General features: G+C 34.4%; 1 protein-coding gene and 1 long non-coding RNA gene across 3 annotated transcripts; one reads left to right on the forward strand and one right to left on the reverse strand.

The window, feature by feature from the left end:
• Positions 1 to 11,207: 11,207 nt before the first annotated feature.
• CALCRL (calcitonin receptor like receptor) lies at positions 11,208 to 114,791 on the reverse strand. 2 transcript variants are annotated; one of them, XM_040475600.1, is made up of 16 exons: positions 114,541 to 114,791; positions 94,040 to 94,107; positions 56,740 to 56,830; positions 56,467 to 56,580; positions 55,463 to 55,555; positions 52,636 to 52,771; positions 49,770 to 49,880; positions 49,564 to 49,676; positions 48,070 to 48,161; positions 30,049 to 30,175; positions 26,837 to 26,990; positions 24,771 to 24,831; positions 24,620 to 24,686; positions 19,487 to 19,705; positions 19,291 to 19,332; positions 11,208 to 13,531 (listed from the first exon to the last, which is right to left on the reverse strand). In XM_040475600.1, the coding sequence occupies exons 5-16, from the start codon at positions 55,514 to 55,516 to the stop codon at positions 13,316 to 13,318; spliced, it is 1,392 nt and encodes a 463-aa protein (XP_040331534.1). In that variant the 5' UTR covers positions 55,517 to 55,555; positions 56,467 to 56,580; positions 56,740 to 56,830; positions 94,040 to 94,107; positions 114,541 to 114,791; the 3' UTR covers positions 11,208 to 13,315. The 2 variants fall into 2 exon arrangements, with proteins under 2 accessions (XP_040331534.1, XP_040331535.1); XM_040475601.1 differs by lacking the exon at positions 94,040 to 94,107.
• Positions 63,596 to 64,877, forward strand: LOC121030806 (uncharacterized). The gene is made up of 2 exons (XR_005790420.1): positions 63,596 to 63,971; positions 64,204 to 64,877. It is a non-coding gene; the product is annotated as an uncharacterized LOC121030806 (long non-coding RNA).
• Positions 114,792 to 128,394: the final 13,603 nt, after the last annotated feature.

Here is a 128,394-nt window from a genome sequence, read left to right on the forward strand (position 1 = left end):
AAGTGCCTTGTTATTTGGAATTCTCAAATTCTAAATGCCTGCAGCCGAATTTGGCAGGACTAATTTAAATTTACTAAGCTTATTTGTTTGCTGATTATCTCACATATTTAGCAATGTTGCTCCACCATAAGCTCTGACAACTGCCTGTCATCCCGGGCATATTGTTTGAATGTCTACCTTTCCTTTTACCTAACAGACATTAATGCTGGTCCCCCATACTTTTTATCATTTTGGTTCCCTCTGTGCTCAAATATTACCTTTTAAAATGGAAGCTAAGCTTGAATTGAATGGTTGTGTAAGCAAAGAAATTATGTACACTCCCTGGGTCCAGGAGGATGGAATGATGTTAGAATTCTGAGCTGGACATCAATTTCTAGAACATAGCATGCAGAGAATACCACATGCATTGATTCACAGTCACCTTATCATTTTTTTTCCTTTTAACTCTTGTCTGTGGATCTATTTCTTCCTTCTGCTAGGAAGGTTGCTGAATGTATAATAGAATCCATTATATAATCCACAAATATAACCCAGGAGCTAACGTTAATTAAAAATCCACAGTCACAAGGAGGAGAGGCTATACGATGAGAGGTTTATCACCATACATATTTTAAATACTTTTGCCTGAGAAGAAATAGACATACTCAAGAGGAAATTAAAACTCCGGAGGCAACTATTCTAATTTGGAGCAAGACTAACTGAATTATAAAAGCAAAATCAACCTTCAGAATTTAAATCTATTCTAGATGGAAAGATCCCTTCACTATTTATCATTTCAACAGCGACACAATTGTATTGGAAAATATCTTATCTTGGACAGGTTTCTGAAAAGTGACCTGAGGAGGTATAAAAGAAATAGAAGGATTTGTCTATTGTTACAGTGAATCATTCTTCACTCGGGAAGTGAGACTTCACATGCATGGTACACTTAGGGACCCTGAGTTTTGAGGGATGTACACTTGAAAATATCAAAACTAGACACATTTATTCTGGTTTGGTTTCTTGAATACAGCATCCTGACTGCTTGCAAATTTCTTTCCTTAAGGTAAAAGTGTGTTCATCTTTGATAATGGTGTTGATGTTTTCTTTTGATTTATATCATTATGTGTAGAGACCAACTGTTCAAGACATAAATCTTTATACGATGGATTTGCTGTGCTCTGTTAGCAAAAAAAAAAAAAAACAAAACAAAAAACAACAACAACAACAACAAAAAAACCAACAACAAAACCACAAACATTTGAGCATTTCTTTTTAATGGGTATCAATTTCAAGTTCTTCTGCTGATGATTTCTTGCCAACATCCGTATGATTTTTTTAAACTTGTTTTATTTTTTATTTTTTTAAATTTACATCCAAATTAATTAGCATATAGTGCAAGAATGATTCCAGGAGTAGATTCCTTAGTGCCCCTTACCCATTTAGCCCATCCCCCCTCCACAAGCCCTCCAGTAACCCTCAGTTTGTTCCCCATATTTATGACTCTCTTCTGTTTTGTCCCCCTCCCTGTTTTTGTATTATTTTTGTTTCCCTTCCCTTATGTTCATCTGTTTTGTCTCTTAAAGTCCTCATATGAGTGAAGTCATATGATTTTTGTCTTTCTCTGACTGACTAATTTCACTTAGCATAATACCCTCCAGTTCCATCCAAGTAGTTGCAAATGGCAAGATTTCAGTCTTTTTGACTGCCGAGTAATACTCCATTGTATGTATGTATATATATATATATATATATATATGGATGTATACCACATCTTCTTTATCCATTCATCCATCGATGGACAGTTGGGTTCTTTCCATACTTTGGCTCTTGTTGATAGTGCTGCTATAAACATGGGGGTGCATGTGTCCCTTCGAAACAGCACACCTGTATCCCTTGGATAAATGCCTAGTAGTGCAATTTCTGGGCTGTAGGGTAGTTCTATTTTTAGTTTTTTGAGGAAATTCCATAGTGTTTTCCAAAGTGGCTGCACCAGCTTGCATTTCCAAACATCCATATGATTTTTAAAAACAATTTTAGGCTTTGATTTTAAGAGCCACCCATTTTTTCTTCCAAGCAATGCTATTGCAGTCACTTACAAAGTGTGGTCCCTGGGCCAGCTGCATCATCATCACCTGGGAACCTGTTCTAAAAGCAAGTTCTCAAGTCCCCCCACAATGGCTGAATCATTCTCTGGGGATGGGACTCCATAATCAGTGTTTTAACAAGCTCTACAGGGAATTCTGATGCACACTCAACTTTGAGAACCACTGTTCTTCTAACTGTGGCTTTTCACTACTTTCTGTATCTTTCACTCCTTTGGCAGTATGGTGAAGCCTATGGATCTTTTGTCAGAATAGTATTTTTAAATATCCAAAATAAAATACACAGTTTACCAAGAAAATAGGTTATATTACAATTCTTTTATCCAAATATTAAAAACAAATTTGTGATACAACTATACATGTACTTCTTTATTAAATGCATTTACCTAATGAGTAAGTCTAATAATGATCACAGTTTTAAAATATTGGTAATCAAAAAAGTTATTTCCAGACTTCTGCAACAATCATGATTTGATATAATGATATCCATATCTATGATTTATATTGGTGACAAAGTCATAGTTATGGCTAATACTGTTGTGGTTTTTTCCTATATTCATAAAGGAAGGATATATTGAATTTCAGCCTGCAGTTAATGAAAACACAAGCATGAACTTTCTGTGCATCTAAATTCATGGATCTTCTGAATTCTATCCACAACCCCTAGGAGAAAAGAAGCCTTATAAGATGGGTGATTTGCAGTGTATCCAAAAAAATGCTTATTTTGTCATATAATAAATATGATACATTGTAAAACAACATAGGAGACAGGATATGAATCAAATGTGTTCTGGAAGCCATAGAATAAATTGTTCTCCCCCAGGGCACCTCGTGGTCTAACACCTGTGACAGTGAAAGCATAGCTGATCTAATAGTTTACTGGAAATTACCAACAGTGCTACATATTTTCCTGCTTAATCATACAAAACCTTTGTATTCATTTAATTTAAAATTTTTTTCCACACACCCTGCCAATCTTTACCTGTCACTTTATGTATTAATTGACACCTCCCATGATTCCTTAGAACCTCTTAGAAACAGTGAATTTTCAACTCTTTGTGTTTTCACTGCTAGCCCCTTTGAGGAAATGGATATTGAAAGATCACATAAACAAGTCAAGGTCATGGAGCACAGTTCAGGGCCTTAACTTCCACTTAGTTCCACATTTCTGGTTCTGCATTCTGGCCTCACTGGCATAGCTGCAGAGAGGCAGGGAGCCAATGAGACCTGGCCTGCCCACCATTTGAGATAGCTGAATGGTGGTATCCATTGAATAAAAAGAACAAAAAGGGATCCTTTCTATTTTATCCACTGATGACAGACTACTCAAACAGGAAATAATCAGAGTATAAAAGGATAAATCTACTTTCATCATGAGACAGAAGAGACAATAGACTGTCAAGAAAGGAACATGCTGTTATTTTGTAGATGGGACATAGTACAATAGGAATTTGTGCCAATCCCTTATTTCAGAAGCCATTATTTCAAAGTCTTGTCTTTGCCTTTTAGCTCCTTTTATTTGACAAATTCTCCCCCTTACCCTGATTATTAAAGGGCAATAAAAGGTCTTCTGATGGGCTTTCCTATAAGTTATTTTCTTCTATGTTGTTTCTTATTGGTATGAGTAGCTTGATACTGTTTCTAGTATCAAATATTGACACCTATTTCTAGTCTTAACTTTATAATATGGAAACAGAGAGACATTAACATACATTTTCAAATGCTCAGTTTAATTATCTGAGGATTACATTTGCCCTATTGATTCAAATATAGTTTTTAATAGATGAAGGAAAAGGAATGAATATTTATTGAGTGCCTACCATGTCCCAAGCTCTCAATGTAGAAGAGCCAGTGTAAAACAGGGAAAGGGGATAACACACCTGGGCAGGTAGAATAGAGGAAAAGAAAGTAGAAGAACATAAACATCTGCAAATGTGACAGCAATTCGGGAAGCCAGAGGCTGGCTGTGAGAAGGCACAAAGCAAACTATCAGGTAGGAAGAATTCAGGAGCATCTTAGTGGGGTAGAAATATCTGCAAAATATCAGTAGCAGCAGGAATTGACCAAAGTATTTTAGTGGTAGACAGTGCTGAGTTTTCTCCTTCAGCTTTTGTGATGGGTAGAGAAATGTCTGTTGGCAGCTGCAGATAGAAAATTTAAGAAAGATGGAAGACAGGGCAAGTCTGTCTACTGTGAAACAGAACTGACTGCATTTTTATAGGACAAAGCGGGGGGCAGTGTTTTCTGTTAGTTTCTATTTATCATACATAACCTTTATATTTGGAGAGTTGAATAAAAGCAAAGAGAAGAAAACCAGATAGAGCTTCTGTGCAGGAGAGAGTGTGAGGATGCTTTCAGCGAGGGGCTTCTTCATGAGAACCACTGTCTCCAGAGAAAGAACAGCTGCCCCAAAACTCTGATGCATAAGGCCATGTTTGGGAGGACAATAGATATTTATTATTAGGTTAATTCCAGGAAATAAATAACTTAAATGTTCTTTAGAACAACAGTGAAGCTGGTTTTAAAAATCTATCAGTGAAAAAAGTTGTGACTTCTCTTTTTTTAATGCTTACTTATTTATCATGAGAGAGAGAGAGAGAGAGAGAGAGAGAAAGCAGGGGAGGGAAGAGAGAGAGAGAGAGAGAGAGAGGGAGAGAGAGAAAATCCCAAGCAGGCTCTGCACTGTCAATGCAGAGCCTTATGCAGAGCTTGATCCCAGGAACCATGAGGTCATGACCTGAGCCAAAATCAAAAGTCCGATGCTCAACCAACTAAGCCACCCAGGTGCCCCAAAGCTTATGACTTCTGAAGGAATCCTATTGCAATTACACTTAGCAAATAAAAGGTAAAGATTGCTAGTTACTTTCAGGAATGGCCCATGCTTGACAGGACCATGAGGTATAATATTTGATCAATAGAGTTGTTAGAGTAACACTAGTAATGCTAGTTGTTTTCATGGTTATTGCCAAGAATTATTGAATTGTGAATTATTGAAAATGGCAGATAATTGTGGGCTTTAGTATACATAATAAAAGCATGAAATAGATCTTTGGGGAAAAAAAAGAAAAAAGTCTTAACCATTTAATAAGTACTTTTCAGTTGGGGTCAGGGAAGGTTTAGAGTAGAAGTGAATTAGGGAACATATAATTCATTATCCAAACCAAGAGATGTTTATCTAGGAAAATGTCTCAGACTCTTCCTTAATATCTGTGGAGCCTGAGGCAAGTGTACAAATTGAAGTCCATATATTTGACATATTTCAAGTATACAAAGGAAGCCACAAAACTACTCAGTAGCTTTCTCTTTCTATTTTTACAAATAAATTTTCAAAACACCCAAGAAGATTAGTTTCAAATTAGATGTCATAATTCTCAGAATCCTTGGAGTTTTGTATGAGGACATGCTGATATTGGGTGAGCTGGCCCCAGGCCTTAGAAGGCTCTTTCTGTCCATCCCCAGCCCCTCCTAACACTGGCAGGGCCTCTCATGCAGATGTAAATTCACCCTTCAGCCTGCATACTGAGTCTATTCACTTCTCAGTATAAACAATGATCCTAGGGCCACTCCTTGAGATGAGAGATGGGCACAGAGGAGGTATGGTCCATCATCAGAAGGGGGAATGCAGCCAAAAGACTTGTATAGTTCCCGGGTATGAGCATAAGCCATTTGGGCTGGAAGCTCTGGGGTCCCAAGATGCCCAGGACATGGTTAGAAGGGGAGAGTTAAGCTCCAGGTAGACATGTTTTCTTGCCTCAGATAACCCCCTTTCACATGGAAATAAGACCAGAGTTGGGGTCTGTAAAGTGCCAGGACAAGAACAGAGCCCCTTTCTCATGAATCTAAGGCCAGTCTTGCAAATGCTAAACTGAAATAGATACCAGGACAACAAGCAACAAACCTAGATGCTTCAGAAAACTGGAATATATGGTTAGCCTAAATTTATGGAGCGTATGCCAGAATGTAAATTGCAGTCTGGAAAAGTGTCCTGGGTGTGTAGACCTGGATCAAACAGGTGTTCTGTAGAAAGTGCTCTGTGTGGGGCACCCAGGTGACTCAGTCGGTTAAACATCTGACTTTGTTTTTGTTAATTTTCTAATGTTTATTTATTTTTGAGACAGAGAAAGAGACAGAGCATGAGGGTGGGAGGGGCAGAGAGAGAGGGAGACAAGGAATCTGAAGCAGGCTCCAGGCTCTGAGTTGTCAGCCCAGAGCCTGACATGGGACTCAAATTCATGAACTCTGAGATCATGACCTGCACAGAAGTCGGACGCTCAACCTTCTGAGCCACCCAGGAGCCCCTAAGCATCTGACTTTTGATTTTGGCTCAGGTCATGATCTCACAGTTCATGAGTTCAGGCCCCACATCGGGCTCTGTACTGACAGTGAGGAGCCTGCTTGGGATTCTCTGTCTCCCTCTCTCTCTGCCCCTCCCCTGATCCTCTCTCTCTTTCTCTCTCAAAAGAAATAAATAAATATTTAAAAAAGTAGCTCTTTGTATATTATTGGAAATGAAAAGCATTCTTACCAAAACTTTGTAGGAGTCAATAACACTAAAACTAAAAGACACACACAGCTGGGCAAGCTTCTTGGACACAAAATCAAAAGGAGAAAAATGACTCTGGCTGCATTTGTGACATGAGCATGAAGAAATAAAAGGCTAAAGTGACCTAAATGAACTTTAAGGAGGAAGAAGTTTGTGAGGAAACTGGATGATATCCTATGAAGAAAGCAGATCAAGAAGACAGCCATCAACAACTTTCTGGAACTAGACTTAGGCAATAAGATAACTTTTACAGAAGTCCTATTTCAGAAAAGGAAGCATTATCTGATTTACAGGACAAGTGTAAATTTGAGTTTTGTTGTTGTATTTTGTTTCCTTTATTTTGAAGTAATGAGTAGTATACAGACCTTGCGATGAAATAAAAGAGTGTTATGCATTGAATGTTTGTGTCCCCCCCCCCAATTAATATTGAAGCTCTAACCCCCAATGTTTGAAGATTGGACCTTCAAAGAAGTAATTAAGGTTAAATGAGGTCATAAAAGTGGGGCCCCGACCTAATATGATTAGTATTCCTATAAGAAGAAAGATATATTGCTCTCTCATTTTCTCTCCACTTGCCCAAAGAAGTCTCATAAGTGCACAACAAGATGGCAGCTGTCTACAAGCCTCAAGAAGAGGCTTCAGAATGAAACTTTGATCTTGGTACCTTGCTGGCACTATGATCTTGGACTTCTCAACCTGTAGAACTGTGGGAAATAAATTTCTGTTGATTAAGCCACTCCATCTGTTGTATTTTTTATTATGGAGCCTGAGCAGACTAAGACATGAAATAAACAATAACAGACTGGAGATTAGATATATTAATGTGTTTCCAGAAAATTTTTGACAATAATGGGATAGAATATAGTATATAGCCTGAGCTAAGATAAAGAGGTCAAGGGAGGGGTGCCTGGCTGGCTCAGTTGTTAGAGCATACAACTCTTGATCTTGGGGTCATGAGTTCAAGCCCACACTAGGTGTGGAGCCTACTTTAAAAAAAATAAAATAAATGTTTTTTAAATTAAAGAGATCAAAGGAAAGTTGAAAAGACATTTTTTTAAAAAACATTTATTTTCAAGAGACAGACACAGTGCGAGGGGGGAGGTGCAGAGAGAGAGGGAGACAGAATCCGAAGTAGGCTCCAGGCTCTGAGCTGTCCGTGCAGAGCCCGACACGGGACTCAAACCCACCAACAGTGAGATCATGACCTGAGCTGAAGTTGGACGCTCAACCGATTGAGCCACCCAGGCTCCCCAAAAAGGACAAAGTGAAATAGAAAAAATTAAGAAACTTCTTAAAATAAAATTACATGATAAAAATATTTGGGAATTCAGCAAGCCAGAGAAATACCTTCCAGTTGAGGTCTGAAGGAAAAGAATATAGATGGAATTTATTATTTTTTTTTAAATTTTTTTTTTCAATGTTTATTTTATTTTTGGGACAGAGAGAGACAGAACATGAACGGGGGAGGGGCAGAGAGAGGGAGACACAGAATCGGAAACAGGCTCCAGGCTCTGAGCCATCAGCCCAGAGCCTGACACAGGGCTCGAACTCACGGACCGCGAGATCGTGACCTGGCTGAAGTCGGACGCTTAACCGACTGCGCCACCCAGGCGCCCCTGTAGATGGAATTTAGAAACGATAGAATATCCATTCAACTTTGCTGTAAGTGTGGGCTAAGGGGTGTTCCTTGGGGTTTTAGTACTCCTAGATTTTCCAGAGGGATGGTTCAACATCCCTGAATCTAATATCAGTGAAATTCTAGGCTTTTACTTGTAGCTTGAAAGAGACAACTGGCATCTTCACTTCTTTCCCAGTCAAAAATTAACAAGGATGGTTTTTTTCTACAGACATCTATACTTGCCAGGTGATGATTTCAACACATTTGCCTTTTTAAAGACAAGACAGCAACCATACCAGTCATGTAACTTGTTAATAAGCCCATTTCTTACATTTGGTATTCCAGGGATGGCATGTTTGTAAAGAAGAGGGAGTAAGACAGAATGAATTCATGATTTTCTGGGTGATAATGTCATTTTACTCCCTGTTTGGATTATCATTTTTGGCTCTGTCTCCAGCAAAATATTAAAAAGAGTGACCTAGACACTTCTTCTCCCCCATTCTCTCTTTTTATCATGTGACATTACCACTGTTTTAACTGTTAGGGTACAAAATATGTCAAGGCTTATCTCCTCTCCCCCCCTCCCCCATACACACTTGTTTAGAGCTTTCATGACTATTTATGAAATTTAGAATCATCATGTCTGGTCTCAAAATAATTAACTACCATTATTTTTATTTGGATCATATATACTTACAATGTAGTTTTTAGGGGAAAATTGACATCTTTATGGTGATCTTCTTCTTCAAGAACATCATGTATTTTTCCATGAACTGATTGATGTCTTCTATTGTGATTGTTTGTAGTATTGAAATGTATTTCACTCATTTCTTATTTAAGTTGTTCCTATTTATTTTACCTTCTCTTGATGCTGTTACAAATTTGCTCCTTTTTACCCTACTGGGCGTCTACCTGGTTGTTATATGTGTATATGGGAAATATGTATCTGTGCACATTTACTTTGTGTGTTGCTATATTTCTGAATTCTCCTACTGCTTAGAATAGCATTCAAGGGGTGTCCATAGCTATCATCCCCCCCTTTTTTTTACTTTAAGTGTATTTATTTATTTTGAGAGGGAGAGAGAGGGAGAGAAAGAGGCTGTGCACATGAGCTTGGGATGAACATAGAGAGAAGGAGAGAGTGAGAATCCCAAGCAGGCTCTACACTGTCAGCACAGAGCCTGACGCAGGTCTCAATCCCACAAAACGTGGGATTATGACCTGAGCTGAAATCAAGAGTCAGAGGCTTAACCGAATGAGCCACCCAGACACCCTCATCTCTCTTTATATATATGTATATATGTACATACATACAAATATTTATTGTACTTATTGCATGTGCAACATATTGCTTTCTCATTATATAGGCAAGATATATGTTAGAGTCATTGAAGTGTCTTTTCTAGTACTTTCTCGTACATCCTTTTAGGTTATCTCTACCTTTCATTATTTTGAGCTATTTTACAGATTTGTTAGTTGCATAAAATTGATAATGATGTACATTTATTCTCGATTATAGAAATACATACTAGTTATTCAATAGAACGTAACTGATTATTGCCATAAGAATAGAGCATCTATTTATAAATTCATTTCAACATATATTCTTCTATATAAGTGATACTTGAATTTTTCCATGAATTGTGATATATTGTTCCGTCAATAATGAAAGAACTAACCAAAATCTGGGACACATTTTCATTTAATATTTGTGAGTCATGATTATTCCCCCTTTTAAAATTATCCCTAAATAGTTATTTTCCTTCTTTTTCTTTCCTCTGTTCAATACAAAACTACACAATGGAACATGATGGAGAAAGGAGAGAAATTCCTGTACATTTTCCTCTTTCTGGGCATCCTTTCCCTTCTTTCAGCCTAGAAAGGAATTTGAATACTTATTTAGAATTTTATTTCTTTAGAGTTTTCTAGCTTGAAAAACAAATTCACAATTTTTTTCAAATTCATAATATTTAAAAAATTGGTTTATGGGATGTTTTACTGGCTTATTGTAGATTTTAAAGAGGGAAAAAGAGATATAGTCATTGATTTTAGTAGTATTCCACTGACTGCTATAAACAGTTATGTGTATAAATTATTCAACACTTCAGTACACATGCGTGAAAATCAACTTTAACTCATAACTTTAATGTTTTCATACAATCAAAAAATAGAGATGTACATTAAGTAGACATAATATGACTTATTTTAAGTGATCAAAATATCTTGTTTGTGACTTACAGATAAAATAAGTGGTGGTTTCTATTAGGAGGTTAAAACCAAAAGACAATGAAGTTCACACTTAAAAAAAATTATTAAGCCAATAAATACAGCACTACACCTACCACTAATACTATGTACACACTGTGTTACATTTGAGCAAACACCAAATTCCAGAATGGATATTTTATGAATGAATTCACTGGAAAATAACTTTAGAAAATGAAAAAGGATAAACTAGAATTTTTAAATGAAAATCTGACTTACACAAGTACTTACAGAAAAGTAGCAGATCTGTATTCTGAAAGGTAGAAATTCCCCAAATTAGTGTTTAGCTGCCCCCAAAATTTGGCTTTAAAAAGTATTTATTTTATCTTTTCTTTATAAGTAAGATATAAAGGAGATCCTAGTTATCACTTCAGCTTTAGAGAAGTCTAATATTTGAAAATATTACTCATAAGAAAATATGGCTACAAAACTGAGTAATTATTGGCTGCCTTCATCTAAAAACTGTGCACTAAACAATTATGAGCCATAAAAGAAATCTGATCTAAATTTAATATGATAAAAAAAACAGAATAAAAGAAACACTGGAAAATGACAGTAAAATTTTACTGTAATGCTCATGGAGAATTTGACAGACAGAATTTTCTACTGTCATTTATGGTTGAGACTTGACAGTTTGTCTGGAAGAATGTGGAAATATGTGAGCAGTATGAAGCAAAGGATTTGAATCTTTGAAGAATAAGTAGCTAAACAGTGAGTTTATTTAAAGGAATTTTTGTATTATTTAGACAGTGGCAAGTCTAGAACAGCCTGCATTCCTTCCTGTGACAGCTTGCTGTAAAATCCATAAATTTAGAAACAAACGACAAAATCTTTGCATGTGTACAGATGAATTATAAATATATTGACCAAGCCATTTAATCTGTTAGTTCTTACTAATGTAGATAATTTTCCTGGACAATTACAAATGACTTCGGAACTCACAATCTATTGACAGTTAAGAAAGAATCTATGATTACTCAGTCATTAGTTTAATCCACTTTAAGCAAATTGACACACTAGAAAAGCACATACACATAGTAACTTGTCCTCCTCAAATTGAATTTTACTAATTGAAGGCATTTTTGTTTTTCAGAAATTCCAGTGGAAAATAACATTAGGGGAACAACTGAATCCCATTTAAATGTCACTTTAATTCATTAGCAAGGCTTTCTTCCATCTTAATTTAATTACTCCCTAAATGTTCTGACAATTCTTCTTCACTGATGTATTCAAGTCTTTCACTGATTTCTGGTATCATATTATCATAGTAGCTCTAATAAAGCATTGTATATGATATATATGTATATATATTCTATTCCTCTAATTTTTTAAAAAGTCTGAACACTCTCAAAGCCATAAATGTTTATGCAGTAAGCGTCAGAAAAGTAATATTTTTAATGGTGTGAAAACCATAAGAATGGCAGATTGGCATTTTTTACTATAGGAATCCATTAACGTTACTGGATTAGAATGCAACTTCATCGTCAAAATAAAAGAAGAAATATGTCAAACATACCTATTATTAAGGTATGAAAGCATCACCTAAGCTAATATAATAAAACAATGGCTTGATTTTTTTAAATAAATATTTTATATCTTATCATAGATATTTCTGTTCTCTTGGTTCTCAAACAACCTTCTGATGCTGGCATCTGGTTGTCTTTAAAATATTTACCAAATATAGAATTCCAGACTCTATTTTATTATAAAATCAGCCCAGACACAGTATCAGATATTAACATGCATACATTGTTACATTATGTATTTGTTTTTTTAAAAACTTACCTAGGTTGTACACATTTGATTTCAGACTATAAAATAGAATAACAAGAGTATTTACAAGCTTATTTTTCATAACAAATTTTTTTTTACAAACTTCCAAGAAAATAAGAAATCCTTCACTGATTTCCTTCATGTAAAATAATTGCCAGTTTGTCTACACAGTAGAAATGGAAGGGGCAAAGTTTCTATTTACAGATACAGGGAAACTGATTCCCTCCCACTTGTGTAGTAAGATAGGAAAGTAGCTGACAAGGATGCTTTGTAATATCAACCAAGATATCCCCCTGATGATGCCAAAGTAGGATTGTATGTCTGACATACTATTCATCAAACCTCAAAAACAGATATGACATTGGATATAACTGTGATGTATCAGCCAATGAGTAGCCAATACCATTCTACTCTATTGCTTTTCTTGGGGAGAAGTGGTTAAGCCAACAGAAATAATGACCTCTTTATGCAGTCCATTTGAAAGGGTAAATACAAAAAGGGTTAGAATACCTACTTGGTTAAAAAAAAATCAACTGCACCAATGAATACGGGATGAAGATTTTTAAAACAAACAAATGAAAAGTTAATTTTCCCTCTAAGTCTATAGGCCTCAGCTAGGCCTGTTTAGCCAACAAGAGTAGAATCATGCCCGATGCGTATATGAACTTTACAGTCTTATTCACATGTGAATTCGTGCAGTGGTGTACTAGAGCTGGCACATACCAGCCTACAAGAGTTGACTGTCCTCATCTTTTCCCAGTTTCACATTCAGTGATGTCAGACTGGTAGACCGAAATTAGCCCTGGTGGGAATACACCATAGAAACTGGAAAAACATTACAAATCAAGGGGTTTTTTCCCCTCCCAAAGGGCTAGTTGTTAAACATTTAACAATATGCTACTGAATTGATGTGAGGCGTTTGTGGCATTCAAGAAATTCATTTTATACTGAAGTCTTCTGGTTGTAAAGTCATGGATCCAAGTCCTTGAGTTAGGAGTGACCCAAAATAGTTAAACAGTATTCCCTCTATTATCAATCATATAACTTTTCTGGTTTTAAGACAACATTTTCAATATCGTGGATGCTTTTTCCATTTAAGTGTTCACTGGGACAGTCATGACTGTATCCTGTACCATCACTGATTGTTGACACTGTGTAAGACGCACTGCGAAGAGCATCTGAATGGGAGAAGCTGTTTCCAAATTGGATTTTATATTGATTCCAGTTTCTTTTCAGAATTGCTTGAACCTATCAATCAAAAAGAAACAGAAAGGACAAGAGCAATCCATTATCTGAAATAAAGATACTGTATTTAAAAGTACAATAGAATAATTTATGTAAAACTTTAGAAAAACCAAAAGCATTGATGTTAATTCGTGAATAATATTGCTTTTTTTTTAAATTAAAACATTAAATTGGAAACATTAGGAAATTTACAGTTAGGAAATTCGTTGCCTTGCTCTTTATTTTAGATTCCCTCGATATTTTTTTCATGCCTTATCTTTGAAGCTTTAATAATGCATATGAATATATTATGGTCAAACAAGTAGTTAATCCAGACCCCCTTTTGTAAGATTGTGTGTGTAACATTTACTTTTATATCAGTATCTTAAATAATAGAATGAAAAGATAATTAGAGTATAAAAGAAGAGAGGAAGTATAAAAGAAAAAGAAGTTAGGGAAACAAGGAATATAAATCATCATCATCATCATTAACAGCAGCAGCAACTAGTTTTTACGGAGTGATTAACACATGCCAGGTATTGTGCTACATTCTGGAAAAAAAAGATCAGGGTTTTTGTCCTCCTGAGGCTTACTAGCCAGAGGGAAGAAAGCATTCAACAGGTAATGACAAATGAGATGAGCCTGTGAAACGTTTAGGAATGTTACCACTCCACTTTTTTTTTGTTTTTGGATCTCCCTCTGACTGGATGAATTTGATGTCAACTGGCTTCCTTCTCCTCTAAAGCTAGAGATCAGGACTTGTAGGCCATATATAGTGACCTAGGTTTGAATCGAACATGACACACAAAGGTGATTTTCTTCATACTGAGTCAGTGAGTGGAAATGAGAATATTCAAATACATCTCCAGTTTGGCAACCTGGCTGTTTCCAGGTGTCTGATGATTGGGCACACTGGTGTGGGACTCTGCTCCTAGGTTACGAGTGTAATAGCCACATCCCTGTGACCTAATCCAGATCTGTCCAAAACATATGCATAGCTTTGAACTGTCTTCCCCACACTATCTACTGCTCTTTGACCCTTTGCTTCCTCACAGGGAATTTGAGCATCACTAAAAGCAACTTTCCAGTCATCCATGTACTAGAAACATACTAATGCAATAATTGTTTAACTTTCTGCTAATATATAAAATCCCCCAACTTTTCATTCACTGTAATCATGTGTAAAAATTAATATTAAACTTTAAAATAGGATGGCTTAGTTAAGTCTTCATTGTTTTATATAATAGATCAAGAAAACATCTCCAAATTATGAACAATCTATTACTAATAGCTATTCCCAGGAGATCTTTTAATGAGAGAACTCAGTGGGATACTTCAAAGTCCTTTGAGTCTCCTGTTCTCTGTCACTTAAAATGGACATAAAGTTTTACTGTCTCACTTTATGTTTTAGCATGTAGAAAAACAGAAGACACAAATAGAATGTAGAAAAACAGAAGACACAAATAGAAAGTCAAACCGTTTCTTTTTTTTTAGTTTTATTTATTTATTTGAGAGAGAAAGAGAGAGAGAGAGCATGAGCTGGGGGTGGGGGGTGCAGAGAGAGAGGGAGAGACTGAATCCTAAACAGGCTCAGCAGTGTCAGCACAAAACTTGATGTGAAGCTTGAACTCATGAACCATGAAAATCATGACCTGAGCCAAAAACAAGAATTGGCTGCTTAACTGACTGAGCCACCCAGGGACTCCCTAAAGTCAATGGGTTTCTTTAGTTAGAATTCCAAATGAGTTACTAAAATTTCGGGTAGCTCTATTGTAGAATTTAAAAATTATGTAATTAGAAATGCAATAAACTGGTTTTAAAAATTGTATTTTATGAAATTCACAACCTCAGGACTTTCCAGTTTATTTCTTTATATATATTCTTCAGGACTTTCAAGTTTATTTCTTTATATATATTAACTATGCTGGAAAGGAATAATTTATATTCTTACACAAATAAAGAAATAAAAGCCTTTATGGGACAATGAATATATTTATCTTGCAAAAAAAATCATATTTTGTTTCCCTCATGGTTTAGTAATGTCTTTCTTAATTCTCCAAATAGCATATTTAAATTAAAGCAATTTAAAATAGGGGCACCTGGGTGGGTCAATATCTGTCACCTTTTGGTTAAGCATCCAACTTGTGGGTTTGAGATCTGTGTTGGGCTCTGTGCTAACACCTCAGAGCCTGGAGCCTGCTTATGATTCTTTGTCTCCCTCTCTCTCTGCCCCTCTCCTGCTTGCACTCCGTCTGTCTCTCAAAAATAAATAACACTTAAAAAATAAAGTAATTTTAAATAATATCTGCATACATAGTGTCTTCAAGAGCATAAGCAAACAACAGATGAAAATGGTTTTAGAATGTGCCTTTTAAATATTCAAAGATTTACAACAAAAATGACGTTGGGCAGATTATCTAGATATTCCTGATGGGAATTGGTTTTGATCCTTATTTTATGCTAAATTCATTTCTCTTCCCTTTGCTACTAAATGATGGATTGACTGAATATCTTTCCTATATAGTTTCTGTTTGAAAGGAAATGGAATGTAGCTATATACAAAAGATTCTACATAAATGTTGGGAAGAAGTTGACAAGAAGAAATATCATAGCTGTGAATGTATAACTTTTTTAAAAATGAAAGCTTAAATTAAATTACAACAGCCAAGATGCCTTTTGAAATATCTGTTTGCTCTTGAAATATCTGCTTTGATTACAATCATCACCCTATTTCTTCCTTGCAACTAAATCATCAGAAAAGCCATGAAAGGTCAATTTCCTGAACTGTGGGGACCATTTTACCGAAGTTAAAAAATGAACCTAATTAAAGACCTATGGGCCTTGTAGACATCCTTTTGTTTATATTATTCTCTATAAGGACTTAAGTTTTTCATCTGCTTCCTCTAATATATATCACATCTATTCAACAGAACATTAAAGTGACCACTCTTAGTACACTTTTAATGAAAAAATTATGATGGGAAGAGATAACAAGGAAAATTGACATTGGAAGGGAAGGCGTTAAAGATATGAAAATGTTTTTTATTGCCTTACACATGAGTATTATATAAATAGTAAATCCCACTGTTTAGAATATAACCTTACAACATTATATGCCCATTAGCGCTTCATAAGGAAACTATAACTCCTTATCCTAAATCAATTAAAAAATATTTAATAGAGCTTCATATAAAAATGCTACCTAGTTTTCATTACAGAATGTAGGTTTGATTATTATCAATAAATCTTTTTGTTCACTTTATAAAAATACTCTCAGATATTGTTCGATTTACACCTGAGGCAAGGGAGGGCCCTTCTAATGACAAGAGCTCTAGTTTGTGCTAACAGTGCACATTTTATCTGAGTGGGCTAGAGATGAGATGAATGTGGTCTGATAATTTGTCAAGCCACCATTATTTAGTGAGAAATGCAAATAGGAATATTTTGGATAAAAAAATACATAAAATTGTTACTTAAAAAAAAAGAAAGAAAAGAAAAAGATAAAGACTAAGCTAAAAGGAAGCTATTTGACCTCCCGTGGAAAGCAAGAAGGAGATTTAAGCCGGAGCAAGTGATTTTAAGAAGTACATGACATAGTTGGAACAACACAAAATGAATTTGGCAGCTGTGTCTTCATGTTATGAGAGTGGGAAAAACTAAGAGGCAAAAGGACAAAAAAGGAGGGATTATAGTATTTCCTAAGATGAAAAATGAGTCATCCACAAATAGAGACTGCATCTTGAGAGATGAAGAAAAGGGGACAGATATTGGAGATGTTGTAAAGAACCGAAGGATTTGGCAACAACTAGGCTCAAAGATTTTGTATTATTGTAATTTTTTGCTGCCAAAATTTTCTCAATTTTAGGACATGGCAGAAGATCAAGGTCTCTGTCTCTTTTGCTTACACACAGAGAGTGCAACAAGATTGTTAGGCATTAGTTTAGATATTCCCTGAGCAACCTTTCCAAATAAAAAGGCCAATTTGAGATTGATTCCAAAATGATTAATGCTCCTACTTGTACATATATTTTTGAAAATAAATGACTTGAAAGATCTAATAAGGAATCTATAATGTACTGATAATCTGTTGAGGGTGGGGCATGGTGATAAAATTTTAGATTCCGAGCCTATACTAATCTTTGTGAGACTTGTGTAAGGAACTTGCTTTTTTTTTTTTTTTTTAACTCCTTTAATAAAGTAGACACCAAGACTCCAGAAGGTTCAGAATATTGCCCAAATTATTACATCCAGGAACAAAGTAGCATTTTGGGGGTTTAAATGCATTGCTGTGTCTGTGCTTTTATTCTACATTGCTTCCTATCACAAAATATTCTACTAGTGATTATGTTTTGTACACTTAAAAATTACCCTTTAGAATAATATGTCATGTCTCTGCAGATGCAGAGGTGTATTGTTCATATTCCATGCATGTTCTTTGGCTTGTTGTCTATTTCTTTCTCATCTACCTTTAACTGTAAAATCCTATATTGGCAGCAAATAGGATTGTCTAATTCAGTTTATGCAGTCATAAATTAATAGAGGTACATAATCAATGCTATTTGAATTCTATTATCAAAACAATTGATTTCTCTATTTTTCCTAATTTCATATTCTATCTATGCTTCTCATCTACTTCAGAAAGAGTCACCATTGTCTACTATATAGCAGAAGCATCATGGAAGCACCACCTAAAGATATGAAATATAGCCTCCCATGTTTGACAGTTCTACACTCCAATATAAATAATTAAGTGAAATAAAAATTTTTAAAAATCAATTTGATAAAATCAAACATGAAATTTCATTATTTGCTGAGAAAGAAATAAATTCTTATTAAGCAAAGAAAGCCAATATTTTATAGATTTTCATGACATGTACATGATTTCCAATGTTGATTTATTTGTAGGAATAGTTCTCATAAAGTTATACCAAACTGGTTGACATATTTCCCATCTGAAGCTTTGTGATAAGCTTCACAGTTACCAAGTATTTGAGTCTCACTCGGTGGCTCTCTAGATTTCTAATTTTGCTGAGTTTTCCAATCCTCTAACAGATTAAAACTTGTCCGGTAGATTAAAAACAGATAAAGAGCTAAATCAATATAGCTCAAACCACTGAGCCATAACACTATTCATATGCATAAGAAATATGGTACCAGTTTGTAAAACACCTGAAACTTTCCACTTAGGGAAGCCTAGGATAAAAATGTTGAAATATCCAAGAGCATGTTGCCATGTTACAAATTAAAGCATTCTCTTCTCCGAAGTTTTCTAACTTACTGCATGTCCTCCCTGTATAACTGAGAGTTTAATTTTTTTTCATATCTTCTTGTAACCACCAGAAAACTATTTTCAAAGACCACATTGTGAGCTAGGCAAAACAAAAAAATAGAGAAAGGGGGGAAATGAAAATGAGTCAAATCTATTTCATATTACAGTGTATGTTTTATGAGGGTGTGGATTGCCTAGCACTGGACCTAGGACAAAGGCCAGACTTAAAAAGGATTCTTTCAAATAGTAGGTGAAAGACTAGATAAATCAAAGTAAATGGTAGTCTCTTTTAAAGTGAGGCTGATTTTGCCCTACTCTTGAACTCCAGTATGACCCAAGCTTTTGGGTAGAAGAGTTACATCCATGAAAAGAGATCCTGTGGTTCTTTTTCCTGATCAAAATGGAATTTGAAGTAGTTGTTCCTAGGGAATGTGTGATTCTCTCTCTGTCTTTTTAAGGAAAAGATACATTGCAAATATAAAATGGTAAAAGGAATAAAAACAATCACGCATACCTCTCCATTAAAGAAGCAGAAAATTGTAGAAACCAAAAGACCCTGAAAAAGAAAAATAGAATTTTCTGACTCCAGATGGAAAAGATACATTATTTGTCACCAACTTGCTATGTACACAGTTAAGACTAAAACCAAAGCCACATGCAATTTAATACCAAATTTCACAAGCTGCCTTCCTGATTCAAGAGCACCATACCTGATAATGCATAAGGATGTGCATGATGTAATCATATATCTCCTCTGCAATCCTTCCTTCAGGTCTCCACGGTAGCAGCACAAATTCAATGCCAAGTAATGGCACCAGGATAAGTGTAGCTCTGACAGCTTTCATGTAGAGATTGGATTCCGCTTGGTGAGTAACTTTTAACTTGGTGATGAGAACACGTACAATGTTTAATAGAAAAAAAAGATTCACCTAAAAAAATAAAATGACATCATGAAAATTATTTCATATTTAATATTAAGAAGCATTTTTGAAGGATCCTTGAATTTATAAATCTTAGATTCTTTTATTTATTTTTTTAATGTTTATTTTTGAGAGAGAGACAGAGACAGTGCAAGCAGGGGAGAGGCAAAGAGAGAGGGAGACACAAAATCTGCAGACGCTAGGCTCTAAGCTGTCAGCACAGAACTTGACGTTGGGCTTGAACTCATAAACCGTGAGATCATGACCTGAGACCAAGTCAGATGCTTAACTGACTGAGCCACCCAGGAGCCCCAATCTTAGATTATTTTCAACGTACAAGAATATGTTCTACTACAGAGAATATATGTCCAATATATTAACTTGTATTTCTACAATTGTGATTTATTAACTTAACAAGTACATCAACTTTAATGGACCTAGGCTTTAGAAAAATAAAATTACGGCAGAATTAGTGTAGAACACCTTCAGTTAAGAAATATATGAGTGTTTTTATCAATTCATTTTCTTATGTAATTTTTAAAAATTTCACTGTGGTCCAAAAACTAAATCTTTTCAACATTTTCAGCTCAAAGGAAAGAATTGTTTATGACAAATGCTAATTTTTTAAAGTATCTCCTCTGTATCACTACCCATACTGGAACTTTCCAAATACATATTCTACCACAAAATAACCATTTTCATCTTTTTGGTTCCTTCTTCCTGTGTTTCTTTTTGTAGCAATAATCCTCATAACTCCCCAGTATAGTATTTTAAGCTTCTTTATCATTCTGAGGAGGCTGGTCACACACTAAATCAGCTGATGTTCAACCCAGATAATCCTAGAGATAAAATAATTTTGGCATCCCACAGGGACTTTTGTTAATTTCTTTCTGTAATTACATATTTGCTGTGTGTTAACAACTTTCCCCAAGACAAAACATTCTTTTTGAAAGGGAGACATAAAACATCAAAATATAGCATGGATAACTAAGTTACTCAGGCAATGGACAGAGTTCTACTTTAATATATCTCTCTCTTTTGCTCTCTCTCTCTCTCTCTCTCTCTCAGGTTGAATACCACTTTCTTATCTTCATTTAAGTCAAAATCTTTTACACTTGACTATTTTTCTCTGTGCCCATATTTATGCCTCCCATAGGATTAATGGCATTAACTCCAGAAGAGCCCCTCAGGACTCTTATGCTATTATGCTATGTTCTCTTTCCTTTTTCTTCACCCTGACTTCTAGGATCTGTGCTTTAATAATCTAAAACTTTTAAGCTACATACATACATACTTTATGTCTGCATACTTTAATAAATTGGAATAGTAATTATAGCATCTCATTTAATACAGAAAACAGTGAACAAATGCTTTTGCTGATTTAAGGCATGTGTTATGAAAATAACTGGGCATAAAAATATCCTACTACTATTCTTAGAGAATCCAATGGAACATATGCTCCAAAGATATACAGCTCACTACAACCCTGATGGAAACACGTCTATGAAAAGTAACATGAGTTATAGACACAGGAATATCTCTGCTAAAGACAAAAGCAGAATAAGCCATTTCAACAGGTGTAAGAAGGAAACATGACAAATCAACACATCAGCTGTTATTCCACCCTTCTTATTATATTCCCTTCCTAAATACTCATTGCTGTTTAAAAGTGTTGATTAAATGGAAATCACTACCAGTCCGTAGAAGAAAATATAATAATGCCCTTTATCTGCTTATAAATTTAGAATATAAAATATTTTATAATCCTTACAGAGAAAATCATAAATTATAAAATCAGTAGAAATGCTGCAATTTAGGTGTCCATTAAATGAAAATTTCTAACTGCAAACTGCTTCTCCAAAATGGCAAATCTAATTTAAAATGTGAAACGGGAAACTAGAAAGTCTCCCTACTTTATTTTCTGCAAATACTGCCATTTATTTTGAATAAGAATAGAACAAGAATTTTACATTTCAGACGAACCAGGTCTAAATCTCATGTATCTTAGCGCAAAACTAGTTAAGGTAAAGAAAAGAAACTTGTTTTTACTCCAATATGCATAAAGATCACATAGCTGGTAGGCACAACAGGACATTTTCATATCACGGTAGCACCCTGGGAAACAGGGTGCATCAGCACTGTAGCTGTTGGAGGATTCCTACAAGCCATTCCGATAGTAGAACAGCCAGCAATCACTTAACTATGTACTGAACGGACTTAAATATCTCTCACTAAACACAAATTAAATGTATCCCCTCTCAGCTTCCCTTTGGCAGGATCTCAAAAGTGCTGTAGCCACTTGAATTCCACCCAGCTCAAGGGGAAATGTGACAGGGGAAGTCTGAGTGGAAAGAAACCGATTGAGGTTGAAATATTTTATTTATAAAAAATGTACTTAAGCATGTGACCATATAAACAATTGCTAAGTCCCCTCCCAAGACCTTGGAATTGGCCAGAACCAGTGAGGAGCCATCGAAATTAAACAGACAGAACAATTTATCCTGGTAGAAAAATAGGCTCCTGCTGTTTTGTTAAGCCAAGAAAATGGAAAAAGTTTTATGCAAATAATGTGGATTTTCACTTCCTTTCCTACAGAGTAGATGGGTTATATTTCTATGTGATATTCTACCCTAGCTGTACCATCTACTCTTCCCTCCCAAAACGGATGTGGAGAGGCTTTTCTAAGGATTTTGTTAGTTACGATTACATTTTTCATTTGCTAAGGTTCCTTTACTTATTTCCTGAACCTCTCTGATTTAAGCATTTGAATTAATACCCCTTTGCAGAATAGTCAGATCTCTTGTAATAAATTTTGCCTTATGTTCTGTAACCTCCTGGGTGGCCCCAAAACGTGTCTTATTTCTTCTAACTCTCCTCAGAACAGAATGAGAGTATTATGTAGAAGTTATAAGAAACTTTTTAAAGCATTTTCTTTGGACAGTTTTTTGTTTTGTTTTGTTTTTTTTGTTTGTACTTTTTTTTTTTTTTTTTTTTTTGTATTGTAGGCACTGGGTTAGCAGGATGCATCTCATATAATTCTTACAATAACCTGAGGTATCCATTCTTATTATTCCCTAATCATGGAAGAGACAACAAATGCACTGAGAGGTTAAATACAAAACAAAACAAAACAAAGCAGAACTTGCCCTGAGATACCCAGCCAGATGTGGTAGAACTAGGTTCCGGTGCAGGCTCTTTCAAAGAATACTAGGATATCTCAAGGTACAACTTAAACACAGTGTGTCGTGCATGTCCCCAGTAGGTGCAGGGCAGAAGGGAAGGAAATGTTTCTGCCTATGAAATTCTCACTAGAGTCTACATTACAGTATATTAAAACTTCCATAAATGATATAATAAATTCCATGTGTTAATTTTTGAACTGGCTGTCAAGTCAGAGGTTTGACATTTGTTATGTGCTTTATACATGCCAGGCTAAGTACTGTATATGTATTACCTCATTTAACTCTTTGTTAAAAGGATTTAAAAATCAGTACTATAATATTCTTTATTTTACCAGGGAAGGACTGGAGACACAATGTAATTAGTTTAATTGCCTGGGGTCATACAGCCAGTCAGAGGTGGAAAAGGAGTTCAAGCCCAGGCCTTCAGCCTCCAGAAGTTTCCCTCTTAATTGTGACTTGTTTTCGACAATGGCTTGAACAGTGTTCAAACATAATAATATACTAACCTACAGCTAGCAAATGTAGTAAAATAATAGAAGAATATTTGTCTAAAACAAAGCATTTGAAAACAAGGTTTAGGAAGCTCTGAATTTTGGCTGAGAAACATACCACCTTTATCTTTTTATATATAATTGAGTATCAGTTGTAATTACCATCTCAGAGAGTGTAATTACATTCTGGTCTCTAATGCTATACGAAAAAAAAGTGTGTTAATCTGGATTAATTTATTTCCCTATTGAAACAATGTAATAAAAGCATTGAATGTGACTTCTGTTTCATTGTAACCACACTTAAAAATGTCCAATTGGGGCGCCTCGGTGGCGCAGTCGGTTAAGCGTCCGACTTCAGCCAGGTCACGATCTCGCGGTCCGTGAGTTCGAGCCCCGCGTCGGGCTCTGGGCTGATGGCTCAGAGCCTGGAGCCTGTTTCCGATTCTGTGTCTCCCTCTCTCTCTGCCCCTCCCCCGTTCATGCTCTGTCTCTCTCTGTCCCAAAAATAAATAAACGTTGAAAAAATTAAAAAAAAAATGTCCAATTGGTGTATTCATATTAAGTAATGATCATTATAATAATAAAACAATAGTTTAACCAATACTCTCTTTTTCCAAATTAAAGTCTTTTCTCTATGGGACTATTACTCTTACTACCAACATAGGTGCGTGGGTTTTTCCCATTTGCCATTCCTACTCACATCATCTATACCCTCTGCCCTTCTCTTCTGCTCTGTGTCCCAGGAAACTCAGAGGCACCTCTAAAGATTGCATCATCGTTCAAGCTTTCTTGCTCTCTGATATTTGCTGCACTTAGCCAAAGGGAAGAACCAAGAAATCAGGGCATAGGAAAAGAGAAGTTTCGGTATTTCTTCCTCCTTCTTCTTCCCTACCAGGCTGTGGTTTTGGCAGTGGCTGTGTTCTTCCACTCAAATCAAGACCTCCTGTTGGGCCACTCCTCCCAGCACTGGTCTAAATCCAGTAACACTGTTCTGACCCCTCTTGGGGTCTAGCCCCATTAACAGCTTCCCACTGCCAGTCCTGGGTGCCTGGCCATCCCTTAGGAATTAGCTCCTGTTCTGTCCCTGCCTTCACTTCAAATACAACACCTTTATTACACTGTCTTCAATTAAACACTGTGAACATGTCATTATTTCCCCCAGGATCTTGAAAGATATCATAGGCCAAATGATTCAGGAAATAAAGTTGAAATATGAACATCATGAAAAAAGGAAAATTTTAATTACATACCAGTAAAGCAGCACAAATTGGACCATGGATAATATAGAGGAGATGGGTATCAGAACTGATCCAGCAGCTTGGGGAAAAAAACAGGAAAATTATGTTGAAGACTTTCATTTTACTTAGTTCCAATAGAAATCAGAAAGAGAGATTATCTTACTTGTCATTGTAATATAAGCTTCTTGCAACAGCATGTATACAAGCAGGGATCAGTGGAAATCCTGTAAATATCAAATGAAAAGAAAATAAACAAGCAACTTTCTCTGTAGATGGAATTTCTAAAATGTGTCATAAAATACGAAACTCCGAGGTACTCTCGGAACAAACATAACTGGTCACCATATGTTTATTGAATAAATATTATGAAGTGTTTGTTATTTATATATTCAGGTGTGTGTGTGTGTGTGTGTGTGTGTGTGTGTGTGTGTGTGTGGTTTCTTCTAATAGAAGTCATTTTGAATCCGTGGACTTCAGAGCTTAAGTCCATAATTTTACTGCCTAAGCCCCAAGACTTAGAAGAATTCAATAGATTTTCTTTTTCTAAGTTACTTCTTTACTTATTTTGAGAGAGAGAGTGCAAGTGGGGGAAAGGTAGACAGAGAGAATCCCAAGCAGGCTCCTTGAACAGTCAGCTCAGAGCCTGACATGGGACTCTAACCCAAAAACCATGAGATCATGACAGGATCCGAAAACAAGAATCAGATGCTCAACTGACTAAGCCACCGAGGAGCCCCAAGAATTCATATATATTTTCTATGATATGGAATTGGCCAATACTTAGTAGATAGTCAGATGTGGGAAGAAGTTGAGACTGATCAGGTGAAGAAAAAGAGAAAGATGATATATATCTATATCTATATCTATATCTATATCTATATCTATATCTATATCTATATCTATATCTATCAGATATTTGTATATTTTTACCATTCTAAATCAGATTTTTCCAAAATAAAATGAAAAAATGTTTTATAAAGGCAACCTTACTAAATATACTGAATATACTAAAGAGTGTGTGTGTGTGTGTGTGTGTGTGTGTACATACCTCCATCTATCAGTGTCTATTTGTTGTCTGGCTGGATAGATAGGCAGATTGATATATGATAGGGAAGTATAATTTCAGTTATGTTTCTGGAAACTAGCCCAATTGAATTCATTTTAAACATTATATATTTTGCATTATTCTACTTATTTTTAAAAATATGCTAGGGGGCACCTGGGTGGCTCAGTCAGTTAAGTGTCTATCTCTTGTTTTTGGTTCTGGACATGACCTTATGGTTTGTGAGTTCAAGACCTGTGGCAGGATCTGTACTGAAAGCACAGAGCCTGCTTGGGAGTCTCTCTCTCCATCTCTCTCTGCCTCTTCCCTGCTTGCACACTCTCTCTCTCTCTCTCTTTCAGGATAAATAAATAAAATAAATGTGACTTTAAAAAAATAAATAAAAATATGCTAGAAGCACAAATCAAGAAACGGGCTTTTAATTACAGAGAACAAACCGATGATTACTAGAGGGGAGGTGGGTTTAAGTAGGTGATGGGGATTAAGGAGTGCACTTTTCATGATGAACACTGGGTGATATATGGAATTGTTGACTCACGATATTGTACACCTGAAACTAATATAACACTGTATGTTAACTAACCAGAATTAAAAAAAAAACTTAAAAATAAGAAGAAAAAGATAAGAAAATATGCTAAAAGTGTATCATTATTTGCTTTGTGAATGATACCATGTCAGGAGATTGTGTGGAAAAATAGATCTTTTGTGTGCCTTTATTCAATAACTGATCCCTCTACCCTTACAATAAAATGATATTTTTTAAAAAACAACATTTTTCAGAGTGGAACTTCAAAGCTGGTTAAGCCCAATGCCCTCATTTTGCACGTAGGAATAAGGAGATTCAGAATAATACAAAGACTAGATCCCTAATTCATGATTCCAATTCTATTGTGTTAGCCACTGCTTATTCAGCCAAGATACACATTGGAATATTAAATAGAAAAAAAAAAAACAACAACATTGTATTATTGACCTTTTGACTACTGAAAACAATGAGTCAGTGGTACTTTTAAAAATATTTCAACTTACAGCAATAATCAAAGGTTAGTTGCCTGATGTTGTTTAAGAATGATTAATAATAAGGAAAATTGTATTTCAAAGGAACTCTGCATCTCCCAAGAGCTTTCTTAAAAGGTGAGGCAGCACATACCTATAATGGCACTTACCCCAGCCAAGCAAATAATACCACATCAAGTGCTGCTTTTCCGCAAACACAGCCACCACAATGAGTGTGTGTAGGTAAATGCCTTCACAAAGCATCCAAAAGTAGTTACAGCCCATCAGGTAAAGATGAATGAACTGAGATACTTTACAACTAATCTGTGAGAAAAAAAGAAAGAAGAAAGCAATCAGTATTTATGAATTCACATGTAAAGCAATAGTCTAGTTTAACTTAGTTATACAGAAATATGGAATTTTCTCTCCTCTACACAAAATCTTAATCGCTAATGATTAAGACTGTAAAATGCCAGTCTTCATCCTGATCTAATTGTGCCTCAAAAGTTTTTAGCCACTGACTGTAAAGATATATAATGATATACATCCCAAGAAATGTGTAAATTCCAAATTTATTACATTTAGTGGATGTGTATTTTCCAAATACGCTTTTTTGTGAAAAATGCCCAACAATTCAAAGTCTTGCATATAACTGCTATCAATGCAACTACTTAGTGAATAATAATCTAGCGAGCCATATTTTGTGTTATTCATAAATGAGGTTGAGGATTTCATGTAAGTAAAAAGAAGAAAAAAATATGATTTCCTTCCTCTTCTCCTGAGATCTCCACTTTCTCTTCTCTATTCTTAGGGATAGGAAGAGGAAGGTTCAAATACAGGGTAAATATGAAGAAGGAAGAGATATATTTTACTCTGTTAGAAAGGAGAATAAATTTAAAGCTCTCCCAGAAATATACGGCCAATCACTCTCATGAGCTCCTAATTATCTGTTCAATAAATATTTAATGGCAATTATCATTATTTTTGATATAAATATTTTTTTCACTAAAAAGAAAGCTGGAAGTGAAATACATGGAAAATAAATACTTTGTTAACATAGAATAGTAATCATAACATTTGCATATTAGGTAGCTTAAAGTATTTTTTATATATTGTTTTATTTAATCTTTAATGCTGTGTGGCACAATTTATCACTAGGCACATATCTCACGGATAGAAAACTGAGAGAAGTTAAGTGATTTGCTAATATTCATATAATATCAACCCAGGTTACACCCTGAACGCAAGTCTTATAATTCTAATTTTGTTTTCATGATTATACACAATGCTTTCTACCTGAAGGACATTGATAAAACTTCGTCTCCCATTAAATACATTGGCAGAATGCATAACATTAAATTTTAAATAAAGTATCTTGATGTGAAACACAACATTATATTGACAGAGTCTTCCCAAAGATAATAATGAGTTATTAAATTATATTCTATAGAAATAATGGACTTCAGCTTCAAATTTTTTACCTGTTATAGTTTTTAGAGATGCACATCTAATTGGGCTTCTTACTACTAACTTCCCTTAAAAATAATCTATCAGCCACCATGATAAAAAGACTTAAAACATGCTTCACAAACATATTTTTATGAAGGGCATTGCTGATATAAACAATAAATTTTCCAAGAATACATGAAGAAGAACTATATTATAGCTTGCAATTTGCACATTAAATACAATATCCTCATATCTAAATGTAAGATTTATCATCTCTTGCTCTGCAGCTTCTTGACAAAACTCCTAATCTCTTTGCTCTAGAGAAATTCACTCTTAAATGATAGCCCAGTAGCCAATTTTTTTTATATTGTTAATTATATCCCAGTGTGTTTCCTCACCCAGTGATGTTAGAGTGGAACATATACAAGATGAAGCAATCCGGATACATATGTGCAAACAATGCAGGGAATCTTAGCATTTTGGAAATTACCCCAATACAGACATAAAACACGTAGGAGAGTATTGTTTATTGACCCATTGAGTGAAAATTCCTTCCCTTCCCTAATTTAAGTAACTAGATAACTTAATCTTTAAAAAAACATTTTATATACACAATACATATCCACTCCTCCACAAATCCATATCCAAAACTGTAGTATGGATTCTACAAACATTACAAAAGCAGATGATTTTAAATACTTAAATATATGTTTGTTATTTTTGGAGATACTTTGATTTAACTATAGCTCACATGTACATATAGTTTACATAAAATGTGTGCATTTGTATAAGTAAACTTGCGTTTATGTTTTAAAATATGGCTTTTATATTATGACAGTCTCTGTGCTTATTTTTGTGTATCTTTTGATACTCATCCTAAAAATTGTGTTTCCAGAAACAGACCCTTAAATACAGAGAACAAGCTATTGTTACCAGAGATGGAAAGTAGGAGAGCCGGGAGATGGGCAAAATGGGTGAAGGGAATTGGGAGGCACAGGCTTCCATCCTATGGAATGAATAAGTCATGGGAATAAAAGGTATAGCATAGAAAATATAGTCAATGGTATTGTAATACTGATGTACAGCGAAGGTGAGAGCTACACTTGTGGTGAGAAAAGCATATAGTGTTGTTGAATCACTGTTATACACCTAAAACTAATGTAACATTGTGTGGAAACTGTACTCCAATAAAAATTTTTTTAAAGAAAAAAATTGTACTTCCAAAGGTGTTATAGAGAAACAATTTATAAATATTTGCCTAGATAATGAAGACTTAGTAGAGTCCTTTAAAATTTTAATGTAAAGAAGTTTAATGTATAAGTCATTTTACTCTAGTTTTATCAACTATTTAAAGTCAGCCTGATCCCAAATATAGGATAGGAATTTTTCTATTACCATGTCTTGTTTTTTCTAACTACACAATTATTTGCTTTGATTAATTTTTAAAATTCAACTGAGTAGATGTTATGTGGTCATAAATTCTTATGTCCCACTAGCAGCAGGACCCTAAGCATAAAATGAGGTAAATTATATATGTATATATATATAGTATAGTTTTATATATATATATATATATATATATGTATAGTTTATATATGATATGTATATGTATCATATATAAATAATTTAAGCATAGAAATGTATTCTTCCTTTTGATAGTCAACTTTTATAACCTGGGAAATATTGAGATGTATTTACCTTTGTAGATTGGTTATAAATAAATATATATATATATATTCTCCATATGCCAGACCCTATTTTGTGTGTGTATACACACACACACACACACACATACACACACACACACACACACACTTATGTATTTATACACACTTACATATATCAGGACACCCCCCCACCCATGCACCCACCACCTTTCACATTTCTTTCCCTCTAACCTTTGAACCTAAGGATACAATCTCATTTTACTTACAGGATTTGTGGCCACTAAAGCCTGGTTGTTGGCCACTGCAGTGAGATGAATGATTGTTACAACAGAGTTACAAACAAAGGAGAAAAATAGATTTTTGTGCAAGGTAATCCTTTGGCAACTTAGGCTCCTAAAAGGCAAGAGAAATCACATATTTTATTTTTTTTAATAATAGTTCAAATGAGATACATTCACAGTTCATAGCAGCTGCTCCAAATATGGAAGAATTCTTTTTTCTCCCCAAGATTCACTCAATAAAATCTTAATTAGGGAAAACCTATAATGCTTTAAAACAGAGACAAATGAGTTGCTTCAGTATGGAGAGACACACATAGGAAGAGGAAGTTTGCCTATACAGGACCTCTACATAAATTTCTTCTATTAATCCCTTACCATGGTTAATATTTTAATTTATTCTGAAAAATGTAGGAACTGAGATTCAGTGAAGTTAGATAATGGATTAAAAAATTCTATAACTAATTAATTTGAAAACTTTGGGTCTGTCAGATTCTCACACAGATAATGCTCTTTTCACTATACCACATAGGTTTTCCTGTTTATATAGCCTGTTTATGATTGTGGTTGTCCTGTTTATAGAGCCTCTGTGTGGTGGTAGTGATTATGCATACCAAGCATGAGAAAGATAACACTGTATTCAGAATAGATAAACTGGTAAAAAGATAGACTTAGCAATCAATGAGATTGTTCAGCTCTACTGAATTTTTTTCTAATTGGCCCAGTCATATGTGAGATATGAAAATATTACCACCTTTTACTGGAGGTCTTCCTATGTAAAACAAAATTAAATAAATTTTAGGAAAAGTCATTATTAACGATAGGAAATACTATTCCTCAGATTGAATCCACATCTACCTTACCAGATTGTGCACATATGACTGAATTACTTATGCTCAAAGACCAACTCAAGTTCTTTTTTCTTCAAGAAGCATTTATTTGAGGGTTTATTATGGGTTACGTTTTAAACTACTAGAAAGGAATCCTTTTGAAACTGAATAACTATATCAAAACTAAACACAAATGTAGGAAGATATGAGGAAGGATTTCATTACAGAAATTAATATGGTCAATTTAGATAATCTATCCTATAGAATACAAACTAATGACTTCTACTTTGGAAACTTTAAGAAGATTTAAACTTAATTTTATCACTATATCACCTTATCCTAAGTAAACTATGTGCCCAGGATACTATAGTTAGGGTGGGATGCCAAGGTTTTCTATATTTAAAAATGCAAAGTTTAAGCTATATTGTCTCTGAAATTTCTTCCAGCTATAGATCTGTGACTTTATATATAGCTTTAGTATTTTAAAGGGTCTAGAAGTGAATTCAATCCAAATCCGTATTCACTTACATGCCTTCCACAGAAGTGGGTGCTATGAGGGAGGCAATGAAAAGTCTTCATGAATGAGATGGCTCTTAAGTCAATCATTGAGCATAAGACAGTTATATGCGACAAGTATGTGAAATCCAGCTGGAACCCTTCAGAATAGAAACAGCTGAGACCTGCTAGTGTTTTCATATTCGAGAGTCCTTGATTTGACTTTGCAGTGCGTGAGGTAGGGAGGTGTAGACAGGGACCAAAAAACAGAGCATAGATGATATTCTATAGAAAGAAGAATCTCCAAAAGTTTTTTTTTTAACAGAGAAGTGGCATGACTGCTGTTACTATTTAAGTAAAGTCAACATTGATACAAAGATGGCTCTCTTTTGATAAAATACCACAGCAGTGACAAGTGTTTTATGTTCGCTGAGAGTAAGAAAATTAATGAGTGTGAGAAAAGACCTAGTAAAGAATATTCTTTTCAGGATCATTTATATTATGTATAGTTTATTTATGTATTTATTTTTATTTTTATTTTTATTTTGTAATTGATCACTCGTCTATGATGAGCATTATGAACATGTAAAATATGTCCACATGGTCTTATTTTAAAATGCCTTCCTTGAGTTTATTCTGTGTCTGTGCAGTGCCAATTATTTTTAGAGAAAAACTGCTCACCCATGCAAATATACACTTTTTTTTCATAACAGAATTTGAATAACTCAGCTACCATCATGGGAAAAATAAAATAAAATGTTTTCCTTAGCTGGGCTATTTTGCCCCTTTCTGCTGAACACACTTATATTTGGGTCCGTTGGTTAAGACATATATATAAACACAAAATTTCATAGTTTTCAAATTATGGCCAAAATACTAGGAAGGTTTGCTTAGACAGAAAATAAGAAATGTTTGTAAAGAGTAAGTTGGAATGAAGGAAAACAAACACTAAAGAAGGCTTTTAAAAATGACAATTCGTAATAGAAGAGCCAAAAGATAAGCTAAGGGACATAAATGCACAGCATTTATATTATGACTATTGGGATTCGTAATATTCACATGTGCAAAGATTAAAAATAAATAAAATGGAATGCTAACTAATTAGCTGAAAGTAATTTAAACTTTCTTTGTGTACACTTAAGCTTCCTTTTTTCCTCTATGATAGTATCTCTGTTCCTTTCAGAATTCCCTCCTTTCTGATGACTCTGCTCCTACCTCAATCTCGTTTGAAAGTTAAGGACGTAAAAACGAGCTGCCTGCATCTACTCTCTTCTAAAGATATAGCTATTTTGACTCTAGTAGCAAAAACAAACAAAACGAACAGCTTCTTAGTCTCTTACTCTGTGATAAAGAGAGATACTGCATTTCTTTCTTTAGAACACAAATAAAGCCATATGATGGGTAAAAGTTTGAAATAATAGAATGAACTCCTATTATAAATAAAATATTTAATATAAAAACCAAATACTTAAGAGGATTCATGAAATCATTTCAGTACAGAGACATACAGCTTATTTTGAGTGTTTTACAAAATCGTCTAAATAACATGGGCAACATAGATAATCCACCCTATAGAATTCAAGCCAAATACTTTGTTTTATGAACCCTGATATCCAGTTTAGCTGTCCATATTGTTGTCTTAAACTGAACCACTGCAAAATAAATTCACTTTGTGTTGTGTAAATATGTCCAACTATCTGTAACATTAGCCTATAGCTATTGCTTTAGTGTCTTCCATTTCTTCCTCCAGGTTCTGTGCAACTTAAATGCAGACAGATGCTGTCCCACACATGCTTTCTATCAAGGCCTAGTGGTAAAAATGCTCAAATGTTTCTAGTGCTGCATATTGTTTTTCTCTAAACATATTCATTAACACATGTAAGTACATCAGTACAAATAAAATCAATTGGTAAATGAAAACCAAAATACATCCTTGATAAACACATTGGTTTCTTTAAATGAAACTCTAAAAATATTCAGGTATTTTTTTTCAAATGCAACCAATTTCACCACCTGTAAATTTTAAAATGTGCTTCTTTTACTCAAAATATTAAAACAATTGTTTCATACACTTGGAGAATGTTTCACAAAACACTCTGCTTTGTTTTAATGTTATAGTATCCCTTTCTATCCTAGCATAGCCACAGAATAGAAGATGTGGTTTGTGGGTTTGGATTGTTTCCATTTCATATTCTTACATATGATTATTTTAGAGTATATTTTTTAATGTTTATTTATTTATTTTGAGAGAGACGGAGAGAGAGAGAGAGAGAGCGAGCTCAAGCAGGGGAGAGGCAGAGAGATGGGGGGAGAGAGAGAATCCCAAGCAGGCTCTACGGTGTAGTGATGAGACTGACAAGAGGCTTGATCTCACTAACCTTGATTTCATGACCTACGCCAAAATTGAGTTGGATGCTTAATTGACTGAGCCAGCCAGGCGCCCCAGAATCTATTTCAACGTGCAATTTGACAATCAAAGTGTTAGAGGCAGTTGATGTAAGTGTGTCAACAAATCATCATACCTCATGTGTAATCTAACTATGCCTCTCAGTTCTCTTTTGGAACAATTAGAAGCAGGTCGTATCAAGTCAGTACACATATTTCAGAGTGGGTTTTGAAACCTGGCCTGAGAATGAATCTGGACTGTATTATCTACTGATATTATGATTTAGGGCAAGTTATTTAAAAACTCTAATCCCTGGTTTCTGCATCTGTAATATAGGGATAACAATACTTCATAAGATTGAATGAAAAGTGGAGTGAGATAAATCATGTCTAGTGTTTTTAGCATAATATCTCACCCATGATAAGTTAGCTATTTTTTTAACACAGCTGTCATATGGCTGATTTTATTCAAGTTCTCCAATGTTGGTTTTCTCTCACAAACAATAAAATAGCATCAAGTTTTAGTAATCTAAAACTGCCCATGTTTTAAGTAATACAATGAAACAAAAATTGCCATCTTTTGTTACAAAGCAAAAGGATTTAGCATTAGAAAGATAATTTACATGTGATGAAGAGCAGGAGACCAAGCAACCTGAATTATCTCCCTAGGCATTTCATCCTTCCCAGAGTTGCCTCCAAATGACTGCTTTCATTATCATACAGGCCCCAAGTAGTATGCTGTCCCATATTCAAAGTTCTGCCACACTATGAACAAATGTTTCCCATTTGGTTTTGACCTAAGATAGAAATTTCCAAACTACTTTCACTCAATACTAATCCTGAGCAAAACTAGTAAGGGAAAGAGGAAATATAAACAATATAAGAATAGCCCAGTCTAAAAAGTACTGCTTTCTTATGCTAGTGTATCTAATTTAATTTCTTAATGCTCAGCTCTTTTCCCAAGAAAACATTAACCATGTATCTGAGAGGAAAGCCCAGGCTAATCTGAACATAGCTAAGAAACAGGCAGAAATCAATACATGTATTACAAGGGAAAGTCGGGGCACCTGGGTGACTCTGTTGGTTAAGCGTCCAACTTTAGCTCAGGTCATGATCTCATGGTTTGTGAGTTCGAGCCCCGCATCGAGCTTTGCGCACTAACAGTGTGGAGTCTGCTTGGGATTCACTCTCTCTTTCTCTCTCTCTGCCCTCCCCCCACTCTGTCTCTCTCTGAAAATAAATAAATAAACTTTTTTTTTTTAAAAAAGGAAAATCAGTGTGGTTATTTTTTGTCTACTGAAGGGAACCTTGAGTTGATGTATTCACCTGGATAGGTATGACACAAAATACACATAACCTCTATCAATAGATCTCTTTGGAGGCTGCTTCTAATCCATTTAATCAGATTAGGAAGCGTACAAGAGTGTTTCAACCAAAGTGCTCAACGAAAGTTCTTCTGGAGGGAAATGGTTGCTCTTCTCTATCATGCTCCCTTCTCCTTTGCCCCTGCCTTTCAAGGTTGCTCAGTTAAGATAACATATGAATATGGGCTGCCTAAGGAACAGATGTGCACATTTTGTGTGGCCAGAAGGCTTTCTCATGTGTGAGCTGCCCCATGCAAGAGTTCCTCCTGCTCTTCTAACGGGCAGGAAACCAAGAGAAGAAACAGGCTTTCTGAATGACTGTGATTCTTACACTCCCCCAAAAGACCCTTTTAGAGATAAAATTCGCAATAATGGCAGCCACCATTTATTGAGCTTTTAGAATAGACACGGAGGTAAGTACTTCACACTCATTATATGATGTAATAACCCCCTGAAATATCATTATCCTTTAATAAAATTGAAGTAAGTTGCTCCAGGTCACAATCCTATTAAGTGATCTGTTGAATTTGAATTTTGAATTTTGAGAAAATAATAAAGCTTCTGTCTCTTTCAGTATTCATTTAATCACTTATAACTATTTATTGATGCATAAGTAATATATTGTGTAATATTTCTAGGTATTGAAGAAACAGTTGTGAATAATACGGATGTCACTCAGGTGGAGGGTAAATTCACACATAAATTACGTCACGTAATTCCTGGTAGTGTTATATCCTTTTTAGAAATTAAAATAGGATTAAGAAATAGATAAATACTGTGGCCAGAGTGAGGGGAGACACAAGATAGAAATGAAACAAGAGAAGAATATGGAAGAAAAGCATTCCAAGGAGATTAAGAAGTTACTCTGAGTCAAAGTTCAAAAAAAAAAAAAAATGAGCTTAGAGTTTTTAAGGGGCACAAAGGACAGGGTGAAAAAAAGCATAAGGCAAGACTCCACATTGTTTTTTTTCTATTCTAAGATGAAGAAAATTAAAGAGTATAATTTACTAAATGATTTTTGATTCTGAAGCTCATACTCTTTTGTGTTACATTTCAATGTTCTATTAGCAAATGTTAGCAGCATACTGTTCAGTCATTTTTGGGTTTTGTTTTCCCTAACTACTAAAAAGATGCTATACTTTAAAGGGTTTACTTTGGCTTTCTTCTAATATATAGTCATATCCATGGGTACAGTCTAGGAAAATAAACCATGCCTGCAAGAGTGGAAAACCAAATTGCAAAAAATATTATCAGTTTGGGGTTCTCTATCTCAAATCATTATTTATGTTCTCTCTCTCAAATTATTAACTTTTAACTCGTTCAAATGACTGTATCAAGCAGTGAATCATTCATTTTCTTAAAATGATTTGTCATTCTATGTCCATGAAAATTTGTGATGCCTAAATAGTGCTTGTTTCAACTTACACAAGCAAAATCAATTAAATATACCTATAAAGAAATTACATATTTATTAGAAATAATAACAGAAATATGTGATCTTTAACATTGTTATAACTCAAGTAATAAGTTTGCTGTTTACAATAAGTCCAAATTATTTAATTCAGTTAATTTACTTTAATTTCTATACCTGGGACTCTTCTCCATAAACCAGTAATAGCAATTATGTCATAGTGGAACTGGTTTTTGTTAGAGTAAATTTATTAATTCTTGTACTACTGTCTCCTTACTCAGCTCTGATACTCTAATGTGGAAATGCAATGCTTTTATTATTTAATTACAATGGGCATACTTAAAAAACTTTCCAACCAAGACTCACATTACTGAGTAGGAATGTTTTCACTTCTCACTGTGTTTAGTTTGAGGGAGATGGATTTCAGCACATTGATTGAAATTCACTAATTTGGGGCGCCTGGGTGGCGCAGTCGGTTAAGCTCCGACTTCAGCCAGGTCACGATCTCGCGGTCCGTGAGTTCGAGCCCCGCGTCGGGCTCTGGGCTGATGGCTCAGAGCCTGGAGCCTGTTTCCGATTCTGTGTCTCCCTCTCTCTCTGCCCCTCCCCTGTTCATGCTCTGTCTCTCTCTGTCCCCAAAAATAAATAAATGTTGAAAAAAAATTTTTTTAATAAATAAAAAAAAAAGAAATTCACTAATTTGGAAATAGACTGCATATGACCTAATGAAATGTTACTTGAAATACTGCGGTTAATTAACCATTATTCAATGTTAAGTTGAAGGACACCTGGGAAACATGCAGCAGAATAAAATATGTCTCAGAACCATAGTGCCTAACAAACTTACATTGAATGAAATGTACCAAAAAGTTGAGAGAGCAAGGATGATTCTGGATAGGCACTGAGAAGTATGTTACTCAGGGACCACTTGATGACTGTTTCCGAACTCAGTCATTGTCAAACCTCTGACGGGGCAGGTTTGCCAGATTTTAAACAACTTATGTAAGTGAAAAGTTCTAATTTGCCAAGACAAATACATCAGGCTATGGTTTGTAGAGTAAGACTCTTTCTTCTCTATGTTCCTATGTAGAATTTCTTTAAATAGTTAGCTTTGTTTAAAACTGACTTGAAGATGGAATCATGAACAGTTTTCAGGAGAAAGTTTATAACTTAAAGAAGAAAATGATACTTTATCTAGTTTCAAGAGATATATGAAGAAACTGGAAGTGAGATAAGTGTTCACAATATTGATTGAATATATTCAGATATGATCTAAGGAAAAAAAAGTGAGATCTGGATCACTTATCCCGAAGAGCATAAATATAAGCATTAAAGGATTATTTTATTAAGAAAGCTTTAGCCTATCGACTGGATAGATTTTTTGCTGCATTTTATTTAGGACCTTATCTCAACTACCTAGAAATGACATCATTGTCTATAGGGTTGCAAATGTGCAACTTGGCTTTGGAATTACTTGGAATCAATGTCTGAAATGTCAGCAAAATTAAGATGTTGAAAAAAAAAAAAAAGAACCACTTTTCCCCCCCTACAAGTCAGTGTTATATATGCTCTTTTATGTGCAAGAAGACAGAGCCCTTTATCTTGGTAAGAGCAAGATTTGCTATGCTCTCAAATTTTAAACATTAATTAAAATATAATTTATAACTAATTCTGGTAAAGTTTATTTATTTATTTTATCTAAAGGGTTGTGCTTTGTTTTTCCAAGGATCATTATGAGTAAGAGTCATTGCCTCTCAGGGCTTGGCAAATCCCAAAGCTCTGTCTCTCTCTTCCCCTCCCTTTCGGTTCCCTTTCTTTTTATCTCTCACTCTCTTTCCTTTAATTGGCTCTAATATAAAACTGAAGTATATCTGGTAAATAGTGTTTCGTGTTCTCTGTTTCTAATTTAAAGCATGCCTGAGTGGTAGACTTTTTCTTTTCTTTCTGTAAATAAAAAATAACAAACAGAACCCTAAGTTGACTTTTTATTTGGTTCTTGGTTTTTATTAGGATGGGCCAGTACCTCTGAATTAACAAACAGAAAAAAAAAATGTCACCTCTACCAAAGACTAAGCAGAAATGACTGTAGCAGGAGGAACTGAGTTAAGAAGCAGAAAAGAGATATTGATAGCTTTTTCATAACAATGATGTATGTGAAACATCAACTCCTATAGGGTGTTTCCAGGTTGGTGGTAAGAAAGCTAAATTTCCAGTGCTCTTGACTATTTGAACATGCTTAATTAACCATTCAATTCAGTATTTTCTGAGGTGGTTTTGACCTTTCTTCAACCTACTTACAAAGTATCCTATATTGTTATACACAGATTCTTCTACTGATTAGAATTTTAAGGAATTTTAAGTTCTTTGTCGATGGAGACAAAGAAGGCCAGACAAACTCAAGGGACTTGTTGAAGGTCACAGATAAGTCATGGGAAAGTCAGTCTTAGAAATAAGCTTCCAAGTCAGTTCATGCCTTTCATTTCTCAAAAATGTATTAAGTGCCTACTATGAGCAAGGTCTTGTGCTAACCCCCGGGACGGGTTTTAAAAAAAGCAGAGATGATTTGTGCTCTCACAGAACTAACTTCATGATATTCTTTCCACTACTTGTTGCTCAGTGGATAGTTGTTTTTGACGGATAGTGGCTTTTACTGTTTTGAGGAATATATAGTAGAAGTGTCTTAAAATAAAAGTCTAGACATTCTTTAATATGGTTTCCAGTACTGAGTAAGCTAGATGGTATCTTGTGGGCATAAAGAGTTTACTTATTTTTGAGTAACTTAAGTTTTTCTAATATGATTTTACTAATATTTTACTTATAAAATTTTTCACTCATTGTTTACTTATTTTTCTACATGAACATAACAATTTCTTTATAAATGTCATACATACAAAACTAAAAATTGTGTCCTTCGATTTTGTTTTTAAAGTGCCCATATTGTTATAATAGGCCTATCAGGGCTAAAAATTTATATAAAAATCTTTTGATGGACTAATAAGAAAGAGTGATAACTATGCCAATAATAGTGTTTCCAAATTAGACACTCCACTTAGCACTGAACATATACTATGTCAGTCCTTATACCAAACCTGTGATATAGATACCTATAGAGTTTGCATTTTAAAGATATGAAATTGAGGATTACAGAAATGAAAGAACTTGCTACATTGCAGGTGAGTGACAAAGGTGGGTTCTGAGACTAAAGGTGCCTGTTTAGAGAACATACTCTTATGCACTGTCGTGTAAGGAAGGATGTCGAGATATATAAAAAAGTATGTAGAATGCTACACCTGGGTCTTACTTGAAGGGGGGTTTTCACATTTTATCTAAAGCCTAAGAATGTATAATTAAAAAAGAAAAATTAATTGGTACTTTTACTTCATTTTGTTTAAACTCTCCATTTTTAAAAGGTAATTAAAGTCAAATTAAATTACTAAGCCAAGTAGAAAGAACACAAATTGGGAGGAAGTCTGGATAACTTAATTAACTACTTAAAACCAGCTAATCTCTTCACTGATTGTTTACAGTTTTTACCTGTGGAAATTTTACCCATCATTTAACACTTATTTCAGTGTTAAAGTGAGATTATCGCCTCAGGAATCTTCTGATTCTATGAGTCAGAATGAGTCTTTCCTTCCTCTGTCTTCCCATAGCTCTTTGAACCTCCACAGTAGCTTTTTTTTTTTTTTTTTTTCCTTTTTCCACTTTGGATTACTATCAGATAGGGATAATGTTATGGGGCACCTGCATAGCTTGGTTGATTAAGTGACCAACTCTTTTTTTTGTTGTTTAACATTTTTAGAAGTTTGTTTAATTATTTTTGAGGGAGACAGAGAGAGCAGGGGAGAGGCAGAGAGAGGAGAGAGAGAGAAACCCAAGCAGGCTCCATGGTGTCAGCACAGAGCCCAATATGGGGCTAGATCTCATGAATCATGAGATTATGGCCTGAGCTGAAATCAAGAATTAGATGCTTAACCAAGTCACTCAGGTGCCCCAGGCAACCAACTTTTGATTTGGGCTCAGGTCTTGATCTCACAGTTGTGAGGTCAAGCCCTGTGTCAGGCTCCTCAAGGGTGTGGAGCCTGCTTGAGATTCTCTCTCTTTCTCTCTCTCTCTCTCTCTCTCTCTCTCTCTATCTCTCTCTCTGCCCCTCCCCCGCTTGCATGTATGCTCTCTCAAAAAAATTTTTTTTAATTTGTTGAAAGAATAGAATAGATAAGGGTAATATTAGATGACTATATAGTTCAGTCTCTATGCCTACATGTTGGATACAGTCCAATGACACAGTTAGTACCTCTTTCTTACCATTTATTGAGAGATTGCTATAGGCCAGGTACCATGTAAGGTTTCTTTGCCCAGTATTTTAAACATTATGACTCATTACAAAAACAAACAAACAAACAAACAAACAAACAAAACCCCTGACGCTTACTGAAAAGCAGAACCAGGCTAAATCCATACTATCAGTAAGTGCTGATGGCAAGATCTGAATATATCCCATATTTGTAATTACTGTATTACACTATCCATTAAAACTAACGTAAACCTGAAATCAAGTACACATTTCTCATTTTCACACACCATTTATTATCTTTTTTAGTTCATTATAGAGAATGAACAGTTAATTGCAGTTTTTAAATAAACTTTTAGCATAAGCAATGTAATTGAAAATCTTAACTTTTCTTTAATGTAGAAGCCAACAACCAAATTCTGTATACTGTCAAGACACTCATTGGCTTTGACAAGGTTTTGCCTATGTAGAATGTTATATATCATTTATAAAAGAGTGACATTTTTAGCAAATAAGAGATACATGGATTTATTGCTTACAATACTCTTGATTAAAAAATACTTTCTTTCTAAAAAAAAGTAAGGCCTATTTACATTGTAATATGAGGGCAATATTTGGGGCAACAAAAAATTTCTGGCTTCTCTTTTAAAATGAAGTATGAATCTACAGATTGAATCTTTAAAGCTAAAGTACTTAGCATATATATACATAATTCCAGCTTAAAAAAATGTTTTTCCATACAGAAAATAAACTCTGAAGTTTTAAGTTTTAAGACTTCAAGTAAAAATGAAAATTACTCGTGAGTATTAGTTGAATAGTGTTTGCATTAAAAAAATTTTTTTTTAATGTTTATTTATTTTTGAGAGAGAGAGAGAGAGAGAGAGAGAGAGAGCATGAGCAGGGGAGGGGCAGAGAGAGAGGGAGACACAGAATCTGAAGCAGGTTCCAGGCTCTGAGCAGTCAGCACAGAGCCGACGCTGGGCTCAAACGCATGAACCATGAGATCATGACCTGAGCCGAAGTCGGCCACTTAACGGCTCCAATAGTGTTTGCATTTTTAAATAAAACATACCTAAATATAGGGACGCCTGGGTGGCTCAGACGGTTACGCATGGGACTTCAGCTCAGGTCATGATCTCACGTCTGGGAGTTGAGCCCCACATTGGGCTCTGTGCTAACAGCTCAGAGCCTGGAGCCTGCTTTGTATTCTGTGTCTCCTCCTCTCTCTGCCCCTCCCATGCTCATCCTCTGTCTCTATCTCTCAATAATAAATAAAGGTTAAAGATAATTTTCTTTTGAGAACCTAAATATAGATGTAAAAATATTAAACCAGATTTTCTTTCAATTCCTAATCAATAATAAAGTTTTTCTGTATAGATTGCTTTTAGTTTGCAAAATACTTTCACAAATGCTAACTTTCCTGACACTGAAATTATGTATTTTGATTTTAAAAGTATTAATTTTTTAATTCTAATCCTCTTTAGTAAGTTACTCCTCATTCATAGACTTGGGTTTGGAAGTAGCATTACAGATCATTAGGTCTAACCAAGTATGGGAATACCCCATTTCAAAATTCTGATTAGACTGACATCTAATTTCTGTCTGAGTGACAGGAAGGTCAATAGGTCAATTGGGGTTCATTATATTTTGTTTAGCTGTTAGAATTTTTTTTATAAATTGAGTCAAAATTTTTTTTGTTATTATATAAACTGTATTCCTAATTACAGTAATTGATATTCTTGAAGTCATCTATTGTGCCCCCTATTTTTTGTCTTTTTCTGGCTTACCATTTTTGATATGTTGACTCCCTGATCAGTGAACATTATTTTCTTCAATTGCTTTACTATCCTAATAAGCCAATTCTTTTTTTTTTTTTAATTTTTTTTATTAAAAAAAATTTTTTTTTCAACGTTTTTATTTATTTATGGGACAGACAGAGACAGAGCATGAACAGGGGAGGGGCAGAGAGAGAGGGAGACACAGAATCGGAAACAGGCTCCAGGCTCCGAGCCATCAGCCCAGAGCCTGACGCGGGGCTTGAACTCACGGACCGTGAGATAGTGACCTGGCTGAAGTCGGACGCTTAACCGACTGCGCCACCCAGGCGCCCCCCTAATAAGCCAATTCTTATAACACCCTCTTTCCTTTACAAAGTCAGTTCATAATGGACAGAGTAAATGACTGCTCTGATTAGAGATTTGGCATTAGATACTTTTCATTTATTGGGATAATTTGGCTTGTAGCATTGTTTTCACTTGGCAATCCCACTGCTTCCTCATTAATTCACAGCAAGCATTTGGTCAACTAAATCATAGACTCACAAAAGCTTTGTCAATTTTGCATTTGACTTTATGGAATTAGTGTATGAGTTTAGTTACATCCTTGCTAAATTCAAACTTGTTTGGGACCATAAGACTTGGTATTCTAGGAGACCATTGTTCTCTTTTTGACTACAGATTTTGGCATGCTATATAATTGTTATGCTTCTTAACTTCATGTCATTCAGATATTTAATGTGCTTGAATATTTTGGCTTATTATAAGCAAAATTAAAAAAAAAACATTGTTTAATCTGAAGGATCTCTGTTGTATTAGTTTTAAATCTACAGAGATAGGTGGTCTCCTAAATGGTAATTAAAAATTTACTCCACATGCGCTGTAGCTAGTCACAGTTTTAGAAATACTACAATAAGGAATTCAGGAAAATTTCACTGAGGAATTGATGTTCAAGTTCAGATCTGAAAGATGAATAAATTTAATTAGGCTGGGGTGGAAGGATAGGCAAGATATTCAACTATAGGATCCATTAATGATTTTGATTTTATATAAATTACAGCAGAAAGTTTAAGCTTTTTAAAGCAAAGGATGACAAAATCATATCTGTATTTGATCTAAGCTTTGAAAATATTCTTTTTTTTTTTTTTTAAATTTTTTTTTCAACGTTTATTTATTTTCGGGACAGAGAGAGACAGAGCATGAACGGGGGAGGGGCAGAGAGAGAGGGAGACACAGAATCGGAAACAGGCTCCAGGCTCCGAGCCATCAGCCCAGAGCCCGACGCGGGGCTCGAACTCACGGACCGCGAGATCGTGACCTGACTGAAGTCGGACGCTTAACCGACTGCGCCACCCAGGCGCCCCAGCTTTGAAAATATTCTGGCTTGCATTGTTTAGAATTGAATGAAGGTGGTAAAGGGGAACTTCCTGATGTTAGTTAAGACAAGGTTGGTGGTGGTGGCAGCAGAGTTAACTAACTGGATCCATTGGAGGGCTGTTAGGAGGTGAAATCCAGAGTATGAGGAAGAATGGTTAGGAAGAAAGTTGAGAAGGTGCCACAGATTGCCCCTAACTCAACTAGATTGCTGGTGGTGGTAATCTTGAAGATGGGTCACTCTGGGAGAAAAACTGCTTTGAGTTAGGAGGAGGTATGTATTATGAATTTTTTTCAAGCATATTGATATTCAGATACTTTTGAGATGATGTATTTGAAGAGCCATAAAAAGATATATACTCTTTGACCAAAAAAATCCCAAGTCTCTGGGAATGTAGCCTAAAAAAATAGTGCCAAATATGGGAAAAGTTATGGCTTAAAATGTCTGTACAGTGTTTTTTATTAATAGGAAAAATTGGAAGTAATGTTACTATTTAAAACATGGGACAATTTAATAAACTTTTGTCAGCTTACACAATGGAATATTATTTAGCCAAGTAAATAACTAAATAATAAACTGAAGAGTTTTAAAAACTCTTTAGGGACATGGAAAGAATTGTATAATGCTAAATTATAAAAATAGTTAAAATACTTTGCAATTAAAACTGTAAAAACAAATTAATATGAAATAAAACTACAAAAATCTAAGAAATTGCTCAATAGGATATTAAAATTACAGGTTTATATATTCTTGTCTTTATTTAAGAATTAGTAACATGCTTAATTTTTTTTATTTTTTAAAAAATGCAAATTTAAGTGCAAATCTTGTTTCCCAAGATTATAGTTTGTTTTAAAAATACATATTTTGGGGGTCCCTGGGTGGCTCAGTCCCACCACTTCAGCTCAGATCATGATCTCATGGTTCATGAGTTCAAGCCCTGCATGGGGCTCTCTGCTATCAGTGCAAAGTCTGCTTCAGATCCTCTATCCTGCTCTCTCAGCCTGTTATCCCTCTCTCTTTCTCATAATCAATAAACTTTAATAAAAAATTAAAAATTCATATTTTTAAGTTTATTTATTTATTTTTGAGAGAGAGAAAGAGTGCATGCATTTGTGTGAGGGCCAGAGGGAGAGGGAAAGAGAGAATCCCAAGCAGGCCCCATGCTCAGCACAGAGCCAACATGGGGCTCCAACTCACAAATGGCGAGATCATGACCTGAGCAGAAATCAAGAGTAGGACTCTTCACTGACTGAGCCACCAGAGCACCTCAAGTTTGTTTTTAATTAAGGAATGAATTCTTTTTCCTAAGGTTAAAAATATTTAACAGTCATACCTTTTTTCCCCAAGATTTGTAAAACAGTCTTAAACAGCTCTTATGATTCCTATTTTATGCCTTCAGGATAGAGGCTGGCCTCCTTTATATTCAGTCATAGTTGTTAAGTTTTATGTTAAAAAAAAAGAAACTTGGCTAATATTACTTTAAAAAAATTTTTTTAAAGTTTATTTATTTTTGAGAGGCAGAGACAGCGTGAGTGGGGGAGAGGCAGAGAGAGATGGAGAGAGAAAATTCCAAGCACACTCCATGAGGTCAGCACAGAGCCTGATGTGGAGCTTGAACTCATGAAACCATGAGGTCATAATCTGAGCTGAAACCAAGAGTCGGAGCCACCCAGGTGCCCCTAGTTGCATTAAAAATTTTTTTAATGCTTATTTATTTTTGAGAGAGAGAGAGAGAGAGAGAGAGAGAGAGAGAGAGATTGCAAGTGGGGGAGGGGCAGAGAGAGAGAAGGAGACACAGAATCCAAAGCAGGCTCCAGGCTCTGAGCTGTCAGCACAGAGCCCCATGTGGGCTCAAAATCACGAACTGCGAGATCATGACCTGAGCCAAAGTTGGGCGCTTAAGGGTCCACGGAGCCACCCAGGCGCCCCACCACTAGTTATACTTAAATTAATCCTTTCCATGTGTTGGTATGTTATGGTGTGGTAGATACGTAATTTTCGTGAACTAAAAATCTCTGAGTTCTAGGAGTACTGCATAAACTTAATGGCAATTAGCCGTATCATTTAGTTCCAAGAGCCAAGACAGTCAGATTTTAAAATGTAGTATTTTTAAATTGTAAAGATTTGCCTTTAGAATTAGAAAGGATATGAACTATATTTTCGTGAAACTATTTAGTCATTTTATTATACTAAATGAGAATTTGAAATTTTAATTTTATTTTGTGTGTGTGTTTTTTTTTACATTTATTTATTTTTGAGAAACAGAGTGAGACAAAGCATGCATGGGAGACGGGCAGAGAGAGAAGGAGACACAGAATCTGAAGCAGGCTCTGGGCTCTGAGCAAGCGGTGAGCACAGAGCCTGATGTGGGGCTTGAACCCATGAACTGTGAGATCATGACCTGTGCCAAAGTCGGACGCTCAACCGACTGAGGCACCCAGGCACCCCTATTTTGTGTTTTAAATTCACTAAATATTAACCAAGATTTATTACCATATTTTACCAATAAGTTTGTTAGCATCAGCAACATTGCTTCACTTTGTCAATTAGCATAAATTATATATCACTATGGATCAGAGGACTCTAAAAATTATCACTTTGGAAAATGGTTTATTTTCTATTTTTAGAAGAGATATTTTTAATCTATTATGCAATCATAACAAAGTTTTTCCTACTCCAAACATAGTATTCACTTAAAAAATCTTGTGTAAGCTAAGAGTATATATGAGTAAAGACATGAAGTTTTAATAAGCTGTATGTAAGCATCTGATATGACATAACTAATTACAAATGCATTGAGAACTGGCAGTTGGTTTTCTCAAAAACCTTTTGGTAACTTGTTGCAAAATATAGTATAGTAAATATAATTCTATTGTGTTTTCTATTCTATTAGTGTTTTCCATATTTTAGGATAAAAATTCCTTTCAACTGACTTTTAATTAATGCTTAATTAGCTTTATTCAGAGTGGAGTTTTTTAAAGTCAGTTTCTAATCATGCCTAGATGATGTTATAAATTAAAAGTGCCATTAAAAAGTTTCCATGTGGATTCCTCAAAGTAACTAATCTTGAAGATTTTTAAAAAGGCGCAGGTTTCCAAAAATACCAGTACAGTTCTGATGCAATCTCTACATACATCCTGTGATTTTGAACCCATGAGAGACAATGGTTGGTTGGTTTGTATATTCTTCGATGCACTCTGAATATTTGATGGACTGTGGGCCAAAAGCTGGTGCTCTGGTATATCCAGGGGCTTGATAATTTCCAGATTTGGATTATTGTGGTATGCTACTACTCTAGCTGATTCTGAAGCTGCTAATGCTCCAAGACCATTGTTGGAGGAGAAAGAGGAAGATAATGACAATGGTGATAAAGCTACCATGAAATACAGCTACTCACTCTCCATACTGCATTCTATAATTACTTGCGGTGATCAAGTTATGAAAACCATTTTAACGCATAAAATACTGCATGCAAATTTTGATATTTACTTTCCTATCAATTAAAAAAATCATTTGTTGATTGTCTAAATCAAGAAATTGGAGTTGACTCTCCTTCCCCAAAAAAGAAGTAAATTTCAAGTAAAATTCAAACTGCAATCTACCTATATTAATGATGACCCCCCCAAAAAACAAGGAAAAATAACCGAACCATAATATATTTAGGTTATTATTATTATTAGATAATACGTATTATTCCCATTGCCACATTCCCATTGGTTTCTGTAATGTACCATGTATATTGACACTAACATTGACCTAGAAGTTGAAAATTCAGTTAATAAGCTCTATAATATTTGATAGTTTCCAAAACAAATACAGATACATTTACATATTGATTTTGGCTCTCTTCTTTCCACATGACTTCATACTTAGGCTTCAGATATTTCATCAATCTCTGCTCTATACATTTTATAAAGTCAAGGTAAGATCAAGATATTTCAGATTATTCTAAATGTTCAATTTATTTTAAACATTATAAATCATCTATTCCTATATTTTATCAGCACATGACATAAACATGCACAAGGCACTGCATTCACCAAAGACAATTGATAAATTAAAAAATATTTTACATGTACTTACTTGAAATAAAAGAATATGCCAAGTGAGATAAGCAGTGATGCAATAGATAATCCATGTCCAATTATAGTCAGGTAAAACAAATTCAGTGCAGTCTACAATTGGTATGAATAAAAAACAATTAAGATTCCTATCAATACTATAATCCCACATGTGTATAAGCTCAAATCAATAGAACAAATTATATTTCTAAAAATATGTGTTCTACTCGCATTGCCATTTAGCTTACAAACCAATAGATACTTAAATACATCTGGAATAAAGAGTATCTGTGCAAATTTATCAAGTGACATCAACGTTTATAAATTGTATGTCCTCTTAATGTAGAAAATTAGAAATCATATATTAAACCTAGGAAGGAATAATTTTATTGATCTAGGTTTTGTAATACTTGAAAGTAGCATTTTATGTTTTGAAGGACATTGACAGTTTTTACTCTATCACTTTGTGAATGTTAAATGCTATTAATTATTTTTGTTTATTTTAGATAAGGCTTTCTTTCCTACTGGGTTTTTCTTTTTCCTTTAACAAATTTGAAGCCCCAAGACTAATCTCAATATAGCAATTATAGGAGCCTCTAATCTATACAAATATGTTTTTTCACATGGTTTCACTCTTCCTCTTTGTTTTTTTATTTTTCTGTATTCTATTTGTAACTTACCATTTTACTGTATATTTTTATACTTCTCTTTAAAATCTTCTCTGAATAAGCAAAGAGCACATGATTTATAAGTATAGTGATAGCTGACATTTATCAAAGGCTTACTTTATACCCATGAGTTTTCTAAGAATTTTCCTTGTATTAAGTCAATCCTTATGAAAACCTTGAGGCTAGGTTTATTGTTATCTTCATTTTATATACAAGGAAACTGAGGCAGAGAGAGGTTATAAGCTTGCCTGAGGTCATATGGCTGGTAAAGAATAGGAACAAGAAATGAGGACTCCGTTCCAATCACTGACAAACTGCCTGTATATTCACACCTGTGCAAATGTATTCAGGCAATTTCTATCAAAGCTTAATTGTTGTGACAAACTGTGACTAACCTTGACTTTAATGTATTGTGTTAAAAGTGGGAATGTAAGTGAGTAACCTAGCAGCCAGTCAGGACAGCCTTCTGTTGAGGGACAGATAGAGTTGTGTACACCCTTTTGGACTTACTTTGTTTACTTGAGCACAATTCCTGAACTTAGTTCTAGAAACTCCAATACCAATGAATATGTTCCCTTTTCTTTCCCTTTTAAAATATGTTTTCTTTGGGAAATTTGAAACTCCAATACCAACACATTGACTTGTAAATACACTATTACCTAGCAGGATTGCTTCCTTTGTGTAATGACAGAATGAATAATTATTTCCACAAAGATTTTTCTCCATTGCTTATAAAAAGGCTTTACAACACAATGGAACACTAGCTAAATTTTCTCCAATACCCTATCAGTAACTAACTTTGTAAGTAGATCATGTAAATAACATTTGAGTTCATAATTATTCCATACCTTCACTTTCTCGTGTGTGTTAAGATTACACTGGGTATAATTTGTCCATGTCCTGTTGCTCTCTGGATGTCTAAACCAGTTTCCATCTTGGTCACAGATCTTTGTAACTTTTTCTTTAATTAAAGAGAAAAGAAGAAAACATTAATGAGATTAATTTAGAGTTTATTTAATGTCAAGTGGATCTGTATATAAATCTCTGTTTCTACCTGACGGATCAAAGTCCTGAAAGTAATCAGGGCAGTGCTGCATTGATTCGGTTCCTGCGGCAACATCATTCCAGCATAACCACCCATCCCAGGTTCTGTTACAGTAAATGCCTTAAGAGAAGAATAAAAATCAGTGATTAATAATCCCTTTAGTTATACATGAAGACATAAGTCTTACTGGTGGGCTAATACTGACATGAAATACAAACTACCAACTGCAAATGAAGACCATATAAAATCCATAGCTGGTAAGTTTTTCATCAAGTCATTATTGGGTTTATTGCCAAATTAAATTTAGAAATATCCATAAAAGTGTACTGAAGAGTTTAGATTTAATTCCAGTTCTCAAAGGTGGCTATTCATTCAATAAATCAAGTGGTCTTTGATGGCTGTCCTTAACCATAAAGGTGGTAGTTACTTAGTGTCCCTATACTTAAAACTTTGTAAAAGTATGAGAAATTGGAAAATGTTGTGTTCTTTGGGCAAGGTTTTAGTATTTTCTGAGATAAACAAATGAACACCCTAACACTTCCTGTTTCACAGTATTGACCCTAACAGATATTCAGGCCCCTCTACCAAATTGTGGCTCTTACTTCCCTTCCTTCACATTTCAAATGGAGTAGAATGTAAACATTCTCATATTTTCCTTTTAGTAAACTGAAGAGAAAGATCCTCTTACATGAACACATATAAGTTTTTTTTTTTTAAAAAGGGATGGAGAAATAAAATGACCAATAGTCCAATGTTATAACAGTCTATAATTAAAGAAAATAATTTTTCACCTAGTCGGGCAAGTACTCATAGATAGAAGCCCAAATGTTCCATGAGATGTTTATTATTTTTTAACAGATTTGTGCCACAATCTCAGACTCAATCTAATCTTCATCGAGGTAGAAAAAAATTCTACTGGCCTGAAAGTGTAAGTAATTCTATTAAATTATTAAGTAAGTAATTCTATTAAATTCTATTAAAAAATAACTCATTTCATCTCTGTTTTTTTCTCCTGTGGTTTTCACTTATTTAAATAGTCTACATTCATATATTACTAAATAAAATGCATTTTGTGGCCTAACAGAGAAGAATTCCCTGATAGAAAGCGTCTCAAACAGATCCTATCACCAGTCCAAAAGATCCCATCTAATTAAAGATAACACTGGCAGTATGATAGATTACACAGGGCAGAATTTTTCACATGTGTTGTATGGCATTTGAGTGAGACAGGAGTAGGTATTCCATTAAAAGAGTTTCTGTGGTCAAAAGATTTGGGAAGCATAAAGTTGAAATGAAGACCGTTCTTTCTTGCAAGACTTGCTAGAGTATGTAAAATTACAAAGTGCATTATGAAGCTCCAAGAGGAGGATTTATTACACAGTGATTCTAAAATTATTTTATCACAAAATTATTTTATTATGAAACACTCATAAAGATATTCCTATTGTTCAACAATGAGATTCGAAGACTACTTTTACATATATCTACACGATTTGGAAGGGGTTAATTCAATAATTTGAAACTTGAAACTTGGAGTTTCATGGAATAAAGTGATAAGTCAGATAAGTTAACAGAATTTGTATGCAGTTTGTGTACTGGATAATTTAACCCCTAGTGACATAATATCAGATAGTTTGTCAGTGTCTGGTATATATCCAAGATATTTTTAACTGAATAAACATCTCATTAAAAAAATGTTTGGATAGATCTATCTAAATACTTCTCCAAAGATTATCAAATTATATTGTTCCATTAGATTTTTCATTAAGAATTGTTCATTACAATTCTAAAAGTTCTAAAAGTTGACCAATGTGGGAAAATCACTTTTTTCTCTTTCTCACAAGCAAGTTCATTTTGTCAGCTACAAATACTAATAATAACCTACTGTCAATATTTCATTTATATAAGAAACATTATATATTATACCATCAAATACTTTTCCAAAAATGTAAAGATCTTTGTATCCACTGATAATTTAGAAATATCTAAAGTCTAGGGGTGCCTGGATGGCTCAGTCAGTGCGTCTGACTTCAGCTCAGGTCATGATCTCACGGTTGACGAGTTCTAGCCCAGAATCAGGGTCTGTGCTTACAGCTGAGAGCCTGGAGCCTGCTTTGGATTCTGCCTCCCTCTCTCTTTGCCCCTCCCCCACTCATGCTCCGTCTCCCTCTGTCTCAAAAGTAAATATAAACATTAAAAAAATAAAAAAAAGAAATATCTAAAGTCTTAACATTTTGCTATGTTTCATTGTGAGTTTCATGTTTTACATTTTGAAGATATACCTGTGCCAGATAAAAATACAGGGCCTGCTTTTGGTCTTGATTTTTTAATTTGTTTTTGCTAAATCTAGTAACTCTAATTGTGCTACTCATCCTTGTATCTTCAGAATCCAGGCAAATATCTGGCACTTAGCAGGACTTCAATAATGTTATAAAAATATCTAAAGAATATCTTGATAGAAACAGAAGCACTTAGACCAAATGTATTATACAAAGCACGTGTTATGCAAAAAAATTATAATTTATTATGCAAGCTCCTGTCAAGCAGCTTGTGAAAGAGAAATACAAATTACGTAAACTGAAGATCAAGTCACTGATTTAATTAAAGACACACATTTGATATTTTAAATATCTTTGTACCATAAAAAACATTACTAAAAATATTCCTGTTGCACATAGTTTGAATTAGAATTTTTTAAAAAGGAGCAAAATAAATTATGTCATAAATTTCTTCATAAGTAAGAATGCACATGTAACAGGAAAGCTAACTAACCCATTTTTAACAATGGACCTAAGAAACCCATAAATGATATAATGGAGTAGTTTTCTTTTAAAAGGGTATCAAAGGCATTTAAAAATTAAACAGTCATGTTTACCTTCTGTTTGTTGAATAGGGTCTTGCATAATTTTTTGGTAACATTCATACTGAGCTGTCATGATTTTATTTCTAGTATAGACACCAAACTCATTTAAGTCATCAATGTTCTCTTCTGATTCTGCTATGTCAAGAATCTAAGGGATTTAAAAAAAAAATCAGAATTGTGAGAATGTCTGTCAGAGGCAGTCTGTCACAGTGGAAAAAGAGTAGCTGCAGTGATATGCTACATGGTTAACTGGTTCTGGGGGGAAAATCCCTGATTTGAACTGTTTGCTAATTTTCATGGTTTAAATGTCCCCACCATGTTTAATTTCAAGTGACCTCAAGTAGCTGTAAATGGCAGCTCTGGGAAACAGGCTATAGTCAGTTCTCAGAAGCCTATAGGATCTGGCTCTAGGACGTGAGCTCTGGAATACAGACAGTTGTATTGAAAATCCACCTCTACTTTTTCACCTGCTCTGTGAATATGGGCAAGATATTTAAGTTCCCTAAGGCTCTGCTTTCTTATTGTAAAATGGAATAAAAAAATTTTTAATGGGATAAAATAGTATCAAGATAACAGAGGGGAATGGGGCGCCTGGGTGGCTCAGTCAGTTAAACAATGACTCTCAATTTGGACTGAGGTCAAGATCTCATGGGTTCATGAGTTTGAGCTCCTCTATGGGCTCTGTACGGACAACATGGAGCCTGCTTGGGATTCTCTCCCTCTCTTTCTCTGCCCTTCCTCTGCTCTGACACATGCATTCTCTCTTTCTCAAAATAAACTTAAAAAAAAATAACGGGAAGTATTTGACACGTGGTAAATATTCAAAACTGTTGGCCATTTTTATTATCAGATTTTGATCATCAAAATATTGAGAAGTTCATTTATGTCATTGGTAATAGAATTTTTACTGTATGTACATCAATAAACGTTTTGGACAAGGTATATATTTAAGATCTTCCAATTTAGTAGTCCTATTTAAGCTTCACTTCCATTTTAATATCTGCATGACTTTTTGTTACTGTTTTGCAATATGAAGCCTGTATAACCTCCCTCAACCTTACTTCTTCTCCACTTTTGCATTATTTCCTTTAATTATCATTCATAAGCTTTAATTTTCTACTCTTATTTTGTTCCCTTATACTTGATTCTCTGTTCTCTAGCCCGAATTCATATTTACCAAAGTCTAAGTAGTTATATTCCCTCAGTGTGTGGTACCACTCAAGCCTCACTATCACCTGAGCACCATTTAACATTTATTCTCTCGTTCTTTGATTCATTTTAATTTCCTAATAAAGATTTGTGCAGCATTTGTGCTGCACAAGCAATAAATGTAAATTTACAGCATTAAGAAAATTAGTATTTTTCTCCTGTTCTCAGGAAGTTTATAGAATCGCATAAAATCAATATCATTTTTATTCTTAAAAACACAGCTTTGCACTATCTGAATGAATTCAAGAAAAATGGTCACGATTCCTTAAATTACAGTAATCAGATTGGTAATCTGATACAGAATTACCTGCAGGCAACCAGAGTTGGCCTGTGTAGTTCATTGGCACGCTCAGTGCAGGGAGGGAGCTGAAGAAACAGGAGTCCTGCTTCTTGAATTCTAGGCTATTTACCTAAGATAACATCTAAGAAGTGTAGGATTTGGACTGCTCCTAGACTGGAGAATGTTTTCAAATACAAATGCTGATAGGAATGTAGGCTTGTTTTTTTTTTTCCCCCATTTAGGTTTTCTATATTTTTCTTGAGTTTCTTTGTTTAAATCCTCTTTTGGGGTTTGCTTGAAAACACCACAGGAAATTTATGTGCTGGCACAGAATCAGATGAGATTACATCTGTCGGTTTCTAATATATATAATGAGATAAGAGTACAGTCCCTGTTTTAATGTGGGAGAGAGAAAAATGTGAACAAAATATTTCTGTAAATAAACATCCAATTGTGTGTGTAAGGAATATGGCCCCTCCGGTAGGGCAATAGGTTTGTAGTCATCCTTAGTCTACCCTCCACCTCCAGTCTCACCTTCCCCGCAGCCGTGTACAAGGGCACACATGAGTGCTCACACTCACATATACAACTGCCCCAAATTTAGCATCAAAGCCCATCAGAAAACAGGCACTTCATACTCATTTGAATGAATGGATAAGGAAATTGATTGAAAACAGTGCGTGGTTGGGGTGCCTGGGTGACTCAGTCGGTTAAGCATCTGACCTCAGCTCAGGTCATGATCTCAACTGTTGGTGGGTTTGAGCCCCATGTTGTGCTCAGAGCCTAGAGCCTGCTTCCTATTCTGTGTCCCCCTCTCACTCTGCTCTCTCTCTCTCTCTCTCACTCAAAAATAAAACATTAAAAAATTAAAACATAAAACAGTGCATGGTTTCAGTTAATGTAAATCAATCAGTTGGCAGAATGGGAGAAAAACCAACAGGTTGGAATCTACTTTTAAACAGATCTAACACACACTCAACAGGTCTGGTTGAAAGTATTTTATTTAATATATATGACTGTAGTATAGAGCCATTTCATTTTTCTTTCAAACTCTGATGATTACCTTCCTCTGGTATCTTTTACATTTTTATCATGGACCTTCCTCACTTTAACATCCCACTCCCACCTCACTGCCCAACCATCCTATAGTGCCTCCTAGTGAATTAAAGCCTAAAAGGATACACTGAAAGAAAATAAAGTATTGCTCTGTTGATTAAAAATGTACTTAATTTATGCATCAAATAACTGTATGTCTTTTTGTTGTTATTAATGTTTATTAATTATAGGCTTATTGGAAGTCAAAATAAATAATCATAAATAGAGAGATATATTAGAGGAATTTATCCTTACCATAAAAAAAGGCAAGATAAACAGAAAATACAGGATACATTTTTTCTCCATCATTGAAGCCAAAATTAAATATGCTGTACAATATAAATCAAACTGCAAATAAAATGAAAGAAATATAATTAATCAATATTTATAAAATAAATTTATATGGTACTCAGTGGTAATTTTTTAAAAACCATATAATAAGTAATTTAAGTAATTAGAAAACATCTTACTTTCTTTGCTTTTACCAAAATTGGAATAAAATAATTAAAGTATCAAGACAAAGAATTTCACAAGACCATAAAGGCACAAATTTTGATAGCATATTTTACCATAAAACTCACTTTTATCTCCTATATATATTAACCTCATTTTAAATTTTCTGACTCTTCAATAATTTAAGGGGAAAAACTTTCCTCAGGCCAATTTCTTGAGAATCAACAACCATACATCACAAAAATGGCCTTATAATTTAATAGAAATTATTTTTCCTTTAATTGGGAACTAAAATATTCCTAAATTATCTATATTAAAATAAGGTTACAGGAAATGGACAATACTACATAAAGTATTTCTGTGAAATTTTTCTAATGGTAGATACAATCCTGAGCTAATGAAAATGGACTCTAAAACAACACCCCCTAACATCTTAATTCTTAGAGACAAACATTGCTGGGATTGCTTACTCACTGTAAGGTCCATGAGCAACCTACTTTGACAGTGCTTTTATGAGATAAAAATTATCATGATATAGTCATAATACAATATTTATTTAAGTGAATGTATCCAAAGTATTTATCAACAGAGATTTAAAAAATCCAATCAATAGATATTTGCCAGAAAGCTATGAACTAATATTTAATTTTGTTAAGAACCTTGTCATGATTTTTATTATAGGTCCAATGGTAAAGTAAGAATTATAAAAAGTTTTTCCACATATTAAATTATTATTTTTATTATCACATGCAACAAAAGCACACCAATTTCTAGCAACTTGAATCTATGTCATTGCTTGCCCTTACCAATGACTCACGTAGACAGCTTTTCTTTTTAATTGTAGTAATCTTCCAAATAATGTTTCTCTTCTATCAGATATACTGGGTTTTTATTATTAGTTGATCTTCTTAAAAAAATAGCTAAAAAATGAGGAGGCATTATATTAATTTTAGATATTTTAAAAAAATGTTAACAAGGAAAACAATGAATAAAAGTTTTGTCAATATAGTAATTAATGAGTTGATATTTTAGTTTTTATTAAATTTTACCATGAGAAAATCTAATTTTCCAGTACTTACATACACAATTGTCTCCAGACTCAAATCACATTTTCCCCCGGATCATATTTGATGTTGTCTTGAAGAGTGTCTCAAATCCAGGGGTCATGACCTGAAATATTGATCGATATATTAATTTAATATTATTTAATGAGTCTGCATAATTTCCATGAGAAATAGAAATTTTCAAAGAAAATACCTCTATTATAATGATATTTGTATTAAGCTATTCTAATTTTTTAAAATCTCTTTTGCTTACAATATATTTGAATTTTGTCACAAATATTTGTTGTTTTCCATTATATGGAGAAACTATTAATTTCCAAGTTAGTTTCCATTCAAGTTAATTTCCATTCATCTAGGATGGTTAAGATACTAAACATTTAAATTAAACCACAGTTTAATTTTCCTTTGAATAACTTTCTTTATCTAATAACTTCTTGGAATGTGCTATTAGTCTTAGTTACATATATCCATTTCCCTTGCTCATATGTTTTTTTTCAAAGCCAGAAACCATATCCGATCGATCCGTGTATCTTTGGTTAATTTATATTTCCTGTAAATGAATGAAAAAAATAAGCCAATAAACTACTTTAGGATTTTGAACTTGCAATCAAGGAAACTAATCATAACTATTAATTAACTGCTATTTCTTCTATTAGAAGGCTTTAGATAGTTTTGGAATCCATACTGACAATGAAAATCAGAAAAAAAAATGTTGCTCTATCAGCATTTTTACTTTCTTATGAAAGAATGTCCCCAAAACTATTGATCTGTCAAGTTATGTGGTTGTTGAGATACTGAATAAACAGTAATTTACTGCTTTGTAAGTCTTTATAAAGGTTAAGCCAAATTTAAAACATTGGTAGCTTACATTTCTCTGTAGTAAATATATATAAAACAGAAATACACAAATAAGAATGTAAAGAAATATTATTCTATTTGTAAATCAAGGTTTTTATGAAATAATGCTTTCATAACTTATACATGAGTTAGGATTAAATGAACTATAAAATGCACATAAGCTGGAAAATGGAAGGGGAAAGAGCTTCAAAAACACATTTGGAATTTTGCCAAACCCAATATATGTGAAAAAAACTTTTACACAACATGAGCAGTTATTTTTGTTGCTTATCTAATAGGCTTCAAAATCAGAGTTCTAAAGAGTATTTGAGTGAAATTCCTTTTAGGGTTCACTAGATAATTCTGGCACCGATAATGAAAGATTTTATTCAATTCACGAAATATTTACCAATGCAAATCATTCCACTTTTATAGTTTCCTTCTTCACCCTATTCTTAAATGATCTGGAATGTGTGCTGCTAGTAACCAGGGGGTATTTTGCACTGTGTAAACTTGTAGCACTCCTAATCCAGCAGCCAGTCTGTGGCCTCTGGTTTTATCAAGGATGCAGCAGCAAGGTTGGGTGGCAGTTTTTCAAACACATGGTGGACTCCTGTACACTCCATAAAGTCTAACAATGCCCATTTTGTGTGGTGATCCAATTCATTTCAGTCATCTACCTGACAAAACCTATCAAATTTTCCTGCCAGCGGACACATGTGGGGAGCAGCAGTTATGAAGGAAAGATCACTTTCACCAAAAGTTCTGTAGATCCATAATGGAAGGATCATGACTGGGCATGCAGATAGCACCCCTACAGATACAGCTGAAGGTCAGTTTAGACTGAGTCTCATGTTGGTAGATGTAATGGCATGATTGTCATCAGAAGTATGTTTAATTGTATTCTTCAGTTTAGCTCAATGGTTCTTTGCATGCTACCTCTACAACGTTCATTCAGTGAGCGGTTCTCTTTTCTATATTTAGCTTACTCCAAATTTACATTTGCTAAAATGCATTTGATATTAACTGACCAGACCTTTTAAGCAAATCATTGTAAATCTCTTTCAAATCTTGTTAAATTATTTACTGACAACTGAGTTGCACGTTGCCTTGTGAGATGTAGTAGCTCCCATTCAATTCTAAGGAGAAATGAAGTATATAATTAAGGGTGCGGTTAAATGACTAAATCTGCTAGTGGGTTTTTCCAAGTGTCTTTAAGTTTGTGTAGTAGGAAAAGAACTTATTTAAAACTAAGAAAGCTCTAATTTGAACTCTTAAGTGGATTTGTGATCATAATGATCCTACTAGTAGTTAACTGACATTCTCTTTAACTGCTAGCCTCACGGATCTTACCAGTACTATTTCATTTTCACTTCCCAAAATTAAACAAAGTGGAAGATTTGGTTCTACTACTAGAAACAAAATAATTTTCTTTACTGTACACATGAAATAAAAAGATCTTCATTTCTCTTGTCAAAAAATCACCAACATAATCTAAAAATGATTTATTTCATCAGAGAAAAGAACATTAAGAAATGAAGAATGTTATAAAACTTCAAAGAACTTTTGAAATATAGGTTTCTAGTCACTTAGGGCTTTATGTAATATCATCCTGGTTTCATTTCCTAAAATTACCATTGATCTGTACCACAAGACATTTTTCATGGATCTACATTTCCAAGTGCAAAACTTCTAACCAATCTTTTTTTTTGCTTACTTCAGTGTGAAATCATGTTTTATTCTACATAAAAAATTTATAAATCAGTGTGACTTAATCAATACTAAGTTATCACAAAAACCTAAATCCTCTAAATGCATAGTAGTGCCTTGCAAACCTACTTTTTATTTTCTCAATTTTTATATTCCTATATGCACATTTCATTAATTTATTTTCTTTATGACGATTTTTATTTTTAGTTGAGTTGCCTAACCCTGATACTAAAAGTATATGTTCACTTCAAGATTAAGAAAAAACCCCACAACTTTTAACTTCCAGTCTTCCATTTCCAACGTATTTTGCATTTTTATGGGCCCTATGCCATTTTCTTTTTTTCCACTTATTTATCCAGTCACTATAAATTAGGCTAACAGAAGCATTTCCCACACCTATCTCATTTGCCATGAAGCATCCTGAACCTTTGTGTGAACAAAGTAAGTCGTTTTCTATTTAGTATGTGTCTTTCCCATATGACATATTCAAGAAGTTACATTTCTGAATCAAAATAGGGAATGAGCACTCTCCTTCAATCCCAGTATTCTATACTTGTATGGCAAATGGAAGTTTCTTTCTGTTGTTTTATTCAATGTAGAATAGATAGTGCCACTCAAGAAAAATGTCAAAGTACAAGAATCCTGGTTACCTTTTATTTTCTCCTCACTGTTTATTTCTGGGCAAAACCTAAGTCTTTCTGCTAGAATTATTTTTACAAATTACTTTATTTACTTACAATCAAATATTTAAGAAAGAAATGACAATATAAGGTTTGAATTTCCTACCCCTATCCTGGCCTGTCCTTAACACTTTCAATAAATGAAGCAGTAAGAAAATTAAAACAGAAGGATTCTTTTTCCTAAACATCTGTTATTGATATAAGGAGGTCAAACTATATGGTTTGTAAAGAAAAATAATTTCAATTGGAGCTTCCATAATTTTTTAGACTATTGAATGAACAGGTAGCAAATCATTGATGTAGCATGAACCATTGTTTCTCCAATTGTGAGTTCATGGATGATTTGCATCAGAATCACTACTGGAACTTCTTGAACATGTCAGAATATCTAGGCCCCACCATAGACCCAACGAATCAGTATCTTCTGGAGAAAAACTTGGGAATCTGCATTTTGTGTAAGCCTTCAAGGAAATTATTGGTCTATTAAATTTTGAGAAGCACAATGTTAATACATCATCCTCATTAGACCATGCTGAGACCTGAACACACCTACATTCCTCTGTCTCTAGGTCCTGCCAGACTATTTTTTTTAATGTTTTTATTTATTTTTGAGACAGAGGCAGAGCATCAGCAGGGGAGGGGCAGAAAGAGAGGGAGACACAGAATCTGAAGCAGGCTCCAGGCTCTGAGCTGTCAGCACAGAGCCCGATGCGGGGCTTGAACTCACGGACTGTGAGCTGAAGTCAGACGCTTAACCGACTGAGCCACCCAGGCGCCCCCCTGCCAGATTATTTTAAAAATAACTACTAAGAGGGTAACTGGCTGACTCATTTGGGGGAGCATGCAACTCTTGATCTCGGAGTTGTGAGCTCAAGCCCTATGTTGGGTGTAGAGTTTACCAAACAAACCAAAACAAAACAAAACAAAACAAAAAAACTTATCAAGTATAAATTAAGCAGAAATATTCTGCCATGTTCCAAGGCACAAGAAATGTCTCAGAACTCCCAGAGCAAATTACTTATATATCTATTTTAAAATGTACACTGGCGGCGGGGGGGGTTGCCTGTGCTGCTCAGTCAGTTAAGCATCCCACTTCGGCTCAGGTCATGATTTCACAGCTTGTGAGTTCAAGCCCCACATCAGGCTCTGTGCTGACAGCTCAGAGCCTGGAGCCTGCTTTGGATTCTGTGTCTCCCTCTCTCTCTGCCCCTAACCCACTTGCATTCTGTCTCTGTCTCTCTCAAAAATAAATAAACATTAAAAAAAATTTTTTTAATCTATACTAGGGGTGCCTGGGTGGCTCAGTCAGTTAAGCATCTGACTCTTGATTTCAGCTCAGGTCTCACAGTTTGTGGGATCAAGCCCTGCATTAGGGTCTGCATTGGCAGTGCAGAGCCTACTTGGGATTCTCTCCCTCTCTCTCTGCTCCTCCCCTGCTCACACTCTCAAATACATAGTCATTAAAAAATAAATAAATAAAAATAAATAAAATGCATCCTGTTATGTTGTAATTCTTTTGTGTGTTGTGTCTGTTTGTGCCACTAGATTGTGTGCACGGTAAGAGTAGGACATGCATTATACATACCTCTGTAATTCCCATACCTAGCCATAAAAAGAATACATAGAAAGTGTGTTTTGGGTGCCTGGGTAGCTCAGTTGGTTAAGTGTCCAACTCTTGATTTTGGCTCAGGTCATGATCTTTTTTTTTTTTTTTTTTAATTTTTTTTTTTCAACGTTTATTTATTTTTGGGACAGAGAGAGACAGAGCATGAACGGGGGAGGGGCAGAGAGAGAGGGAGACACAGAATCGGAAACAGGCTCCAGGCTCTGAGCCATCAGCCCAGAGCCTGACGCGGGGCTCGAACTCACAGACCGTGAGATCGTGACCTGGCTGAAGTTGGACGCTTAACCGACTGCGCCACCCAGGTGCCCCAAGCTCAGGTCATGATCTTAGAGTTTGTGGGATTGAGCCCTCGTCAGGCTCTGCACTGATAGCATGGAACCTGGTTGGGATTCTGTCTCTATTCCTCTCTCTCTGCCCCTCCCTCCCTCATCTCTAACTTAATAAATAAACTTAAAAAAATGGAAAAGAAAGTGTATTTTGAATGGATTGCTTACAAAATGAATTTAATTAAGTTGAAGAAACTGGTGTTAGAGAATGTTATTAGTCCTATGAAGCATATTATACTTTTATGACACCTAAAAAAAAAATCACTGTATGGATTCTACTGCAAGAAATTTGGATTCAGTTCATCTTGATTGGAGCCTAGGCATAAGCATTTTTTTCAAGTTTCTAAGGTGATTCCAGTATACAGCCAGAGTCGAGAACCAGTGGTACAGATAAAAGAATCCTGTGGTAGACAGAATAATGACCCCCCAAGTATTCCCATGCCCCAATCCCCAGAATCTGTCATTTTAAGGTTATGGACCTTAAACTAGGAAGATTATCCTAGATTACCATGAATTACTCTGCTGCACTAAACTAATCATTTGAGCACTTCAAAGTAGAAGAGGAAGGTTGAATAGTCAGAGAGATGCAACAGATAAAAAGGAAGCAGAAGAGATATGACAGAGAGATGATGGCTTTGCCAGGGACCCACATACAAGGACTAGAAAGAGGCCTACAGGCCTGCAAAGAAATGGGGATCCCAGCTGTACAACCTGAATGAATCAGGAGGTAGATTCTCTCTCAGAACTTCCAGAAGAGCATTCCTTGATTTTGGCCTTATAAGACTTGAAATAGAGAAACTAGCCAAGCCCACAGGACTCCTGACCTATGGAGCTGTGAGATAATAAATGTATTTTGTTTTAAGCTACTAAATTTGTGGCAATATGTTACAGCCATAATAGAAAATCAACCGTAAATCCTTACCTGATCAAAACTTACATTTTCCTGTCAAATGTAAGTGGTAACTTTCTGCTTCACAACTGGCCAGTCATTCTTCCTAACTTTAGAATACATTTATCATAGTGCAAGGCAATCACATTAGCTATAGAATATTTCTTTCCAGCTGCTCCTAAATTGTTATGTGATTTTAAGAAAAGTATTTCAATTCTTTTCTGCTTGGTTTACCTAACTAGAAAAATGAGTACTTAATCTTTAGCTCCCTTTTTTATATTGCATACTTATTTAAAAGATGTGTGCTGGAGTCAGAGAGACACAGCTTCAAACACTTCAAACAGTTCTTACAACACTTCAACTCACTAACCCTATTTCCTGACAGGAAAAGTAGTATACAAAGAGTGGCTTAATCAATGTTGCCTAGAATTTTTATCATAACTCATCTTGTCAGATTGTTTTAAGTGTTAAATTACATGATACATGTAAAGAACTCATCTCATAATAAACACCCAATAAGAATTAGCTATTGTTATTATCTTTATTACTCTATAATTTTAATTAGTCATGCCAGTGTTAATCTCAACAGAATATCTTTATTACTCTATAATTTTACTCTATAATATAATTTTACTCTATATAATTTTACTCTATATAATATAATACTGTATATATAGAGTATATAATTTACTCTATATAATATAATTTTACTCTATATAATTTTACTCTATATAATTTTACTCTATAATTCTCAACAGAATATCTTTATTACTCTATAATTTTAATTAGTCATGCCAGTGTTAATCTCAACAGAATATCTTAGTGAGTTGGCCAAAGACACACAGATGCTTAGGGTTGACCCCAGGCTAAGTACTCAGAATCTCCAACTCTAAATCAGGCCCTTTGCCCTGCACTATACTGACTTAGAGAATTGAGCCATTATTGGGATAATTAAGGTTTAAAAAGTGCAGGATACATTTCTGTGTTGCTTATTCAGTTATTTTGCCTAACCACCCAATTTTCATATTTCATTTCTGTTTTGTTTATCAAACACATTTATATTTTTCTTCACACGATTTCCTTCTTTTAATTCTTTTTCTTAGTGAAGTTGGGATATTTTACTTTTTAAAAAACTTACATTAGTAAATAGCTTTACAACTCAGTCTTGCCATTTTGGTAAGGTAATTTAAAAAAATTTTTTTTCAACGTTTTTTTATTTATTTTTGGGACAGAGAGAGACAGAGCATGAACGGGGGAGAGGCAGAGAGAGAGGGAGACACAGAATCGGAAACAGGCTCCAGGCTCTGAGCCATCAGCCTAGAGCCTGACGCGGGGCTCGAACTCACGGACCGCGAGATCGTGACCTGGCTGAAGTCGGACGCTTAACCGACTGCGACCCAGGCGCCTGGTAAGGTAATTTTAAATTAAGAAATACTTGTAGACATTCAATTAGTCATCTTACCCTAATTAGTGAGCACCTACTGTCACCTAGTTGTGTAGGAAGATGGGAGTAAGTGAAGATTTCTCAATAAAAATATTTATGATGGAGAATAGTAATCGTATGCTGATTTTAGTGGTTTAGTTCATTACTTTTAAACACAGTCCACAGGACTCATTCATAAGGTTCTAAAGAGGGGTAATTTCACCAACATTTAAGACAGGAAGTTAGTTGGAAGTGCTCAGTCAATATGTTGTCATTCAATGAGCTTGAACAAGTTACATACCTTCCCAGATATCTCATTTGTCAAATGAAAGAGTAGGATAAAATAATTTGAGCCTTGGATAGGTTTTCAAATTTATGTAAAAGGCAAAAATGGTTAGAATAGAGGAATGGTTTTGTTCAAACTAACCCAAATCCAAAATATCCTTGAAACTAAGTCATTCCTAACACTTTTTTTCTGGCTCAAGAAGGCTTTCTCTACGTATCCTCCTACTAAGTTGCCCAAAAGAGTTTGAGTTTGAATCTGAGACAGTGGAAAGTAGACCATTTGGCTACATAATTTTTTTTCTTTTGCTATATGAGAATTCAGGGGAAAAGATCTAAGCCAAAAATAAAAAAAAAAAAGTACATCTTGATTTCACCTCTACATATACTGCAACATTTTAGAGCTTCTTGCTTTAGAAAGGCCATTGGGGGCAAGTCTAGTTCTCTCTTCTCCACTGCAGAGAATCAAAATAGAAGAGCAAACATACTTCATAAGCCTCGTTGCCACACTTTTCGAAATGGGTTCTGATTAGTTCATCTAAGTCAAGCTACACTTATTGTCATCAACATTTTAATAGACTAAATGTTCCTGGGTTGGAAGCCAACAATTTATGAATTTGGGATACATTGGGTTTTTATCTCTTTTGCCTTTAACAGAAAATGATCTACATAAAAAAAAATTAAAGAGGCGCGTAGGTGGCTCAGTTGGTTAAGTGTCCAACTTCAGCTTAGGTCATGATCTTGCGGTCCGTGGGTTCGAGCCCCGACAGCTCAGAGCCTGGAGCCTGCTTCAGATTCTGTGACTCCGTTTCTCTCTGCCCCTCCCCTGCTCTCACTCTGTCTCTCTCTCTCTCAAAAATAAATAAACATTAAAAACATTTTCTTTTAAATTTAAAATTTACAGCACCAGAAATTACAGGGCATGTTAAGGAAGATTCAACAATGCATAAATTCAACAAGGTAATCAATGAAATAGTAAGAAAATTATTACATTTAATTCATCAAAGTCTTATGAATGACCCTGTATATAAAAGCACATCCAATAGCCAATTTTAAAAAGTCAATAAAAACCTCCAGAAAGTCATTTATTTTTGAAGAGACTTCTGGGTTTTACTACAACTATTAAATTCCACATGCTAAGAAAATGTGTATGATAAATATTGTCTTACTGACTAATGACACAGTTTTCCCTTTTTGAGGGAGATATTAAAAGAAATAAAAACAGCATCCAACTGATATTTAATAATTAGTCTAATGGACAATTGTGATAGGTAGAGGTAGTGGTTGTACTGGTTACAAGTGCTGATTTGAAAACCCAACTCATCGTCACACTTTCAAGTTAAACTTCTATAAGTATTTTTTTCATTTGCAAAAAAACCTTAACCAGAAGGCTGTTGTGAAAATAAAATGAGATAATGTACATAGACTTTTTATAACTCAGTAAAGTTAGATATTGTCATTACTATTATTATATCACAATAAAATTTGTAAAACATAACCAAGCTTATACATGTTTTAAGTTATTTGCTATAATTTCTATAGCATCATAACTGAAAATTAACCCAATATTTCAGAGTGGTCATATGCATCCCAAGTTCTTTTATCTTTTTCAGAAATAATATGTTTGGTTTTATTGTCATTTCAGTCAGTTTTGAAAATAACAAATAAAGTGAATGGTAACAAGTATATTCCCAATATGATGTTCATATAGTTAACAACATATTTCCTAATATTGAACTTATATAAACTAAAAGTCTAACAAATTGTTTGTATACACTCTAATAGTCACAACTTAGAATATAACATGCTAATGCAATTAAAAACAAGGTATAAAATCTCCCAACTTTGAGTTTAATTTGACTATAATAGCCCTACTGACACTGTATTGGAACCCCCCCCCCCCCGAGAGAGAGAGAGAGAGAGAGAGAGAGAGAGAGAGAGAGAGACATTATGCTTAGTTGCTTATCTAATGAACATTCCAGGTTGAATAGTTGAATAGCCATAAAGACAGATAAAATTGTGATTAAATTTGGGACTTCATTTTACACTCTGAAGTACATACTCATGGGAATAATTTTCCCATTGTGGGCATGATTAGCCATTTTCCGGTGATTTTGGTCACCTTTTTATTTGAAAGAGGCAAGTGGCCAAATCTCAGTCCAATTAGTAAAAGGTGGGAGGGCGACTGAAAAAAAAAAAGGCTTTGTACTTGGTGGAACACTCTCCCTCCAGGAGATCTAATATGGAAAGAATTGCTTGCTCAAAGAGTATAAAAACAAAACATATCTTTCCAGCTCTTTAGACTTAGAGTTTTATACCTATTTCCCTTTCACAAAGTCAGGAGTCAAATTCTATGTGAAAACATGTTTTCTTCCAAAGGCAATAAAATCAGAAAACGTGGAAATCTCTTGGAAATTTAAGTTAACATAGTAGCGCATCATCAGAGTTGCATTTTTGTCATTTGGGGCTTTCAATTTTTCTTAAAAAATCAAATTTATACAATACCTACTAGCATATCTCAACATTTTGGAAGCATAGGAACTCTGATGATCTGTTGATTCAGCACAACTCTCTTTTACCCCTGATAAAATGAACCCCTCTTTCCAGTAGAGAATCTCTTCCTTCTGGTTCAAGTGAGTCTGTCCTCCTGGTCACAGAGGTAAGAAGTCACTGAAATCTGTTCAGGTTAGCATCATCCTCTGGTTTTGGTGTGTTTAGGCATAGACATGTAGTCAAGCTACATCATCAGTATTCTCTCTGGGACTTTTCTCTTAATTTATCAGGGAAGATTTTCTCTTTTTGGAGGTTGCAAAGCAAGTAGGGCATGATTATTAGGCTATCCTAATGTATTCTTCCCACCATATGGAAAAAACCTTTTTTTAAAAAAAATGAACCAATCAGCTGAAAGCTACAAATTAGTGGGGAATCCTATGACATTATTAGAGCCTTTGAATCTATCCATATCTGAAATCAGCTGTAATAGTGGACTTCCTCATCAAGGTAACTGGTAAGTTACATTTTATGACTAAACAGAATTGATCTGGAATTTTGTCTCCAAAATATTTGCAACCAAACATTTCTAACTAACATTTTGAGAAATGCTGGTGCAGTGGAAAGATTACTAAGAAGGTTCCATTTTGCATTTTGCCTAGCTTACAAAGCCTGAATATTCCCAGGTTAGTGAGCTTCCTAGGCTTCAGTTTCCTGACTGTAAAATAAGATGACCTAAAAGTCTTCTCCATTCTGTAATCTAAATAACTATAGATTATTTTCCTTTTCACAAAACAGGACATTGTTATTCATTCCCAAAGCATAAACCAAGCCCAGCCAACAGGACTTCGGAAACTTTTCTCCCCAAATATATCCATGAAGTGATTTTTTTTTTAATCTGAAATAACTTAGCAGTACATACTCTTGGATAATCCACAACTAGTTTGTGCTTATGGCAAGATATTTATAGCAAAAAGCAAAAAAACTCTTACGTTTGATACCATACATATGATACCAAAAGCACAAGAAACAAAAAAATAGATGGGGACTACATCAATATTAAAAACTTTCGTGATACAAATGATACCATTGAGAAAATGAAGCAAATCACAAAATAGGAGAAAATATTTGAAAATCACATATTTGATAAAGGATTTGTATCTGAAATATACAAAGAACTTTTATTTTCAATAATAAAAAGATGAATAACCCAACTAAAAAATTGGCAAGGGTTCTGAACAGATATTTTTCTACATAAGACATACAAATGGTGGTGCCTGGGTCGCTCATTTGGTTAAGCATTTGACTCTTAATTTCAGCTCAGGTCATGATCTCACAGTTTGTGAGGTCAAGCCCCATATCAGGTGCTGTGCTGGCAGGGTGGAGTCAGCTATGATTCTGTCTCCCTCTCTCTCTGTCCTTCCCCCATTCATGTGCTCTCTCTCTCTCTCTCTCTCAAAATAAATAAACTTTAAAAGCAAAAACAGAAAGAGACATACAATGACCAACAAACATACGAAAAAAAATACTCAACATCATTAGTTTTACAGAAGTGCAATTCAAAACCACAATGAAAGCACTTCATACCCACTAAGATAGCTATAATAAAAAGACAATTACATGTAAAGGAAAGATGTGGAGAAATTGTAACTTTGCTGATGGGAGTGTAAAATGATGCAGCCAGGTTGGAAAACAGTTTAACAGTTCTCTAAAATGTTAAACATAGAATTACCATATTATCCAAAAATTCCACTCATATATATATCTGACAGAAATGAAAACATATGTCCCAAAATACACCTGTGTATGAATGTTCATAGCAATATCATTTTTGATCGTCAAAAAGTGCAAATAACTCAAATGTCTATCAATTGATGGATAAACAAAATGTTGTATATCCACACAATAGAATATTACCTAGCAATAAAAAGAAGGGAGTAGTAATACATGCTATAACACGGAGAAACCTTGTAAACATCACACTAAGTTAAAGAAGCCAATCACAAAAGACACATACTGTATGATTCTATTTATATGAAGCACAGGCAAATATATGGAGACAGAGATTAGTGGTTGCATGGGGCTAAGGGAGAGTGATGATGGGGACTGATTGCTAATGAATACAGGGGTCCTTTTTGTGATTTGTCCATGTGATTTGTATGTTAATAAAGCTGTTCTTTAAAAAATTAAATGCAACACAAAACGCATGTGTATATAAGGGAAGATTTGTGCTGAGCAGAACATCTAATTTCCTCTCTCTCACTCCTTTGTCAAGAGATAATGTTCACAAGGTAAAATCAAACACACTGAACAAAAAACCTGCCTGATTTACAGAACATGCATTAACTCTATTTTATATGTTAAGAGCTGTTTTGATTTATAAGGAAGAGTCCATTTTCCTTGAAATTTATTTTCAGAAAGTACTTCTCAACTCATACACAAAAATATATTTCCTATGAGAAAAAAAATTTAGTTTATAAAAAATAACCATTATACATAATTGAGGCAAAAGCTAAGTGATAAACTTAGAAAATATTCATTAGGTAAATAGTATTTATAATTGTTTATCTCTTTTCTCCTGTCAGTAATTTCTTTTCTTTACATTTCTGCAGCCTTACTTTCTTACACACATGGAAATCTGACAGCTTATATACAAAAAGGCGGATAGTTTTATTCCACTTGTGACATATTTAAATTGTGTCATTACAACCAATAATAACAAAGAAACAACAAACAGGAATATTAGCAAGAAAGAGAAGAAAAATTAATGAACTTTAGTCCATTCTTAGAAATTAACCCAAGTTAAAAAGCTTATATCTCAACTATTTCCCTTCTATGAGTAGGTAAAAGAGAAGTTTAGGAAGGATGGAAAAAAGAAAGGAAGAGAGGAAGGAAGGAAGTGGGAAGAAGGGGGAGGGAGACAAAGAGAGGAAGGAAAGAGAAAAATCATTGGATGTGTCTCAGGTAAATGCACATTTTATTTAAAATTGATTACATTATCCATTATTTTTATGAAGAAACAGTGTTGATAATACTGAAATCTGTTCCTTTATAGGATCTCTATTTCTTACAACCATGAAACAGTTCCGTCTTAATAATTTTTAATATATTCATTTATTTACTTATTCATTCAAAGATTTATTTAGAACCTAGTATATTCCAAAGGCAATATTAAGTGCTGGGGATCCAGAAATGTTATAGTTTTTGCTCTTAGAGATGGTTAAAACCATACAAGAGAAGAAACTCATGTACAAATATGGATAATAAAGTGTTATAGGTATTCAATAAATATTTTTCAGTGTCTGATTGGACAGATGGAATGACACATCTTACATGGGAGTAGCTTATGTGTGAGTGTGTGTACGCATGCACACACATGTGGAGAAAGCGAGAGAGACATAGAGAATATGACACTTCAGTGGAGTTTTAAAAAAATCAGTAATTGAAGCTCCAAGTGCTTGAAAGTGGTACATAAAGAGATGAGACTTTCCAGGGAGACAGGGAAACAGATTAGAGATGGTATTTTCTTGAGTTTTTATCTGATAATGTAGGCTAGAGATGCCTGCTGTGATTTGCTGCGGTGGCAGGCAGGACTACCTTGAGAAGCAGTGATAAGTCTGAGGCTAAACCTGGTGAGAGGCACTGATACATCAGCGATGTCTACCATGGGTACCAACTGAAAAGGAATAACATGTATTCCAAAGATCTGCTACCTCCACTACAAAAAATAAATAATGATAGTAGGGGTCTTAAGCAATAGAGCACTGTGATAAGATTTTCATTTTAGCAAGCATGGAGCACCTGGGCGGCTCAGTCGGTTAGGCGTCCGACTTCGGCTCAGGTCATGATCTCCTGGTTCGTGGGTTCGAGCCCGGGATTGGGCTCTGTGCTGACAGCTCAGAGCCTGGAGCCTGCTTCAGATTCTGTGTCTTCCTCTCTCTCTGCCCCTCCTCTCCTCACATTCTGTCTCTCTCAAAAATAAATAAACATTAAAAAAAACTTAGAAAGCAGGAGGATTAATTCACAGAGGGCAACAAGGGCAGACATGGACAAATTGGAATACTGTAGTGACTTCTAAAGAGGGAAGAACATAATCATAAAGGCTAGAATTAAGAAGAATAATAATAATGGGGATGTAGAAGAATATTTAATCTGTGAGAATATGAGAATTTAGGGAGTGTAAAACACCTAAACAGATTTTCGGAATTCTAACATGAATATCTGAGTAAGTTCCAATCACTGATATAGGGGATACAGCACAGGAAAAGGGTTGGTGGGAAAATATCTGAGTACAGATGAGACATTTTGAAGAACAAAGTGCCTGGGCCTTTGTCGAGATGGTTCTCAAAATGAGTAAGGGAGGGCCTTGAAAGAAAGTTCACACCCATAATCATATCATAGAATAGTAAATGATGAAATTTCATCCAGAAGGACTGTCACCATAGGAAGGGAAGAGACAGTGTATTCGAAGAGATGTGTATGCGAACTGAATTAGAGCACATTTCAAAACATCAGTGTTTAAGGAATTCAGCGTAAGAATGTGTGTTGATAGAGGGTAGAGATAGGGTTTCTTGGGACAAGGAACTGGAAAAACAGGGCATAGGTACAGAACAAGCAAGGGTTGTATGAGTGAAGGAAGGTAAAGGTGCAGACCTGTGAGGAAATGGAGGTTCTTTGGGGACTTAATGAGTAGAAATCTGGATACGCCATTTGGACATTTGCTAGGAACACAGTCCCGTGATGCACTCTGTAAAGGGCTGTCATTTTGGACATACCCAACAAAGCTTATTTTTAATTATTTACCGGTGTGACTAAGTCTGGGTTGTAATTTAAAAATAGATTTTCCAGTGCAAAAGCAGTTGCACAGGAAGAAACTCCTTGCTGAATTAAGCTTTGCCTAAGTGAGAACTGCTGCTTAAGAATAACGCGTTCCCTGTGAAAAAAGATGGCAAATCCATTTCAGTGAGTCTAACCTTTACGGGGGTGCTATTATCAACTCAATGGTATGTTTTTTCCTGTTTCACAAACATGTTCCCAAAAGACTTTTAAAATAGCTTTCTTTCCTGCTAAATTGTTGTGTCAAGCACTTTTTCTGAATCTCAGCCTTAACTGGACCAGGATGTGTTAAAGAAAAAAATGCCCTGTCATGCTTGACATGGAGTAACAGGCCTTAATGACAATAGTAAAACATTTTCATAACCTGACTGCCCCCTCTCTCCCTGCATCTTAAGACAATGCATTTTCATGTAAATGCAAAATACACTGAAGAAACAAAAGAAGGGTTGATTTCCCAAAAAGTCAAGTATAAAATCTGTCTGCTACAGTAGGACTTTTTCCTAATAAAGAGAAAAAAAAATCACTATAGAAAATTAATAGTTTTTTAGTAAAAGTTAAAATAAAAGGAAAATAGGTTAATCATATGGAATGGTTCCCTAGGAACCTAATAAGTTGATCTTTTTTTTCTTCTTCTTCTTTTGGAGGAAAAGAAAAAATTCGTAACATCCTGAGGTCTGACTTGGTCACTTCAAAACAAATCTCATACATTGTTGAGGCCCGTTTCTCAAATTGCAACTTGGATTGTAGTACTACGTGTGTTTGTCTTTCTAGTGAGGCGTGTTTCCCCACCGGGAGTCTTTCTTACTAGTGATAACCCTGGCAATCTCAGAGAAAAAAAAAAGTGATGATGAAAGTCAGTAAAAGTTAAAAACAGTCTACTGGACAGACATCTGGATGGAGGCTATAGCTGGAAAACTCACATGAGCCCTTCTGGGGCAAGAGTCAATACACCTATCTGATCAGTAGGCTGCTTTAGGCAGCAGATAACAACATTTTTTTTCTTTTAAATAACAGTAGGGGAATTGTATTGGGAAAAAAAAGACAGGAAAACAGAAAGGAAAATGCAGGGCATAGAGCACAGGTTTTTGGATCTCTGGTTTTGGATACTAGCTGCAGTATCTACTAATTAAGAATGTAGGCGGATACCTAAACTGCAACCTCTACCTGGGTTTCTGTAGCTTTCAGATGGGCATAATACAACATATCTTAAATACACTGTGGGGGTTACATGTAATAACTCACATAATCACCTATTACAATCTGGGACGTGATAAGTACTTAAGAAGTCATCTCTCTCTCCCCTGCAGCAGAAAGGGAATGCCTTGGTTTGCTTTCATTGGTCCCAGTGACAAGATTTGTAATTTTGAGTAAAATTATATATGGATATTTAACAAACAATGCCAATTGTCAGCTTTCTTTACAGAAGGACTTTATCGGTCACCATACACATGGGATTACAATATTCAAGAGAGTGTGACAAAAGGCACCCTTTCGAAAAGCACTTGTCTTATCAGAACTGCCTTTGCTCTGTCCATAACACTGCTGACCCTTGCTCTGTTAGGAGGTGCCTTTTCTTTTATATATTAGGCCTTTGATCTAAAAATGGTAATAAACACCTGTGATTAAGTCTCTCACATCTTCTCTTTAGATCCCCAGGACAATACTATCAAAGAAGTAAAAGTCTTTCTTGATTTATCACAAACACATACCCTAAAAAGACTTGGTTTTGCATTATCAACTTTTGGTTCTTATTTGCTTCATCAATTCTTTGATAAAGAAACCAGTGAAACTGAAGGTATCAGAGGCATTGTCTAGAAATAGCAGGAGGTTATTAGTTGGAAATAAAATGGTGCATATATAAACCATAAATGGTTCAAGGGGAAAGAAAGAAAAGTCTGCAGCAGCTCTTAATTAAGTTTATCTTGTTGTCCAAAATAATTAAAACTTAATAATAAATATATACATATATAATAAAAATAACTGAAATAATTAAATTGATAATTTGTTATTAATTAAATAAAATATACTATTGTGTTTTAAAACATAATGTCGCCTTTTATTTTAATATAAAATACTGCCAATATGGGGCTGTGATTCATTTGAGCTTTATCACTTCATTCTTATTGGGAAAGCTTGATTCTGGACCACCCACCACCATCCCCAGCAAAAAAACAAAAACAATAAAATGATTTTTAAAATACTTTCTTTTTCTGTAGAATTGCATAATTTTGATTTAGTTCTTATTATTTAATGAAAATTACTTGTAAGAAAATATATACTTTTAAAAGTTGTGTATAAATTCTTTAGTGGAGATGTACAGAATATTCAATTTACAATGAAACTGAAATTTTCTGCTACATATCTTCATCATGAAGAAAATCTTAGGAGGATTCTGCCCCCGCATAAAAGGGGGTACCAGTTGGTACAAAAAAGGAGGGAAAAAAAAGAGGAAGTATAGGGGAACCTAATATGGTGGTTGGTTGGTTGGTTGGTTTCTATGGAGTTTTAACTGACCATTATTTATAATGGTGTGGTTAGTACTTTTTTTAATGTTTATTTATTTATTTTGAAAGGGAGAGAGCACATGTGCAAGTGGGGGAGGGGTAGAGATAGAGGGAGAGAGAGAATCCCAAGCAAGCTCCATGCTGTCAGTGCAGAGCTTCATGGGGCTTGATCTCACGAACTGCAAGATCATGACCTGAGCTGAAATCAAAAGTCGGATGCTTAACTGACTGAGTCACCCAGGCACTCCACTTGATGGTCTTTAAAAAATATATATAGATTGTTGTACTACACAGAATTTAATCGAATCAAAATATTTAAAACAGTGATTTCCAAAGAAATATGATGTGAAACCCATAAGTAATTTAAATTTTCTGAAAGCCACTTTGAAAGAGAGAGAGAAAGAGAGAGAGAGAATCCCAAGCAGGCTCCAAGCTGTCAGTGCAGAGCCCTACTCCAGGCTCGACCTCACAGACCGTGTGATCAAGAACTAAGCCTAACTGAGTTGGATGCTCAACTGACTGAGCCACCCAGGTGACCCTGCTATGGTTAATACTTAAAATAAGTAACCAAATAAGTCTTTAAAAAAAAAAATGTGATTTGATCCTCTTCTGTTGTGGGTGTGTGAAAAAGAGAAAGAGAGGAAGAGAGGAAGCCAAAACTAGAAGATAAGACCCATTTTCCTGTTTTATTTCCTACTCAGGGAAGGTGTGATGGGAATCAACATCCTTAAAAACACATGTTAACTAATCAACTGGAAAATTTTTTAGTCCAATGTGAGAAGAGTAGACTTTTGGAAAAAATAAACTATTTTACACAACAATACTAATAATTCTTTACGAAGGATCTAATTACTGTCTTTTCAGGACTTAACTTTAACTGGGCCATCCTTAAGAAACTCTGAACTTACTTCCAGAGTCTCCCCCCCAAGTTATGCCTACACCACAGATAGCGTAATGCTCCTTTTTTACGCATCCTCTAATAGCACATTATCACACTCGATTTGGTGAGGTCTGATTTTTTTATTCTCCCCACTAAATGTGAGTGCTATTTGAGGGCATTGTCTTACTAATCTTTAGGTCTCCGGGCATTGTCTGGAATGTCGTAACCTTCACTAAGCTTTTTAATGAATAAATAAATATTATCCATTACCAAATATGTGTGCATAGTTATAATCATTAGCATTGTTTTAATAATTTACAAAAACTGATCACAGTAAAATTCATGTGTCCATAGAAAGAATAAAAGAAAAGTTAAGATGGTTTGTTCCAGCCATTTTGTTTTTTGTTTGTTTGTTTTCAGTTTATTTATTTTTTTTAGTAATCTCCATGCCCAAGAGGGAACTCTAACCCATGACCCAGAGATCAAGAGTTACAGGCTCCCCCAACTGAGCCAGCCAGGTGTCCCTGTCCCACCCATTTGCAAAATAAAGAAAAGCACTATTAAATTATTCAAAAAAGTGTTCTCTCATACTTCTGAAAAAAAGTTTTTTAATTGGTAGGTAAATATACTATGACAATCAAAATGGAAAAGTTGTGAACATTTTCAAATGAACTATTTTTTCTAATTCTTAAAAAAATTTTTTTTGAACATTTATTTATTTTTGAGAGACAGAGGGAGACAGAGTGCAAGCATTGGAAGGGCAGAGAGGGAGACACAGAATCTGTAGCAGGCTCCAGGTTCCAAGCTGTCAGCACAGGGTGCGATGCAGGGCCGAACCCAAAAACCATGAGATCATGGCCTGAGCAGAAGTCGGACACTTAACCATCATCCAGGTGCTCCTCTTCTAATTCTCAAATGGTGTATATTCAAAAGTTTAGTAGTATGTTTTTGCCTATTAGCCCTGGAATTTTGCTATAGCATAGACTTTTATATGCTAAGAGAAAAAAATCCAAATTTAAAAATAAAAGAATGAGAGGTCTTTGAGTATAAAGTGAGGGCTGAGATAGAGTGAGATATAAATATATACTGCTTGACATTAAAGGTTTTTTGGCAATAAGCATATATTTAAATAAAATGTTGCTTTAAAAAATTCAAATAGCATCTGGTTGAATGAGAGTAAACCTAGGGTTCTAATTTTGACCAAACCTGGGGATCACAGAGGAAAGAGTGAGAGCTGGTTCTAGCAACAAACAGGTGTGACCTAAGGCTTCTTGTGTATAGTGCATTAAAGTTCCTAATATTCTCACCTCTATATGTTGTCTTGGTTTCTGCTACTAAACAAGCTCTACATAATTTGACCAAATCCATTTAACTTTGGTGGTGTCAGTTTTGTTTTGTTTGTAAAATAAGGGTATTGGACTAGATTCTTAAATTCTTTTTTGTTCTTTAATTCTATTATTCTAAGGGGAAAATATTGTTATTATTATTTATGTGTTAATGCAAATACACTAAATATCAAAGGCCAAACTAAAAAAAAAAAAGGAACTTTTCCCCATTGATTTATTTCAGGTATACATGCAACAAAATATTATGGTTGGTAAAATAATGCCATTTTGATATTTATTGATATACTTAGAAAACTTATTTTGAGATTTTGCTTATAGCTATAAGGAGTTTTTTTTTTCCTCTTTTCTTCTCAATGCCTTAGTTAATAAAGGAGTTATGTCAACAATCTTAAGCATTATTTAGAAAAAGGGAATCTAAAAATATACCCCAAAGATGTCTAATAATATGATGCTCATAAAATTATATTATGTATGGTGTATCTTCCTTTCAAAAAGTCAGGATGATACAGAAGCCCAAAGGCCTACTGCAGAAATAAATAAATGAATTCATATACCTTTGAACTGGAGTCCTGCGCTCTGTACAAGTGAAAATTTAAAAACTCCCTTCTGCATCCAATTTTTATATTTTTGCTCTTGTGCTTTTCCAGAACAACTTTTGGATTTTATTGCAATTCATCTACAAATTCTCTCATCTCAGAAAAGTTACCAAAAAACTTCAGTGAAAGAAATTAAGTATTTTAATCACTGTACAGTGGATGAAGCGATTATACTCCAGTGATAACTAAAGAATAAGAATAGGTAGACCAAGAAAAAAGATAAGATTAAAAATGTAGTGTTTTCTTTAACATTTTTATTCTGATCTCTCATTCTCCATGCTTTATACAGTTCATAACTAAAACATTTCATAGAGATACAGAATTTAATGTTTCCTAAATTTTTTCCTAAAAATTAAGTAGCAATTACATTTTTAAAGAGTGTACAAATAAATTAATTCAGATCATATAAAATGTTTATAATTATTCTTGGTTAAAGATATAAAATCTATACCAAGTCTCTCCAAATCTGTAAAAGTCTCTCCAAGACTCTAACAGTCACTGTGAGCTCTTTGTAAAGGAATGTTTTACATATGAATGCCTTTAATTGACTTGGTTTCCCAAACAGTGAAGGATAATAGTCCTGGAACCCCTGGGAAAATGTTTTAAACATTAAGGTTTTTCCCCCTCTTCCACTGGATCAGCTTTTCAAACTCATGTGTTTTGATTCAGGATTTAATCTTAGTAGAAGGCCAGGATTTTCCTCTGGACCAATAAAGAAGATGTTATTGTGATCTAAGCAACTGTGAGAGAGAGGGAGAGGGAAGGAGAAAAAGAGAGAGAGAGAGAATGAGAGATAGTCCAGAAGGGGGAAGAAATATGAGCCACAAAAAGTAACAAAAGATAGGGAGAAAAGGATGAACATCAAATGGGCATAGTATTTATATATCAGAATTTCAAATTTCAGAGATTCAAACATTCCATTTTACTTGACATCATATATTATTTTTTGTGATTATTGTCAGCTCTTATTTTTTAAATCTTACAAATTAATTGCTCTATTTGATCACTACTCTATAATTGTTATATTTTTACCAGTTAATTAAATCCTATCTGCCCCCTCCTGTAAGAGGAAAGCAAGAGGATTTTATAGGACTATAATATTTAACACACTGTCATTCATATACCAAAAGAACAAAAGTAAGTTTGAGGTAGACTGTTTCCAGCAAATGTGGAAATTACTCTTCTCTTCAACAATTCTGTAGTAGAACAACTATGCAAAGTCGTTGTCATTGGCCTGATCTTGAAATAATCTTTCACTGAAGCTATAACTTGTGTACTGACACACACAAAATAATTTTGACTATGTTTCAATAGATATAAAGTACTACAGAAGGCAACCCAGAGTTTGCTTTGTTCACATTTACATCTTGGGAGAAGTGAGAAAGATTATTTTTCAGAGTTAGTCATTGATTAAGTCTGTATTTTGTTGAGCTCTGATATAAATTTATACTATTTATTTATGTGACAGGCAAATTCTTTGATCCCTATAACCTCAATATCTGCATACAATGGAGATAATGATAATACATCCAATTTGGGGTTGATATATTACATGAAAAATTAGTATGTAGTAAGCTAAGAACACTTTCTGGCATATTAGTAAGCACTTAATAAAAGTTCTTATTATGTATTATTATAAGGCAAATTTAATATTGGATATCAATAATTGTCACCCAGTAGGAGGAATGGAAAGCTAAATTGGGACATCAGCATAGTAAATCTTTACTTATGCAAAAATTTCATTTTGGAGAGTAACAGTCTGTTTTCTATCCTGTGTTATTAGAGTGTGAGTTTGGGAAAGTTGAGGCATTCTAGTTAACATAGAACTGGATTCAGAAACAACCAGCGCCTACCCAAAAGACAAGAAGTTAACACACACATCAGCACCAAATTCTGAAGCTCATAGAACTGAGAGTTGTACTCATCAGGAAATTAGTAAGTGTGGGTGTTTTTTTAAGGGAACCAGAGAAATGAGTCTATTCTTTTTGTACACCCCACACACATCTCCCCTCTCCCCCATCCTCCACCCCTCCCACTGCCTGCCATTCATTCAGGAATCCCACTTCTCAGAAGATGAAATATATCTGTTTGTTGATGATTGATTTGGTTAGGTATAGATATTGGTGCTGTCTCAATAAATTCTTTGGTTAAGAGTGAATCGAACAAATCAAGTCCTATAGGGAAGGAATGAAGTAACAAAGAGCCACTATAGAGACAACATATTTGTTTCTTCCTGGAGAAGAGGTTTTTATGAATTCTACTTGTCAAAGTGTAAGAGCTCCAGATAACAAGACATGTGATATAGGATATGAGACAATTGCACATTAGAAAAATCTATATAAATGCTTACATAAATGCTCCCTGAATGTTGGGAATTTGGCTAAAATCAGTGCCTACAGGCTTGGCCTTAAATTCCTGACCTAAAAAGAGGAAAGGGATTTTGGTGAAACCCTAGAGAATAAAGAACAAGCTAAGGTCACCTCCTAAAATGCGTATGTCCACAAGCAGATCTATTTTCATGTAATGATCAGCAAACAAACAAACAAAAAATTTTAAAGGGGCATAATTGAAAAACATTGAAGAACCAAGGAAAGAGAAATCTTTTTGAAGAATCTGAGGAAGAGTATAAATCCAAAAAGTATGCATACTAATATATAGAAAAATTTTCATAAACTGCTGTGGCATTTAATAGTATCTCTGGTAGGAAACTAATAGTGTCTCTGGCATCAATTTGACATTGAGTCATAAAAGGGTTTCCAATTATAAATAGTTAATGAAATATTTGGCTGAAGAATTCATTTTGAAAGGCTGATGTGTAAGAAGTTCATACATAACAATTTAAATTTGGGAGTCATTGGTGTATAGAAGACATGGATGATTACTTTTTACTTAGAGATTCTAAATTTTTAAAATAATTCTTATCTCTTCCACCTTCTTTGAAATAATTTCTTAGAAATTGTTGGTATTATGGACTACATTGTTTTTTTCCAAAAATTTATGTGTTGAATCCCTAATCCAAATGGTGACTATATTTGGAAATACGACCCTCAATTAAGGGGTAATTAAGGTTAAATGAGGTCATAAGTGGGGAACTGGAAGAGACACCAGGGATGCATACACACAGAGAAAAGGCCATGTGAGGACATGGTGAGAAGGTGGACATCTACAAGCCCAAAAGGGAGGCCTAAAGAGAAACCAAACCAGCCAACACCTTAATCTTGAACTTTCAACATCCAGAACTGTGAGAAAATTAATTTGTGAAGCCTCCCAGTCTGTTATTTTTTTATGGCAGCCCTAGAAGACTAATACAGTTAGGTTTTAGTTGGTTCTCAGAGCTTGAATCTAAAGTGAAACCTAGAGAAAAATTTCTAAGAGCTTTATAAATGGTATTATAAAAATTATCTCATTTTAAACACTTTCTGATTAATGAATAGGCCATTTCATTTATTCAAAATTTAGAACAAAGAAATATATTTTAATTTGCAAAAGAACAATTTGTGTTAAGAAAATACTATATGTGAGGTTAAATTAAAATGCATTAAAAAGGCCTTCCTTAGAATGTTTTAACTAGAGGCATAAATTTATCTCAAAAGGATCTGTGACATCTGCCTGAAGGCATTATAAAGATGAATATCATAATATTAAGCATTAAATATAGCAGTTTAGGTGCACCTGGATTGCTTAGTGAGTTAAGTGTCTGACTCTTGATCTTGGCTCAGGTCATGATCTCATGGTTTATGAGTTCTAGCCCTGCATCAGGCTCCATGCTGACAATGCAGAGCCTGCTTGTGATTCTCTCTGTCTCCCTCTCTCTCTCTCTGCCCCTCCTATGCTCTCTCTCTCTCTGTCTCCCTCTCTCTCTGTTTCAAAATAAATAAAATAAACTTAAAAAATTACAAAAAATAAAAAATATAGTAGTTTGGAAAATGCTGTGATTAATAACTCTTAGTTCTAGAGTCACATGCTCATCTTTTTGGAAGCAGAGAGGCTCATATGTCAACTCACCTTCTGTTTCCTCTACTGATCATTGAATCTTCAGTTGTGATTCCAAAATCTATAAAATGAAATAGATGCTAATATTTCTGAGACAGCTTTCAAAATAAGAACATTAAAAATCATTTTCATGGAGTGGTTGAGGTTAATCAAATCTGTTATTTCATGTTTTTAAAGATCATATCTTTCTAGGGTAGTGAATATAAGACAGAAGTTTGTCTTTTGTATCAAGAATCAGTTCGATTAAAATAATCATCTAATGAACTAGTTACAGAAGATATCAAAGTTTTTTCATGAGATTATGACTTAATGTTCATAATGCATATCTTGGAAAAATGTCGTATTTATTGAACAACTATTTTCTCAAAATGTAATGATAACATTATAATGAAATTGGTTGAAAGTAGAGCTCAAATAGGCTAATGATCATAATTATAGTGCTTCTTCTTTTCAAAAACTTTTAAAAGAAAAGAAGTGGACTAGTACTGGAGAAGCAGTTGTCCCTGTGGTAAAGAGCATGATGCCTTTGCCAAGTTTCATGTGTTTGCCTACAAAGAACTACAAAGAGCTCGGCAGGGCAAAAAAATAAAAATAAATAAATAAATAAATCTATTCAAAGAATACGTTGAAACTAACTATGAATTCTTGTCAAGTACTTCCAGCAGGAAAATAATGAACAATATGAATTTACTTTTCAAAAGTGTATATATTTGAGTGGTATCTTGAGGAAAAGAAAAAAGAATTTTGAAATGTACAGGAGAGGGTGAGTAGAGGTATGGGGGAAGGCTAGTGTTCAGATAAGAAATGAAGTAACATTTATAATATGTAATCTTAGATTATTTACACATAAGTATATCAATAATATGTGTTTAGGAGTATAAGTACACTTATATCAAATACTGAATGCTTTGCATGGGTTTTAAGAAACAATTGAGTTAAGGGTTTCAAAGCCATTTGAGTTTCCCTTGAACCACTAAATGCTGACTTGTGACTGTGGACTTACAAGAATTTACATGTTGTGTTCTTAGGTAGAAATATCTAAGCCATGAACAGATTAATCCTTAGGGTTATATAGAGCAGTAGCAAGACCTCCCATGTGGAAGAAGCTATGCTCATTTTTTCCTTTCTGAAAATAACTTTATTAGGAAATATCACACACTTGATTTATTGCCAGATGATTCACATGAAACCACAAGATACTTAAAGTCAAGTAGCTAATCCCGTAGTTCACTTATTATTTCCATAAATCCAAACACTTTGAAACCTACTCTTGGTTCCATACTATTGAAATATCTTAGTTACAAATAAGACTAAATAGAGACTAAGACTACATAAACTCCTTTCTTGTGACTGAAAACTTGTTGGACCCCAAAAGCCTCTGGATATCAAGTCATGTTATCAATAACTCACAAATTTCTGATTTTGTCTGCACCTTAGAACACTGGACCTCCAGCATCCTGCAAAGTCTCAAGTGTCTCTTGAAATCCCTAAGGGGATGCTTTTCAAGCCAGTCTCTTTCATAGGACCAACCCACACCATTCTTTCCCTAGCACTCTGACTTTCTTTGTCTATTCTCTCTGCCCTTAGAATCACTTTCAGTGACCTTCATCTTGCCATGTCTTACTACTTCAATTTGACAATAATGTCACAAAGACTATAACCTAATCCTCACAAAGTCTTCACTTCTCAAGGTGCCATAGTCCTTCTGTGTTCTATATAGAAATGGTAGAAAATGACCTCTAACTTTATCCTCTGCTGCCATTGCCACTTGGGCCCTAAGACAGCACAAGTCCTTTCCAGAGTTTTACTAATTTTCTCATGAAAATGTTGTCTGCATCTTCAGGTCCTTAGAATCTCCAAACCAATTCAAATGTCCAATAAAGTATAGGTGCCATGCAATACTCTGAGTCTTTATGTCTTCCGCATCATAGATTATGTCTCAGAAAACAAAACAACCTCCTGTTTCTTTCTTTAGCAACATTCAACATTCCTCAGTATATTTTCAAGCATAGGGATAACAGTGGAGGGTAGTAGGAAGTGGGTGAAAGAAGGGTGTTTGGACCAGGCATCTCATCCTGGTTCCTCTGATTAATAAAAGGAAAGCAGAAATTGTCAAGAATTCAATGAGGTAGCATTCAATAATCTATTACCAAAATATCAAAACTAAATAGTAGGAAATAAATTACTATAAACCAAGGTTTAATCTGATGTTATTTATAACTATTGAAATCAGGATTATAAAATAATTTACATAGTAATAGCTACCATTTATTGTTCACTGCATGCTAAACACTGTCTTAGGTATTATAAGCATATTATCATATTCAATTCTGAAGGTAACAAATTATGATATTCTCTGTCTTATTTTTTCCAGATAAGGAAATTAAAGCTCAAAGTAATCTCACTAATGAAGTGAGCAAGGATTCTAACCTGAGACTCTTACTCTTAAACATACACTATTAACCAGAACTACCTCTGGAACCTGATATATTTCACTCCCCCTAATAGTCACTGGCTATATTGACATTTATTAGTACTATTTTAAAGCTTATATGAAGCACTTCTGCCCCTCCCACCCAACAAAACCATCACTAAAAGATCATGTTTGTGGAGCATTTTCTTACTAGGATAGTAAAATAAACAATCCTTAATATTCTTTTAAATTTAACTTGGTTTTTTTGCTTGTATTAAGAGCTTTAGAGTATTCTTCAAGAAAAAAAAATGGACCATATTAAATAATACTGTGCAACTTCTGCCTTGAAATTATTAATTTTATGAGCAATCACATACAATTTGAGATCTTTCTGATACCAGGAAGTGCCTTTTTTTTTTTCAGAATTAGCAATAAAGTATGTAACATGAGTTGGAAGATGATGTAGTAAGTATCTTTTGGATAAGCCGTACATGTGTGACCAGTTGACAGTTTAGGAGAATTAATCATAGAAGATACTTTTAGCTCAGTATTTTATCTTAACATTAATTATACACCCAGTAAGTACCCATGTTTTTGCACACAATTCTAGTGAAACACAGACTGTTGAAACAATTCAGAACAGAACACTGTCAGCCAAAACACTTAACTCAATGCCATTCACAGCAATTAAAGTTAGAAGGACCTAATGGTTTCATTAATAATAGCCATAATAGTAACAAAAGCTGTTATTTGATGAGAACCAATTATATGCAGTTTTTGTTTATTATTTTGATTAAATATCATCATTTCACAATATAAACAAGATCAGTTAGGTCCAAAAACCTTTAATTTATAGATGAGGACACTCAGGACCAGGGAAGTGAAATGTCTTGACCACATTAGCACAGCTGCTCAGAGGCAAAGAACAGACTAGAAACATGTCCCCTAACCCAAATTCCTATTTGTTACCCTATGCTGTCTCAGGAAAATCATCCTGGATATGCAAAACCCTGGGAACTGAGCTAACAGCATTTTCAAGATGAAATGTGAGCAACTAATTACATACACAAATGGTCATGTGTTCTTTATTACTGAGATTTCAGTTAAAAATTAGCATTTTTAGAAAATATATATTTCCATATGGGTTTAGGCAGATTTAAAAACCAAATGACTTAAACGAGTTACATTTAATGAACAGAATCTCTGCTTAGTCTTTCGTCCATTCCACCGATGTTTGAAGTCAGCTTGATGGCCCTGGTAAGAGTCTGGTTTTACCTTCTGTGAAGAATATATTTTATCACAATCCCTTTTCAGTATAAAAACTCACTGCCTAATGAGTTTCTTAAGGCCCTGGTGCTAAATATGTTGCCACATAAAGAGAGAAAAATACAATAAAATGGCCATTGAGAGACCTGGAAAAGACACAGTGGCCACGAAGTCTCTACGCACATGTGTGTGTTAATTGAGTAGCATTTTCATCATGTCAGGATATGGAGAGCAGTTTCAGAAACTCGACAGGTCAAATTTTTTTCAACAGAGATATCAATCGCGCTACTTACTTGAACAGAGTTTGCATTAAAATTGCATGAGAGATCTTGAGGCAACAACTATCCTCAAGTTTACAGTACATCAGCCCATTATGTGACCCCAGTTAGAAAATAACTTGACAAATTCAATGGACACTAGAGTGGTTATGAACCCCAAAGTTCAGATTTAACAGAATGTGAATGGGGGCATCGTGAAATGGATTTATCAAATCTAACAATATCCTAGAATAAATATCAGAGAATGCTTAGTGTCATGTTGACAATATAGAGACCATCCAGAAGAAGATGGAGAAAAATTAAGTTTTGTGAAAAATGGAGTGTTGCTTATAGATAACTTCTAAACGGCATGATTAGGTGGTTTGTAGTCATCGTATAGAATAGTCAATATAAGTATATTGAAGAGAAATAGGTCCTTATTTTGGTTGTGACACCAGATTACTATTTTCTTTCTTTTAACCAATCTTTTTATTTGCCTGCTTCTCTGTTTTTCATTTAGAAACTGTAGGAGTTGTATCAAAAAATTGTAAGGATACTTCTGGTCCTATAGAACAATAAAGCTAATATATTAGAATAGTGAAAATAGGGCATTTTAAAGCTCTATGGCCAGAAATGGCACCAAAGACTTCCAAGTTATAGAAAGAATAGAAATTACAATTCACATTATGATAGATAGGACTTATCAGAGAAAACGTGGATATTCCTTGATTCACTAATAAAATTTTGCAAAGATAAATTTGATCTTCAAAGACAGGAATAGACAATAATAATAGAATGTAATAGAAGAATTTTCTCTGGCTACAGATATATAGACCTTTCCAAACCAGGCATTACAAAATGTAAACCCAAAAGATAGTCTATGATTTTAATTTAATTTATCTTGTGAGGGGTTCCTGGGTGGCTCAGTTGGTTATTTGTATATATTTTTCCACCAGGTATTCTATCAAATGTCATGTAGCATCTGAGATGTTATAGAAGAATTCAATATTATTTCTCCTTTGCAAAGAAAACACAAGACTTAATAGGATAATGTTGAGAAATATTTTTTAAGTGTTTATTTATTTATTTGGAGAGAAAGAAAGAGAAAGAGTGTCCCCTGTTAGCGTGGAGCCTGACATAGGGCTGGATCTCACGACCTGAGCCGATATCAAGAGTTGGATGTTTAACTGACTGAGCCACCCAGGCGCTTCATGTTGAGGACTATTTTTATGACCTGGCAATAATCATAAATTCTAAAATCTGCTATGATTCAGAAAATTGATGCTTATGATGGGAAAATTAATTCTAAAGTATGTTGTGATTTTATGTGTATATGTGTATTAGTGCTTCCAGTGGTGTGGCAGCCTGTGTCAGGGCACTGTTTTCTGGATCATTTATTGTATGGCCAAAGAGGTTGGGAAAAATGGAGAGTAAATAAGGACTAATAAACTTCTTCTGGAAATAAGTAACTAAGATTAGCACACTCTATAAAGTGGAATCCCCAAATGATTTGAAGTTGGAATTTGTTACCAATTATATAGTAAATGTGAAAAACAACTTTACTCTATTTGTGTGATAATAAAACAATAATAAATTCAGCACGGCATTTTTTTTTCTCATCAGGAGGGACTCTCCTGCTGAAAGCCTCATTTAGCAATAGCCAAATTGGTTTTTAAAATGTGGAGCTGACCAATGAGGTAATTTTTTATAATTGGAATTGATAGTTATTGGTTACTTAAATTTCTGTTACTCTTTCAGGTCATGTAGACAAAACATTTGACAGAAATGTTGAATTTTCTTCTGGAGGTTTTGGTGTCATGTAAAACAGTTTAAAACAATAAAAATGGGTCTAAAGGCTGGTTGGAGTTAACTAATTGTCGCCAGGTCTATTTGCCAGGCTTATGAATCACAGCTTTAGTTTCCTTTAAATCCAGAGCCTGTTTCTAACAGTCTGTTTCTCATGGCAGGCAAACTTTAGATTCAGCATATTAAAAGGTACAATGATTTGTGTTGGTTTCCCTTTGTCTTATATCTACAGCAGTTTGAGAGAGCAAAGAACTTTTAGCCACAGCAGGAATTTCCTGTAAAATACAATAAATAACTGTACTTTCCTCATATGCCACATCCTTTTTTAATTCCTAGGTCCTAGGCATTTTCCCACTACTTTAGGTAGAAATTTGCTCACTTTTACAGGAAGCGATACATGTAAATGTTTTTCATTTTTAAAATAATTAGCAAACATATAAAGATGTATCATTAAATATAACATTAGCAGGACTTATACATTAATGGAACAAGCCACAAAATGTGGAGGACTTGCCCATCTGGCATTTACAAGTATACTGTGACTGATGGAGTAACATAAACAGAAAATGAGATAACCTCAGAAATATATAAATATGGACAGTTTAGGAAGCACTGGCTAAGAGCTAGCTCATTTATAACCTTGATAGGTATAAATGAAGTGGCCTAATCTGATTGATAATTTTACTTTGTCACATTCAAGCTAGGGTTTGCACATTTCAGGAAGAGGAAAAGATTTTGTCAAAATTGATATATTCCATAAAAAGATAACTAATTTGCTTTGAAAGGAAGTTTAAGAAAGGCCTGGGAGATAGGATGGAAGACAAATGAAACAATAATAAAATAGCTTAGTGAAACAAACAAGGTTTTTGGTTGGCAGGGTAGGGAGATGCTTTCTTTTTTTTAACATGGGGTTTTCCTACATAGGGGAAATCCACACCCCATCCACTATTAGAATTCATCTGAAGTCTGATGGACTCTGGTTGCGATTTGGCCTGAAGGGCCTGATTCTTAATCATAAGTATGGGACTATCCCACTGAACAAGATTCGAATATCATAAAAATTCCTTCAATATAGGACTCTCTGTTCAACTGATTGCTGAGTCAATGCATCTTGGTAAAAGATTATGGAGTTTTCCTGCATCTAATGGCACCCTCTTATGTTTTTGCAAATGTATCATTATCAAAAATAATAAAAGTAAGCTATTTGTTAATGATCATAAATTGCAAATATAAATTATTACACAGAGAATTATAAGCCCCAGTTGTAAAGGAACTTTCTTAACCTACTTATAATTTATTGTCCTTAACAACAAAAGAGAAACCTTTTTGGTATGTTTCAATGCATTGCTTACAGAGCCTTATATTTATTTGCTTACTAGCAGCACCAACAGCTCATTTCTGTGTGATCTATAGTATCTAGTCACATTATCCCAGATTCAGTTAATCTTGTTGTAATTAAGCCAGAAAGAGAGAGAAAACTGATCATTGAGTGAGCAGGTGACATTTTTAGAACCATGGTGTTTTTCCTTTTCCTTTGACGTGTTTGCATGGCTACTATGCAAACCTCTCCTAATATTTTCATAGGAACATTTTCAATGAAGTCTTCCCTGCTCAAAATCTTCTATGCAACAAAATATATACCTTGGTGAAATTTCCTGGGGCACCTGGGTGTCTCAGTGTGTTGAACAACTGACTTGATTTTGGCTCAAGTTCTGATCCCAGGGTCATGAGATCAAGCCCTACATTGGGTGGGGACAGCTGCTTAAGATTCTCTCTCCCTCTCCCTCTGCCCCTCTCCCCCCTCCACACTCTTTCTCTCTAAAATAAACACTAAAATTCCTGTCCAAATGACTGTCAATGAATGTTTTTAAAAATCCTACTTGATTGCATTACCATTACAATTTTTTTTTTTTAGAAATAATTACGATGTAGATATTATAGTAACTAACACTTTTTAAAGGTTTACTAAATTCCAAGTACTAAATACCTCTATCTCTACTTGTATCTATAAATTTATATACAGAGAAACCACTAAGTCTGGATACATAAATTATACATAATAAATTATTTTCTCATTTATATCATAATAGTTCAAAAAATAATATTTAGGTTTTCAGACTTTATGATCACATTATTAAAAACATGTATAGTAGGTACTATGTTTTTCTTAGGTTTACCTGTGAGGAAACTGAGGAAACCTACAAGTAAGTTTATTAATTTTACCAAGTGATTAAAAAGTGGTTGACTCAGGATTTGAACCAGGAAGTTTGGCTCTAGAGTTGATATTCTAGATCAGATCATAGTAAATGTATTATAAATTTTGATACATGATTTTTAAACAAAAAAAGTAAAACTTTATTATAAATACATCAATTAATGAGATGAAGAGAGGGGGGAGTTCATTTTGAAGGAGGCTTGGCAAAACCAATGTCTGCATTGTGCCTATCCTCATTTGTGGCCTACGGGATTGTTACACTTTGCAGAAATGCTTTGTAGTAAGACTCAGACAGGTGAAAGAATGCATGTGTGTGTAAAGAAGTAAGACTATAAGAAAGGAGAGGTAAAAATGAAGAACTGGCCTAAAGCTTGGACGTTCGGAATTTTGTAATGACAAGAGTTAGGATGGGGTTCAAATGAAGGTTAAAGATCTAGAATTGATTTCTGTAAAACAAGCTATTTCTGCCTACCCTTTAGGGGTATCCATACTCCAGTTTGTAGATCACTAGTCTAAAGTGATATGTCTAATATGTAAGACATATTATATGATGAAATGCAATTCTACCATAAATAAAACTACATTGTGTTTGAGAACCATTATGCTGGGTACTGTGGTCAGAAAAATGATTAAGACCGGGGGCGCCTGGGTGGCTCAGTCGGTTAAGCGTCCGACTTTGGCTCAGGTCACGATCTCACGGTCCGTGAATTTGAGCCCCGTATCGGGCTCTGGGCTGATGGCTCAGAGCCTGGAGCCTGCTTCCGATTCTGTGTCTCCCTCTCTCTCTGCCCCTCCCCCGTTCATGCTCTGTCTCTCTCTCTGTCTCAAAATAAATAAATGTTAAAAAAAATTAAAAAAAAAAAGAAAAATGATTAAGACTTAAACTGTAATTTAATGTAAAGCAAACGTGAAAAGGAACAAATAATAAGAAAACGAATTTTTTAAAATTTATAGTATTTATACTGCATATAGCATGATTCCTATGCATTTCAACAACTTATTTTTTATCTATTAAATTAAATATTAGTAAGTATGAAAATTATCATAACATATTAAATAATGATTATTCTAGCACTGTCATCAGAAATCCTCTTAGGAAAATAACTGTGTTGTTGTTTTTTTTAATATATAAAATACATTAAAAATGACACTGGGGTGCCTGGCTGTCTCAGTCAGTGGAGCATGCAACTCTTAATCTCAGGGTTGTGAGTTTGTGCCCCATAATGGGTGTAGAGATTCTTTAAAAAATAAATAAAATCTTAATAAATAAATAATAGTAAAAATAACAGTTGGAGTAGAGCAGGCACATGGCTATGAATGTTAGCAGGTGTTCAAATAAGAAGAAATCTCCTTTTCACCAATCAGGATTAGAAAATGTAGTATTGATGGGGTGCCTGGATGGCTCAGTTGGTTGAGCGTCCGACTTCGGGTCAGGTCATGATCTCACAGCTCATGAGTTCAAGCCCTGCATCGGGCTGTGTGCTGACAGCTCCGAGCCTGGAGCCTGCTTCGGATTCTGTGTCTCCCTCTCTCTGTACCCCTCCCCCACCCGTGTTCTGTCTCTATCTCTCTCAAAAATAAATAAACATTAAAAAAAAGAAAAAAAAAAAGAAATGTAGTATTGTATACCTCCTGGAAAGGAATCAGGCAAACGAGTGATGAACAGAAGGAATAAAGGCAGAGTGGATCCAAAAAGATGAAGAGAGGCAGGAAGTAGATATGATATTGAGAGGACAAGTGACATTTTAAAAATGGTGATGTCTACCATTTGATTTAAAGTTATTTGAAGTTTTCATTGCTAGCATAGCAACCTCTCCTGAATTTTTCATTATGAAAATCTGCAATGAAGTTTACTATGTTCTAAAGCAATATATATGAACACAATTTTTTATGGAGATCAAAGGGCTATTTCAGGGACCAATACAAAATAGAACAACTTTAGGCACTAAAAGAAAGTCTGGTTAAAAGTGAATTAGCAAGGAGTTTTCAGAAAAGCATATTCATAAAGGACACCAAGGCACTTGATTCATAATAACACTGAATTTTGAGATGGGTGTTAGATTCATTCTCAAGTTTGCATGTGATAACATAAATGACAAGTATATATATATAGCAAAGGTTCCTCATCAGCTGGGCTGAATTCATTTTGTTGAGGGGCACCTGAGCGGCTCAGTCATTAAGTGTCTGACTACGGCTCAGGTCACGATCTCACAGTTCATGGGTTCATGCCCCAACTTGGACTCTGCTGACAGCTCAGAGCCTGGAGCCTTTTTCAGATTCTGTGTCTTCCTCTCTCTCTCTCCCTCCCCCACACACACTCTGTCTATGTCTCTCAAAAAAAATAAATAAACATTAAAAAAATTTAATTCATTTTGTTGAATTCGTAATTTTTATTTGAATCATTTTTCTTGGAAACATGGCTCCGTAATTACATAGCAAGATGAGAACAGGTATTTTGGGGAACATACTGTCTATTAGAAATCACATCTTTTGATTCTTTAAAAAATTACATTTAAAAATATATTTTGTATGTCTTAATACCTATTTTTATAATAGATCCTTAATCATATCTCTTAGAAAAATTATCTATATTTGGTTTATCTATATTTGGCTCTGAGCAACAGGATAGTGTGCAATAAAATTTACAAAGGATGGTAAGACAGTCATGGATGGAGTTGATCTATTGAGCATAGTTCCAAAGACTGAAGATATAATTTTTCTGGAGTATTTTAATACAGTTTACAAACATTGAGTTTCTGATTTACCTTAATTTACTTCCTACTGTTCTAATCAAACTGACTCACTACTGATTCTCTGAACTATTTGCTGAAAAATAAGATTTTCTTAATTTTTTTAAATGTTTATTATAATTTTTTCAATTTTTTTATTGTTTATTTATTTATTTTTGAGAGAGAGAGAGTGCAAGACAGGGAGGGGCAGAGAGAGAGGGAGACACAGAATCGGAAACAGGCTCCAGGCTGTGAGCCATCAGTCCAGAGCCTGATGCAGGGCTCGAACTCACGGACCATGAGATCGTGACCTGGCTGAAGTCGGACGCTTAACTGACTGTGCCACCCAGGCGCCCCTAAGACCAAGAATTTTCAAAGTCTCACTTCTGTGCTGCTTTCATGAGGTTAAAATTAAATCATATATGAGTCAAACTAATATGATGGCAAACCGCCATTCTGATTCTCTGTTATATTTTTTAATCTCCCCAGAGACAATTATTCAGCCTCTTTCATGCAGGAATTTAAACACACATTCACCTTGAACTGTACTTGTTGGAAATAAAATTTTAAAAACTACAAAAGAGGCAATTGACTGCTCACAAAGAATCTTACCAATACTCTGCAAGTCAGAGATCAATCTAATGAACAGAAAACTGTTTATATTTGTACCTTTCATTTTCAAGCCACTTCCAATCTATCTCCTTCACACTATCCAATACATGTTAAAATTCATAAGTTGGGAAGACAGAAAAATATTGTGTAATACTTTTAATTTTCACAAGAAGATGACTAGTACACACAGATGGTAGAGGTCAAGATCAGCTTTTGCCTAGTTAAGTGAATTGTCTTCCATTTTGTGCTCTTTCCTATATGTCTTCATAATTGGGGCTTATAAAAATTGATCTGGCTCCACTTCACATAAAAAAGTTCAGGGAGAAAAATCCAGCTGTCAGATATAAGTAGGCATTTTGAGCATTCAAGCCTTGTTTTAAGGAACAGTGAGTCATATAAAATGTAATGTGCAGAGGAAGCTGACACATAAAAGGACAGAACAACAATGATGAGTTCCCAAAGACATGCTGTGGGAAAAAGAATAATTATAGAGAGTCTATTTTTGGGTCCAGCAGAATTACTTCGGAATTTAAAAATCAGAAGAAGGAATTATGTCACTTAGCTTTGAATTCAAGATAAAATTATTTAGAAGCCTTTTTCATTAATGTTCTTATAGTTTATCAGGATGAAACATGATTAATTGTTAAATACTTTGCAGTCTAAAAATAAGTTAGGACAGGAAAACCACTTTAATTTTGTCAGGAAGAGGGTTGTGAGGTGTAATAATAATTGCATAATAACAGTTCCATGTTATCTGACATGGAACTATAATGCTAAATATAAATAAAAAGACAAATCCGTCTACACCAGTAATCTTTCTGGAAGCACCAATGCCCCCTGAAACTTGTAATTAATGCCCAGGATTGAAATGGAAACTATTTGACCAGGGAGTTCAAAAAAATAGTCTCTAGAACAACTTAAATTTTTAAAACAGCTTACACCACTCCCCCATTTTCCTGTTCCCTTATTTATAAATGATATCTTCTTATGTTCCAATTACGGGAAAGTTTTACAATCATTTCTAGGAATCTAACAGTGACTATGTGAATCACAAAAGAACGACCTTTACAGGCCAAAGTTAGTTCAAATGAGCAACCTAGCTCTATTATTTTATAACGTTAAACATAACTTGTTTTCTATGTACGTATATATAGAAACATATATATATATCTATATAGTTATAATATTAAAAGCTTAGCTGCAGACATTATGTGTGTGTATGTGTGTCTTTGTGTGTGATGTTTGTGGCAAATACTACCAGATCATTAATATTACTATATCTGCTGGACCCATTCAAATTAATTTAACATCCCTAGTTCTCTGGTCAAGGAAATAAGAACTTCAGGGCTAAATCCATACCTGATGATCCTGAGGAAATGACTTTATAAGTTTGACAGATGTCCATGAGTCTATCCTTACCAGTATTTTGTTAGACTACCTTTCAAAGTTTTCTTTTATTCAGAAGTTATTTGACATTAAGAATCATTCTGTGAAATATTTCTTACTATTATTAACATGTTCATATTATTCTCAACTCCACTGGAAATCCAACGTGTTACTTTCATTAGGGCCCGAATGTTCTTTTGGAGTGTATGCAATACCTGAAGGTAGGGCCATCCAGAGATTTGACAGGTGGCATCACAAGTGGTTGAAGTGTCATCGTAGAACCCTGGATGACAAGAGAACATTCCTGTGAATTTGTTAATATTATTAGTGAATAATGGGATTTTAGAGATTTTAACTTAAAGTTATATACTAGTGTGCTTCTTTTGTTAAAATTGTAAACCTTGTATTTCAAATGTTGAATTTTATTTATTTATTTATTTTTTTTCAACGTTTATTTATTTTTGGGATAGAGAGAGACAGAGCATGAACGGGGGAGGGGCAGAGAGAGAGGGAGACACAGAATGGGAAACAGGCTCCAGGCTCTGAGCCATCAGCCCAGAGCCTGACGCGGGGCTCGAACTCACGGACCGCGAGATCGTGACCTGGCTGAAGTCGGACGCTTAACCGACTGCGCCACCCAGGCGCCCCTCAAATGTTGAATTTTAATGGGAAGTTGGGAGGAGATGTATCAGGCACATTTAGGCTGCCAGGTTGCCACCATGTTAACCAAGAAGTAATCAAGAACTTTGTTCTTGGCACCTTATTTTTTAAGAATGGAGATTCTAAGAGGCACAAACATGGAGGATGGTCCCTGTTGTTCAAGATCGTAGCAGTATGAAGAGGTGGATGCTCTGGAATGTTCAGGAGAAAGGTTGTTCCCAGAAGACAGGATGACTCAGACACATTCTGAGGACAGAATGACATAGCTGTTTCAAAGTATAGAAAGTAGGTCCATGTGATTGAAGTGGAATGAATGAGGGGCAAAGAATGTCATAGACCTTGTCAAAGAGGGAGGCAGAGGCTAGATCATGACGGTACAACATTTAACTTTCTTTAAACATAGGACATTACCAACAAGTAAGATTCATCCACTGCTAAACAAAGAATGTATATGAATGCAGTTTACATGCATCTTTCCAAACTCAAACTAATGTTGAAGGCAAGATATAGCTATAATCGAGTTTATCCTGCTTTGCATTTGCATGGTATTTAGACTTAATAGAACTTCAAAGATGTCAAATTTGTGTTTGCAAATTATGTATCTCCAATGGTTCATATTGTGATTTGAGGGACTTTGACTGAACTTATGTTTATGGATCATCAATGTGTTGCTACTTTTTAAAAAATTTTTAATTTTTTTTAGTTTAGAGAGAGAGAGAGAGGAAGCACATGAGTGGGGGAGAGGGGCAGAGGCGGGGAGCGGCAGAGAGAGAAAGGGAGAAAGGGAGAGAGAGAAAATCTCAAGCAGGCTCCATGTTCAGCGTGGAGCCCTACATGGGGTTCCAGTGCAGGATTCTGGGATCATGACCTGAGCTGAAATCAAGAGTCAGATGCTCAACCAACTGAGCCATCCAGACATCCCTATTTGTTGCTACTTATAATGATAATCTTTGAATTATTGCCAAGGATTTCTATGAAGTCATAGGGACTTTTACATGAAAAGTCAAAAGTACTAAGAAAGCTATGTTAAAAGCAATCTCTGCAATCAAATCTTTCATGACTCAAAAAACATTTTTGTATTACTTTGTAAATGTTTACATCTTCACATATTTTAATAATTTATTATATATTATTATAAGGTGTGTAGTATATGTTCCAACTAGGATCATGATCTGGTCTGATTAAGGAGATGTGTATTTTTACACCAACAAACATTGCACATTTTTAGAATCTGGATTTTCTACAAGCTATTTTGGAAAAAATAAAAACTCTTGTCAGTCTCAGGCTTTACTGGCATATCTATGGAATTCAGAAGGTTCAAAGTTGAAGTTTACTTTGAGAATTTTCCCAACTTGCTATAAAGTAGCACATGAAATAGAAAGGACTACTGTTTTTTTTTTTCTGCATGGTTCTAAAAATTTTATTTTTCATTCCAGCTGAAAATGCTATGAAAGAATCTTTTCACCCTTTTGGTGATTTGGGGTGAGTGAAAGAACAAATATGTCAGTAGTCACTTCTGGCTATCAGAAAATTTATTGATGTGGTAATTTTGATTAGTAAATGTGTTGTACTTATTAATAATAAATGTCAGCATAGTCTTACTTCCACTTTCCTCTGAATAATATCCATATCTGTAGTACCAAAGATTAATTAATATCCAAGAAGAAAAGATACAAAGAGGGCACTTGAGTGGCTCAGTTGGTTGAGTGTCCGACTTCAGCTTGGGTCACAATCTCACAGTTGGGTTCATGGGTTCGAGCCCCACGTCAGGCTCCTGCTGACAGCTCAGAGCCTGGAGCCTGCTTCGGATGTTGTGTCTCCCTCTTTCTGTGCCCCTCCCCCACTCAGGCTCTGTCTCTCTCCCTCTATCTCTCGAGAATAAATAAACATATTTTTTTTTAAAAAAGGAAGAAAATGAAATCAAAATCAACTAAACCCTGAAAACACAGAAAAGAAATATAGCAAATAAGGCTAATAGATAAACCCTCTTTATATAATGTCATGATGAAACACAACAATTGAGCTAAAAAAATGCAAGCCTAAGTATGTTTAGTAAGAGGAAATTAGAACAGGGGAGAAATATATTGGTTAAATTCAGCTGATGGGCATAAGGGTAATCATCTCCAAAATGAAGGATTACGTGAAAGACAAAAATTCCAATGCCTTCTATAATGTTTTTATGTGTAAAAAATAATTTTACCACAGTAGAGAGAGAGAGAGAGAGACACTAATTCTTTCAAGATATTGTAGCTCCATAAATGATTTTAACTATTCAAAAGATTATAAAAAGCATACAGCACATGTCATTATACATTTGTCCAAAGTCGTGGAATGTTAATCACCAAGAGTGAACCCTAATGTAAAGTATGGATTTGGGGTGATCATGAAGTGTCGACTGTAGGTTCATCAACTGTAACAAGTATACTATGGTGCAGCATGTTGATAGGGAGGGTGTGCATGAGTGGGGGCAGGGGGTGTGGGTAATCTTTGTTCCTTCCATTAAGTTTTGTTGTGAACCTAAAACTGCTTTAAAAAAAATAAAGTCTACTAAAGAAAAAGTGCACATGCACCTGAATGGAATTACTCATTTTCTTCCTCTATTTTTTTTTTTAATTTTTTTTTCCAACGTTTATTTATTTTTGGGACAGAGAGAGACAGAGCATGAACGGGGGAGGGGCAGAGAGAGAGGGAGACACAGAATCGGAAACAGGCTCCAGGCTCTGAGCCATCAACCCAGAGCCTGACACGGGGCTCGAACTCACGGACCGCGAGATCGTGACCTGGCTGAAGTCGGACGCTCAACCGACTGCGCCACCCAGGCGCCCCTCTTCCTCTATTTTTAAAAGAGATTTTGATATATATTTTGATGGGGGTTTTTGAATAAAGGAAATGGGGAGTTAGATATAATTCTGCACATTATCAGTCTGTGTTCTTGTTCATGGTGAAAAATGTTATTCATACATTCCCAGTTTTAAAGTTATAAAACACTTTTTCCTTTCCCTGGACCAGCCAACCCAAAATAGACAGTCCTTCTCTTAAATAATTATAAGCAAAAGTGGCTTAACCATAATTCTGCAACATCAAGTCACTGCTACCCAATTAAAAACAAATGTTTCTGAGAAAAATTTTAATTCTTTTTACATACAAATTTGCTGTGATTCATAATCAGGACAATGCAAATTAAAACCACAATGAGATACTATGTTACTCCCACCAGACTGGCAAACATTTAAAAGCTTGACAGTAATACAAAGTGTTGGAAAGGATGTGGTGCAGTGGAAACTTCGTACACTGTTGATGAGAGTATAAATTGGTACAAGCACTTTGAATTGCTAAATTCCTGAAACCCCAGTTGTAAATTATAATCCCTGAAGAAACTCAGACACATGTGTACCAGGAGATTCGTAAAAAATACGTTCATTGCTTTATTGTTTACAATAGTAAAATGGTTGGAAGCAATCCAAATGTCTCAGCAGGAGAAAAGGGACATTCACTGTGGTACATTCATACAGTAGAACACTGCAACCGTGAAAAGAAAGAACCACAGCTACACAGATACATTAATAGGGCTGCATCTCCAAAATGCTGAATGAAAGAAGCAATCTCTGAAGACTATATTCAGAGTGATTCCACTTTCATAAAAGTAAAACAAAATAACGCATTGCTTAGAAACACATATGTATGTGGTAAAGCCATAAAGTAAAGCAAAGGAATGATTAGTACAAGCTTTGGGTAATGGTTTACTGCTGGGGCTGTAAGAGAAGAACATGACGGACAAGCTGGGTTCCAGGTATATAGGAATTTATTGATTTAAACAATATATTTGTGCTATACATAATCAGCTATATGTATAAGACTTTTTTTAGTTATAACACATTTTTGTAGAATAGTATGAAGAATATGATTTCTTTCTCTGTAATTATGCATTTTTTGTGGATTTATGTATCAGCATATCAAAATGCAATATATTTGGGATAGGTCAAGGCACTAGGTGGGAGAGCAGCTGTCTCACATAGTACTGATCCAATTTTTAAAATTTTTAAAGTTTATTTTACTTATTTTGTGAGAGAGAGAGAGACAGAGAGAGAGAGAGAGGACAAGCAGGGTAGGGGCAGAGAGAGAGGGAGAGAGAGAGAGAATCCCAAGCAGGCTCTACATCATCAGCTTAGTGGCCTATGTAGGGCTCAAACTCACGAATTGTGAGATTATGACCTGAGCCAAATCAAGAGTTGGTCGCTTAAGCTACTGAGCCACCCAGGCACCCCAGTACTAATCCAATTTGAAAGTTTACTTCCTTTTGGCAAGATATTGTTACTATTAGACCCCCTTGGAATATTTCACAGTTAAATCATAGTGCACAATTTAAACACATACTTTTACAAATATGATTTAGGCATATGAATTCTATTTGATTTTAGGTTACTTTTCAGATATGGAGGAAAATAAGGAACACCAATGATGAGCATCTCTTGAATTAATGTATATATGTGTGTGCATGTGTATTTATCCCCGAGTCCAATGAAAGAGTAAAGGGTCAGTAAAGTTGTATTTTGGATTATTACCTGGTTCTCAAGACTTTTAAGTTAAGATGGTTCAGACAGGGAAAATATACACCTAAATCACAAAACTAATAATTAGGAAAGCCAAAATTAAAAGAGAAGGTAATATATGTGTCTTGTTATTTATGTGTAATTCATGTGAATTAATGCTTGTTATTTCATTCAGAAAGAGAATTACTTGATTTAAAACATGGGTCATGTTCATGCTTTTATTTTGTTATTATAAATTTGAACTTAATTGTGTTTTTATACCTTAATTCTCATCATATCCGGAGTTCACTAAAGAGAAAACTGTTTTCAGGACACACAGGGATCATGTAAGCATCTCTTCTCTCTATAGGCTGAGCCATCTCAGCCTGATTTGGAAGGTTTAGAATGAGCCAAGGTTATATTTTACCAAACAGTTCTGCTGCTTTAAATGTGGTATGATGGATACAGCCCAACTTCTGGGCTGCATTTTGAGAAGGTGTCCTAGACAGACTAAGACTTGCCAGTAGGTCAGACTCTATGTACCCTTAAAGTACAGTCATTGTCTTGAGCAGTTGGGTCCAAGCTTTAGAACACAATTATCATCCAGGAGGTGGTGTTTGCTTCTTACAACTTCTCATGAACACTCCTCACCTCTTATCAGAAGGAATAACTTCTAGGCTTAACCCTCAAACCAATTTCCCAAACAAAAGGGCAGATAAAGTTTTCTTATCTGAACTGTTAGACCAAGCAGCTGAAAGGCATTTGCATACTAACTTTTCCTCCATGGCCTTGCATCCAAAGTGTCTCCACATGTTAATTTGTGCAGTTCAGTGCTGGATTTTTTATTTCCTAAACTTTCTGGCAAATAAAATGTATCTTAATGGACCAATTTATCTTCTTTTATTGCCTCTCTTTTATCCTCTCTCTTTTCCTACCTTTTTCACTCCTGGTTTTTAGATCTAATTTATTTTACTTTCAAATCCCATCTCTCACTCCTTTTACTCAGTGAGCAATAATTACTAAGTTAATTACATTCTACAGTCATATATATATTTATCCTGTAAATGAAAATTTTTCTGAATCTTCTCTTTTTTTCTGTTCTCCAGATTGGCCCTTCACTTCCTAACTTGTTCTCTTCATTTCTTGTTTCATCAACTTCTGGGTGAATCTCCAAACCCTTCATCTTGCCATTTACCAAAGACATTGTCACCAGACATGTAACAAAATGCAGTGTTCTGGATTTACTCCAAGGTGAGGACAGGTTAGAGGTGAGGTGAGGACAGTTAGGGGATTTGTTAAAATAGGACTAATTAGGGAAGTGTTAATAACATTTGTTTTGGACAACATCATGAACTACAAAACTGATTTAAGATTCCTTTATGCTTAGGCTCACAATGTATGTCTCTGGTGTTACTATCAATCTCCTGGAATAGAGATACTTAATACAGTCAAGGTGATCTAGCAGATAGAAAAGATTAACAATTACTAAAATATATATGAATATTAAGATATATATTCAAATCCACTATGCAGTGGAGAGCAAATTATAATATTTAGTGAAACTATTTTAAATCGACAGCAACTTTTTACATCAGGCAATTAGTCAAACCTCAAAACAGCCTTTTTCATATTAAAGGTAGCATTGTTAGAAAAGGCTCTCAACAATATGTGGTGTCTGCTGAATCTAGATGAGAAAGAACAAATATTTTGGCCCTGCTTCTTTCTCAATAAGACTACTGGGGGAAAAAAAAGACTACTGGGAATATCTATTTGTCATTATAAGGACAGATACTAGCTTGAAAACGTATGATGTATGTCTGCTCACTGTAAGAAATTAGTCATTTGCACACTCTAGTTTTTGAAAGTATTTATTTATTTATTAACAATTTATTTTTATTTTGTCTACACCCAACTTGGTCTCAAACTTATAACCCTGAGATCAAGAGCCACATTCTCTACCAACTGGGCCAGCCAGGCTGCCCTGTACTCTAATTTAGTGCAAAGTACTTGAATTTAAAATTCTGTCAGGGCTTTTATTGATATAAAGTTTATTTTTAAGTGCATTTTCCACCCTTTCATCAAGCTCATCTAGATTAAAAATTGTCACTCTGTTGGTCTGAGCTTTATTTTATTATTATTAATTTTGTCTATTTTAAGCTACATGGGACAAAGAAAATGTGTTGCAGAATATTGGTTTGCTAAGCTATCTATAAACATACCAGAAATAAATTGAATGCTGGCTAGTCCTTAAAAAATACAGTTTCTTAAAGGGCATTGTTATCACTTATATTTTGTAATAAAAATTTTATTATAAGTACATTATTTGATAATGACCATATCCAACAGTGTCAGGAAGTTCAAAGAGTTAAAGCATAGGAAAGGATGGTTGAAAGGAGAAGCTATTTGACAATTTACTTTTATGTTTTGAGCAAGACTTCCTTTAAAATGGAGAGTTGTTTAATCCAAATAGTCTTGTTGCTTGTGGTTTAAAGTTCAGTCAGTGAGTTATTAGATAATATGTTGAAAGACAGTAAGATAACTACAACACATTTTATATACATAGTTTCTCTGAATACTATGAGCATAATTTGAGAATCAGTCTTTCTCAAAGGAAAATTATCATTTTCATAGATGATATGAATATCTGGGCTCAGAAGAAAAAACCTAATTATGGTATTTCTAGGTGAATGAATGACTAGCCCTCAGTTTTAAAAGAAAATAAAATTTACTATATGAATCTCAACACATGGAGAATCTACATTAGAAAAACAAGTGTTGTTATAATTTGTGAGTCGAGTCAATTCAGAAGATGTATTTTGTGAAAATCCATCATGATGCTCTCAAACAAATCATGTCTTAATTTAATGATAAATATGTATTTCACGTTATAAAATAATCCTTTGGTTTTACATTTAGAAAATTTCAAAAACTATACAGTGATGAAAGGGCATTGACAGTTGGCATTCTTTTTAGAATTATCTCTAAATATTTATAAATCAACACTTAAAAGCTTGATAAATTGTGAATTTTCAAGTGCATAACTCATCACTTATCAAACGGGGTATAGTTTTTGTAAATTAAACAGAATTTCTATTTTGCCATATGTATTTTTTTAAAAGATTGATTTGCTTTTCTCTAAATTCCACTGCTGCGTTTTTTTCTCCTTCTATAGACATTTGAGTGTTATTGTCCAGAAAGGCAATAAGTAATGGAGTAAGACTTTTGTTGGGAGGCAACAGTTGGCAGGTCTGCCAGTTTCAACAAGAAATTCTGCCAAATTCAGCCATTGTTTGGCCATTTGGGGAAATGCTTCAACATTTTGTGCTAAAATACCAAGCAACCTTCTCATTTACCCTAGTTTGAAAGGTCACTCCTTGGAATTCAGTGAAACCTGAACACTAACTACGTTACAGAAAAGCATCTTTACTAATTTATTTCCCTTTACAAAGGCAGTGGAGGAATAAATATTAGGTTGACCTAAGAATAACAAAATGATAATTAGTTTCTGAGTATTTTCTCTTCGGCCATGGGTCATGTTTACAACACCTTCAAAATTTCAGCTCTAGAATCTATTGGATACTGCAGACAAAATCACGTAGAGTCTCTCTCTAGTTTTCCGTGGAGACTGATACAAAGAAACATATTCATTCATTAATCATTTGTTAAGAAATTTTTAAGCACCTACTTTGTATAGGCACTTACCTAGGTGCTTAGGATATATTAGTGGGGGGAAAAAGCAGGAAGAAATGCTTGTACTTGTAGAGCTTAGAGATAATGGACAGAAAATGGACAATAACACAGAAAATATGTAAATTGTAGTTGATGATTTGTTGCAATGTGATTGGTGTTCTAGGAAAAAGCTAGGACAAACAAAAATAAATGACAATGAACAAAAGGGTTATGGTCGTGTAGGTGTAGCTGTGTTTACTTTTTTTTTATTTTTATTTTTTTTTTCAACGTTTATTTATTTTTGGGACAGAGAGAGACAGAGCATGAACAGGGGAGGGGCAGAGAAAGGGGGAGACACAGAATCGGAAACAGGCTCCAGGCTCTGAGCCATCAGCCCAGAGCCCGACGCGGGGCTCGAACTCACGGATCGTGAGATCGTGACCTGGCTGAAGTCGGATGCTTAACCGACTGCGCCACCCAGGCGCCCCAGGTGTAGCTGTGTTTAAATAGGTTAGGTTCCAGAAAAAAGTTTGTATCTGAGCAAAGGCTATAGGGAAGTTTGTATCTGGCAAAGGCCAGCAATGGATTTCTGAGAAAAGAGCATTCTATGTTCTTTAAAAGAAACCCACAGATAATTTTTAATCTTGTTTCAGATAATGTGCTTGCATTCCTTTAATTTTATGCCAGTTGATATCAGAATTTACTTCTTTAATAAGAAATAAATTTGCCTGGAGATGAAGAAAGAAGAAATACTAAAGCTTGGAATCCAGGAACTGTAGGCCCACCAGTAATAAAGATTAACATTTTATTATTTATTTATTCATTTTGTTTTTATTCAGGTGCTGTAATGATGAGTATGTGATGAAGAGTAAAGGAGATATAATAAACTTAAAAAGTTACTTAGTTCATTCAAATGAGTACTCTTTCATTAATTGCTATTATAATCTTGTATCAATAAATATGATGCACAACGATCTTTGTTGTTTACTACAAATTTAATTCTAAAGAATTATTCAAGTTGGATTTGATAGGAAAGACAGAAAATCTCACATATTATATTTACAGGTTGTGTCCCTTCCATGATTATAAAACTATGCAGTTATAACTGGGAACAAAAACATAGGCCAGAATGGAGAACTATCCTTGAAGTCTACATGATTTTGAGTAATTAGGAGTGGAATGTTGTGTAAATGTAGAAATCTAACTTTTTTTTTTTAAAGCAGATGCTATTTCAAGACCTACATTGTGGTTATACTTAATGAAACCCTCTGAAGACACAATGAGCTAGCATCTCCTATTTCTAAGTTCGAAACCCATTAACTAGATTTATTTAGCTTATTCAGGACTCTAGCTTCAGAAGCACTATGTAACATGAAAAGTTTTGAACATGTAGTCCTTAATGGTAAGGATGATACTAGAAGTGATATAGTTGAGACTTTGTAACCTTAAATATGTAGTCTTTTATGACACTTGAGAATTTAGTGAATAATCAGCTTTCAGAGTTTATCTGAAAAATCACATAATTAGTGGGTTTTTAAAGTGTGTTTGAGTTATACAATGACTCAAACATAAACTCTTTGTTAACTTTGGTGTATTTATTTTGAAGGAAGTAGGCTGGAATCTGGTTCATTAAGTATGGACATGTATTAATTTTATGATCAAAAAGACTCAGTAAGTGTTTTCTAATAATTTTGAACTGATAACATGGAACACAGCACAGGAAATCCTTTTGGAAAATGTATAATTAAGGAAGTTAACTCATGTGAGGAATTCAATTAATAAAAATATTAAACAATATTTAAGAAAATCATTTTATGGACTTTACCCCTGTCAGTTTGTTCTAGACTTTAACGCTTGCTCATATCTCATTTGAAGCCCTTCCTGTTCAAATTAATGAAACCAATCATGCTTCAAAGCTTTATTCTTAAGAATATCTTTCTTTAACCACATTCTTTCTCTCTTAAAAGTAAACAATTTCTGATACCCAACCATGATATCTGTAATTGATTTAGATGCAAGGAAATCTTTCTGTTAAAATATGAAAGTTCCAAATTACATTAGAAGCAGTTGAAAATAAGAGATTTCAGAATATCTTAGCCAAAGCACATACAATTGTGAGCTAAGTAGAATCCGTTAGACTGTTTTTTACTTCAGGTTTTTTTTTAATGTTTCATCTGTAACCCAAGGTTTCCCAAATATAATAAATATGTACAGAAAATATCTGATTTATCAAGATTTGTCACTTTACAAAACATTCTAGCTCAGGCATTCAGTCCTGATCTTATGACAAGATGAAAAGTAGAGTGGTGGCCAGCAGTATAGATGAAGAGTTCATAGTTTAATCGGCACTGTTACACAGCACTGAGGTGGAGCTGATGTTGTCCAGAGCAGGGGTCCTGTCTTGCTTACCTTTAACATCTAGCATTGGGCCTGGCACGTTGTGAGTGTTTGCTAAACTGAGGATCATTCTGTTTAACCCTAGCACTCCTTAATAGCAAGAAGTCATATAACTTAAAATACAACTGTTCTCTGACAGTATTAAATTCTGATATGAACGGAAAGTTCCCCAGATAAAATATACTGCAAAGAGAACAGACTTTAATTTCATAAAAGGATTAGCAATCTTGGAAGGTCTTATGTGAACCATATAGGGGAAAAACATGCTACCGTTTTGGCAGGAGGGGGTGGAATTTAGAAAACTTATATCCTTTTAGTCTCCCTCATTTATAATATAATTGCTTTAAATATTTCTTCTACCTACATTTAGAACCAAATCAAAAAAAAAAAAAAAAAAAGAACCAAATCAGATTCTACCCCCTTCCAAAAAAACAAACAAACAAAAAGCCCTGAGTAACTGGAGAATTTCTATCTTGCTCATAGTTGGATGACTTAACATTTTTAAGACATTACTAATTTTTGATTCAACTAATAAATTCATTGTAATTCAAACTATCATTCCAGCAGAAAGTTTGAAGAGTTTCCAAAATTTGAAAACCTAAATAATTTTTGGGAAAAAAGAGCAAATATGGATGAATGCCCTTAACTGCTTGCAATGTTTAATTGTATGCGTTAACTTGGCCAGGCTATGGTGACCAGTTGTTGGATCAAAAATTAGCCTTGATGTTTCTGTAAAGTTATTTTGTAGATGTGATTGACATTTACCATCAACTGACTTTAAATAAAGGAGATTATCTAGATAATGTGTATGGGTCACATACAATTGCTTGAAGGCTAAATAGCAAACATGAGGTTTTCTAAAGAAGAAAGAATTCTTCAAAATCTTTGTTTTTCAAGCAACTCTTGACTACTGGAGGCTAGAGAGTAACTACTGGGCATTTGGTTTAGAGGAAGGTGAGGGTTAAGCAAGTATAGATGAAGGAACATAGTGGAAGGAAATGCATACAGAATGAAAGATGGGAAATTACCAATTGCAAATTCTACCTACTATGTACAGGCTTATCTCATTTTATTGTGCTTCATTTTCTTGTGCTTCTCAGATATTGCATTTTTTATAGATTGATGGTTTGTGGTAACATTGCATGTACCAAGCTTATCAGTACCATTTGTTCAACGGCATTTGCTAACTTCCTCTCTCTATGTCACATTTTGGTAATTGAATATTTCAAATGTTTTCATTATTATTATTATATTGTTATGGTGATCTGGGATCAGTGTTCTTTCCTATTACCAATAGTAAGTGTTTTGTGCACCACTGACTATGCTCATACAAAATGATGAACTTAATAAGTGTGTGTATTCTCTCTGCTCCCCCTTCTCTCTCCCTTTCCATGGGCCTTCCTATTCCATGAGATATAACTATATTGAAATTAGGCCAATTAATAATCCTACAGTGGCCTCTAGGTGTTCAAATGAAAGGAAAAGTCACAAGTCTCTCACTTTAAATCAAAAGCTAGAATTGATTAAACTTAGGAAGATATGTTGAAAGCTGAGATAGGTCAAAAGCCAGGTTTCTTGCATCAGTTAGCCAAGTTGTAGATGCAAAGGAAAAGTTCCTGAAAGAAATTAAAAGTGCTACTCCAGGGTACACACAAAGAGTGAGAAAGCTAGAGAGTCTTATTGGTGATGTGGAAAAAGTTTTAGTGGTCTGGACCGAAGATCAAACCAGCCACAACATTCCCTTAAGCCAAAGCCTAATCCAGAGCAAGATCCTAACTCTCTTCAATTGTATGATGGCTGCGAGAGGAGAAGAAGCTGAATAAGAAGTTTCAAACTAGTAGAGGTTGGTTCATGTGGTTTAAGGAAAGAAGCCATCTCTGTAATATAAAAGTGCAAGGTGAAGCAGCAACTGCTGATACAGAAACTGCATCAAATTATCTAGAAAATCTAGCTAAGATAATTAATGAAGGTGGTTACATGGAGCAACAGATTATAAATGTAGACAAAACAGCCTCCTACAGGTAGATGTCATCTAGGACTTTCATAGCTAGAGAGGAAAAGTCAATGCCTGGCTTCAAAGCTTCAAAGAACAGACTGACTCTCTAGTTAAGGGCTAAGGCAACTGATGACTTTAAGTTGAAGCCAATGCTCGTTTACCATTCCAAAAAGCCTAGAGCCCTTAAGAATTATACTAAATCTACTGTGTCTGTGCTCTATAAAATAGAACAATAAAACTCGGATGATGGCACATCTGTTTACAACATCATTTACTGAATTTTTTAAGCCTACTGTTGAGAACTGCTACTCAGAAAAAAATGATTCCTTTCTAAATGTTACTGCTCGCTAACGATGCATCTGGTCACCCAAGACCTATGATGGAGATGTACAATGAGACTAATATCGTTCTCATGCCTGCTAAGACAGCATCTATTCTGCAGCCCATGGATGACGGAGTATTTTCAAGTCTCATTATTTAAGAAATACATTCCCTAAAGCTACAGCTGCCATGGATAGTGAGATGGATCTAGGCAAAGCAAACCAAAACCTTCTGGAAAGGATTCACCATTATAGATGTCATTAAGAGCATTCATGATTCATGGGAAGAGGTCAAAATATCAACATTCACAGGAGTTTGGGAGAAGTTGATTCCAACCCTCAAGGATGACTTTGAGGGAGTCAGGACTTCAGTGGAGGAGTGACTGCAGATGTAGTAGAAATAGCAAGAGGATTAGAAGTAGACACTGAGGATGTGATGGAATTGCTCTAATCTTATAAAACTTTAACAGATGAGCTTTTTGTGGATGAGCAAAGAAAGTGGTTTCTTGAAATGGAATCTATTCTTGATGAAGATGCTGTGAGGATGTTGAAATGACAACAAAGGATTTAGAATAGCACATAAACTTAATTGATAAAGCAGCTGCAGGGTTTGAGAGTTGACTCCAATTTTGTAAGAAGTTCTACTATAGTACAATGCTATCAAACAGTATCTCATGCTACAGAGAAATCATTCGTCAGTCAGTGGATGCAGCAAACTTCATTGACTTATTTTAAGAAATTGCCACAGTCACTCAACCTTCAGCAACCACCACCCTGATGATTCAGCAGCCATCATCATCAAAGCAAGACCCTCCAGCAGCAGAAAGATTATAACTCACTCAAGCCTCCAGATGATGTTTAGTATATTTTAGCAGTAAAGTATTTTTTAATTAAGGTATATGTGTTGTTTTTAAACATAATGCTATTGCACTATACTGTTTCCATAACTTTTACATGTACTGAGAAACCAAAAGATTTGTTTGACTTCCTTTATTAATTGTGTTATTCACTTTATTGAGATAAACTAGAACAAAACTCACAATATATCTGCACTTAAAACCTAAGGTTCTAGGAACAGCATCCATTCACACTAGGGGTAACTAGAGACCAGCAACCAATTGGAAAGGGAAGCAGAGTGATTAAGAGCATGAGCTCTGGAGCCTGATTGCCAGGATTCAGTTCCTGGTACCTCCACTTGAATAGTTATGTGATCTTGGGCACATTAGTTAAAAGTTCTCTTGTTTTTGATGTTTCTTATCTGCAAATACTAATACTAATACTAATACTAATAATGATAATAGTATTTCTTGGGGCTTTGGGGAAGGCTAAATGAGTTTGTATATGAGTAACTAACAATATATATATACATGGCACAGAGCAAGTCCTCAAAGAAATTAACTAAATAATCTCAACAGAGCAAGCCATCCTTTAAAAAGGGGTTCTCTTGTATAAGTGCAGTATGGAAAAATTCACCCACTGCTGACATTGGGAGAGAGTACTGCAGCAGAGAAGGCTGACACTCCTATTTGAGGCAAAATAATAATAATAATAACAACAACAATAATAATAAATGATGTTATTTATCCCTCAGGGATATTAAGATATGTGCATTCAATAATGTATCTTCATCTAATAATGTCAAGGACCAGAGGATTAAGCTGACAATAAATATATACATTTACGAAAATAAACCTGACAAGTTCCAAGATATTTTAGTTAACTGGGAGTTTAATGAAATTATGTTTAACAGATTTCAAATGTAGCAATGTCCTAACTGTATATGACATGAATACTGTCTGAAGTATACTCCATTCCAGGCAGTTGCTTCAAACAGTGATTATACCTACATTTCTAAAATACAAATGCATAGGTTATATTTTTTGCCTTAGCTAAAAAAGTATATTGGCACATTTTAAGAAAGATTTAAAATAAAAAAAAATTCATTGAAAATAAATTTTCAAAGACATATGTAGACTGATTAATAAAACATTTAAACATGGAAGTCTAATATTAGGTTTCCATTACCTAAGTGAAATCAAGTCTGCTCTTTTGCCTCACATTTGAAAACAACTAGAGTTAAAAAAAAAAACCAAGAAAATAAAACAGAAAAACACATTTTGTACTGATGACATCTTTTCCCATAGCTTTAATCCTCCTTATTTTCAGTTATAACATAATTTATTCTTCTCTAGTACTTACCAAAGTTCCCATTTTCCCTTCATATTATCCTTGGAAAGGAAGCAAAATTGAGGTTTATGCACAAAATATCTAAACAACATTTGGTCTCATGTTAATCAATGGATATGGATTCAATTAATATTCATTTGTAGAATTTATGAAATTGATACTTGGATATAAAACAAATTTATTTTAGTTTTGATTGATAAAACACCCGTGTGCTCCCGAATATGCTAATAAACCTCTATGTGACTAATCTGTGAGGAGAAGCAGCACTCTTATAAATCACATAGTTGCCATTTCACTGTATCACTGTTATTTAATAGACCAAATGACATGTTCAGGAGTCACCATGGTTTTATGGAAACCTGGTTGGGCTCAGATTAACCTAAACCTGAATAGGGAAATAATGACAGATTTATATAAAAGTTTATACCATATTAACATCTTTTAATTAAAAAATATATTCGCATGTTAAGGGGAATACGATGTCTCTGAAAATTTGACTCTATCCAACAACCTCAGTAAAGCATTGAGCTATAGTATAGCCTTGATACCATAGAGATAGGTTGGTTATTTATTTATTTATTCATTTATTTATTTGCTTACTTATTTATGTCTGTGTTGGGTTGAGTTTTCTGCCCTTTTGATACCAAGGTAAAAAAATATATATATTTAATTAAAAGCGTGAAGTAATAAAAAAAGTCTTACATTTTAAAAACGAATACACTCTTTTGACCATTTTGCAAATGATACTGTCATTTGCAAATGATACTGCATAATACTGTCTCTTCTAGGTAAACAAACTAATTTAAAGGTAAAAAAAGGAGGAAACAGGTTCTAGGAAAATATTTGCAATTTATCATCTGATAATTAGTACTAATAATCTAATAAACATAGACTCTAACTCAGTTCACAGTAAGTGATTCTACTTTATTTTTAAATAATAATAAGACTTTTATTGTTTTGTTAAAAATTAAATTCATGTCTTCAATTTTTGGTAAAATAATTGAAGTAAAAACAATTAGATTTAAGATTACACAAATACTGGAAAATGCAGATTATTTTATTAATCTGATTTAATGAACAATATTATAATACTAATTAGACATGAAAAAATAATAATCTAGATTTATTGAAGACTTTCCTGTTTAAACAAAATGGCAATATAATGTATGAAAATATATTTCCTGTTATTTAAATAGGTTTGTTGACTTAATTATCATATATCTAATTATATGTTCTTCCTAAAGCACACTAGCTCAGTATTTACATTTCAAACTGTACAATTAAATGCAGTCCACCTTTTACTTCTTCGATTTTATACTAATTAAGACTATACATCTTCCAAGTTATGAACCAAATTACAGGGAGTTAAATCAAAGTTAAGGCGTGAAAATCATCCAGATGCTTTTTATTCTTAAGGTTTTATTTTATTTTATTTTATTTTATTTTATTTTATTTTTGAGAGAGAAAGAGTGCAGTAGGGGCAGATTAAAAGGGAGAGAGAAAATCCCAAGCAGGCTCCATTTTGTCAGCACAGAGCCCCATGCGGTGCTCATTCTGATGACTGTGAGATCATGACCTGAGCTGAAATCAAGAGTCAGTTGTTTAACTGCCTGACCCCGCCCCCAGGAGTCCCAAGATACTTTGAGGTGTGTAACTGCTATTGATGAAGGAGTTTGGATAGGAATGATTGTTTATGTGAATAAATGGGGAAATGATTGAAATATCTTGTTGGTATGTAACCCTGATCTTGTGTTTCTGGTACATTCTTATTTTCCATAACTTCATCAAAACATTTTCTTATATTAAATGAGCAGATTTTTTGAAATAATTTAATAATGCAGCAGGGTAGAAGTACTTTGGTAGAAAAAGACAGCTTTCCTAAGAAATTATAAATGTTTATGGTTCACGCGTGGGCTTTAAACCCAGATACAGACAAATGTTTTAGATAGCTGGGTACTGGCTTTTCATATTAAGTGTATTCTCTGATAGTCTGATTGAGTCAAGAACACAGAGGTGTTACAAATTTGACTCTGAGTGTCTTTCATTAACACCATTACAATGATATAACTTATGTTTTGGGGTTAATAGCATCTCTGAATACGAAACAAAGATAAGATAGAGAATAAAGCCAATGACTTCAAATAATGTCCTTTGAATATATTTGTGTTTTGAAAAGTTGGTATCGTAATCATGATATCTCTAAAACAGAATTATTTTTTCAAGCTGTGTTCAAAATCATACATAGAGTATAAAATCAGTTTTGTTTCATGAATGTATATTTTGATCCTTTAATTTTTTTTGTTAATTTTTGTATAAATATCTGTAAGATAATTCTTAAAAATTAAGGTACTATCAAATTTTAACCATGGAGAGAAAAGTTGAAAGCAACATAGTGTTATATTTGTTACAAAAATGATGCAAGTTAGAAATATATACTAATACTATTAACAGAAGTTTGATTAATTTTATGAGTTTATCAAATAATTTATCCACATTAGCATAAAGCATATAAAATCATCTTTTTTTGTCTTAATATTATTTTGAATTTCTTACTGAAATAAATTTGGTGTGTACAAAATAATGGTAAATATATACGATGAATGTGAAGATTCTCATAAATATGCTAGGGTGTTGATTCCATTTAAACGTATCCTAGGCATCACCAGTAGGTAAAGTATATACACGGTGGCCATTCATTTAACATCATTTTTAAAACTACAGAATCAATTCTAATTTCTTTTTTATTTTCCTGTTTTCCCAATCTTTTTTTCAAATTGAATGAGTAGTTTTATATATTCTAACATTTTTACATAGTTTAATAAAACAATATTTTGGAATGTGCTAATATATATTAGGGGGGGGGAAGACCTTGTAGTGGTAACCAAAAGCATATCTCTTAAAGATAACTGAATATTGCAGGTAAAACAGACTTTAACTCACATTATTCTTACAATTTCTCAACCCTATGTTTCATTTTCCATATTTATAACTGGCCTTAGACTCTGCATTGCTTTTACGATCCCATAGCATCTAGAAAAATAAATGAATTCTTTATGGCTGAAAGCATGCATTGATCCTCTGATACTCTCTTATCATTAAAGAAAACACACTTTAGAATATAATAATATGAGTTCTTATTTCAAATGTTCAATTATTTTCTCAAATAATAAGTCTTTGCCTAATGACCTTCAAAATTCGTTACCTAGTGTTTCTCAACAGTATTTTCTGAAAATAAAAATTATAAACCACACTATTAGTACAGTTAACAAAAATTTAATTGTTATGGAAGAAAATTATGGGTTTTTGGTTAGCAATTAAATAAAAATTAGATATGTGTGGGGAGTGCCTTATTAAAAATATTATATTAATATAATATCTCCTTCTAAGAAAATAATATAAATTAAAAATAATGCTATTTTAATTTTTATTACTAACCCATGGCATTGGGTTAGGCATTTAATGTGTTCTTTTCATTTCCTTCCCTAATTACTTAATGGCTATTTACAAAGTCACATTCTAAAAACACTTTTTCTAATTCTACGCATGTGTCAGGGCATTCAAAACAATTAATGGTTGAAAGGCAATAGGGAATCAGCCACAATATTTTTAAGAATCACAAAATAAAAGGCTTAATTGAAGTTTCCATTATTTGGAGAAATTTGTGGAAAAATTGAGTAGAAAATTATGAGGGAGTTACTCAGAATAAGTTTGTTGTACACTGTTAATGTGCCAGATTATGGGTGATTAAGTACAGGATTTCTCCACTGAAGGACATTCTGCACAGTATAATTACATAGGTAAGAAAGAATATAGACACAGATAAATTATGTCAATCAATATAATTTGAACCCAAATCTGACACTTAATTTTTATATAAGTAAATTATATCAATCAATATAATTTGAACCCAAATCTGACATCTAATTTTTCTTAGTAACAAATTTGTGACATCTCTATACCAACACTTAAGTAGACAATAGTTTCTTAATAGTCCTGGACAGTCTGTACTGGTGAAAGAAGCATTAACAGATGTTTCATCTCAACATTACTGTAAGTTTTTTTCTGGAAATTCTTTTTTAAAAAATACACACTTTAAATTCTCTATTTAATAATCTGCTATACTTATTTGGAAAAACTTTGTCACTTTTCTTTATTCACAGTTATCTCTATTTCATGCCGTCCCCCCAAAAGCTTGCAGAGAGATACCAGAGAAATTGAAGCAATGCATTGTTAGCTAAAGAGTTGTAAAATTATACTTAATGTGGAAATAACATTTTCTTAATCCTAGCTGGGATTTTTTTTCTTTTGTAGCCCACCCCCTGATCAGATACAGCGGAAACAATTCAGGGTTAGTAAGAGAGAGACTAAGCACATCTGGCCACAATGAACAGTGAAAATTCTATTAGTTCAATAACTAGAGATATATGTGCAAATAAAAGGCAAATAGAAGACACATATAATAATAATTCCAAAGTGATTACTTTTCTTTTTAATTCTCCATTTTGTTCAATTTTGCAGAGATTCCAAGACCCCATAAGTAGTTATTCTTCCCCCCCCCCCCCTTCTCAGAGTACTAACTGTATGAAAAGTTTAAAGACCCTTCCTGGGGGGAAAATGTTTTCCAGCTGTCAAAATTTAAGCTTAGCTAATAGTAGAGCTAATTTTAAAAGGCATTGTTCCCTGATTAAGTATTTGTTTAGAAGTATGCTTTTTAATCCATTTAGATTTTTATTACTTGCTAAATTTATCTTCTAGAATATCACTGTGCAATAACATCTAGTAGTAATGGATTTTGTATACATTTGGGAGTAATACACTGTAGTTTCTTTAAAATGTGAAATAAATGAGAATATGTTTCAATATTATTTCAATGTCACTAAATTCACAGTAGGAACATTGCCAAACTAAATGAGAATACTATTCAGAATACATATATTTATTCTGAATAGTGTACTTACCCAGCACAGCTTCTGAGGAAATTCTTGGTGAAATATTCTTAGGATGGAATTTGATTTTCTGAGATTCCGCAGAAGAGATTTACCCCCAGGCAAGGTGGGGAAGAGTGAAAGCTTTGCAATGTAATCCTGCAGGCAGGGTCAGGTCCAGTGAACAGAGCCTGATGATCCTAAATCAGGAGGTGATACTCTCTGCTGGAGAGGGAGGGTTGTTCTGAGTGGATTGGAAGTGTTGTCACATTGTATGTGCTCAGCAGCAGAAGGGAAACATCAGAGCTTCCTGTTACATCACTCTGACCCCGCCTGCAGTTAGTGTTAGGTTACTTTCTTTCTCAAATAGCATACCCCAGGAAAGCAGCACTCCTTTCTTATTCTGAGACAAGAGCAAGAAGCAGCCTGAACAGACAGAGATCATATGCTGTATGAATACATTGTTAGCAGCCAAAGCTGGCTGCATTTCACCTTGACTGAGTTCTGTTAGAACTTGCCACACAGAGCAGCCTGTGATTTGAAGGAAATCTGAATATAATATTCTGTTCCAAAATTAAAGGAGTTAGGGAAGTGTGTGTGTGTGTGTGTGTGTGTGTGTGTGTGTGTGTGTGTATACTTTACAAAGCTTTGGGGAACTGTTTTATCTAACATGTCTTCTTCAAAAAGGAACACAAAAATAATACCTACACCCATCATAATTAACTCTGTGATCCAACTTTTATTGAGATCTAATAATCAGTTATTAACTGATCAGGTTTTCACAATTAAATGATGAAACTTTATTCTGTAGGTTTTTAAACCTTTTTTTTCTTTGCCCATAACATAACTATGTGCGTGTGTGTCATGAACAAAACCATTGTGTGTATACATGTTGTGTGTGTGTATATACACATATACATAGAATGGTTTTTCATTATATGTAAGTATATGTTTTAGGGAATAAACTTTTGAGAACATATAAATTTAAAATCATTGCACTTATTTTAAAATATTTAACTTGATTATGTTATCATCTATAAAATAAAATAATAATATATTACATTTATCCCTCAAAATAGCCATAACAAAAGTACAGATAATTTATAAACATAATGGTTATGTAAAATATGTAACATGCTTTAATTTTTTAGAATTTTTCTATCAAAACATAATTTTATTCCAAATGTGTTTAATAAATCATTGGATATTATCAGGGAAGAAAATTTTAAATTTGAAATGCACTTGTCTTTTGATAATATGGTAAATGTGTGAGATATGACAATAATCATAATCACTGAAATATAAACAACACTGGGCATAGATTTCCTCATCTGTAAAATAGATGAATCAAATAATATCTAAAATCATTTATATCTCTAAGACTTTGAGTCAACAAATTATATAACAATTATAAATAGATAAGACACTACAATAATTATTCAATTCTTGGTAAATTTGAGATCAGAGGCACTGAAAACTTGGTAAATTCCTTCAATACAGGAACAAAATGAGATGCTCATACTTTCTATTGACTAATAAAGGAGGACAAGGCAACATTAATTAAAGGGATACCATGTTTCCGAAGCAGTATGCTCCTGTTGACATTTTTATTACCTGGATCCATGGAAGAAACTTATTCCACAATCTTTGATTTTAAGATCAATAGGATCAAGGTGAAAAAAAAATACATATAAAAATAGGTTACATACTAATCCCTGTTGGTTTATATTTAAAAGACCTGCAAGAAACTGAGTTATACCCATTTGGTTATTGAGAAAGAGAAATAACCAGAGAGTTAAATTGCCAGGTTATAGAATATTGTGTTTCCAGTTACAGTTTGGTTAGCTTTGCTTCAGGAGGCTGCTGAGATGTACTTCATTTTGAGCTATTTCCTTCAGCCTGTGAAAGGAGAAGTCAATGTTGCAGATTATGACTGGCTCCACTAAGAAGAGTTGTTTAATCAAAATACTGCTGTAGATATTTCCAGATGAAAGCTTTACTGAATTTTGCTATCGAGGCAGCACATTGCTTAGGAAAACCACTAAAAAAGAAGTAGAAAACACTGGGATTGGACCCAGACACATGAAATTCCAGTCCTGGTTCTGACGCTCTCTAGTGTGACCCTGACAAAACTTTTTAGGTCTTGGTGTTCTCATCTTAAAATTCAGAAGAGAATAAAAAAATAGATTTTAGTATCTGAACGATCCTTGTCTATGTCTTCTCATCTTCCATGCTTTATATAATATCTGACCCCTGGAAAGAGATTAATATAACTTTTGAACTTAAGTTATGAAAAACTAAAACTTTTCCCAATAAGTGTGCAAAAGCATTAATACTGTTTTCAAAGATTCGTTTGTTTCATTTGTCCAACACTAGTAAAGTCTAGTGCATAAAAAAAAAACCTATGCTTTGAACTTATGTCTTAAGACTCTTATACCAATGCTCTTTCTCCTCAACATCAAGTGCTATACTAAATGGGAAGGCTAATAGAAGTTATAATATTTATATTTAAATGATTGGTCAGGCCATGGTTATAGTCCATGAAGACTCTAGGATAATTTTTATCAGTATTATCTACAAGACTTATTTAGAGGTAATAGGCAAATTGCACCCCACCTAAGAGTTGTCATTTTCTAAACTCCAAATGAAATAAATGGCATTGAGGACTTCCATGGAGGCATGGAGGCACAAGACAAAATATAGGTAATGCCAACTCTCAAGTACACACTGAAATATGATGAAAAATATTTAAGAAAATGCAGCAGAACAAAATGAAAATATTTCAGTAATGAATGTAGCGATTCTTAGGCAATATGGTATTAATCAACACATTAATTCCATCTTATGTATTTCATATATATATATATATAAATATATATATATATATATATATATAATCTTTTCCCATAACAGATTGAGGACACTTGCAAGCATTTAATAGTGAGCAAGCTTGTTTTTTGAACTAGAATGCTGTACCAGTTATGTTGAGGAGCTAAGATAAAAATGGGATGTGTCCTACTCTCTAGTTGTTTAAATCACGAATGGACTAGCACATAGAGATTCAAGCACCAAATTCTCTGTAGTTAGCGACTAACGCTACAAACACAGAGTCTAGATATAACCATGCAGATACTGTCAATAGTGGTTTCAATAGAACTGGGGAATAATGTATAATTGAAGAATGACATATATAATGATAGTCATAGTTGTCTATTTCAGAGTCTTACATGCAGGCTTGTGCCTACATTTGTGGTCCCACGTAAGGCTCCCAAGTGCCATGGTCCCACAGTAATGAATACCAATTACCATGTGAAATGCACTTTGACTCATACCAGGGGAAGCTAACTCAAAATCTCTGGAATACTGTTTATATTCTTTTACTAAGGTAGCCAAATGAATAAAAAAATGTGGTTTGACAAATTTAGTTCTCTACCGGCTTAACTGACCACTTATTTTGAATTTGTGTAGCTACAGCCTTGGAGCATAGTTCTGCCATAAAAATAAACAGGACAAAACAAAAACTTTTACATAAAACCTATTATGGACAGACTACCTCTAGTGAGAATGCAAGAAAGATCTTTAAAAATGATTTCCATGATTGTGTTGTGACTTAATAGGTTTCAGGTATTATGTTGTAAGTTAATAATTCCTATGTTCACAATTGTCTGCAAGCCATCACTTATACTCGGAGATAATTTATGCAGTCAACAAAATTATGCATACCATGCTTTATTAAAAATGTACCAACAATTTGAGAAGAAACACATAATTTTTATAATCTTTACATCAAAAAATTCTACTAAGGAAATAAGTTGACCTGACCTTTTATTATTTTACCTTGCAATTGCTTAGCAGATTTAAAGTTATTTCATTGCTAAATGAATTGCATTTAGTAAAAGGAACGAGATCCAATGACTAGGCCATTAAGAGTGAATATGCTGTTTTTTACTATTAAACCAAACAGCTGATTTTTAGTCCTAATTGTACACATAACTTATCATCTTCAAAGACATTATAATGTTATTGTTAAAATATCTCCCATGACTACAAATTTGAACAAGAGCAGAAAACTCTGAATTTTAAATGAGTAACATTACATCCATATACACATAAATAAAACTATTTTGTTAATCTATAGATAGTATTTCTTCTAGTATTTTATAATGTGTTTCCCCAAGAGAGTCAAATAACAAATCAAAAACAATTGGCTAAAAGTCTGCCTATTCTTTTCATTATTCTTATTCATTATTCTTATTAAGTATTCTTGGATTTGGATCTCTCAAGAAAATCAATATTTTTTATAGATATTCATGATTGTTTGAGCCTCTCCTCTTCCAAAAGGAAGAATCCTTGCTAGAATAAAGAGCTGACACTGGCAAATGAGCCAAGACATAGACTAATTCAAAATGAACATTTCAATATAACAAAATTATAAATTCTCACTTAAATGAGGGTACAAAATGACCTTTCCAAGAATTAACACCATTAATTATGGTGACATTATGCCTCAGTTTGCTAGGTTAGCCCCAGTTCATATTTCCACACTCAAAACTGTCATGATTTGAATGTAAAAGTATATATATGATCACCTTAGCCATACTTACACATAGTGCACTGACAAGTGGTAGCATAAATATTGAGAGGAATTCCTTTGCAAACTTGAGTCTCCTTTCCCAGAAGAGTTTAAAATAGTTCTTCCTATTTCTAGGATAGTTTTAGTTGGCATTGAAAAAGATGCCCTTTTCGTCCCTAGATATGTATTTATTGTGAATTTTTGCTGAACTGCTTATTTGCAGAATGTCAATCTTGATTACAAAAATAAACTATTTAATTTTAAGCTTATGTGTGTTGACATAAGTAGCATAAGATTAAATGACCATGTCTTAAGTTCTAAAGATGCCAAATAGTATGAATGTTCTCCCACTACAGACTTTTTTATTCAGCTATTGTCATACGTATATAACTTGTAAAGTTACTAGTAATTTATATGTTTCTCTTCAATAATTTACTCATGTTTAACATCACTCTGTTGTATACAGTGAAAGTTTTTAAACATAAAGGAAGTGGAATTATATACAGTACATATATTAAAGAGTACTACAACGTATTTGCCTAAAAATTCTCAATACCTTTGAGAAACCAGCAGATATTTTACACTTAGCTTTGAGGAGTGAGGTATCTGCAGTCTCATCCTGCCATCTAGTGTTAAGCAGTCTCACATTGTAAAAAGCTGCTTTCTAAGTGAATAATGAAATTCTTTTTTTCTCTGACAAAAAATCCCAACAACTAGGAAAGATCACTAAGAAAATATTCTGAAGCACTTAACTAGATTTACAGTGGGCAGGTATTTACTGTAGACTATACAATTAAAGTATCAACTTATATATAGTGGAAAAAAGTACATCATAAAATATTTAGATACAAAGACAAAACAATAAATATATGTTAAAACATAATATAAGTAAATTAAAAAGACATACTATCTTTTGTCTTCCAATGAATGTATATATGAGGTGCATATATAATAGATATATTTAAATATTGATTTAAATATACACAATGCTGAAGCCCATGGCTAGGCTAGAGGGGATTAACTCCTATGTATCTGACCAGGAATACAAATCAGATCTTCAAAAGCTCACAACAGAGTGACAGTGTCTCTGACATCTGACAAATGAAGCCCTCACCATATCCAAGCATGAAAGATATACATTCCACCACTGCATGTTAGAAAAAAATCAATTGCTAATTGGCTATAATCCTGTTCTGGCTTAATACAACTGACACTTGAGAGAGACATTATTTGGGGGCATAATTATTACCTCCAAGCTCTATCTCTATAAACATTTGTATCATAAGAAAGCAAGATTCTGAACAATAACCATCCATAAAACACATATTAATTGATCATCTACCATATGCCAACATTTGGATAGATACCAGAAGTACAAAAATTGGTAATAGAGACATGATCCTTGATCTGAAAGAATTTACTTTCTATCCTCAGGTAGACATTTAGAAAAATATACTTATTTTTGCTTATATTGCTTAAACATTCAGATTCTAAAAAGCACTACGTTCAATGACTAAAACAGGTGAGCACTGAATAGAAGGAAGGGAGGATGGAGGGAGAACATATTTCCTATAGAAAAGCACTTTCTCTGAAGATAATAATTACTCTGGAACCTAGAAGGGGAGAAATATGAAGCATTCTATAGATTAGAAAGAAGTCTGAAGTAGGGCTTCCCAGATGAGAGCTTGAGAGGATTTAGATGCCACAGTAATTGCTGGAGGAATGCTCTTTAGACTTTAGGCAAAAGCAGTAAGGGAAGGAAGCAGATTTGGGGGAAAAAAAACAAACGTGAGGTGAGCAAACACGTGGTCTCAAGTAAACTCTGGATTTGGCCTAAACAATAGGGATAGGGCTCTGGAATGTAATCTGAATGACAGAGTTGGCCTCCCTTGATGCAAGGGAATCCCTCTTTAGGAGGTCCTTGTTAGTCATTGTATGAGCCACTCTGGGAGTGGGAGTGCGAGTAGTGCTTTCAAGGGAAAGAACTACCATCAGCTGAGGACAGTTTGGAGAAGGATGCAGCTGAGGGCTATTAGCAGCCAATTCTCCCAACAACTGGGAGATGAGTTACCGGCTCAGTAAAAGAATGTGGGAGGGGGCACCAAAACAGAGTTTGCTGGAAGACTATTGCAAGTAAACAAAACCTGTCCAGGTGGTGCACCTAGAGTCTGGAGACCAGTGAGCAAGAAGGGAGTCCCACACGAATACATCAGGACATAAGTTGTAGGACCTTGTAGACTGTGGTAAGGAATTTGTATTTATTCTATTTGCTGGGTCAGGCAATCCAAATCAAGTTTTATGCTTTGTTCTGGTGCAGTTGGGTGTGGCTGGGGTGGTGAGGCTGGGTGAGGAGGCAAGTCCAAAAACTTTTCCTGTGAAACGTGTCCATGTCTTTCTGAAAGGCTATTAATTGAAGTTAATGTCCATAGTGTTAACCATGGTTCCTCATATGTGGTATTCTTAAAATCCCCTTCTCATAGTATTTGTGGATATTCAGAAAATAAAAATATCACAACTGAAGGGCTCTCTTTTTTGGGGTTAATTGTAAAGCATAAAAACAAATTCAATAGTGAATTGTAGTAATTAGTATATTTCCAAGTACTTAACATCTAGTAGTGCTGCTGGGTCTCTGTTCTGTTTTAGGGGAAGTTGAGGAGGAAAAACAATGTTGATAACCTGTCATTTTTGCAGAAATATGCTATATGCTTTAGATATTTTCTGTAACTCTGTGAGGATTTTATATTCAGTCATCAGATGAGGGAACAGAATCTTAGTAAGTTTTTACAACTGGAAATTGGTAGAACTGGAACTTGAAACCTAAGTGGTTTAGTTTTTAAACCTGTCCTTCTTTACAACATTATTAGCAAAATATTTAACCTGGCAAACTACTTCAGATAGTTTTGGAAGAAAATTGTATGGAATATAAGTCAAGTGATATTGGTTACTGGGGCTTCAGTTAGATAATTCCACATAGGAAAAAAAATGAGTATTAGCAAGAGAGGAAAGCAAAGCACAGTGTTTAGAAAATTTACCTGAAAGATTCCACACTAGGTTAGCTATTTTTCTGTTTCAATATATTCGTATTCTGGTTTCTATCCAGATCATGCATTTTTCAATATTATTCATATATGAATGCTAGTGTAAGTTTTTGAATATTTGAGAGAATTACACAAGGAATAATGGTGGTCATTTAAAAAAAATAATGCTTGTTTATTTTTAAGAGAGACAGAGGATGAGCAGGGGAGGGGCAGAGAGAGAGGGAGACCCAGAATCCTAAGAAGGTTCCTGGCTCTGAGCTGACAGCACAGAGCCCAAAGCGGGGTTCAAACTCACGAACCGTGAGATCATGACCTGAGCCAGTCGGACACTCAACCGACTGAGCCACCCAGGTGCTCCAATGGTGGTCATTTTTTAAACTCAAAATCTCGTAGAAACATGAGACATATTTAAAAATTGTAAGATAAGGGGCGCCTGGGTGGCGCAGTCGGTTAAGCGTCCGACTTCAGCCAGGTCACCATCTCGCGGTCCGTGAGTTCGAGCCCCGCGTCGGGCTCTGGGCTGATGGCTCAGAGCCTGGAGCCTGTTTCCGATTCTGTGTCTCCCTCTCTCTCTGCCCCTCCCCCGTTCATGCTCTGTCTCTCTCTGTCCCAAAAATAAATAAACGTTGAAAAAAAATTTTTTTAAAAATTGTAAGATAAGTTTTATGTAGGTTCAGTAGAGAAATAAAAAAACATTCACTGATTTTACCGTTTTACCCGTGTCCTAGAACTTTCCACGTTAAAAAATATTTTAGCAACTCTTAGGGAATTATTTCAAAAACAAATTACTAAACGTTTTAAAAATTCTCAAATACATAATTTTTACATTTTTCTCAGTTAATCTTAAGAGCACTTACATCAATTCCATTTCTCATATTATAAAATTGTTACTTTAGTGAACATTTACCTAAAAGTTCCTACTTTAACTTTTATTGCTTGACTTATTTGAGTACTTGTTAGAGCTCAGAGACTGTTCAAAATATTATATATTCAACATATCCTAGTACCAGTAGTTACCATTTTATTGAAGACTTATGAGGTAGCAAGCACTATGTTGAATACTTTACACATGTGCTCTTACATACCCTCATAATCATTTCACAATAGGGACACCAAGGCTTAACAATCTTAAATCCAAGTTGATTTGAATCCAAATCCTATGCTTTTCATTATTTTATTTGATTTGTTTTTTGTTTTTCTCTTCCATAACTGAAAAATAGTACTCATTTGTGTCTGACAGTTTATTGAAGCTGTGAGATATACTAAATTTTAAAGATTTTCTTCCTTCATTGATTGTATATGTGTGTAGTTTGTGAAGGAGAAAAAGAGAATATGCAGAGTTAAATTAAAAAATTTCCTAACCTATATTAGCTTACAATTCCAAAGACTTTCTCCTTGAACAATAGCAGATACTTTGAGTAAAAAATGGTAATTGTTTATTTCTTCTCTGAAGTAGAAATTTCTTGGCAAGATGGATCATTTAAGTAGCTCATAACTGTTCACATTTAGAAACTCTGGAAACTTCCCTAAGGTGATTTGCAAAATTGCAGAACATTTGTTCAGAGTGGGGAATATGTTTAAAAAAATAGACTATTGGAAAGTAAAAATTCCTTTTTTTAAAATTTTTTCATGTTTATTTTTAAGAGAGAGAGACAGAACATGAGTAGGGGAGGGACAGAGAGTGGGAGAGAGACACAGAACCCGAGGCCGACTCTAGGCTCTGAGCTATCAGTACAAAGCCTGACGCGGGGCTTGAACCTAAGAACCCGAGATCATGACATGACCTCAACTAACTGAGCCACCCAGGCACCCCTGAAAAGTAAAAATTCTTCAATTCTAAAATTCCAAAAATTGACAAAGAAGGAAGTAACAGTTTCCTCTGGCTTCTAACTTGAGAGTCCTTGCAACTTAAGTGTTCGGTATATTAGAATTATACCCTCTGTGAAAATACAGATTAAACATGGATTAAAACCCCAAAGATTTCATAATTGATTTAGCTGATGTTATCGCATAAAGAGAAGCACAACAAATGAAGAATAGCAAATCATCAATAATGCTGACAGGGATGAGTTAATTTTGGCTCAATTGGATTTGCTTAAAAAACAGAGTAAGTTTTATATCGAAATAAAAGATTTTGGTACTAGAGATAATTTATTTTCACTAAGCTTTGCTAGTACCTCTAAGAATGATTTCAAAAAGATTAAATATTTTAAAAATTATTTCAAAACTTTCCATGGGCTTGAAATGCCTTGATGACTTAGTGTAAATCAGAAGCACATGTATTATTTCTAGAATGCATATAATCTTGAGAGGGAAAAAAATTTAATGGTTCAGAATTTTTTTAAATCGTAAGCAAAACTGCAATGTTAAGGCATTCAGAATCTCCCAAAGTGATTGGAATCTCTGTAATCAATTGGAAGCTTCTCATACAATCTTCTGATGCTTGGGAATTGGGCACTGAAAAAGAAAATCTGTTATAGATGTAGTCAATTTGGAAATGGCGAGCTGCATCAACATAGGTCAGCGTTGAAGAAATACAGGGGACCACTGAGAATGGACCACCTTATGCTAGGAGAGATGTGGTTATTACCAAGAGAAGAGCCAGGTCAGTGGTGATTTTTGTCTTTTTGATCATGAGGCATCTTAACACTTTTCGGCTTACTGTGTATTGGTGTTGAATGTTTTGAAATAGAGAACAGCCCCGTAAAATCCAAAAATACTAAAATTGGAAGAATTCTTATAGGTAGTCTAGTTCAGAACACTCATTTCAAATATGAGTAAATGTGGGCCTGAAAAAATTAGATGACCAAATCATCCACCAAGTAGTGTCTGTATTGGTACAAAAAACAGAATCTTAGTTCACATTCCAGAACTTTCCCCAAAGCCTCTGATGGAAGGCGAAAGCATTAAACACCTTTATTTTAATTTAATGTTTGTTTTTCAGGAAGCACTACAGGCACATAATTGAAAGATCAATTAGCATTATTAAAGCCTTTTAACAAGTAAACAGCTATTATCCTCCCTCAGACTTTCGCATCCAACTTTATTTTGGCTTCTTTCCATTCTTGCCATGGAGGTGTACAATTCCACTTTATTTCAACTTCTCTGTGATTATTCCCCCACAAGCTTTTCTGTTCTTTAGGAATTTTCTCTTTATCACTAGTATTTGAAATTTCATGTGAGTATAGGGAGTGTGCTGGGCAGGTTTTCCTTTCAATAAAGGAAACCTATGCTGTTCTATAAAATCTCTCTCCCCTCTCTTCCAGCTGTTCTATTTTTCTGGACCTTCTGTTACTTCAGGGTTGCTCCTCAATTGATTTCATAATTTTCTTATTTTTTTTATTATCCAATTTTCATTTTGTATATCTTTTTTAAAAATTTTTAATGTTTTTTATTTATGTATTTATTTGAGAAAGACAGTACAAGCGGTCGAGGGGCAGATAGAGAGGGGGGACAGAGGATCCAAGTGGACTCTGAGCTGACAGCAGCGAGCCTGGTGCGGGCCTGGAACTCATGAACTGCGAGATCATGACCTGAGCTGGAGTCAGATGCTCAACCAACAGAATCGCCCCGGTGCCCTTGTCTTTTTCTTTTTATAGGTTAGAGATTTTCTTCACTCTTCTGTTTTTTAATTTATAAAATGCTTATGTATTTTAACATTTTTTCCCTTCATCATCTAATGTTCTTGTGTTCTTTCTCTGCAAATACTAAGGGCTACAATAAATAGAAGACTATTTAGTTCTTTTTATGTCCCTCAGTAACATATTTGAATTTTCTCTCAGGGATTTTTTTTTCTAAATTTTTTTTTTAATACATCCCATGGGATTTAATGTTAAGTACATTAGGGATGTTGTTCTATTGTGGCTAGTACATTTTTTCTATTTTTCTATTTAGTGTACAAAAATGCTCTTGAGGCACCTGGGTGGCTCAGTCGGTTGAGCATCCAACTTCAGCTCAGGTCACGATCTCATGGTTTGTAAGTCAGTGCAGAGCCCGTTTTGGATCTTATGTCCCCCTTTCTCTCTGCCCTTCCCCCACTTGTGCTCTCTCGTTCTCTCTGTCAAAAAATAAATTAGGGGCACCTGGGTGGCTCAGTTGGTTGAGTGTCCAACTTCGGCTCAGGTCATTTCCCGGTTTGTGGGTTCGAGCCTGAATCAGGCTCACTGCTGTTGGGGCAGAGCCTGCTTCGGATCCTCTGTCCCCCTCTGTCTCTGCCCCTCCCCTACTTGCACTCTTTCTCTCAAAAATAAATAAAAACATTTAGAAAATAAAAACATTAAAAAATTTTTAAAAATTTTAAATGCTGTTGCTTTCATGTGTTGAAATGGCATGTAGCAATCTTGCTGTACTCATATTTCCATTTTTGGTTCTGCTGTATTTTCACTTATAACAAGCATATTATATGAAACTATGATGTAATATTTATACTTAGTTTCTGTTTCTTACCTTTTTGTTTCAGTATAAAATTAAGACTACCTGGATGTGTTGAATAGTAATGGTAATGGAGAGCATTTTGGTCCTATTCCTGAATTTAATGGGAATGTTTCTGAAATTTTACCACATACATATCATGTTGTAGGTTTTTGGTAGATCTGCTTCATTAGGAAGATCTCTGTTTTGCTCGAAGTTTTAAATCATGGAACGAGTGTTGAATTTTAGTCAAATGAACTTTATTTATTAAATAATAACTTGGTTATTTTTGTCTGAAAATACTTTTTATTACACTAATAATGACCAAATGTGAACCATCTTTATATTCTTAACAAATCATCAATATTAGTGTTTTTCCCTTTTGCCTCAGATTCCAATATGGTTGTTACTGATCCTGTCTTTTTAGTAACTTGGATATTTTCATCATGAATTGCTTTATTTTTTAAGAATGCTATATTAAAAAATTATGTTAGTTACTGACTTCTTTTTAACATCCTCTCAAATGTTGTGCCTGTGGTCTCACTCTAGTCCCAACCCTAGCAGTCTGATCACAGATTTCAGATAGTGCTTATATCAGTTGGATATCTAGGAATGGACTTGTGAATCAAACCTGGTTAATCAGAAAGTCACAGTTCTCTAAACATGATGTTGGGTCAGGGCTGGCCATAAGATATTTGGGTCAAAGAGTGTAGCCACGATTTTTTTTTTTTTAATAAAAAAAATTTAGAGCAATTTTATGTTCATAGCAAAATTGAAGGAAAAGTCCAGTTTTTCCATGTATCCTCGACCATGACACATGCATGACCTCCCCCATTATCAACATCCCCCAGCAGAGTGGTATTTTTGTTATAGTTGAACCTCCGTTGACACATAAATCATCATCCGAAGTCCATAGTTTACATTGGCTCACTCCTGTTGCTGTACAACCTGTGGGTTTGGATAAATATATAATGATGTATTTCTATCATTGTGAGATATCATAGAGTATTTTTACTGTTCTGAAAATCCTCTGTGCTCTGCCTATTCATTTTTCCTTTCCTACCTATCCCTGATCTTTTTACCTTAGTTTTACCTTTTCCAGAACACCAATATTTGGGATCATAAACATATAGACTTTTTCAGACTGGCTTCTTTCACTTAGTAATATTCATTAAAGTTCTTCCATATCTTTTCATGGTTTGGTAATTTTCTTTCTGACATTGAATAATATTCTATTGTCTAGATGTAACAGTTTATCCATTCATCTGCTCAAGGACATCTTGGTTTCTTCCAAGTTATGGCCGTTATGAATCAAGTTGCTACAAATAGCTGTGTGCACACTCTTGTGTGGATAAACATTTTCAACTTCTTTGGGTAAATAGCAAGGAGAATGATTGCCAAATGGTATAGTTAAGAGTATGTTTATTTTTGTAAGAAACTGCCAAATTGTTTTCCAAAGTGGCTGTACCATTTTGCATTCCTACCAGTAATAAGAGTTGTTCTTGCTCTACCCACATCTTTCCTAGCATTTGGTGGCGTCTGTGTACTGATTTTGGTCATTCTTTTTTTTTTTTACATTTATTTATTGGCAGAGACAGAGCACAAGTCGGGGAGGGGTAGAGTGAAAAGGAGGCACAGAATCCAAAGCAGGCTCCAGGCTCTGTCAGCACAGAGCCTGACGTGGGGCTCGAACTCCCAACTGCGAGATCATGACCTGAGGTGAAGTCAGACGCCCAACCGACTGAGCCACCCAGGTGCCCCTGATTTTGGCCATTCTAATAGACGTATAGTAGTAGCTCACTGTTGTAATTTGTAGTTTACTGATGGTATAGAGCATCTTTTAATATGCTTGTGTCATCTGTAGAT

Source organism: Herpailurus yagouaroundi, unplaced genomic scaffold (assembly GCF_014898765.1).
Source record: "Herpailurus yagouaroundi ecotype Mexico unplaced genomic scaffold, PumYag 140, whole genome shotgun sequence".
Classification (NCBI taxonomy): Eukaryota; Metazoa; Chordata; class Mammalia; order Carnivora; family Felidae; genus Herpailurus; species Herpailurus yagouaroundi.

What these genes read in the sequence shown, in the direction of transcription:
- CALCRL (XM_040475601.1), bottom strand. Translation starts at nt 55,516, where the DNA reads ATGATGGAGAAAAAATGTATCCTGTATTTTCTGTTTATCTTGCCTTTT. An exon ending in GGCATATTCTTTTATTTCAA is followed by an intron (nt 30,176 to 48,069) that starts GTAAGTACATGT and finishes CTTGCCTTTTAG; the next exon opens with GAGCCTAAGTTGCCAAAGGA. An exon ending in AGCTTATATTACAATGACAA is followed by an intron (nt 24,687 to 24,770) that starts GTAAGATAATCT and finishes TTTTTCCCCAAG; the next exon opens with CTGCTGGATCAGTTCTGATA.